The sequence below is a fragment of the Arvicola amphibius genome, chromosome 8 (assembly GCF_903992535.2).
Source record: "Arvicola amphibius chromosome 8, mArvAmp1.2, whole genome shotgun sequence".
Classification (NCBI taxonomy): Eukaryota; Metazoa; Chordata; class Mammalia; order Rodentia; family Cricetidae; genus Arvicola; species Arvicola amphibius.
The window spans coordinates 99,456,073-99,599,670 of NC_052054.1; the positions used below are offsets into that span (position 1 = coordinate 99,456,073).

General features: G+C 46.2%; 5 protein-coding genes and 1 pseudogene across 5 annotated transcripts; all 6 read left to right on the plus strand.

Annotated features, from left to right (window-relative positions):
* The first annotated feature begins 12,255 nt into the window (after positions 1-12,255).
* LOC119821932 (olfactory receptor 6B2) lies at positions 12,256-13,194 on the plus strand. Its single transcript, XM_038341021.1, has one exon. It carries the CDS (start codon positions 12,256-12,258, stop codon positions 13,192-13,194), a length of 939 nt encoding a protein of 312 aa, XP_038196949.1.
* Positions 13,195-25,544: 12,350 nt separating this feature from the next.
* On the plus strand, positions 25,545-26,483 carry LOC119821934 (olfactory receptor 6B2-like). The gene has a single exon (XM_038341022.1). It carries the CDS (start codon positions 25,545-25,547, stop codon positions 26,481-26,483), a length of 939 nt encoding a protein of 312 aa, XP_038196950.1.
* Positions 26,484-42,304: 15,821 nt separating this feature from the next.
* On the plus strand, positions 42,305-43,243 carry LOC119821369 (olfactory receptor 6B2-like). The gene has a single exon (XM_038340358.1). The coding sequence runs from the start codon at positions 42,305-42,307 to the stop codon at positions 43,241-43,243; it is 939 nt and encodes a 312-aa protein (XP_038196286.1).
* Positions 43,244-51,127: 7,884 nt separating this feature from the next.
* On the plus strand, positions 51,128-52,066 carry LOC119821344 (olfactory receptor 6B2). Its single transcript, XM_038340317.1, has one exon. It carries the CDS (start codon positions 51,128-51,130, stop codon positions 52,064-52,066), a length of 939 nt encoding a protein of 312 aa, XP_038196245.1.
* Positions 52,067-60,488: 8,422 nt separating this feature from the next.
* Ndufa10 (NADH:ubiquinone oxidoreductase subunit A10) lies at positions 60,489-99,341 on the plus strand. The gene is made up of 10 exons (XM_038340562.1): positions 60,489-60,624; positions 62,961-63,129; positions 63,870-64,085; positions 66,718-66,804; positions 67,883-68,004; positions 69,429-69,508; positions 70,237-70,291; positions 72,365-72,450; positions 85,131-85,239; positions 98,928-99,341. Exons 1-10 carry the CDS (start codon positions 60,556-60,558, stop codon positions 98,994-98,996), a joined length of 1,062 nt encoding a protein of 353 aa, XP_038196490.1. The 5' UTR covers positions 60,489-60,555; the 3' UTR covers positions 98,997-99,341.
* LOC119820658 lies at positions 65,496-66,311 on the plus strand (annotated as a pseudogene).
* Positions 99,342-143,598: the final 44,257 nt, after the last annotated feature.

Below are 143,598 nucleotides of genomic sequence, written 5' to 3' on the forward strand. Positions count from 1 at the left end.
CCTTCTGAGTGAGGGATGTCGGGATTAACACGCAACACAACTTCAGGTTCTGCAGACAAGCCTTTTATTCCACTTTCTCACAAGTATATATAGCCCTCAGCAGGGGAGGCCAAACCAGCAAAAGCAGGAAGCTCATCACCGTAACTCAATGGCTTAGGGGTAAACATCTTTAGAAAGATTGCTGAAAACAACAGATTGTTCCTGGTTTTGTTCCTGTTTTCAACCAACCTCAAGAGTGCAAAACAGATCAAGTGGGGATGCGAAGGCCTGTCCTCTAGGAACCCAACAGAACTGGCTTTTTGAAACCCATTTCATATGATGGGATGCCTTGTTCAGCCTTGATGTGAGTTGGGGGTGAGGCGGGATGGGGGACTTGGCCCTGCCTCAACTGTATGTGCCAGGCTTTGCTGACTCCCCATGAGAGGCCTTACCTTTTCTGAGGAGGGGATAGGGGTGGGTTGGGGAAAGGTGGGGGAAAGAGGAGGAAGGAAGGGGAACTACCATTGGCATATAAGATGAGTAAAATAAAATAAAATATAAAAATAAAAAAGTGCTCTTGAATAGCAAATAAAACTGACAGCTCGTGAAGATACTGTCATTAAATAATAAACTAAAACTGTACAGAGACACAAAAGTCCCCCTGTTATTGGCACAGCCTGTTTATGACAGCGACAGCTGAACCACTCCCCTTTCCAAGGAAGAAGACATCTGCTCTTTACTGGAAGCAGTGTCCCACAGCCTCCCCTGGAGTGATTCTTCCCTAGCTGTTCGCTGCTATCCAGCTAGAGCTGAGGACTCCCTAGGTCTCCCTTCCGGGGTGCTGTCACCCTCCATCTGTTGCTGCTGCTGTGAATCCGGCAATGATGGCTACATGGGTGCCTCTGACTGTGGCTGTTAACCTAAGTGGGGACAAGGACAATGACCGCTGTTCTTGGGGACAGCTGTTGCTGCGGGAGCATGCCAATAAATGTGACAACCCGCACACAAGTCTGGATGCTCAAAAACTCGGCTCATCAAAGCTGATGCAGGATGCGATGGAAACCACAAAATCCTTATGATCCTCTGCATAAATGAGAAGTCAAACAAAAATTCCTCAAGGAAAATGCCAGGCTAGCAAGTTTGGCGGAAGTTGCTATAAAGTGTAGTAAGAAATAATTTCCATTTTAGAGAAACACTTTTCCCCCTGTAAACAAAGGAGGAGACTGTTCTTCCAGTTTGGGATTGAAACTAGTAAGAGCCTGCTACCAAACACAGAGGACCCTCTAAGAACACAGCTGACAATGCCCTTGTTAACTGAAATCACAAAGTCTCTAAAACCTCAGTAAACCTGCAATGTAAGAAAAGGATAGCATATCCTCATCCAGCGGGCTTTCTCTGTGAATTCAAATTCCCCATAGTGATGAAAAAATAACTCAGCAGAACCATTTGATCATCTGGTTAATGCAGAAAAATATCAGGCAAAAGGTCAGCATCCATTCAAAGTAAAGAAAAAAAATGTTTTCCCCCTTGAACTAGAAAAGGTAAGCTACAAAATCTGTGGCTACCTCATGGCTGGCTATGGAAAGCGGAAGTTTCCCTCAGGTCTAGACAAAGGCCAGAGAGTAGAGAGCAAGGCAAGGCTGGCAGAAACGGTGATAACGTGCACGCTCACATTGAACTTGACACTCTACCCACAAGTGCAAACACTTGCAGTGGCTCCAGCCTGGAACCTGGAGGAAGTGCAGTGTCCGTATTTAACAAGCATCTTCCACCCCTGGGAATAAAGGTTTCTCTTGCCCAAGAGACCACATGAGGGAAGGCCACACGTGGGGTCTGAACGGAAGTAGGCTACTGCCGACTTCCGGAAGGATATGCAGTGACTCCCTCAGTATCTCCAGGGTGCATAAGGAGTGTGCAGCTGCTGCTTTGCTCACCCAAACGCCCAGCTGAAGCCCGCAGGCGCCACCCAGTGGCAGCTTTTAGAATTTGAGATTTTCCCAGGCACCACCCAGTGGCAATTATTAGAATTTGGGGTTTCCCCCAATCGCCCCCAAAATTGCGTGAAGCTGTGACATGTTCTGGTTTTCAAGAAACAATATCCAGAGTGCTCTGGGGCCAGGACACCACCTCTAGCTCCAATCAACATAAAATAAATAAACCAGGAACCTAAAATTTTTAGTAAAAAGAAAAAAAGAAAGAAAAGCTACCTGAGGGACTACTAATCCTATCTTCATGTGGGCAGCATCCAGGAAGTAGCTCTCTGAAGCTTTCCCCGGCAACCAGCTGATGAGACCACCAATGGAAGGCAGGAGTCTTTAGCGGATGACAAGCAGCAGTGAGCAGGACACACAAGAGCCCCATGTGGGGATCTATACTGAACTGAGCAGTGGCCAAGGACCAGGCTCTGTGGCTAATGGGAATCTAGTCTACTAAAAGATGCCCACGTGGGGGTAAGGTCCTGCTGGAAGTGCACATGACCCTCACCACACCTCATGTTGAGGCATGGTGTCTCCGGTGGCAGCTGTGAGAGGTAGGGGCTGTGTGGGAGGTACCGAAAGCATGGGCAGAGTCCTTCAGACAGGCCACTGATGCTAGTGGTGACCCTAAGTTCTTCCTCTGGTGGGACTGGGTTGGTGAGTTTGAGAGTGGGTGTCAGGGTTTGGAAGCTGAGCCTGGCTCCCCACACACTTGCCCTCCCTTTCTACAAGCTGGCTCGCCACCTCGCATGCTCTCTTCACTGAGCAAAGCTCTTGTCCTCTGGTGACACAACAAGAGTCCTTTGTCAGGTGAGATCCCGGTCTTTTGACATCTCAGACTGGTGTGATCTACTGTTAAGCAATCTGTTTTCTTCATACATTATACAGCATCTGGTATTCTGCTGCAGCATCTGAAAAATAGACAAAGACACAATTTCAGGCATCCCTGGAAACTTGACAGAAGCTGCTCTCAGTCCTAACCTGAGAAGCCTCTTTCCAGTGAACAGGGGTGAATGAAGGCTCGTGGCTGCTCAAGGAACTGAGAATAAATGATGGTTGAGTGGTAGGCCCTAACCAGGATGCCATCCCCCCCATGGCTCAGGGAACATGGTGGGAGAAACAGCAGAAAGGATGTAAGAGCCAGAAGATATGAACAAGAACTGTGGTGTGCCATCTTCTGGGCAAGACAGAGCCTTCGGAATCCTGAGCTCTCAGCAGCTGTGCATGCCTGCATTGGGCCTGCATGAGATGGATCTGTCACCATAAAGGCATGGGTGGAAGAGGTTCCCAGGGGGCTCTACCCGCCCCCACCCCCCAATACTGCTGAACTATTTGTTCCTTGTAGATTCAGACAGAGGAAGTCATTGCTTTCAGATCCAATGTATAGGTTCAATCTAGTGCTCACATAGATGATCTGTGTTAAACTAAATGGGTCACAAAATAAAACTTAAAGCCACGAATCTGGGGAAGCGACTGGTGGGGAAGAGGTGTGTTGTAAGGAGAAGGTCCTTTGTTTGTCCTTGCCACCCAGCTATCTTACACCCAAAGTAACAACACAGAAACTGTATTCATTAAAACATTGCTTGGCCCCTTAGCTCTAGTTTTCTTACTGGCTAATTCTAACATCTTAATTTAACTCATTTCTATTAATCTGTGTATTGACACATGACTGTGCCTTACCAGCAAGATCCTAACCAGCGTCTGTCTCAGGCAGAAGATCCATGCATCTCTCACTCTGCCGTTCTTCTTCAGAAGTAGCTTGGTGCGTCCAGGAGCAGATGTGTCTCATTGTCATGAAAAGTCCTAAGTTATTAAAACATTTTAAATGCCATATTCTGTAGTCATTGAAAGATATGAAGAATGCCTATCCATCTGAAATATATCTATGCATATCTAGAAAATCTAACTAACATGACTACAAACTTGACTATTATCGATGATTATCCATTAACAACCTATAGAGAGGTGAGCTGATAGGGGAGGAGATAAGAGATGAGGTGTCATCAGAATGCATTGTACACATGTGTGAAATTGTCAGTGAACCAAATTACTCTGTACCAAGTGATTTCTAGCATCATTTAACAGCATCTACAGGAGGCAAGTGATGCAGGAGGCCATGGACACAACAAAAGTCTCTCTTCTGTTGATGAACAAGACCTTCCTGCCAGGCAACGGGCATGGCCACACAAGCCACTCACCACTCCCAGGCAACGTCAAGAGCTGGTCTCCTTAACTCTGGGTACCTATAACTTTATGAAGTGTGAGGCATGGGTGGAGGAGATGCTATAACCATGATTACTTTAGAGGCTTGGGTTGGCCAGTGTCCCCCAGAAGCTTGGAAAGTTCTGAGTTCACAGGCTCCATGAGGAACAGGTTCCAGAGTTTGGTTCTTCCTGGAAACCTAAGTAGATGCCCAAATGGACAATGAGCAGAGGGGAACGTGAGACCCACCCACACCGTCCTCTGTCCAGACAGCTAACTTGTGGATACGGTTGAAGAGGGAAGGGCTCTATCTGCTCAGCTAGTAACATAAACATCAGTCTATTTCCAGCTTTTGAGAGACAATGAGAGGAACAGACATACACATGTATTGTGTGGAGTTGCACACGAATATGCATCGACGTCTACGGTGCAAGACTGCGAGACTTCTTTTGCAGAGCGGCTGGACCATCTTGCTCACACCAGTAGTGTGTATGAGAGTTTGGCATTCCTGGATCTTGTCTTGTGTTCTGTCTTAGCCCCTCTGAGGAGCATGTTGGCCTGCTTGGTCATGATTGGTGTGTGTCAGTCACCTACTGACTGATGACAGTTTGTGACTCTCCTTTGAGGAAGGGTTGATTGTGTTATCAGCTCACTTCTAACCTACGTTGAGCTTTAGTTCTCTCATTCAGTCTTGTTGAAGACATGGGTAGGTTGAGCAATTCTTTACACCCCAGCCTCGCTCTCCTGCCTGGGCTCAGTGACTCCCTGGCCACCTAGCAAGTCTGTTTGCTTTAGACTCAAGCCATGGTATTTGTGCTGGTCTTTCACCAGAGAGATGTCACTGACAATATCATAAGTTCAACCTTCCCTTTCCCTTTCATGAATGATGACACTCGCAGACTGTAGGCCCAGGTAGGGCCTTCCCTCATCCTCTCCTGAGCTAGACCTGGTTATAACTCTCCACAGAGTCATGTCCCTTCCTGCCTTGCAGAGTGAAGATGGCCATAGTCAGGACAGGACCACATGGCCAGAAAATGAGTGGATGAAGAGGAAGCTCTGCCTAGGGTCTGAAGACTTGGTCAGGGTGCTGGGGACAAGTGGCAGTGACGCCAAAAGGGCTGAGTTCCTTGCCAGTCCATACCATCCGGCACAGGAGACCAGAGCTAATTGGCAGTGTGGGACAGATCTCTTCTACCATGGGGTAATTGGGCCCTGGAGTCCCACATCCTTGTGCACGGGGAAGGAAGTTTCTCTTCTTCCTCGGTGAACCCTTTAAACCAGCTGTGGCTCAAGCAGGCCAGTGGCTCTCAGGATTAGTCAGGCTGTAGCTGAGGCCAGTTGTCTGGGGATGACAGTAGGCAGGGAGAAGTGGGCTTCAGCAGACTGAGGATAGCCAGACAGACTCCAGCAGATCTCCAAGGTAGGGACCATGGCTTCCTTCCCTGTCAGTAAAGGGACCTCTGTTCTCAGAGCTGATTGTGCCCTAGAGGCTCCTTGCCCCCGACCCCTGCCTCACATATGTATTTGCATGCACTCCCAGCACCCCCACACCCTGCGTCTGCGTATAACATCCTCTCCAGGTGCCAGTCCCATATTCCTCCCCCAGTTCCATTTGCACGCCCCTTAGCCATGTCCCCTTGGCCAGGAAAAGGGAAGAAACATGTCCCCTTGGCCAGGAAAAGGGAAGAAACATTCTGAGCCTCAGCAAGCGCTGACCTCTGCCCCCATCCACTTCTTCCTCAGCAGAAGCTGGCCTGTGCCCCTGCATACACCTCTCTCTCCCTCTGCCTGTGGTCAGCTGGAGGCATTCACGCAGGGACATCAATCCTCCCTCCCAGGGTCCAATGTCAATAAGCCAACCCCATGGACTGCAGGGCAGGAGCAGCTGCTGTTTCCAGAGCCCAACTTCACTGTAGCCGTGGGGTGATGATGGATCCTAACCGAGGACCCAGCCCCTCGCTGATTCCCAACTGCTCTCTCTCCCCTTTCTTGTCCCACTCTTTCTTGCTTCCTCCCTCACCCGCTTAAACTTCTGTGGCCCATTTTGGTGAATCCAAAAAGACCCACAAGTCTCCCTTGCTATTTGGAAGTTTGAAGGCACCAAGAAGCACAGGGCTCAGGGGGCAGCTGAGAGCAGCTTCCTCCCAACATGTCCCTTCAGAAGTAGGACCATGCCCTCTTTCCTGACCCATTCCTAGGATCCTGCCCTGCATCTTTGGGTAGCTAGGCATGCCCTAGACTGTAATGAGACCCAGTACAGCTCCACCTCCAATTCCAGGTTCTAATCCAAGGCAAAGCCTAAACTCTATCCCAGTTGGCCTGGACTCTAGGCAGGGCTGGGAACTCTGGAGCAGATGTGACAGAGAATGTCAGTGTTTCCAGGGGAGCCCTCACTTCCCAGGCCATGCCATGACCATTTTCTCAACTGCCTGCTCCTGCCCACTGCCACTCAGCCTGCAGAATGGGAATGTTTCCCTGGTTTTTCTTGGGAACCACCCTTCACCTCCACACTTGCCAAAAGTCTTTCCAGGCATTGGAGGAGCAGAAACTCGTGTCCTGTGACCTCTATGTTGTTCTTGTGAGCCCCACACAACTGAGTTCTCAAGACCCCACACCCGACAAGCTAGCTCTTGTTCAAAATGACAGAGGAGCAAAGGGTGAGCTGGACTGAGAAGTGGCAGGTAGGCGAGTCTCTAGATTTCCTGGTGTCCTCTCCTGAGGGGGTCTCTGCTCTGCATACAAATGCATTTCCTTCCCCAGTGTTTGCTTAGTGTGGTCCTGGTCACTAATCAGACAGCCCTGTCCCAGTCCTGTGCCCCTGAACTCCCAGCAGGGAGACTCTACTTGGCTTAGCTGGGACCTCACGTCTCTGAATGTCCCCTTCCTCAACATACGCCATGAGTCACTGTCCTGTCACATTTCTAGTCCTTTTTTGGCCCCTCAAATTCACATCTGGTACCAGTGATTTATTGACCAGGAAAGAAAATGTGTCTGGCACTGCCCATAGCTGAGCCCCATCAGCTCCTGGAGGGACGAGCAGCTTCATTCTGGCTTTGCTTCCTTCCTTCGCTGAGTACACCACACCAGTCATTTAGAATGTGGATCAGCACTCATTAGAGTGATGTCCAACCCACCAGCCTCCCAGGTCCTTCGGTTTCTCTTCCCCTCTAGTCTGCACCATCCCTCCAACTGACTGGTCCTGACCACTTCCACACCCCTCAGCCATGTAGTACGTCGTCTCTGCCTTCTTCTCCTTTCCAGGGAACCACACGGCAGATCCTCACCTCTTGGACACATTCCCCAAGTGTCCCTTCTTGCTGCTGTTGCCACCCAGCTGTGCCAAGTCCCACCAACCTGCTCCCTCCAGGTCCCTCCACCTCCTCCCAGGCTAAGGAGCTACACATCTTGACTGCTTCCTGCTTTACTAAAATTCACAGTCCCTGTAGGTGGTGGATTGGGACTGGTGTTTTCCCTGATTCCTCCAGTTGATTGGAATTACTGCCTTACAGTGGGCACTCGGAAGCTGGATAGGTTATTAGATGGTGAAGATCGCCATCCCAGCTTTGCATCTGCCTCCTGGTAAGTCCTAATTATCACGGTTTACTCTTTACAATTTTCATGGCGATCATGGGCACCAAAACCCAGCATATCCCTGATACCTAGGTTCTCTTCCACATGCCACTGCCCAGGACCCAAAGCCCCAAGAAGGCAGAAGCCATCTTTATGATTTCCAGAACAGTCTTCATTGTCATCCAGAAGGGTCCTAGTTAGCAGGGACATAAAGAAGACTACTTTTCTCTTTAAATTTTGAGGCAGGATCTTGCTGTGAAGTGTAGGCTGTCTTTGTGCTCATGGTGATCCTCCTTCCTCAGCCACAAGAAGACAGTATTTTAGTATCTATTTAGAAATCCCTTCTATGACAGGGTTATAGATTGTCTAGATAAAAAGATCGTGTCCTCTAAAAATTGGAACCATTTGTCTATGTCTTTCTCCCTTTCGGAGCAGGGAACACAAGGGAGCATTGGTACACAACGACCGTAGTGAAGAGCCCACTGCACCTCACCATGGTGGGGTGGAGGTAACCCTGAAGGCTGTAGGTTGCTTTGATCACTTTATGAGAACTGACTTCGCTGGTCAGTGGATGTGTTCTAGGGTGAGCATTTTGACAGCTCACTATCTAGCCCTGACCTTGGAGGTGAACGGTGCTCCTGTGTATCTTTTGTTCTAACCAACTGCACAGCTATTTCCTGGGACCTCCTCAGGTTCTGAGAGTGTAATAAAACCTGAGACCACTATGCGGGCTTTCCCTCCACAGTCTTAGTCAAGCGTTCATGGTAGGAGCTGCCACTAGGGCGGATGTGGAAGAGTCCCCCATGCTCATATGGTGCAGAGGAGCTCTGAGGTCTGCGCAAGTGGGGTGACTGACCAGTCCCTCTTCTCTGAAGCTTCATCAACAGCCCTGATGGTCTCATGGTGACATCATATCTCTGTTGTCACCGTGCCAGCGTTCTTAGAAAACAGCCCCTCACTTAAGCCTCCCGTATTCACCCTTACAGGACTCTTTCAACACTGTGGGTTACAGGTGCCTCCTCCCACTCGTGAGGGAATCTGTAAGAGAACTGGGGTGGCACACCTGCGGGGAGCTCAGCATGAGTGTGCTGAAGCTTGCTATCCCTGCTCCCCCTTGGCCTCCTTCTCCTAATACTGGTTTTTATTTTTTAAGGAGGGTACTCTGATACTAAGTTGAAATAATTACTTTTTTATAACTTAAATTAACCTATATTTTTATTGATTTTTATTGAGCTCTACAATTTGATAAGAAGTTCTGTAAGTAAAACTGTTTGGGGGCATGGATTGTACTCAATGCTTTCTTTACATCTTCATACTCGACTCCAGCTGAGTGTTCAATCCATGTGTGTAGATGTGGACGGCCGACCCTCCACTGGGGGTCAGCAGTCCCCTTTGCTGGGTGACCCTATCCTGTTTGCATTTTCCCTCACAGCTGGTATTTCTCTTAATCCAGTGTTTGCTCTGCCTCCCTCCCCCCCCCACCCGCACGTTTTCCTGTCTCCTTTATTTCTATACTCTTTTGTTGTTCTTTCCACACTTAAAGGATCCGCGTCCTGTCGCAGCCTGAGTTACCTTGAAAAGGTTTGACAATGTGCTAGTTACAAACCCTAGGGATAAAACAGCCTTCTGACTTTCTCCTGTGATACAAGGCCAAACACACAGTCTGCTTATTACAACCCCAGCCACATTCAAGATCCCCTCAAGTATTAAAATGCGGCTTGTCTTCTTCCCAAAGAAGTGTTACACTCTATTGTGTATCTTCTCAGTTGTCAAGGGCTGATGTGTGCCACTTTGTTGGGGTGCCAATGGGACCTGAAGGAATGAGGGGGTCTTTAAAATGGCTGTTCCTGTCACACATCTCTCTCTTGTGGGCAGTTCTCTCCAGTGGTGATGCTCTTGGTCCAGGATTTCTCTTCTGTCTCCAGCTAGTGACTATGACACTTGAGTTTCACACTAAGGGGGGGGGGATGTGAGTCCCTGTTCGGAATAGGTGGTCAGTAGTCAGGCAGTGGTGGTGCACACCTTTAATCCCAGCACTTGGGAGGCAGAGGCAGGTAGATCTCAGTGAGTTTGAGGCCAGCCTGGTTTATAAAGCAAGTTCCAGGACAGCCATGACTGTGACACAGAGAAACCATGTCTCAAAAAAAAAAAACCCAAACCAAACAAACAAACAAAAAACAGAATAGGTGGTCAGAAGTCTGGCCACAGTGGCACACAGGTGGCTCCAGGTCTGCTATAACCGGTCACACATACTCTCAACCTCTTCATGTGCACTGTCCTGCTGCATTCTTGACTCTCAATGTTTTGGACTGGAGACTAAATCTAGCCCAGTTAGTCTTACAGTTTATAAAATGTTTTATTCTGTTTGGATGCTTTAGAATTCTTCTGCCTTGAAGTTGCATGTGTGTGTGTGTGTGTGTGTGTGTGTGTGTGTGTGTGTGTGTGCTGTTTGTCATGTGCATCTTGGGAGCTAAAGGCAGACTGTGTAATGATTTTTTTCCTTGAGTGTCCTCTGTGTTAGTTACTGTTCTTGGGTGTCTTCTGTCTTAGTTACTGTTCTTGTGTGTGCACTGTGTTAGTTACTGTTCTTGGGTGTCTTCTGTCTTAGTTACTGTTCTTGTGTGTGCACTGTGTTAGTTACTGTTCTTGGGTGTCCACTGTGTTTGTTACTTTTCTCAGGTGTCCGCTGTGTTAGTTACTTTTCTTGCCACTGGGACAAAATACCTGACAGAAGCCGCTTAAGGGAGGAGAGGTTTACTGTGGCTCACACTTGCTGTGTTTCCCTTCTCACAACACGGAGAATTAAGAAGGAGAAAGCATGAGCCTTCACCAGAACCATACATGGCCTTCACCCCCTACTTCACCTAACTAAGCCATGTTTCTTAGCTGGGGACCAAGTACTGAAACAACATGAATCTGCAGGAGACATTTTACATTTACTTTCAAACCTTGATGTCTTTGAGGGCCCATCTGTCAAAGGTCTTGTCACAGCCTGGGGAGTTCCAGGGGAATGGTGAAACTTTCTAGGGGATTTGTGGGAAGGAGTTAGGCTGCTGGGCATGTGCTTTTGAAGAAGATACTGGGTCCTCTAGCCACTTTCCCCCGATTCTTGCTGTCATGGGGTGGACAGCCTTCACCATACGCTCCCACCATGCTGTGCTTGAATCCCCAGAGACTGGGAGCAGCAGGACAAATGTCCATGCACCAAAGCCTCTGAAACCCCAGCCAAAAGAATGCTTTCTTTTCTTGAAATCTCTGGCATGTTCTAGTTATAATGATCAGACTTGACTGACAGGGTTGCCCTTTTTGAATGGCTGAAAAAACTTTCTATAGCATGAATGCTTCCTGAAGGAGCACTGGGTGGTTTGTTCATTCAAATGCTTGTTCTAGGCTAATAAACCAGCCTTCTGCCTATAGCCCTGCATTTCTTCCTCAGAGAGGATTCTCTGCCTTTCTTTCTGGACAGTCCTGCTCATGCTGTGACCTTTACCTTCGTAGACCATGATATTAATGCCAGGTGGTACCAGTCACTGCGTTTCCACATCTTAACATTGCAGATTTCTAGCCAGCAACCACATGGGTCCACTTTTTCTGCTGTTGGTATCTCAGGAAGAGATCAGCGGCCCTGGTGTTAGAAGACCTTGGTTTGCGCCCTGATGCAGCCGTGATCTCAAGTAAGTACACAGACAAAGCAGAGATGTGCCACATTCCCAACTGTGGTGACGGATGAGGAGAGGATTTGTGTCACATACTTGGACATGGTAAGAGTAAAGATGTTCCTCTTGTGGAGTCTGGTGACCGTGGCTAAGGGCAACAACCAGAGTGGCATGACCGTAGCTTCCGCCCTGGGTGACTCCTCCCTTAACTGTGGGTACTTCCATACTATTCTAGAATTCCTACACTTTGGCTGCCTGCAGACCCAGGAGTGCTGGCTTTCTCTGACTCAGAATGGTGCTGAAACTCCTGCATTGTTGATGCCTTATGTGGTCTATAGAGACAGGGATGGAGCCAGTGTCACGTGCCTGAAAGCCAGTCACAAGGGAGGGCCAGATGATAGGGTCTCTACCACCTAACCCACTGTCACAGAGGTCCTGCTGATGTTGGGCCTATTTTAAAAATCTTTTCTGAAGCCAAGCAAAGGTCCAACCCCTGCTGATGAGGACAGAATGCTTAGATACAAAGCGATAACCCCAAATGACTCTAGCAATTGTGAGTCACTTGCCTTCAGAACAGGTACAAGAAACCCACCACTCTCTCGTTCAGAGATTCACCAGAGGTTTCCACACGGCAAACCACAATCCTGAAATCACTATGGAGAGAGGGGAGTATGAAAAATACATTTCTGAGCCTAGTATTAAAGTGAGACCATCTGAAATTAAGTACCACCTACTCCTGGAGTATTTTTCTCCTTCCTTGGTATTTGGAGCAGCCAGGTGTGCCATTGTCTACAGACTCGGCTGCCTAGTCACCCTGCCAGTTGTCCTCCTGCCTCTGCCAATTCGCTCTCAATTCTTTCAGGTGCAGAAGGATGAGGGGAGAGAACATCACCAAGGTCAGCACGTTCATCCTGCTGGGCTTCCCCACGGCCCCCAGGCTGCAGTACCTGCTCTTCCTCCTCTTCCTGCTCATCTACCTCTTCGTGCTAGTGGAGAACCTGGCCATCATCCTCACTGTCTGGAGCAGCGCCTCTCTCCACAGGCCCATGTACTACTTCCTGGGTATCATGTCCACCTTGGAGATCTGGTATGTTTGTGACATCATTCCCAAGATGCTGGATGGCTTCCTCCTGCAGAGGAAACGCATCTCTTTCATTGGATGCATGACTCAGCTCTACTTCTTCAGCTCCCTGGTGTGCACGGAGTGTGTGCTCCTGGCTTCCATGGCCTATGACCGCTATGTGGCCATCTGCCATCCCCTGCGCTACCAAGTCATCATGACCACGGTGCTGTGTGTCCAGCTCGTGGCCTTCTCTTTTGCTAGTGGTTTCACCATCTCTGTGATAAAGGTCTACTTTATCTCCAGTGCCACCTTCTGTGGCTCCAACGTCTTGAACCACTTCTTCTGTGACATCTCCCCCATCCTCAAGCTGGCCTGCACCGACTTCTCTACTGCAGAGCTGGTGGACTTCATTCTGGCCTTCATCATTCTGGTGTTCCCCCTTATAGCCACCATCCTCTCCTATGGACACATCACCCTGGCTGTGCTGCGTATCCCTTCGGCCACAGGACGGTGGAGGGCCTTCTCCACCTGTGCCTCCCACCTCACTGTGGTCACTATCTTCTATACAGCCTTGCTTTTCATGTACGTTCGACCCCAGGCCATTGATACCCGTAGCTTGAACAAGCTCATTTCTGTTCTGTATACGGTCATCACACCCATCTTGAACCCCTTGATCTACTGTCTGAGGAACAAAGAGTTTAAAGAAGCCCTAAGGAAGGCCTTGGGCTTGAGTCAAGCACCATCATAGGAAGGAGGGCCCCTTCTGATGCCAGAGCATCTCATGATCATGTATCCTTGGTGATGAGGATGTGGGAACACTTGGCATTGCAGTAGTGCTGAAGGTATTTGGAGCATCACTTTTTCCTTGGCTTTTAGACATAATGGGCGCTGTTTGGGTAGTGATGACATTCTATCGCCTTTTAGGTGTGAGCAGAGCAGGACTTGGTAAATTGTATGCATTTTCCATCACCTTAAAATTGTTATCCACATTTCAGAAAACTGTAAGCCCTTCTGGACCAGGAAGATGAGGTCTGCAGTCTCAGTAGGTTTCAGTATGGGGAAGTGTGAAAATACTGAAACATGTCAAAATGAGCCCCAAGAGTTCCCAAAGCTGGTGGGTCTGTGAACTGTTAGAGTCCCAGGACTTATTGTAACTCACAGGGCACGCTCTGCGACAGTTCTGGTAATGAGCTTTAGCCTTTTCCCTTCAGACAGCTCTCCTTACAGCCCTTCTGCTGCTGAAAAAGTGTAAAGTCATTCTATTGCTTGATTTGATCCCAGTCAAATGAGGACTGTGTCTTCCTGTTGTTATTGGTCCCTTAAAACCCACCACAATGCCTGCTGTCTCTGAACCAATCAGGAGACAGGCTGGGTCTGATGGCTGTGGCATGGGAAACAGAAGCCTGTGGAGGTTCCTGGGACAAGAAGATAGAAAACCCACAGGAGCCGGTTGAGTGGAACCTGGGTGGTGTGGCGCCCACACTTTAAAGCAGGAGTCGGTGTGGTTTGTGTTGAAAGATGGAGAAGAGGAAAGGAAGTCCAGATAAGCCTCGCGGCAGGAAAAACTCAGAGGCAGGAAGCAGCTAGAGGGTGCAGAGAACAGAGATGCTGATGGGTTTAGAGTTTGGTGTTTGCTAAGGAGGGAGATGGTGGGGACAGAGTTCCCAGCATCCACAAATTTTACCTGGGTTTACTTGCAGAGGTGTAATAGACAAAAGGGAGCCCTTCCAATGCTGGGGAGAATGTGCACGACATGTTGGTCTTTTGAGACTGAGCAGTGAACACACAGGTAGGAAGGGATTGTTGTTGGTTATTTTACATTCTTTACTCTTTTGGCTCTCTTGGAGGGCCTGCTACCCAGATTCCAAATAAACCATACATGGAGACTTATTCTTGGTTATGAATGCCTGGCCTTAGCTTGGCTTATTTCCTGCCAGCTTTTCTAAACTTAATCTGAGTACCTTTTGCCTCTGGACTTTCTCCTTTCCTTACTTCTGTATCTGTTACTTCCACTCTTACCCCATGGCAGGTTGTGTGGCTAGGTGCCTGCCCCTAGTGTCCTCCTCTCGTTGTCCTCTTCTTGTGCCTCCCTCTTCTTCCCAGAGTTCTCCTTATATTTATACTCTGTCTGCCAGACACACCTGTCCTTTCTCCTGCCTCACTATTGCCCATTCAGCTCTTTATTAGACCATCCTGTGTTTTAGACAAGCAAAGAATCACAGCTTCACAAAGTTAAACAAATGCAGCACAAACAAAAGCAACACATCTTTACGTGGTTAAACAATGGTCCAGAGTGTAAACAAATGTAACACACCTTAAAATAATATTTTACAACAAGTCATGGCCAATGTTCAAGGGATCATTGGGATTATGGTAGTGAAAGCACAGGCTATATTTCATATAAAAGGGTGTCTGTTAAGTATTTACCATTTTGTTGTTACTATGGTAAACAAAAATCATGCTAAGAAGCTCATCTCTGCTCTGTACACTATCTTCCCACCCCTTTAATAAATGAAGGTCTGTACATCCTACACACTTTTCATAGAATGTATAGAAAGAAAATATCCCTTCTGCCTGTTCTAGTTGCTTTTCCCATTTCTTTGATAAAATATCCAGACAAAAGTACCCTTATCAGGGAGGATTTATATGGGTTGCAGTTGTAGTTAACATCAAGTTTGGCAGAGGAGTCCCAATGGCAGGAACTTGAGGCAAATGTTTACATTGAACGAGCACTCAAGATAGAAAAAACAGACACTTGTGCTCAGCTAGCTTTCTCCTCTTTATATGTTCCAGGACCCAAGCCTATAGAATGGTGCTGCCCACTTTTCTTATGGCTCACTTCAATGAACTAATCAACATGCATGTACAGAAGTTACATATTTCCTGACAGTTGTGCCCTGGAGGCCTGTCCCCAGACATTCCAGGCCTTTGATGATTGACACTAAACATCACACTATCAAAATCAATGTACAGATTTAATACAATCCCATTCAAAATTTCAATAACATTCTTAACAAAGGTAGAAAGTAACCTTAAAATTCATGTGGAAAAACAAAAAGTCTTTGGATGGCCAAAGCAATCCTGAGCTAAAAGAATATTGCTGGATGGTTGCCACCATCAGATTCAAGTTATATATTAGAGCCATGGCAACAAAATCAGCATGACACTGGCATGAAAATGGACATGAAAATTCATGGATCAGAGCAGAGGACCCATTGGAGAAAAGACATCTTAAACAAATGTTTCTGGGGAAACTGGATATTTACATGTAGAAGGATGAGGTTAGATCTCTATATCTCCCCCTACACAAAAATTAACTACAAATGGATCAAAGATCTTAATCTAAGACGAAAAACTCTGAAACTATTAGAGAAAAATTTGGGGAAAACACCTGAAGATATAGGTCTAGGCCAGGATTTCTCAACAGGGCTCCAGTTAATCAAGAAGCAAAAGACAGTTGACCAATGGATCATCAAGAAATTTTCTATACAATAACTGAGATAACTGACAGCCTGAAAAATACAAGGAAATTTGCAAGCTGCATATCTGACAGAGAATTGATATCTAGGTATACAAAGAACTCAAAAAAGTAAAAAGTAAATCAAACAATCCAATCAATGAATGGGCTAGTGAAATGAACAGACAGTTCTCAAAATATTATAAAATAAATTTTATAAACATAAAAAAGTGTTCAATGTTATCAACTATCAGAGAAATGAAGAGTGAGCCTGGCAATGCTTTTTCTTAAGACTTCTTTATTTCTGGGCATCTCTTTGGAAGTGGTCCCCAGCTCTGAGGAAGGCTCCCTGCTTAGGAAATCCTATCTCCAGATGCCTTAAGAAAGCAGCCCAGAGATGTGTCTCTTGGTTAAATACAGGTTCCACAGGTTGACAATCATGGTTAACTGTAAGAATGGGGTTTGGGGCGTGTACAACATAAACAGTGCACAGTCCTGATAAGCATCTGGAAGTCAAGCAAGACACGTGCTTGTCATAGCTCTGAAATCTGTGAATGGGACCTCATTTGACAATGGCTGTTTCATATCTAATTAGTTAAAGAACTCATACTGCAAGTTCATTGTAGATTATCTAGTTGTCTTCAGACAATGACAATGTCTTTACTAGAGAGAAATTAGAAGATTTGACACACAAAGGTGAATAGATGAACATAAAGTAGAATGAGGCTACCAAAGGCCACCAGAGCTGGGAGAGGAAGAAAGAGACTCCTAATTCAGAAGATTGTGGAGACTAAAGGAAGTTGGGGAAAGAGGACAGAAAACTGTGGGAAAAACAATCCACAGGGAAGAACTCTACCAAAACCTGTAGGCTAGGTTTCTGTCCCTCCAGCAGCTCCCAAATAAATAGAGGCTTATATTAATTACTAATGCTTGACCAATAGCTCAGGCTTATTACTAGCTAACTTTTACATTCATGTTAACCAATATCTCTTAGCTATGCTTTGTCACGTGGTGTTACCTTCTTTCAACACAGCATGATCATCTCCTGCTCCCTCCTTGTCTGACAGCCAAATCCTCTGACTCTGACCTTCTTCATCCCAGCATCCTTAGATTGGTTGTCCCACTTATACTTCCAGCCTGACTACTAGCCAATCAGCTTTTTATTAACAATAAGTGGCAACACATTTTCATAGTGTGCAATATTATTCCACAGACTTCCCCTTTTTGTCTAAGGAAGTTTTTAACCCTAACATAGTGAAACTCCATATAACAAAAACAGTTACAAGCAAAAATTACAGTTACAATATTCAGTCCATTTTTTTATTTGGCAAAATTAGCGAAAATGTTATTTATCTTAACTTGGTGAGTCTAAAGTTTAACATCTATTTTACCTTTTCATCATAACTAAGGAAAATTATTATTATAACTATGTAGTCTTCAATTTCATCAAAGATAGCAGAAAGTTATAATATTATCTAAATAAACAGGAAATGTATAGTAAGCAATTTCCAAAAAAATGAAATGACAGAAACAGCTGACTGTCTGGACAGTCACCCAAGTTTCCTCTGTAACATTGGAGCATCTGTCCCTAGAATATCTGATAGACTTTTTTGAGAAGCAGGGAGTTTTGAAGGACTGTCCTATCCTGTCTTGGCAAAATCAACTTTTTTGTGTCCTACTGGTCTAGTTTGGACAGTAACTGTCAGCAATTGAGACAACTGCAGTTCCTTTGCCCAAATGGCTACTTTTCGCCATAAAGAAAATAAACTCCATACATAGTTTCTTCAATGCCCATCATCTTCTCTGAAGTAGATTGGTGCTGCTAAGAGCAGATGTATCTCACTGTCTTGAAAAGTCTTAGGTTATCAAACGAATTAAAGGTCATATTCTGTAGGTCTTTGAAGTGTTTGAAGTCCATTTATTTATCTACATATATCTGTGTATGACTTTGAAAACATGTAATATGACTATAATTTTGACTAATATAGATAACTATTAATATGTATTTCTTTTTTTTGTTTGTTTTTCTCATTTTTTATTAAAGATTTCCATCTCCTCCCCCTTCCCTCCCCTCCCTTCCACCCATACCCCCACTCCACCCCTCTCCAAGACAAAGAGCCATCAGGGTTCCCTTCACTATGTTAGGTCCAAGGTCCTCCCAGCTCCCCCTAAATCCAGGAAGGTGAGCAACCAAACTGACAAGGCTCACAGTGAGCCCGTCCATGCTGTAGAGTTCATGTTCATTGCCGTTGTCCTTGGTTTCTCAGTCCTCCTCCACCGTCAGCCACATTCAGAGAGTCCGGTTTGGTCCCCTGTTCCATCAGTCCCATTCCAACTGGACTTGGTGGTCTCCCATTAGATCTGTCCCACCGTCTCAATGGGTAAACGCACTCCTCACGGTCCTGACTTCCTTGCTCATGATCTCCCTCCTTTTGCTCCTCATCAGGACCTTGGGAGCTCAGTCCGGTGCTCCTATGTGGGGCTCTGTCATTTTCTCCATCCAGTGCCAGGTGAAGGTTCTATGGTGATATTCAAGATATTCATGAGCATGGCAATAGGATCTGGACATTTCTGGCACCCTCTCCTCAGCTGCCCAAGGACCTAGCTGGGGGCTTCTTCCTGGACACCTGGGAACCCTTCTAGAATCAAGTCTCTGCCAACCCTAGAATGGCTCCCTTAAGTAAGATATATAATTCCTTGTTCCCATATCCACCCTTCCTATATCCCAACCATCCTATTCCCCCAAGCTCTTCCCATCCTCCACTTCACACTTTTCTCTCCCCATCCTCCCCTCCCCCCATCCCACCCCACCTCCATGTTCCCATTTTGTGTCCGGCAATCTTATCTACTTCCAGTATCCAGGAGTGAAGCGGCGAAGATTGGAAATAACCAAAAATAGTCCTTTTATAATTACTCAATTTTAATACAAGGGGAGATAAGGGAACTTACAGAACCAAGGGTCCAGCGGAGCCGAAGGTGAGCGCGGGGCAGCGCAAAAGAACGGGGCGCCTTCCGGCTCCCCAATCCTATTTAAGGGGAATGCTACCCCGCTGGAGCAGCCACGCCCCTGAACGCAGGGATTGGGCCAGCTGCCCCAACACAGGAGGATAACTATATGTTTTTCTTTGGGTTCACCTTCTTATATAGCTTCTCTAGGATTTTTTTATGAATTATAGGCTCGATGTCCTTTATTTATGGCTAGAAACCAATTATGAGTGAGTACATCCCATGTTCATCTTTTTGGGCCTCAGGATGGTGTTTTCTATTTCCATCCATTTGCATGCAAAATTCAAGATGTCATTGTTTTTGGGCACAGGAGACCGCTTCCTACGTATAGCCCCAGCAGCACAGACATTAAGGGCAACATTGAATAAATGGGACCTCCTGAAGCTGAGCAGCTTCTGTAAAGCAAAGGACACTGTCACTAAGGCAAAAAGGCAGCCTACTGACTGGGAAAAGATCTTCACCAACCCCACAACAGACAAAGGTCTGATCTCCAAAATATATAAGGAACTCATGAGACTAGACTTTAAAATGCTAACGAACCAAATTAAAAAATGGGGCACTGAACTGAACAGAGAATTCTCAACAGAAGAAGTTCGAATGGCCAAAGACACATAAGGGCATGCTCAACCTCCTTAGCAATTAGGGAAATGCAAATCAAAACAACGTTGAGATACCATCTTACATCTGTCAGAATGGCTAAAATCAAAAACACCAATGATAGCCTTTGCTGGAGAGGATGTGGAGTAAGGGGTACACTCATCCATTGCTGGTGGGTATGCAAACTTGTGCAACCGCTTTGGAAAGCAGTGTGGAGGTTTCTCAGGAAATTTGGGATCAACCTACCCCAGGACCCAGCAATCCCACTCTTGGGAATTTACCCAAGACATGCCCAATCATATTACAAAAGCATTTGTTCAACTATATTTATAGCAGCATTATTTGTAATAGCCAGAACCTGGAAACAACCTAGATGCCCTTCAGTGGAAGAATGGATGAAGAAAGTGTGGAATATATACATATTAGAGTACTACTCGGCGGTAATATGTATTTCTTACTTATACATTGCATTTTAAATGAGTTGCTTAAACACAATACCCCAAACAAGAGTAGAATTATACATACAGTATAACAAAATCAATTTTAAATTTATATCAGTATACAAAAATCCATAACAATGTAAAATATTTTGAGATTAATCATTGGTTTGAGGTGATTAAAGTAGATATAATAATCTACCCTTTTTCCTATCAATCCTATATTCTACCTTTTCTTTTCAGAACAAGATCCCTGAATCTAATTTTCTTTGTTCAGCTTTTTCTATGATGGTTGCCAATAATGACTTGTAACCAACCCTTAAATGGTAGCAATTATACATAACTAATATTTTGGGAATGTGGCATTGTTTTTCTCTAGACTATTTCCTATTGTCAGGACCACTGGCATCTTCGGGTTCATCTTCAGAAAATCAGGATACTTGTTAAGTCTTGACTGGAGTGTTCTATGTGGTTGTCTTCTCTCAGCCAGCATCCTTGAAGCTGTTCTGGATGCAGAATTCTGAGAAAACTGTAACAGAGGCATTTTCAAATGCTGGATCACTTGGGCCATCCATTTTCATAGATATTTGGTCCCTTGTTCTGAAAATACTTAAACTTTTAAAGGTAGCATGGGTATTTGTATTAATACAAGTATAGACTGTGTATTATACATAAGTCAGTCAAAATTATTTATTTTATGTTTGAGCAGGTAAAATATTCATCACATGTCTTACAGTTCTTCTGGATTTACTTGTTTATGATTGTAGTCAGATTTTTCAGGGGTTCTTCCTCGATCAAACCTGGTTTTCCTTTACCTGGAATGAATCCATAGCTTCTCATATCCAATGTAATAAAAACATAACCTCTCCCCCAAAGTATCATATCTTTTGACTTAAATTTTGAAGTCAAGATAATTTAAATATTTATGTTGGCTGAATCTAATAGATTTTATAATCCAGAGTTTCTTACCAGCCAAAAATATAAAAACAACACAATAACATACAGCATCCTGACTCTCTGTGTATTTTCCATCTTTACATTGCTTGTTACATTTTTTATTATTCTATTAATTTTAAGGACTTTCTTTGCTCTTTTCATTTTCTATCTCAGGTCTATGCATATTTTTAAACACACTAACCCGTTTAGAGGTTTTTCCCATCTGATTCTGATTTTACTGCATTTCTATAACCTTTTTTGTCTGCATGAGCCAAAACCATAAACCTGCAATACAGCATGCTGGTGGAGCATGTGTGGGTAGCTTAAGCCCACGGGCAAAAGCTAAGAGAAGGCTCTCTGTACTGACATCGTGTAAGAGGCTGTGGGAACCAGCCAGGTGTCTTAGTTCATGGTGTACTAATAGCTGAAGAAATGAAACCCTATACTGTGGCCAGCAAGAGAGACATGAGACTAGGAAGCCAAGTTTGATTCAGTTTTTGTGTTTAAACTTTTAAAGTCGTCTCAGGTCGTATGTGGATCTACATCAGACAGTGGTCACTATCTGAAGGTGGAAGTTTCTGTCCCCCCCCCAGCAACTCCCAAATAAATACACTGAGTCTTATATTAATTACAAATGCTAGGCCAATATCTCAGGCTTGTTACTAGCTAACTTTTACAGTTATGCTAACCCATATTTTTTTTATCATTTGCTGCTCTCTCTGTGTCTGGCTTCCAACTCTTGTCCTGTCAATACTTCTTCCTGGCTACCAGCCAATCAGCTTTTTATTAATGATGAGAGCAACCAACACATTTTCAAGGTGGACAGGATTATTTCATAGCAAAAACCCTCCAGGGAGCATGAGCTGAGAGAAAGAGGGGAAACAACGGAGGGGTCAGTAGAACTGAGATCTGGCAATATGAGACCTGAGGACACTAAACCTGATAGAAACCATCAGATCCTTCCATACATGTGAGATCCAAACATGGGTCTCTTGTGATATCCAGTACCTCTGATGCCTTATGGTTCCCAAGAGCTTAACAGAGCCACCTCTGTGTTTCCCCATCTCCCTTCTTTGCCCACCTTGGTCACACAGGCCTGGGTTCCTGCTGAGGACCAGTCTGGCTCTCAACACAAGCCCTTGCATAACTGTTGAGCCCAGGGCCACGGGTGACACAGGAACCCTTTATACAGTGCTCCTCCAGTGGGGAGCATAGCAGCCAGGCAGACAGGCAGGTGGGGAGGTGACTAATGAAACCAAGACACTCCACAGGTTGACAGGCATAGGCAGCATCAGGAGCAGCCTGCCCCAGAGGTCCTGATCCAGCTCATTACCAGTGTGGGCAGCTTCATCAGTAGCAGGAGGTAATTGGGCTCTAGAGACACTAAAAAGCCATAACTCTTATTTTCCTCAATTAAGGAGGCCATGTCCTAAGAATCTGTCTGAAGCTCATTCAGCCACTGTGGCCAGCCTGGGAGTCACCGGCCAGGAAGGGACTCCTCCGTGTTCCCAAAGTCTGTCTTCAAAGTGAAGCTTCCAGAGCCCCATGCAGCAGGATATTACAATGAGTGTGTATTGATGGACACCGTGTGAGTACACATCTATGAGCACTGTGCTGAGTATGTATGGATGGGAAGTGTACTTAGTCTGATGTGTCCCTGTCCAGGATTTCTGTGCTGTTTGTTGATGAGTCCTGTGTTGAGAAAACACTGATAGATGTTGGTTGACTAGGACTCAATGGGTGCTATGTTGAGTATGGATCTGTGAGAACTGTGCTGAGTGCATATTTGGAGGTCCATGCTGAACGCATAGTTTGGGGTGCTGTGCTATGTCCTCCCATCTAGCAGCACACAGTCTTAGTGTCCTCACTGCACAGAGCACATCAGAGTATATCTGCTCCCCACCATGGCTAGGTCCTGTGCACTGGTTCTACTAGGTAGAAGGAAAGCCTCTGAGCTCACAACGGCAGGTTGACATGGGGCAGGACCCTCCCACAGACTCCCATGGCACCTCCAGTCTGCAGAAATCTTCCTGTCCTCTCTTGGTTTCTTGCATGGATCTGAGTTTGATCTCTATCCACATGAGGGCATTCAGTCTGAGGGAACTGGCCACATCTGGCTTGTGATACAAGAACCTCTGGCTCCTTATCAAAACCTGTATGGCCCTCCAGTTTCTTTAAGAGCCACGAAATCCAGCATTAAAATGCAATCATTCTCTGAGCGTCCCACACATGGCATGAGCTGTGTCCTGGTCCACTTCTCTTCTCGAGATCAGTGAGGACCATAGCCTGGGTCTTAACACAACAGGCTTCTATTCTCACATTATTAAGGGAACCAGAAGTTCAAAATTAATAGGCATCTGGGGCAGGAAAGGACATGAAAATCAAGAAGTGGAAACTACACAATGTTGGTACAGCTGTGAACAGGTGCCTGGACCACCCCAAACTCTGACAGCCATCAGCCTTCAGGATATGAACCAAGGGTCCACAGATTTCTGTAAGTCTATACTTATTCTGAAATAGAAAGTGTGTTTGCAAGTGCACACAACCATGACCAATGTTCTGGTGAATCAAGGATGCATCTCTAAAGGGGCTCAATTTGCAGACCAAGGTCTTCTCCATCCCATGGACCCACTGTTAGTTATCCTACCCACAGTGATGGGGAGCCACATCCTAACAATGAGCACAGTCTGTGGGTATGTGCAGTCCTGGATGGGGACATTAGACACAGCACCCCCAGTCTATAAACAGTATAAACAATCTCCGTCTGTAGGAGAGTGTTGATGCCCTCCACTGAGTTACGTTATGTCTACATCAAAGCCCTCTGTGACCACTTAGCTGGGAAGAAACACAGACACACCCTGGACTGTGTCCAAGGGCAAATAGTCAGATCCCAATGGCAGTGGCTATTACTGAATTGACTTAAATGAGGCTGCATGAAGTCCTGGAAGATGTTGAAACACACACTAGCATTTTACAGCAGGGACAACTGCCTCAATGGCATCAATACTTCCCTAAATTCAAATGTGTCTCTGGGAAACTGGTCTCTAGAAGTTTCCTTGCAGGCAGCTGCTAGCTGATTCCTAGAAGGTGGGGCTATTGCTTCCCAAGCTGCTCACTGTAGTGGGTGGATCTCTGGGAGACTGAGCAACCCCTATAGAGCCTTCTTTGATGTCTATATAGTTTGGAGACAGCCAGACCTTGTCCCGAAAATCACTACCCAGCCTTCAGGAAACTTGCAAGCCTTTGCCATAGGTTTTCATTTGGCTGCCTCCATGTCTGTGCCCCACTGGAATGCATGTCCATTCTAGCCACTCTTGGATTGTGTTATTCCCCCAGTCTTAGAGCACTGAACTATGTCCACCCTGGAACCCCTCACAAACCCCCTTAGTTCTTCTAGATGCCCCAGCCCATCCCCTTCTCCCTGTGCCCTTTTCTGAGGCCCCTGAAGAGAATTGCTCCACAAATGACAACACTCATCCTGGAGGTCCCTTCATGTTCTTGTTGAAAGTTTTATTAATCTACAGCTGCCCGCATATTCTCATAGATGCTGTTTAAAGTCAGAGCACATGGGTCACCATACAATACTGGATACACTTCCCTTCATCAGGACCAGGAAGGGACTGTGGGTTATCATGATTCTCACCCATCCACCTGCTAATAGGAAGATCCCAGACCAGGATATGGCACCAACACTTACGACATAGATCCTTGGGTTACCCCAGTTTATAGTCTCCACAACTCCATCCTTAGATGTACTCATTTCACCCAATGCCCCTGGACACATCCAGCTGTGGGACCTCTTTCCCTGAATCTGAATGGAGGGCTACACCCCAGCTCCCTCCCCAGATCTCCATTCTGTGTCCTCCAGGATTACGATCCAGGTCCTGGAGGGGATTGTTCATCGATTTTGAGACCAACCGACCCTGCTGTGACTTGAGGAATTGCCCTAGACCTCCTCTGGCCTCAGTTTGCAGATGTTCACATTCAGCTGGTTTCCCATCAACTTCTTTAGACAGAGTCAAGGTAGGCAGAGATGCTATCAACAACATGTGGAATGTGTGTCAAGGAGTATGAGAAAATATGAATTTCTTCTAGTGTGTGCATGTCTTCTTCCTAATGTGGGGTGAGAAAGTAATTAATTACACAAGCGAGCCAACTTTGGAGATCTCACTCAGTCCCAGACCCTCTAAGCCACTCAAGCAATGCATTCTGTGAGGTGAGGTATGATCCACAATATACATACCACCAAACAGAGGTAGACCATGGCTTCATCTATAGTCACTCTAACTTTTTGTGGAATGGAATTAACATTTTTAACCCCTCAGGGTAGAGGGTATAGACCCATAAATAGGGAAAGAAACATGGACCTGTCTAAATATACCACTCCAGACTGGGACCATATGTACAATACAGACATATTACATCATGATTACCTATATTAAGCATATCCTTTTCATGTGCCTTCCTTATTACTGCACCCAAACACAAGTGCACAGGTCTTCCCAGTTTAAGACCTGGCAGGAAAATTAATTCCTTTCCTTGCTGCTCACAGAACCAGGATAGCTGTCTGACTTCCACCTGAGGTTACTGGCTGCTCCCTGTTCTCCCCTCAGCTTACACTTGGCCCTTGCTATTGGCCTGTGGATCTTCTGCAGGTGCAGAAGGATGAGGGGAGAGAACATCACCAAGGTCAGCACGTTCATCCTGCTGGGCTTCCCCACCGCCCCCAGGCTGCAGTACCTGCTCTTCCTCCTCTTCCTGCTCATCTACCTCTTCGTGCTGGTGGAGAACCTGGCCATCATCCTCACTGTCTGGAGCAGCACCCCTCTCCACAGGCCCATGTACTACTTCCTGGGTATCATGTCCACCTTGGAGATCTGGTATGTTTGTGACATCATCCCCAAGATGCTGGATGGCTTCCTCCTGCAGAGGAAACGCATCTCTTTCATTGGATGCATGACTCAACTCTACTTCTTCAGCTCCCTGGTGTGCACAGAGTGTGTGCTCCTGGCTTCCATGGCCTATGACCGCTATGTGGCCATCTGCCATCCCCTGCGCTACCAAGTCATCATGACCACGGTGCTGTGTGTCCAGCTCGTGGCCTTCTCTTTTGCTAGTGGCTTCACAGTCTCGATGATCAAGATCTACTTTATCTCCAGTGCCACTTTCTGTGGCTCCAATGTCTTGAACCACTTCTTCTGTGACATCTCCCCCGTCCTCAAGCTGGCCTGCATGGACTTCTCTACTGCAGAGCTGGTGGACTTCATTCTGGCCTTCATCATTCTGGTGTTCCCCCTCATAGCCACCATCCTCTCCTATGGACACATCACCCTGGCTGTGCTGCGTATCCCTTCGGCCACAGGACGGTGGAGGGCCTTCTCCACCTGTGCCTCCCACCTCACTGTGGTCACTATCTTCTACACAGCCTTGTTTTTTATGTATGTTCGACCCCAGGCCATCGATTCCCGGAGCACCAACAAGCTCATCTCTGTTCTGTATACGGTCATCACACCCATTTTGAACCCCTTGATCTACTGTCTGAGGAACAAAGAGTTTAAAGAGGCCTTAAGAAAGACCTTGGGCTTGAGTCAAGCACCATCATAGGAGGGAGGGCCCCTTCTGATGCTAGAGCATCTCATGATCATGTATCCTTGCTGATGAGGATGTGGGAACACTAGGCCTTGCTAGTGCTGAAGATACTTAGAGCATCATTTACATCCTTTGTGGATTAGACATAATAGGCAATGTTTGGGTAGTGATGCCTTTCTATCACCTTTTACATGTGAGGACATTAGGACTTGGTAAAAATTCAATGCATTTTCCCTCCCTTTTAAAGTATCATCCAAAATTCTAGGAGACTGTAAGCCCTTCAGGGCCAGGAAGGTGAGGTCTGCAGTCTCAGCAGGTTTCAGTATGTGGAAGTGTAAAAATACTGAAAATGGCAAAATGAACCCCAAGAGTCCCCAAAGCACAGTGTATCTGGGAACTGTTAGAGTGCCCCAGACCTATTGTAACTCACAGGGCACACTCTGCGACAGTTCTGGTAATGAGCTTTAACCTTTCCCTTCAGACAGCTCTCCTTACAGCCCTTCTGCTGCTGAAAAAGTGTAAAGTCGTTCTATTTCTTGATTTGATCCCAGTCAAATGAGGACTGTGTCTTCCTGTTGTTATTGGTTCCTTAAAGCCCACCACAGTGCCTGCTCTCTCTGAACCAATCAGGAGAGAGGCTGGGTGTGATGGCTGTGGCATGGGAAACAGAAGCCTGTGGAGGTTCCTGGGACAAGAAGTTAGAAAACCCACAGGAGCCGGTTGAGTGGAACCTGGGTGGTGTGGCTCCCACATTTTAAAGCAGGAGTTGGTGTGGTTTATGTTGAAAGATGGAGAAGAGGAAAGGAAGTCCAGATAAGTCCCACAGCATCAAAGCTAAGAGGCAGGAAGCAGCTAGAGGGTGCTGAGCACAGAGATGCTGATGTGTTTAGAGTTTGGTGTTTGCTAATGAGGGAGATGGTGGGTTAGTGTCCCCTGCATAAACAAGCCTGACCACTAAAGTATGAAATTTTCTATAGCCTACTCGCAGCAGTTTAGTAGATGGCAGAGAGACTTGCAGGAGATATAAGCCTTTTCAGGGGTGATTGGCAGCCCTGAGACTGAGCAGTGAACAAATTGGTGGGATTGGATGGGCATGGTTTACGGGAGCATTGGGGTTATGGTAGAGAGAGTACAGAATGGGTTACGTCTCTGTAAAAGGCTCTTTATAAAACATTTATCCTTTTGTTGTTACTATGGTAACAAAGTCATGCTAGCGAACTCATCTTTGCTATGTACACTGTGCTCACACCCATCTTAGGGAAATCAAGTTTGTCCCTCCTATAAACTGTTCATAGTATATATGGAATGAAAACATTCCTTCTGCTTCTTCTAGTTGTTTTTTCTATTCTTGATAAGATATTTAAGCAAAAGCAAATTATCAGGGAAAGTTTATTTGGCTCAAAGTCATAGGTTATAATCCAGTTTGGTAGAGGAGTTACAATGGCAGGAACTTGAGGCAGCTAATCACATTGCACGAGCACTCAAGATAGAAAAAGCAAACACTTGTGCTCAGCTAGCTTTCTCCTCTTCATACGGTCCAGGACCCAAGCCTAGGGAATGGCGCTGCCCACTTTTTTGTGGCTCACTTCAATGAACTAATCAACATAGTCCCTCCTGTGCATGTACAGAGGTTAAATACTTCCTGACAGGGGTGTGTGGAGGCCCATCCCCAGACATTCCAGGCCATTGATGATTGACACTAAACATCACACTATCAAAATCATTGTACAGATTTAATACAATCCTAATCAAAATTCCAACACCACTGTTCACAGTGAGAGAAAATAATCTTAAAATTAAAAGGGAAAAACAAAAGGCTTTGTATGGCCAAAGCCATCCTTAACAAAAAGAATAACGTTGGATGGTTGCCACCATCAGTTTCAAGTTATACAAACAGAGCCAAGGCAGCATGATACTGGCACAAAAATGAACATGCAAACTTACAGAGAATAACAGTGGCCCCAGACATTACCATGCATAGGCTTAGTCACTTTTTTGACAAAGATGCCAAAAATATACATTGAAGAAATACATCTTTAACAAATGGTGCTATGGAAACTGGATATTTACCTGTAGAAGAATGAGGTTAGATCATTGTATCTCACTCTACACAAAAACTAACTTTAAATGGGTCAAGGACTTTAATATTAGACCAAAAACTCTGAAACTGTTAGAGAAAAAGTTGAGACAACACCTGAAGCTATAGATCTAGGCCACGATTCCTCAACAGAACCCCAGTTAATCAGGAAATAAAAGCAGTTGACCAATGGGTCATTATGAAATTTTCTATACAGCAACCGAAATAATTGAGAGCCTACAGGATACAAAAAGAATCTGCAAGCTACATATCTGACAGAGAATTGATATCTAGGTATACAAAGAACTCAAAAAAACTTAAAAAAATCAAACAACCCAATTGATAAATGATAGAGAGTTCTGAAAGTATTGCTCATGGCGATAAACATATGAAAAATTGTTCAGTGTCACCAACTATCAGAGAAATGCAGAGAGCGAGCCTGGCAATGCTCATACTTCTTTATTTCTGGGCATCTCTTTGAAAGTGGTCCCCAGGAAGACTCCCTGCTTAGGAAATCCTATCTCCAGATGCCTTAAGAAAGCAGCCCAGAGATGTGTCTCTTGGTTAAATACAGATTCCACAGGTTGACAATCATGGTTAACTGCAAGAATGGGGTTTGGGGTGTGTACAACATAAACAGTGCACAGTCCTGATAATTGGCTGGAAGTCAAGCAAGACACGTGCTTGTCATAGCTCTGAAATCTGTGAATGGGACCTCATTTGACAATGGCTGTTTCATATGTAATTAGTTAAAGAACTCATACTGCAAGTTCATTGTAGATTATCTAGTTGTCTTCAGACAATGACAAGGGTCTTTACAAGAGAGAAACCAGCGGACTTGACACACAAAGGTGAATAGATGAACATAAAGTAGAATGAGGCTACCAAAGGCCACCAGAGCTGGGAAAGAAAGAAAGAGACTCCTAATCCAGAATATTGTGGAGACTAAAGGAAGTTGGGGAAAGAGGACAGAAAACTGTGGGGAAAACAATCCACAGGAAAGAACTCTGCCAAAACCTGTAGGCTAGGTTTCTGTCCCCCCAGCAGCTCCCAAATAAATAGAGGCTTATATTAATTACTAATGCTTGACCAATAGCCCAGGCTTATTACTAGCTAACTTTTACATTTATGTTAACCAATATTTCTTATCTATGTTTGCCCCATGGTAGTACCTTCTTTCAATGCGGCATAATCATCTCCTGCTCCCTCTGTGTCTGGCTGCCAACTCCTCTGACTCTGACCTTCTTCATCCCAGCATCCTTAGATTGGTTGTCCTGCTTATACTTCCTGCCTGATTACTGGCCTTTTATATTATGTTTAAAAGAATTTATTTACTATATACCCAATCTGAGTTCCTATTCCCCCCTTCTTCACATTCCCTTCACTTACCCCTGTACCCCAAACCCCATCCACTCCACAGAGAGGGTAAGACACATTGCTTTGGAGAAGTTCCAAGGCTCTCTCTACTATATCTAGGCTAAGCAAGGTATCCATCCAAAGAGAATAGGTTTGCAAGAAGCCAGTACAAATAGTAGAGATAAATCCTGGTGCCACTGCCAGTATCTCCTCAAGTCTTTCCCAGTTATGAAACTGTCAGCTACATCCAGAGGGACTAGTTTGGTCCTATGCTTGCTCCTTCTCAGTCTGGCTGGTGTTGGAGAGCACCCATTAGCTCAGGTAGACTGTTTCAGTGGGTGAACCCATCATGGCCTTGATTACTTTGCTCATATTCTCATTCCTCCCACTCTTCAGCTGGACTTTGGGAGCTCAGTCCAGTGCTCTGGTGTGAGTCTCTGCCTCTGTGTCCATCAGTTGCTGGGTGAAGTTTCTATGGTGATAGTTAAGATATTAATCAGTCTGACTACATAGCAAGGCTAGTTTGGGCACCTTCTCCTCTATTGCTTAGGGTCTTAGCTGGGGTCATCCTTGTGGATTCCTGGGAATTTCTCTAGAGCCAGGTTTTTTGATAACTCCATAATGGCTCCCTCAGTTAAGATCTTGCATTCCTTGCTCTCAACTCTGTCCTTCCTCCATCTCAACTATCCCATTCCCTCAAGATCTCTTCACCTTTCCCCTTCTCCCTTCCTCTTACTCTTCTCCCCTCCCATCTCCCTCACCCCTATGTTCCCAATTTTGTCAGGTGATCTTGTCTAATTTAACTTTTGAGGTGGATCTGTATATGTTTTTCTTAGGGTTCACCTCATTACTTAGCTTCTCTAGAATCATGAATTATAGGCCCAATATCCTTTGTTTATAGCTAGTATATATTCACTTATGAGTGAGTACATACCATATTATGTCTCTGTTACCTCACTCAGGATGGGTTTTTCTAGTTCTATCCATTTGCATGCAAAATTCAAGATGTTATTGTTTTTCACTGCTGAGTCATACTCTAATGTGTAAATATGCCAGATTTTCTTTATCCATTTTTCAGTTGAGGGGCATCTAGGTTGTTTCCATGTTCTGGCTATTACAAATAATGTTGCTATGAGCATAGTTGGACATATGTCTTTGTAGTATGATTGAGCATCTTTTGGGTATATGTCCAAGAGTGGTATTGCTGGACCCTGAGGTAGGTTGATGTTCAGTTTTCTGAGAAACCACCATGCTGATTTTCAGTGTTCGTAAAAGTTTGCATCTCAAGCAGCAATGGATGAGTGTTCCCCTTATTCCACATCCTCTTCAGCATAAGCTATCACTGGTGTTTTCAATCTTAGCCATTCTGCTAGTGTAAGATGGTATCTCAGAGTCATTTGATTTGCATTTCCCCGGTGGCTAAGGATGTTGAATATATCCTTAAGTGTCTTTTAACCATTTGAGATTCCTCTGTTGAGAATTCTCTTTAGTTCTGTACCCCATTTTTAATTGGGTTATTTGGATTCCTGATGTCTAATTTCTTGAGTTCTTTATATATTTTTGAGATCAGACCTCTGTATGATGTGGGGTTAGTGAAGATCTTTTCCCATTCAGTAGGCTGTCTTTTTGTCATATTGACTGTGTCCTTTGCTTTACACAAGCTTCTCAGTTTCAGGAGGTCCCATTTATTTATTGTTGCTCAGTGTCTGTGCTACTGAGGTTATATTTAGAAAGTGGTCTCCTGTGCCCATGTTTTGAAGGCTACTTTCCACTTTTTCTTCTGTCAGGTTTAGTGTAGTCTGATTTATATTGAGGTCTTTAATCCATTTGGACTTGAGTTTTGTGCACAGGGATAATGAACTTATTTTCATTCTTCTACATGTTGACATACAGTTATACCGGCAACTTTTGTTGAAGATGCTTTCTTTTCCATTGTATATTTTTAGCTTCTTCTTAAAAATCATGTGTTCATTGGTGTGTGGATTAATATCCAGGTCTTCAATTCAATTCCACTGGTCAACCTGTCTGTTTTTATGCCAATAACAAGCTATTTTCATTACTGTAGCTCTATAATAGAGCTGGATGCCTCCAGAAGTTTCTTTATTGTAGAGAATTGCTTTGACTATTCTTGGTTTTTTGTTTTTCCATATGAAGTTGGGTATTGTTCTTTAAAGTTCTGTGAAGAATTGTGTTGAGATTTTGATGGGAATTGCATTGAATCTATATATTGCTTTTGGTAGGATTGCCATTTTACAGTATTGATTCAACCTATCCAAGAATGTGGGAGATCTTTCCATTTTATGATATCTTCTTCAATTTCTTTCTTCAAAAACTTAAAGTTCTTGTCAAATAGGTCCTTTACCTCTTTGGTTAGTGTTACCTCAAGATATTTTTTGTTATTTTGTGGCTATTGTGAAAGATGATGTTTCTCTGATCTCTATCTAAGCCCCTTTATCATTTGTATATAGGAGGGCCACTGGTATTTTTGAGCTGATCTTGTATCCTTCCACATCACTAAAGGTATTTATCAGCCGTAGGAGTTCCCTGGAAGAGGTTTGGGGGTCACTTATGTATACTATCATATTATCTGCAAGTTGCAAAAGTTTAACTTCTTCCTTTACAATTTAAATACCCTTGATCTCCTTTTGTTGTCTTATTGCTCTGGTCAGAACTTCAAGAACTATGTTGAATATATATGGAGAGAGTGGACAGCCTTGTATTATTCCTGATTTTAGTGGAATTGCTTTGAATTTCTCTCCATCTAATTTGATGATGGATGACGGCTTGCTGTGTATTGCTTTTATTATGTTTAGATACATTTCTTGTATCCCTAATCTCTATAAACCCTTTATCATAAAGAGGTGTTAAATTTTGTTGAATGCTTTTTCAGCATCTAATGAGATGACCATATGGTTTGTTTCTTTCCGTTTATTTATATAATAGATTACATTGATAGATTTTCATATGTTGAACCATTCCTGCATCTCTGGGATGAACCAACTTGATCATGGTGGATGATTTTTTGATGTGTTCTTGGATTCAGTTTGCCAACATTTTATTGAATATTTTGCATCTATGTTTATGAGTAAAATTGGTCTATAATTCTCTTTCTTGATTGAGTTTTGTGTGGTTTCAGTATCAGGGTAACTGTAGCCTCATAAAATGTGTTTGGAAATATTCCTTTGTAGTGAGGAGCTGCTGGCAGGCTTGCTTTTCATTCCGCCTGGCTCCCACATGGCTAGCTTTACACCCGAAATAACAACACACAATTGTATTCATTTAAACACTGCTTGGCCCATTAGTTTCAGCCTCTTATTGGCTAATTCTCACATCTTGATTTAACTCATATTTAGTAATCTGTGTAGCACCATGAGGTGGTGGCTTACTGGGAAGATTCTAACCTCCATCCATCTTGGGCTGAAGCTTCATGGTGACTGCCTGAGGCATCTGCCTCACTGCCTTCTACCCAGAATTCTGTTCTGTCTTCTCCACCTACCTATGTTCTGACCTATCAGGCCAAGCAGTTTTCTTTATTAATTAACCAATGAAATCAACACAAAACATAAGACCCACCTACATCATTCCTTCTGTTTCTATTATGTAGAAAACTTTGAGGAGTATAGCTATTAGCTCTTCTTGGAAGATCTTCTAAAATTGACCACATATTCAGTAACAAAGCAAACCTCTGCAGATACAAAAAAAAATGGAGTAGCCTCCTGTATCTTATTGGATCACCAGGGTTTAAAGTTAGAGTTTAACAACAACACTAATTTCAGAAAGCCTAAAATGTCTTGGAAATTGAACAGTGAATTCTTGAACCACCCCTGGGTTGAGGAATAAATAAAGAAAAAATTAAAGACTTCCTAGAATTCAATGAAAATGAAGGCACAATGCACCCAAGCCTGTGGGATGTTATGAAAGCCGCACTAAGAGGAAAGTTCATAACACTAAGTGTCCACATAAAGAAAGTGGAGAAAGTTCACAGTAGTGACTTAACAGCAAACCTGAAAGCTCTATAACAAAAAGGAGCAGACACACCCAGGAGGAATAGACCACAGGAAATAATGAAATTGAGGGATGAAATGAAATAGAAACAAAAGAAAAATATAAAGAATCATTGAGACAAAGAGCTGGTTCTTTGAGAAAATCAACAAAACAGACAACCCTTATCCAAACTAATCAAAAGGCAATGAGAGAACATCCAAATTAACAAAATCAGATGTGAAAAGAGGTACATAACAACAAACACTGAGGAAAGCCAGAGAATCATTAGGTCATACTACAAAAACCTGTACTTCACAAAATTGGAAAATGTAAAAGAAATGGACAATTTCCTGGATAGATACCATATACCAAAATTAAATCAAGACCAGGTGAACAATTTAAATAGACCTATAACTGTAAGAAAATAGAAGCTGTCATCAAAAGCCTCCCAACCAAAACAGCCTAGGACCAGATAATTTTAGTGCAGAATTCTGCCAATCAACTTCTTATTAACAATAAGAACAACGTATTTTCACAGTGTACAGTATTATTCCACAGTATTTTCTCCTTTTGTCTAATTAAAAAGGAAGTTTTAACCTAAACATAGTAGAACTATATATAACAAAACATATAATTATAACATAAGAATTACAGTTACAATATTCAGTCCATTTGTGTTTGGCTAAATTATAGAAAATATTATCTTATCTTGGTGGGTCTAAAATTCTACATCTAATTTACCTTTTATCATAACTAAGAAGAGCTATAATTATAACTATCTAGTCTTCAACTCCATCAAAGACCCTGAAAGGATAGAATATTATCTGAATAAACAGGAAATGCATAGAAAGTGGCTTTCAAAAATTGAGAGACAGTCGCCCAAGTTTCCTCTGTAATGTGGGGCATCTGTCCTTGGCATCTGACAGACTTTTTTGAGGAGCAGGGAATTTTGAAGGACTGTGCTACCTTGTCTTGGCAAAGTTTGGCAGTCACCTTTTTTGTGCCCTGCTGGTGCAGTTTTGACAGTAACTGTCAGCATTTGAGGCAAGGGCGGTTTCTTTGTCCAAATGACTACTTTTTGCCTTAAAGAAAACAAAATCCATATGGAGTGTCTTCAGTGCCCATCATCTTCTCTGAAGTAGATTGGGGCTGCCAAGAGCAGACATATCTCACTGTCATGAAAAACCTTAGATTATCAAACATATTAAGTGTCATATTCTGTAGGTCTTTGAAGTGTTTGAAGTCCACTTATATATCTACATATATCTGTATATGATCTTGAAAACATATGTAATATGACTATTAGTTTAACTAATATAGATAACTATTAATATGTATTTCTTAATTATATAGTACATTTTAAATGAGTTACATAAACACAATATCCCAAACAAAAATAGAAATATTCATATGGTAAAACAAAATCTATTTTAAATTTGTATCAATATACCTAAATCCATATCAATGTAAAATATTTTCAGATTAATAATTGGCTTTTGGGGATTAAAGTAGATACAATAATCTACCCTATTTCCTTATCATTCCTATATTCCACCTTTTCTTTTCAGAACAAGGTCCATGAATCTAATTTTCTTTGTTCAGCTTTTTCTCTGACCATTTATAATAAAAACTTTTAACCAACCTCTCTTAAATGATAGCAAACATTTATAACCAATATTTTGGGAATGTGGCACTGTTTACTCTAGACTACTTCCTATGGTCTGGGGCACTGGCATCTTTGGGCACACCTTGAGAAAATCAGGATAATTGTTAAGTCTTGGCTGGTGTGTTCTGTGAGGCTGTCATCTCAGCCAGCAGCCTTGAAGCTCTTCTGAGGAAACTGTAACAGAGGCATTTTCAAATGCTGGGTCACCTGGGCCATCTATTTTCATTGGTATCTTGTACCTTGCTCTGAAAATACATTAACTTTTGTTTTCTTCTCATTTTTTTATTAAAAATTTCCATCTTCTCCCTTCCTCCTCCCCCTTCCCTCCCCTCCCTTCCACCCATACCCCCACTCCTCCCCTCTCCAAGACAAAGAGCCATCAAGGTTCCCTTCACTATGTTAAGTCCAAGGTCCTCCCAGCTCCCCCTAAGTCCAGGAAGGTGAGCAACCAAACTGACAAGGCTCACAGTGAGCCCGTTCATGCTGTAGAGTTCATGCTCATTGCCGTTGTCCTTGGTTTCTCAGTCCTCCTCCACCGTCAGCCACATTCAGAGAGTCCGGTTTGGTCCCCTGTTCCATCAGTCCCATTCCAACTGGACTTGGTGGTCTCCTGTTAGATCTGTCCCACCGTCTCAATGGGTACACACACTCCTCACGGTCCTGACTTCCTTGCTCATGATCTCCCTCCTTTTGCTCCTCATCAAAATGGGGCACTGAACTGAACAGAGAATTCTCAATAGAAGAAGTTCGAATGGCCAAAAGACACTTAAGGTCATGCTCAACTTCCTTAGCAATCAGGGAAATGCAAATCAAAACAACGTTGAGACACCATCTTACACCTGTCAGAATGGCTAAAATCAAAAACACCAATGATAGCCTTTGCTGGAGAGGATGTGGAGTAAGGGGTACACTCATTCATTGCTGGTGGGAATGCAAACTTGTGCAACCGCTTTGGAAAGCAGTGTGGAGGTTTCTCAGGAAATTTGGGATCAACCTACCCCAGGACCCAGCAATGCCACTCTTGGGAATTTACCCAAGAGATGCCCAATCATATTACAAAAGCATCTGTTCAACTATGTTTATAGCAGCATTATTTGTAATAGCCAGAACCTGGAAACAACCTAGATGCCCTTCAGTGGAAGAATGGATGAAGAAAGTGTGGAATATATACATATTAGAGTACTACTCGGCGGTAAAAAACAATGACATCTTGAATTTTGCATGCAAATGGAGGGAAATAGAAAACACCATCCTGAGTGAGGTAACCCAGGCCCAAAAAGATGAACATGGGATGTACTCACTCATAATTGGGTTCTAGCCATAAATAAAGGACATCGAGCCTATAATTCATAAAAAAAATCCTAGATAAGCTATATAAGAAGGTGACCCCAAAGAAAATCATATAGTTATCCTCCTGGATACTGGAAGTAGACAAGATTGCCGGACAAAAAATGGGAACATGGGGGTGGGATGGGATAGGGGGAGGGGGGGATGGGGAGAGAAAAGTGTGAAGTGGAGGATGGGAAGAGCTTGGGGGAATAGGATGGTTGGGATATAGGAAGGGTGGATATGGGAACAAGGAATTATATATCTTAGTAACATGGATTTTTATATGAATAAAAATATAGACTGTGCATTGTTCATAAGTCAGTCAAAGATGATCTATTTTATATTTGAGCAGGTAAAATATATATCACGTGTCTTATAGTTCTTCTGGATTTATTTGTTTATGATTGTAGTCATATTTTTCAGGAGTGGTCTTCCTTGATAAAACCTGATTTTCCTTAACCTGGAATGAATCCATAGCTTCTCATATCCTGTGGAATAAAATTATAAACTCTCCCCCAAAGTATCATATCTTTTGACTTAAATTTTGAAATCAGGATAATTTTTAAATATATATGATGGCTGAATCTAACAGCTTTTATAATCCAATGTTTCTTAGCAGCAAAAATTCAAAGACAACACAATAACATACAGGATCCTGACTCTCTGTGTATTTTCCATCTTTATATGGCTTGTTACATTTTTTATTACTCTATTCCCTTTCTAAGGACTTTCTTTACTCTTTTTCCTTTTCTATCCAAGGTCTATGCATACTTTTAAACACACTAACCTGTTTAGTGTTTTTTCCATCTGATTTTACTACATATCTGTAACCTTTTCTGTCTGCATGAGCCAAAACCCTAAACTTGCAATGCAGTGTGCTGGTGGAGCTTACACTGGTAGCTTAAGCCCACAGGCAACAGCAGCTGAGAGAAGGCTCTCTGTACTGATGCCATGTAAGACGCCATGTGTCTTAGTTTATGGTGTACTGGCAGCTGCCGGGAGATCAAACCCTGTACTACAACCGGCATCAGAGACATGAGATTAGGAAGCCAAGCTTGATTCAGTTTTTGTGTTTAAAACTTTTAAAGTCATCTCAGGTCTTATGTGGATCTATATCAGACAGTGGTCACCATCTGAAGGTGGAAGTTTCTGTCCCCCCAGAAGCTCCCAAATAAATACACTGAGGATTATATTATATATTTCTTTCTATGCTTTTCCACATGGAGAATCTTCTTTCAATGTGGCACAGTCATCTGCTAACCCCTCTGTGCCTGCTGGCGACTCCTCTGATGCTGCTCTGTTCATCCCAACATCAATAATTTGGCTGTCCTGTCAAGACTTCTTCCTGGCTACCAGCCAATCAGCTTTTTATTAACAATGAGAACAACACATTTCAAGATGTACAGGATTATTCCACAGAAAAATTCCCCAGGGAAGCTTCAAGATACATGAGCTGAGGGAAGGAGGGGAAACCACAGAGTGGTCAGGATAACCGAGACATGAGGAAATGAGGCTTGAGAGCAGAAGGCCAGTTGAATCCATCAGATAGATCCTTCTATACATGTGAGATCCTGGGGCTCTTGACATGAGTCGAGATCTCCTATGATATCCAGTATCTCTGATGCTTTATGGTTCCCAAGGGCTCAACAGAGCCACCTCTGTGTTTCCCCATCCCCCTCCTTTGTCCACCTTGCTCACACAGGCCTGGGTTACAGTTGAGTTCCAGCCTGGCTCTCAACACAGACCTTGCATAATTGTTGAGCCCAGGGCCACAGGCGATACAGGGACATTTGATACAGTGCTTCTCCAGTGGGGAGCATAGCAGCCAGGCAGACATTCAGGTGGGAAGGTAACCAGTGAAGCCAAGACACTCCACAGGTTGACAGGCATAGGCAGTGTCAGGGGCAGCCTGCCCCAGAGGCCCTGATGCAGCTCATTACCAATGTGGGCAGCTTCATCAGCTGCAGGAGGTAATTGGGCCCAGGAGACACTGGGCTTCAGCTAAAAAACCATAACTGTTCCTTCCTATATTTGAGGAGCCCATGTCCTAAGAATCTGTCTGAAGCTCATCTAGGCACTGTGGACAGCCTGGGAGTCACCAGCCAGGAAGGGACTCCTCCGTGTTCCCAAAGTCTGTCCAAGTGAGGCTTCCAGAGCCCCAGGTAGGATGAGTTCTTCTCAAGCCCAGATGGACCCGTGCTGTGATTTTAGTGTGTTGTATAACGTGCATCATAGGATCTATGTATGTGGTGAGACAGAGACCTCACCATGCCTGTCCACCCTGAGGCTGGGGCAGGATTCACCTCCGCAGTCACAGCACCCAGCATGAAGGCTCACAGTACTGCATCAAAGGGTGTGGCGTCTGTAAGTGCTATGTTGAGTGGTCATCTCTGGACATTGCAGTGAGTGTGTATTGATGGACACTGTGTGAGTACGCATGTGTGAGCACTGTGCCGAGTGTGTATAGATTGGTAGTGTGCTCAGTCTGATGTGTCCCTGTCCAGGATTTCTGTGCTAAGAGTATGTTGATGAGTCCTGCGTTGAGCGAGCACTTATAGATGTTGGTTGACTAGGACTCAATGGGTGCTGTGTTGAGTATGGATCTGTGAGAACTGTGCTGAGTGCATATTTGGAGGTCCGTGCTGAATGCATAGTTTGGGGTACTGTGCTATGTCCTCCCATCTAGCAGCACAGTCTGAGTCAGCATCCTCACTACACTGAGCACATCAGAGCACATCTGCTCCCCACCATGGCGAGGTCCCGTGCACTGGTTCAGATAGGAGGGTAACCTTTGAGCTCACGACTATAGGCTGAGATGAGGCAGGAACCGCTTCCTTTCCTCTCTTGGTTTCTTGCATGGACATGAGTTTGAACTATACCATGCAGGGGCATTCAGTCTGAGGAAAGTGACTCCTCATCAGAACCCATGGGATCCTCTAGTCTTCACAAAAGCCATGAAATCCAGCACAAAAATGCAATCATCCTCAGAATATCCCACACATGGGATAACCTGTGTCCTGGTCTACTTCTCTCCTTAAGACCATTAAGGACCATAGCCTGGATCTTAACACAAGTGGTATATATTCTCTCACAATTCAAAATAACAAGTTCAAATTTAAGTGGAGATTATGGCAGGAATGGACATGAAAGCTAAGAGGTGGAAACTACACAATGTGGTACAGCTATGAACAGGTGCCTGGACCACCCCAAACTCTGACAGCCATCAGTCTTCAGGATATGAACCAAGGGTCCACAGATTTCTGTAAGTCTATACTTATTCTGAAATAGAAAGTGTGTTTGCAAATGCACACAACTATGACCAACGTTCTGGTGAATCGAGGATGCAGCTCTAAAGGGGCTCAATTTGCAGACCAATGTCTTCTCCATTCCATGGATCCATTGTTAGTTATACCATCCACAGTGATGGGGAGCCACATCCTAACAGTGAGCACAGTCTGTGGGTATGTGCAGTCCTGGATGGGGACATGAAACACAGCACCCCCAGTCTATAAACAGTATAAACAATCCCCGTCTGTAGGAGAGTATTGATCCCTCCACTGAGTACTTATGTCTGTGTCAAAGTCCTCTGTGACCACACAGCTGGGAAGAAACACAGACACACCCTGGACCGTGTCCAAGACCAGATGTTCATATCCCAGAGGCAGTGGCCACTGAACTGAACTTAAAGGAGTTTGTACGATGTCCTGGGAGATGTTGAAACACATGCCAGCATTTTACAGCAGGGATAACCGCCTTAATGGCATCAAAAATGTCCCTAAATTCAAACCTGTCTCTGGGAACTTGATTTCTAGAAAGTTCCTTGAAGGCAGCTGCCAGCTGATCAATAGTTAGAGGAGCTATCACGTCCCAACACTCTCACCTCGGTGGGTGGATCTCTGAGAGGTTCTACGACCTCTACAGAGCCTTCTTTGGTGTCTCTTTATTTTGTGGACAGCTAGACTTCATGCTGAAACACACTACTCAACCTGCAGTAACTTTGCCATGGGTGTTCATTCGGCCACCTCCATGTCTGTGCCCCACTGGAATGCATGTCCACTCCAGCCACTCTCGGGCTGTGTCATTCCCCTAGTCTCAGAGCACTGAGCTCTGTCCACCCTGAGGCCCCTGTCCACCTCCAGCAGTGCTTCTAGACCCCCCAGTCTATCCCCTGCTACCTTGTGCCCTCCTCCAGAGGCCCCAAAGTAAAGCATTTCACAAATGGCAACACTCTTCCCTGACTTTCCCTCATGCTCCCTCTGCTAGTTTCTTTGGCCCACACATGCCAATCTATTCTTCCAAATGCTGTTTAAAATCAGGGTGTATGGGTCACCACACTCATCTGGATTCTCTCTAGTTTCCACCATCAGAACCAGGATAAGTCCTGTGAGTTGCCCTGATTCTCACCCACCCACCTGCCAATAAGAATAGCTAAGACCTGGAGATGGCACCAGCACTTGTCACATAGGTCCTCTGTTGGACCCCATCCCACTGTGCCCACAACTCCATCCTTAGATGTTCTCTCTTCACCCAACACTCCTGGACACATACAGCTATGGGACCTCCCTCCTTGAATCTGAATGGGTGCTACCCCCCCCCCCATATCCCTCACCAGCTCCCTATTCTGTGTCTTCCAGGATTGCACTCATGGTCTTGGGAGGGAATTATTCACCTGTTGTGAGACAAACCTTCTGAGCTGTGTCTTCAGAGACTGAGTGCATCTTCCGCATGGTCAAGTGAAGCTGGCTTCCCAGTCATCACTTGGATCTGAGGCCAAGGAAGGCAGTGATGCTATCTACAACAGGCGGAATGTGTGCCAAGGAGTGCGAGCAAATCTGTCTGTGTCCTTCGTGTGTATGTGTGTGTGTGTGTGTGTGTGTGTGTGTGTGTGTGTGTGTGTGTTCATGCTAATGTGGGCTTAGTAAAGCAATCACACAGGCAAGCCAAATTCGAATGTCTCACTCAGTCTCAGGATCCCCTAAGGCCCATGTCATTACACTCATGCATTCTGGGAGGAAGGTCACAGCCTCAGCAATACTCCCTCGCACTTCCAGGGTAGAAACATGAACTAATGTTCTTTTAACCGCTCAAGGATTAGACCCAGGGTAGAAGGAATGGACTCATTAAAATAATAAGAGACATAGACCCCTCTACATATAGCATTCTAGACTGGGGCCACTATCACAATATAGATATCTTACATCCTGACACTTCAACTCCATGCCCCTTCTTTGTAATGCACCCAAACTGAAGTGCACAGGTCTTTCCAGTTAAAGACCTGGCAGGAAAATTAATTCCTTTCCCTGCTGCTCACAGGAACCAGGACTGCTGTCTGACTTCCACCTGAGGTTACTGGCTGCTCCCTGTTCTCCCCTCAGCTGACACTTGGCCCTTGCTATTGGCCTGTGGATCTTTTGCAGGTGAGGGATGAGGGGAGAGAACATCACCAAGGTCAGCACGTTCATCCTGCTGGGCTTCCCCACAGCCCCCAGGCTGCAGTACCTGCTCTTCCTCCTCTTCCTGCTTGCCTACCTCTTCGTGCTGGTGGAGAACCTGGCCATCATCCTCACTGTCTGGAGCAGCACCTCTCTCCACAGGCCCATGTACTACTTCCTGGGCTCCTTGTCTTTCCTAGAGATCTGGTATGTGTCAGACATCATCCCCAAGATGCTGGACGGCTTCCTCCTGCAGAGGAAACACATCTCCTTTGCTGGTTGCATGACTCAGCTCTACTTCTTCATCTCCCTGGTGTGCACGGAGTGTGTACTCCTGGCTTCCATGGCCTATGACCGCTATGTGGCCATCTGCCATCCCCTGCGCTACCAAGTCATCATGACCACGGTGCTGTGTGTCCAGCTCGTGGCCTTCTCCTTTGCCAGTGCTTTCACAGTCTCTGTGATCAAGGTCTACTTTATCTCCAGTGCCACTTTCTGTGGCTCCAACGTCTTGAACCACTTCTTCTGTGACATCTCCCCCATCCTCAAGCTGGCCTGCACCGACTTCTCTACTGCAGAGCTGGTGGACTTCATTCTGGCCTTCATCATCCTGGTGTTCCCCCTCATAGCCACTATCCTCTCCTATGGACACATCACCCTGGCTGTGCTGCGTATCCCTTCGGCCACAGGACGGTGGAGGGCCTTCTCCACCTGTGCCTCCCACCTCACCGTGGTCACCTTCTTCTATGTGGCCATGATTTTTATATATGTGAGGCCACAGGCTATCGATACCCGGAGCTCCAATAAGCTCATCTCTGCTGTGTACACTGTCCTCACACCCATATTAAACCCACTGATATATTGCCTAAGGAACAAGGAGTTTAAGGATGCCCTGAGAAGGATGCTAGGATTGGGTCACACTCTACAGTAGAGCATTACATGCTCTAGACTCTAATTTGTGATGGAAAAAGTTTCTTGTATAGCACTCAATGTTCTTTCATTTTTTTATGAAATTTAGTACAAATATAGAGCTAGCTACAGTATTGAGCCTTCATCCAAATATGTTTTCTCAGTGTAGGCTCAGGTAACTTGCTCCTACGTAGATCAGGTGTTAGAGTCCACCCCTAGTGAGCCCCTCTGCCTTAGAAGAGCCACTATGGTGATTCCTAGGGCCAGAGAGTAGCATGACTGTTTTGAAGGTTTCATGAATGTAGTCACGCAACACTTACACTTTCAGGTTCTGCTTTGGTTCCGCATCATACGTTTGGGTCTTCCTGTCTTTGAGGGTAGCAATGAATCACGAGTTGTTCCTCAATAGCATTCACATATATGTCAGCATGAAGTTCTATGTTTTGTTATTGGCTGACGGTATTGTGGATGCTGTCAGGATGGTAATGTTGCTATATGCAATCCAGGCAGTCTTTTGTACTGATATCCATGCCATTTGGTGAGCTACACAGAACCGTATCTAAGCCAGGCCTAGTTACATATAGGAGCCTGAAGAAACTCAAGATATTTGTATAACCACCTTGCGTGGAAAATGAAAAACAGTTTTCTAACCTCTATGTGCCAGTTTTCCTCCCAATAGCAGTATAGGACAATCCCAACAGTTCCATACGCTGTCCAAAAGGCTGTGTTGCTTATATGTTTCATTTCAGTCTTTCTTCTGGGCTCCAAAGTTATCTCAATGTGGCATAAATCCACATCCTCCAAATATCCTATTTTCCTGCTTTCTTTCCCATTACTATGATAAAACACTTTGAGGAAAGTAGTTTTATGTGACTCATAATTCCAGGTTACAGTCCATCATTGTAAAGACGTCAAGGCAGCAGGGACAGGAAGCAACTAGACACTGCCACTGTACAGAGCAGACAGAGAAGGAATACATGTATGTTTGTATTCATCTCATTGCTCCCTTTTATAGGATACGAACCTAGGACACGACCACAACTCAACCTGACGTAGAGACCCCTTACCAAGACTCCCATCCCAGGTGCTTCGACCTTGTGTGAAGTTAGCCGTTGAAACTAACCGTTACCTTCACAAAGGGTGGCAATTTAATAACTTACATCCATTAGTGGGCAGACACCGCACACGAGATCCTGACGGCCTTCCAGGGTGACAGGTCTCACAAACTTAACACTACTTAGGAGCTATACCAGGACACTGGGAACAGTCACCTCACCGTTTGTTCTGTAATCTGGACGACTGTCCTGTTCCCCAGCTTCACAGACTTGGGGTTTTAAGAAGAAAGCTTCAGGATCTCAGTCACTGAGTCCTCTGTGGGGCCAAGCTTACACATTCTTTGTTGTTTTGTCCAAATTGGGAGCACAAGTTCTGCTTGTTAAGTAGACCATTCTTCCTGAGGAGGCTTGGAACAGAGCTGTGGAAAGCACTGGGGTTTCTTCTCAATGTCAGCCTTGGTATATGTAGCACAAAACCCTGCCTTGACATTGATTGACACATGTAAGCCTCATTTTAATGGTGGCAAGGTGACCCTGAGACAAAGGAGAGGAGTTTGTCCACTTGGGGTTGTTCCAATGACAGTCCCACCGTGCCTGGGAAGTTCTGTTCCCCCTACAGGTCGGTACTGCAGTTCCTCCACAACTGTAAGTGTGTATGGACATTTGCTGGTTTGTCCCTAAGGAGCATGACAAATGAGTGCAGGAAGCTCCATGGCTGGGCTGCCTCGGGTCCTGAAAGGTCTCCCTTTGCTATTAACTTACCTGGGGACTGAGTGTCCAGTCCACCTGACAACCTCCTTCTGCGTCTTTAGCACAGGATGCACCAAGGGAACTGTCCAAAAGAATATGTCACAGAGTGACACCATGGGCCTCTACTTCCGATTCTACACTTGCTGAATCAATAGCTTCTCCATCATCAGGCAGGGTCCATTTGGCTGCTGTGCCTTAGAGAAAGACTCCGTAGATCCATTCCACTCATGACGTCTTTATGCGTGAGAAATTTTACACAACCTCTGGAACATGGGTACATAATAGGTACACAAACCAAGTATTAGTGATATAAAGCATAAATAAATTTATTTTTTTAACTCTTGGTATAAAAGAATCCCTCCATTTATTAAAGAAAGGAACAGACTTGTATATTTAATGACATAGATGAACTTATTTATTTTTACACAAGGAATGAAATCTTGACTGAATATTTGGTACTGAAGGACATAGAGAATCTTCAACCCCTTCAGTTAATTAGTATTTTTATTTATAACTTTCAATGCTGAGAATGCAGCTTCGCATAAATAAGTAGGACAAAATGGCAGAAGTACACCTAGCACCTTTCCATAAACTGTTGGAGGAAATTCTTGGTCTCGAGATAAAATCAATTCACACTTTCTCATGAAACTCAAATCAATGACTCAAACAGTAATTTTATAAATAACCGGTTTGAACTCAGTACAATAGAAAGATAACACTAATTTGATTCTTACAAGCTGAGGAATAGCAGTAGGAATACATTAAAAGTCTTTGTGTACCATAATTAAAACACCTTCCTAGACCTGGATCGAGGTGGGAGGAACTTCGACTTCCCACAGGGCAGGGAACCCTGACTGCTCTCTGGACAGGAGAGGGAGAGGGAGTGGAGGAGGGAGGGGGGTAATTGGGAGGCAGGGAGGAGGCAGAAATTTTTAATAAAAAAATAAAATAAAATAAAACATTGCGTGTCTAAGAGGGTAGAAAAGTGCGCTCTTGCAGGAAAAACACTACAGTTCATAACATATGGGGGTCTGGAACCTGAGCCTGGTGTTTCTTTGGTGTTGTGTGGCATGAGGACATACACAGCACATGGTATTCATGTTGTGTTCAGAAGGAAGAATGCAGGGAGGCCACGTGATTCAACCCAGGCCAGAGCTGTCAGCCACTCTGCGTTCACTGTCCCTTTAATTTGTGCTTAGTTCTTTGTCATACATGTTCAGTAACCATTTAGTATTGCTAAGTCTTTCATGATCTCCATGCTTGGTTGTAGAAGTTTGTCTCATAGGGAACCTCGGAGAAAATGAAGAATTCCGTAAGATGGCAGTCTAGCTTCTGAGACAGACACCCAGGGTGGAGTTGGAGAGTACAGCAGCCAGATGCCCAGGCATGTGGGGAGACAGCAAAGAAAGGCCACAGGCTCCAGAGGCTGAAGGGCAAGGACAGCCTGCTTCACAGGTCCTGATCCAGCTCATTACCAATGTGGGCAGCTTCATCAGCTGCAAGCAGGTAATTGGGCCCAGGAGACACTGGGCTCCAGCTAAAAAGCCATAGCAGTTCTTCCCTATATTTGAGGAGCCCATGTCCTAAGAATCCATCTGAATCTCATCCAGCCACTGTGGACAGCCTGGAAGTCACCAGCCAGGAAGGGGCTCCTCCGTGTTCCCAAAGTCTGTCCAAGTGAGGCTTCCAGAGCCCCAGGTAGGATGAGTGCTTCTCAATTCCAGATGGACCATTGCTGTGATTTTAGTGTGTTGTATAACGTGCATCATAGGATCTATGTATGTGGTGAGACAGAGACTTCACCATGCCTGTCCACACTGAGGCTGGGGCAGGATTCACCTCCGCAGTCACAGCACCCAGCATGAAGGCTCACAGTACTGCATCAAAGGGTGTGGCGTCTGTAAGTGCTATGCTGATTGGTCACCTCTGGACACTGCAGTGAGTGTTTATTGATGGACACTGTGTGAGTACGCATGTGTGAGCAATGTGCCGAGTGTGTATAGATTGGTAGTGTGCTTAGTCTGATGTGTCCCTGTCCAGGATTTCTGTGCTGTTTGTTGATGAGTCTTGTGTTGAGCGAGCACTGATAGATGTTGGTTGGCTAAGAATCGATGGGTGCTGTGTTGAGTATGGATCTGTGAGAACTGTGCTGAGTGCATATTTGGAGGTCCATGCTGAAGGCATAGTTTGGGGTGCTGTGCTATGTCCTCCCATCTAGCAGCACAGTCTGAGTCAGCGTCCTCACTGCACTGAGCACATCAGAGCACATCTGCTCCCCACCATGGCCAAGTCCTGTGCACTGGTTCTATCAGGTAAGAGGGTAGCCTCTGAGCTCACGACAGATTGACACGGGGCAGGACCCTCCCACAGACTCCCATGGCACCTCCAGTCTGCAGAAATCTTCCTGTCCTCTCTTGGTTTCTTGCATGGACTTGAGTTTGAACTCTGCCCTTGCAAAGGCATTCAGCCTGAGGCACCTGGCAGACTTGGTTTGGGATGAGAGAACCCCCTGGCTTCTCATCAGAACACGGGTAGTCCCTCAGTCTCCACAAGAACTATTAAACCCAATATGAAAATGCATTCTCAGACAGTGGGGACCTCAGATCAGTGGGGACATGGGAGCCAACAGGTGACAGCCACACTAAGTGGGTGCAGCTGTGAGCAGGTGCCTGGGTCCACCCCTCTCGTCCTGATAGCATGTTCTATTATTCAGACCATTAGTCTTGAGGGAGCGGAGTGGGAGGTCCACAGTCTGCCAGTCTAAAGTGATTCCAAAATAGGAAGTCTGTTTGAAAGAATGCATAGCCATGGCCAAGGTGTGGGTGAAAGGGGCCGTGCTGCTCTACGGGGCTCCATCTGCAGATCAAGATTCTGTCTGACCCATCATCCATCATTAATTAGCTCATTCACAGTGGACAGTGGCCATATTCCAATGATAAGCCCAATCCGTGGCGCTTGTCCTGGAGACATAGCGATCCCAGGCAAACCCAGTGAAATCTCAGGCAAAGCCCACTATGCCAATGTCTGCTCTAGAAGCTTCAGAGCCATTTGTGGCCACTCAGCTAGGAAAAGACCCAGCCTTGCTCTGGATGGTGCCCAGCACCAGATGTTGAGATTGCAATGACTAGGCCATTACTGAGTTAGCTTAAAGGGGTGTTTTCCGGATGACGTTGTAAGTGCTGCTGAAGTCTGTTCTCAGCATTGAACCACACACTAGCATGGCAATGCCATGAAAGGGCTATGTTACCGTGAGATAACCCATAGCTGTGGTAAGTTTGGGTTCTTACAGGACACCCACGCTTGGTGCCAGGAATCCCCACCCCAAGTGCAAACCCGCCCTATGCCATGGCTTTCTTAGATGTTTCTTTTTCATCCCAGAACCTTTCTGTGGATTCCAGGCTTGCTGATCTAACCTTACAGACAGCCATCCAACAGGCTCTCCAACAAGCACTCACAACACATCTCCCCGAGCAGAGATGCTCCTAGACCTGGGGCAGCCACAGCGCGCTCTCTACCCTTCCCATCATTACAATGTCCTGGGTATGCTATACAGCTTGGCTCACCTGACTCTTCACTTCCTCTCTCTCTGCTGCCAGGACCAAGGGACTGCCATAGGACCAGAGCCTGTGGCTTAAAACAGCAGACGTTTTATTTTTTCAATGTTTTGGGGATCCAGACGTTCAAAAATCAAAGTGTGGCAAGGTTGTTCTTCCATCCGACCTGTGGGGAGAACCCTTCCTGCCTCTTCCTGTGTCCGGTGGCTTGAGGGATCCTCAGGTTTATGACAGCATGGTTTCGACGTTTGCTTAGGTTTTCATATGGCCATCCCTTCCTAGATGCTTATTCTTTGCTGTTTTTCAGAAAGTCATTGTCGTTGGATTTATGGGCCACCAAAAAGGAGGTCAGAAATTAGTGAAATCTGAGTCTGCCTTGTGACCATCGTGTGCATACCATGATAGCCAACAGGAAGTAGAGGGCTCTTTTTATACTGAAGGTCCAAAGCCCCCTTCCTGGGGCTCCAATGGCACAACCTTCCCAGGAGATACTGTCCCTTCCCAGCAACCATGTAACCACTGATGTCAGCTGGACACCTAGGAATTTATTTGCATGATGTTTTCTTTTGCAAACCAGAATTCTAGAGGCAGAATTCCAAATTCTAGGGCTAGAATTCCAGGGCCATGGGGAGCACCCTGAAAACTGCCTCCCCAGACTTCCTGCAAGCCTGCAACTGGCCATAGTTACCATCAGCACTGGCAGCGTTTTAGCAGCCTGAGCAAGCAGTTGTCCACCGCTCCAGTCTGCCTTCAGCGTAGCTGGCAGACACACAAGCCTTACCGTGAGGTGCCAGAGGTCATTCATGGACAGCTAAACAGGAGAGGCATGAGCTGAGCAAATACAGCTATCAATGGGTGGTGGGGGAGAACGCAGGAGAGCAGACACAGTCACTGGCCCAGAGGCCTGCAGACACAATGGAATAGGACAGCTCCCAACTTGCAGCTAAGGGAATGCAAGTCCAGTGCTGTTGAGTTGTATGATCAGCCCCACAAGACAGCCTTCTAGTCTAGAGCTGGCATGCGTCTCAGTGTTTGTAGGAAATAGGTTGGTGCCTGTTCGGTGCCACTCAGCTACCTTCAAGCACTATCTGTGGACATGGGAGCCTCTCCTAGGCCCAGACCTATCCTGAATGAACAGTGGTCTTGGCTCTGGTTCCTCTGTGGTTGTCAGCTGGTGGGTATTGAATGCTTTATAACTCCATGCCCAGGATTCTTAGTTGGAGGGGCTAAGGCTCCTGACATCCCTTTTGCCCACCAGTTCCCCGGGATCCTGAGCAGCCTCTGGAACCTCCCCGCTACACACACACACTTCCTATTTAGTTCAGGGTCAGCTTGGTTGCCTGATATCCAGATCTTGTCCCAAATCTTTGTCTGAGCTGCAGAAATCTTGGAGGCTTACACCATGTGCATTCATGTGGCCACCTCTATGTCTGCTCCCTGTCCACCTTGAGTAAGCCTGTTCTGGAACTTTTGCCTGACTCTAGTGTTTCTGAGATCTGGGCTTAGTCCCTGTTCCCATGAGTGGAATAGCTTCTTTAAGTTGTAATACGCAGCCCTAGTCTTCTTTGATTCCCTTTGCTGTTGGAACTGCAATAGGTCAGCTTTTGCCTCAGGGATCCCCGGCTGCACCTCAGCTTTCTATGGCCACAGCTCCATCCTGCATGTCCTCACTTTACGCAATGTTTCTGGCCACACCATGAGGCCTTCCTGCCTCAGTATGCATGGAATGCAGTACCTAGTCTTCCTCTGCAACTTTCTAACCGGTGTGCTCAGAACTGCAGCAGTGGCCCCAGAGCGTATTATCCTTTATCTGCTGAGCTAAACTCTTCCCCCAAGGGCTTCCAGAAACTTTCCTAGACCTCCTCTGGCCGTCGGTTTTCTATTTTCAAATTAAGTTGACTTCACAGCACTGTATTCAAATTAAGCCATCTTCCTAGACCCTACTTCTGTATATAGTCAGGAAAGGCGGTGATGCGGTGTGTGTGTGTGTGTGTGTGTGTGTGTGTGTGTGTGTGTGTGTGTTCATGCTAATGTGGGCTTAGTAAAGTAATCACACAGGCAAGCCAAATTTGAATGTCTCACTCAGTCTCAGGATCCCCTAAGGCCCATGTCATTACACTCATGCATTCTGGGAGGAAGGTCACAGCCTCATCAATACTCCCTCGCACTTCCAGGGTAGAAACATGAACTAATGTTCTTTTAACCACTCAAGGATTAGACCCAGGGTAGAGGGAATGGACTCATTAAAATAATAAGAGACATAGACCCCTCTACATATAGCATTCTAGACTGGGGCCACTATCACAATATAGATATCTTACATCCTGACACTTCAACTCCATGCTCCTTCTTCGTAATGCACCCAAACTGAAGTGCACAGGTCTTTCCAGTTAAAGACCTGGCAGGAAAATTAATTCCTTTCCCTGCTGCTCACAGGAACCAGGACTGCTGTCTGACTTCCACCTGAGGTTACTGGCTGCTCCCTGTTCTCCCCTCAGCTGACACTTGGCCCTTGCTATTGGCCTGTGGATCTTTTGCAGGTGAGGGATGAGGGGAGAGAACATCACCAAGGTCAGCACGTTCATCCTGCTGGGCTTCCCCACAGCCCCCAGGCTGCAGTACCTGCTCTTCCTCCTCTTCCTGCTTGCCTACCTCTTCGTGCTGGTGGAGAACCTGGCCATCATCCTCACTGTCTGGAGCAGCACCTCTCTCCACAGGCCCATGTACTATTTCCTGGGCTCCTTGTCTTTCCTAGAGATCTGGTATGTGTCAGACATCATCCCCAAGATGCTGGACGGCTTCCTCCTGCAGAGGAAATGCATCTCCTTTGCTGGTTGCATGACTCAGCTCTACTTCTTCAGTTCCCTGGTGTGCACGGAGTGTGTACTCCTGGCTTCCATGGCCTATGACCGCTATGTGGCCATCTGCCATCCCCTGCGCTACCAAGTCATCATGACCACGGTGCTGTGTGTCCAGCTTGTGGCCTTCTCTTTTGCTAGTGGTTTCACCATCTCGATGATCAAAGTCTACTTTATCTCCAGTGCCACCTTCTGCGGCTCCAACGTCTTGAACCACTTCTTCTGTGACATCTCCCCCATCCTCAAGCTGGCCTGCACCGACTTCTCTACTGCAGAGCTGGTGGACTTCATTCTGGCCTTCATCATTCTGGTGTTCCCCCTCATAGCCACCATCCTCTCCTATGGACACATCACCCTGGCTGTGCTGCGTATCCCTTCGGCCACAGGACGGTGGAGGGCCTTCTCCACCTGTGCCTCCCACCTCACCGTGGTCACCTTCTTCTACATGGCCATGATCTTCATGTATGTGAGGCCCCAGGCCATTGATTCCCGGAGCTCCAATAAACTCATCTCTGCTGTGTACACTGTCCTCACACCCATGATGAATCCTCTGATCTACTGTCTGAGGAACACTGAATTTAAGGATGCTCTGAGAAGGACCCTGGGCTTGGGTAATACTCCTCAGTAGACATTAAGTATTCTCAAGTAGAATTCAAATAAAATCTCATATCATATCCTATTTAATATTTTAATGGAATTTAACAAACCTATAAAATTACCTATAGTAATGAGCCTTTATCCAAACATATTTTCTGCGTGTGGACTCAGGAAACTATCTCCCAGGTAGATCAAGCATTAGAGTCCAACTCTAGGCGCCCTCTCTGCCTCAAGATAACCACTATGCTGGCTACTATTTCCAGAGAGTAATTTGGATGTTTCGAGTTTCATTATTGTAATCATGAAGTACATACACTTTCATGTTCTCCTTTGCCTCAGCAGTATGTGTTTTGTGTCTCCCTGTCTTTGCATGTAGCAACAATTCATGCATTGTTGTTCAGCGATATTCACATATGTATCAGCATGAAGTCCTGTATTTTGCTCTTGGTCGACAGTATTACGGGTACTGTCTAGGATGTGTAATGCTGCTATATACAATCCAAGTAGTATTTTATTGATATCTAGGCAGTTTAGTGAGCTATACAGAGCTGTATCTAGGCTAGACATAGGTACACAAAGGCTGTATGTTTCTATATCTGCTGAAACACAAGATGTGTGTATGGTCAGGTTTAGAAGAAACTGGTTTCCAAACTTTATGTACCAGTTTTACTCCCATTACCAGTGTAAGAGAAGAATCCTAGAGGTTCTAAATCCTGGCCAACATGCAGTGCTGTTCACCTGTTTCCATTCAGCCTTTCTTCTGGCTTCCAAAGGCTTCTTACTGCGACTTGTATCTGCATTTCCCAAATGCAAACAGTGTTCTGCAGGTACTGACACCGAGTGTCTCACTGTCCATTGGATATGGCCTCTCTGCTGAGCCATCCACATCTTGTGCCCACTTTCACACTGGTTTCTTTCCTTACAGGGCTTCTTACATCGTCTGGATCGGAGCTCCTTGTCAAATCTGAGCCCTTGGAAGAAAAAACCTTCCAGTTCATTATATGCTCTGACCTCATGGGTCTTACAATGAGGAAAAGTTCTTCATTTTCATGTCTAACGTGTACAAACCAGACTCTCTGAATGTGGCCGACGGTGGAGGCTGACTGAGAAGCCAAGGACAAAGGCGCTGAGCTTTGATTCTTCTGCATGGCTGGGCTCTGTGGGAGCCTTCTCAGCTTGGTTGACCACCTTCCTGGACCTGGGAGGAGTTGGGAGGACCTTGGTCTTAACATAGAGTAGGGAACCCCAATGGCTCCTTGGCCTGAAAAGGGAGGGAGGAGGGTATGGATGGAGGGGAGGGGAGGGAAGGGGGAGAAAGTGGGGAGGAGATGGAAATTTTTAAATATAAAAAAAAGTTAAATTCTTCCTTTGTATTTAGACAGAAAAGGGGAGATGATGTGGGGATTCCCCTGTGTAGTGAGGAGCAGACGGGCTACATTCCTACAATTTCCCTTATAGAGATTTTACATTTAAGAAATGTTTACTTCCCCTGCGTTTGTGAAAATGTTCTCCTGTGGCACTCTACCTTTGTTTTAAATGTTTAAATTTGTAATCCATCTGAAACAGAAACCATTTTCCATGAGGACCTGAAATTAGTCTAGCACTCACCCATTGTTTGAAAGGTCACTACCTTCTAGGTAGTGTTACCTTTAATAAAACAAAGCACTGAGAACATATGGATCCTTGTGCTTTGAACTTCAGCCTGTTCCTTTTATCTACCTGGTTTTGGGAGCCAGACCCACTCAAGACTTTCTCAGAGGCTCGGATGAAAGGGCAAAGGGCACATTTGTTCTGTGTCCCTGTACAGGTGTAGATATCACAAGGATAGTCTGGGGCTCATGTCAGAGCCTTGGAGCCAAGGTTGTGGTTTCTGGGGACCCAACTCTTCTCCTTGGGCTCTGGTTATCAGTCCTAAAGCATCTGTGTCAAAAGGATCATGTGTTCTCTTGACAGCACAGTCTGATTTAGCTATATCTCCCCCTGCAAATAGTATACAGGCTTCTGCGTTTCTTAATAAACTTGCTTGGCCTAAGTCATCAGCTTTTGCAAGACCCCAGCTTTTATTTTCTGTCTTCTACCCCACCCCCATCTCCTGGCACTTCTCCCTCAAGGCCCAGTCATTGAAGAAGGACCTGGTCCAGGTCAACCTGCCTGTCTGTCTCCTCGTGCACCAGTCCTACAGGGCTTTTTTCCATGTGGTCTTTCCCATGCTGTGAGGTCCGCGAGCGTGTCCTCCATTCATGTGCTTCTAGTCTATGTCGTCCTGGTTTCTTTCAGATCTTCCTCAAAGGAGTTACACATCTTAGAATCTGCTTGTCAGTGCCAACAGAAGAAACACTCGCAGGTTTTCACTCATGGAATTGTGCTGAATCTACAGATTAATTAGGAGATACTGTTATAATCGCAATTTTGAGATTTTAATAAGAAAATAATGAACACCTGTCTTCTGCCACAATTTCAATTTCTTGACCCTACTTTGTAGCTTTGGTTAGCAGTTCTTCTTTCCCGTGCTTGGGTTTCTAAAAATTATGACACAAAAATGTATCTCTTAAGTGTAAATTATAAAATTCTGTTACTTTATTATACTGTGCACAATGTAATTTCGAGCTTTCTTTTAGAGATAATGGTAGGTTTACATAAAGTTGCAAAGACATATACTAGGTAGTCCCTTGCCTGGTCTTCCCACCAGTGTCTTCTTGCGTGATTAAGGCACAGTTTGGTGACAGGACATTGACTATGACACACCCTACGGCACTTGTTCAAATCTCATCATTTATGCAGATTCATCTGTCACAGAGTATGCACATTTGTGATGACTGGACACAGTGTAGTTGGGGGGCAGAGCATTCCCATCATCAGAAGACATCAAGTGTTGCTGACGCACAGCCACACCCCCTACACTGTAGCCTCTGGACACCCCCAAGTTGTTCTCCCTGTCCTTTTATTTCAACACATAGTATACTATAAATGGAACCACACCTCTTGACCTTCAGAGTGTGCCACCATGCCCAATCTTGGATATTTCAAATATGAATTTAAGGAAGCTACTTATATATCCTAGACACAAGTCTGTTGTCAAATATGTGGCTGGTAAATATGTTCTCCACCTGTAGTTTATCTTCTCATTCTCTTAAAGTTTCATGCAGCAGGCATTTCTAGGTTTGGTAAAGTCTAGTTAACCCATTTCCTATTCTGGATTATGCTTTTGATATCAATTTTAAAATATTACTTCCCAAGAAAAGTGAGCCTACAATTCACAATCCCAGAGAAGCTAGACAACAAAGAGGACCCTAAGAGAGACATACATGGATCTAATCTACATGGGAAGTAGAAAAAGACAAGAACTCCTGAGTAAATTGGGAGCGTGGGGATCATGGGAGAGGGCTGAAGAGGAGAGGGGAGAGGAAGGGAGGGAAGCAGAGAAAATACATAGGTCAATAAAAACAATTTTTAAAAAAATACTTCCCTAGTCCTAGGCCTAAAATGTTTCTCCTATTTTTTCCTAAAAGCTTTGTGATTTCACATATTACATTCAAATACATGATCCATCTAGACACATGATTTTAGGACCTTTTTCCAGGTGTTAAGGTTATCGACAGTTCATTTGCTTCCCCCACGGCTAGTCAATCGCTCTCTCACTATGCCACGAAACTATATTTGCACCACTGTAGAAACAGCTGAGATCTGTGCTGGCTCAGTTGTGGCAGCTCTCTCTGCATCATTGGTCCTTGTTCTATGCACACCATAGCCTCCAGAACCACTGCACGCTCTTGATTGATAGCAACATGTGGTAAAGCTCAACAACGGGAGAGTAGTTCCTCAGACTTTATTCTTCTTTTTAAATCCATCGTGGGCAATCTAGCATCTTTACATTTCTGTAATTTTATAAAGTTTGTCTCTACCCATTAAAACATCCTTGTGAAGGTTTTAGTGGGAACTCCATCAAACCTATAAATCGGCTTGGGAAAAATCAACCTGGTGTATTTCTTCTGATCTGTGATATGTAAGCCTCTCTATTTTTTTGAGGACTTTTTTTGATTTCTTATGTTATTTTACATGTTGTACCCTACAGATGTGTTACACTTAAATTCAAGTATTACAGTTTACTCAGAGCAAGCATAAATTGAATCCCATCTGCTACTCAGCTCTGACTTATATGCTGTTAGTATACATAGCACTGTAATTCTGTGTGATCTTTTTTTTGTATTGCACAACCTGGCTGACCATACTCATCATTCGAGGAGCTTTTCTGCTATCTCCTTTGGGTTTTCTGAGTAAAAATAATTATCATCTACAGATATTTTTCTTTCTTTCTTTCCCATGTGCATTCTGTTTATCTTTTGTACTTATGACATGACTTAGGGGTTTCATTGATTTGTAAGTGTGGGGATTGCTTTTTATTCAGAAGGCAAATCTTATTCTTTCTCTACTTGATTTGATGTTAGCATTAGGGTTTTGTGGGCGGGCTTTCTGAAGATGAGGCAGTTGCCTTAAAAGTCTTTATTGGAGCAGATGTGTTCTTTTATTATAAACGAGTATTTAGTTGTGTTCAATGCTTTTCTTGTATCAGGCACTCTGATCACATACATTTCCTGTTTTGTTTTTATATTAGTGGGTTTTCAAACTTCAGCTGGTTTTGCATCCTTTGACTAGATCACATTTGCTTCTGGTGTCTCATTTTTGATGTCATTGGATTCAATTTGCTAATGTTTTCTTGAGGATTTTCCTGTATACATTCGTAAGTGATATTGCTCTATGGAGTTCTTAAACTTTTGTACTGTCTTTGACAGTTATGGCATCATGACATGTGGTGGTAAGCATTCTCTCTTCTGGTTTTTGAAGGGGATTATACAAATTTATTTGTTTACATATCAAGAAAAATTCTTCAGGAAAACATGCATGTTTAAGAATTTCATTTTTGGTTGTGATTTTTTAAATTACAAATTCGATTTCTTCAACACAGAACTACTAAGGTTGTCATATAATTGATTTGTGAAGGCCTGAGTATGTCTTTTTCATTTTAATGACTTTAAAATATTATACAGGTTTCATGAGCTACTTCCACGCATGCATGTAATATACTCTGAACATTCCCCCACACCCCACGATGCTCTTTTGTAGTTTGTCTTCTCATCCTCTTAAGGTTTCATGCGGCAGGCATTTCTGGGTTTGGTAAAGTCTAGTTAACCTGTTTCCTATTCTGGATTATGCTTTTGATATCAAGTTAAAAAAAATTACTTCCCAAGAAAAGCCAGCCTACAATTCACAATCCCAGAGAACCTAGACAACAAAGGGGACCCTAAGAGAGACATACATGGATCCAATCTTCATGGAAATTAGAAAAAGACTAGATCGCCTGAGTAAATTGGGAGCATGGGGAATCATGCTTTACATCTCACATCACTCCTTTTGGTGCCCAGTTCCCCTTCTACTTTTACACCATCAGTACATACGTGAGTTTATCTATAAACTCTAGGACCCCCAAACAAGAGAAAAGATGAGAATTGGGCCTTTCTGACTTGATTTGCTTAGCATGATACAATGATTACATTAACATGATACATTAACATGATAACATGATTTCAAGATTCTTTAGGGCTGAACAAAATTTTACTTTTATATCTAGCACATTTTCTTTATTCCTCTCATGCTGGACATGGTTGGCCCCATAACTTACCTATTGTGAGCGGTGCTGCAACAAACATTGAGGTACAAGCATATTTTCCTGCACGTTGACTTGGAATTGTTTGGGGTAAGCGCCTAGGTGTGGTATAGCATGGCCATTTGGTAGCTCTATTTCCAGGTTTTTTTTTTCGAAGAATCTTCATACTGATGTGCATACAGGCTAGTTTAGTATATACATTATCACTAGTAGTATATATATATATATATTACTATTATATATATATAATATATATATACTATATATATTAGTATAATATATATATATATATATATATATATATATATATATATATTACTTTTTTCTCCACATCCTCACCAGAATTTGTGGGGTTATTCTGGTCATTTTGACTTGGGTGAAGTGGGATATCAATGTACTTATAATTTTATTGCTTTGATCACTAATGATGTCCTTAAACTTTTCATATGTTTATTGGCTACCAGTGTTTCATCATTTGAGAATTATCTGCCCATTTCACAGGTCTATCGGCTCATTTCACAGGCCTGTTTATTGATTGGGCTGGTTGGTGTTTGGTGAGTTCTTTGTATGGTCTACATATCAGTCCTACGACAGATAAGTAGTAAGCAAAGATTTTCTCCCGTTCTGCAAGCTATCACTTCTCTTAATTGTTCTCTTGCTATGCAAAAGATTTTAGTTTCATGAAGTCACTGTTTTCCGTTTGATTCCTCTACTTTTCTTCCAGTTTCCAACGGATACCTTGTACATACTTTTAAAAGAATTTCATCTTTATTTGCTTATCTTTGGGGATTATCATTTTTGCAGCATTGTAAGTGGTAAATCAAGGTGTTACCTTATGCAAACAAACTTAAAACAACCTCCTGTGAGGCTGATTCCCTACTCTGCTCACTGGACCAAACATTCCTTTCATTTGGGTTCTTCTAGACACCTCCCTTTTCTAAGTATGATGTTTTGAGCATTTCCTGTATAAACATGAAGCACTACACCAAGAATATTAGTTTTGTTTCAACCAAATGTGATTTAAAAAACTCATTCACCAAGGAATAGACGATAAAGCTTCCATTTCCCCATTCTCTTCTTCTGACTTTCCGCTGCAGTTCCCAGTCTTCTGCTGTCATTCGGGAAACTTCCTCACTCAATTCTTCTAAAGAAATATCTTGCTGAAGGTGAGAGATGCCACTCAAGTAGGCTTATTCTTCCTCTGAGTGGCTGTGGAGTTCCTCCAACAGCTTTGGGAGAGCCTCAAATGATGGGGGCATCAAGAAACCCTCTGGTCACAAGCATCCAGGGGAAATAAAACAGGTGCAAATACTTCCTAGGTCATTTTGTTGACCTTATATTATTTTTGACAAGGCAAGAGAGAAAAAGAATCCCTGATTAAAAATCATGTTCATGAAGGAACAAGTGAAGACTTCTTTTTAAAAGTTCGAATACAACTCAAAGTGCCAGGCGGAGGCACACACCTTTAATCCCAGCACTGGGGAGGCAAAGGCGGGACTCTTTGAGTTCAAGGCCAACCTGGACTAAGGAGCAAGTTCCAGGACATTCAAGGTTGTTTTAAGACAGAAAAACCCCGTCTTAAAAAACAAAACAGACAACAACAACAAAAACAAAACAGAACAACTCATTATTATAAGAACAATATACTAAAAAAAAAAAAACATGGGGGGGGGGGGATCCAGGGATTCAAAGCTCATCGAATAGTCAATATTTTAAAATATCTCACGGTTGATTCACAACAAAAACTCTCAGTAAACTTGGGGCAGATGACTGACTCCAGCTTAAGTGGGCACTATTAAGATCTGCAAGTTAATGACATACACCGTTTTTCATTATGCCACCAGCTGATGCTGTCAAACATACCTCAACTCAGGAGGTGAGGCAGTGTCTTTCTTAAGGGTGAGCCTGCCCGCTACTGACACCAAGCACACTGGAGGGGAGTTGCGAAACAGGATGATCGAGATGCAAGAGCTATATGGAGAGCCATTCTCAATATACTGGAAGGAGCACTGGGCTTTCTAGAAATGGGAAAGGCAGGGGAGCTTTGGTGAAGGTGGTCCACACCCAGGGCGGGACTCCCACTGTTTTGGGGACACACACACTCCCCACAGCACTTTCTTGGCTTCCTCAGACTCTTCCTCCTTCGCCTCAGAGGGTCTTGGAGCTTAAGACGTCTCCAGGAGGCAGCTGTGGAAGTGAGACAGGGAGCTCTGCCCTGGAGACCATGGTGGTTCTAGACCCCCTCAGCTCTCAGCGGACAAAAGCTCAAAACCGAGTCCCGAGCGGGTCTCACCCACAGAGCCCAAGCGGGTGGCAGAACCTCCTCTCCGAACCCAGGCAGGGAGTAGGTGAAGCCCACAGAACCCAGGAAGTGGGGTCCAGTCCTCAGAGGTCGAGCGTGGACCCGGGTGGCGTATTCTCACCACAGGATCTGGGGAGCGAACGGATCCACCCCACAGAACCAGTAGAATACCCGGAGCAAGGGAGTCACAGTTTCGTGGCACCCCTCAAGGCATCTACGAGAACCCCAGCTCAGAGTCGGCACCCTCCATGCAATCGGCAAGGCCCAGGAGGGTCTTAACGCCCTTCACACACGTAGATCTATTGTCTGGGGGTCCAGCCGCGCTACTCGCCCAAAGGAGCTAACACCTTGCCCATAGTGTAGGTCTAGGCTTAAGCGTCGTCCCTCCGATATAACCTGGCCCAATCCTCTATTCACCCCCAAGAAGGTTATTTTTTTTTTCGACAGGCGCCGCGAACACCTCGGCTGTGACGTCATGGCAGCGCGCCGCGGACAGCTTAGGACCCCGTCGCGCTCGCGTCCGTCTGGTCCTTGAGCCGGCGGGGACGGCGGAGCAATGGCCTTGAGGCTGCTGAGACTTCTCCCGGCGTCAGCGTCCGCGCGCGCGGCTGGAGCCCAGCGCGTGGTGAGCGGCGGGCGGCATGTCTTGTCTGGGTCTCGGCCTGTCGGCTCCGAGCCCTGACGCCCCGGCGTTGTTGGTCAGACCCTCGAGCCGCGAGCTCCCGAGGTCCCCACCCCCAGCTCCGGGTGCAGCTTTGCGGCGGGACTCTCTCTCCAAGCTGCATCTGGGGAACCGGGATGCCGGGGTCCCTGGAGTCTGGGCCGGCTTGCTCGTCCGTTCAGTGTTTGGCAAAGCTGCTTGGTTGAGCGCCCCGTGGACGCTGGGGTGACGTGATGTGGAGCCGTAACAGAGACTTTTGGGGTAGATTGGGGGAGGATCAGGACTTCCTAAGATGCATGCAGAATAGTGGGTGATAATAGGCGCCGCGGGGGCCGTGGCTGGAAACAGGACACGTTTTTTGACAGCACTATAACTTCTTTGCTTCTTAGTAGCTAGAACTGCAGAGATGTTAAATTTGTGAAGGGGTTGACCTTCTTATTTAGGATTTTTGTTTTGAGCAGAGGAGTGGTGGATGTGAGAAGTATGAATGAGCCAGAACCTCCTGCATCCAAATGGGGTGTGCATGAATGTGAGCCGGAATCAGCGCTGTCAGCCTAAGCCCCGTTAGGACCATGCTTATCAACTAGGCATGTTCCAGTGCTCTTTTGCTTTGACCTTGACTCTTAGAGGCTACAATCCTTGTTCCTTCAGCACTCCCAGTGAGCTTGTTTCACATATGTATGTCGGAAGTTGAGTTCATCCTAAGTTTTGCATGCACTGAGTTCATTCCTCACGCCGTGAAGTCCAGTGGTTTTGCAAAGTGGACAGTGACATATCTCTGCCTTTTTATAGTACCACACAGAGTACAAAAATAAAACTCCATTATGCTTACTTAATGTTCATTTATTTTTCACCCCCTAAACTGACAGCCACTGCTCTTTTGATGATTTCTGTCATTTTGCCTTTTCTGAACTCCTGTAGTCAGTCACACGTTACATTGCCGGTAACACTACTATTTTTGGGTACAATTATTTTTACAGTGGGGCTGAACAAGTAGCTCAGCGGTTGTTCTTCTAACACACACACTAAATGATAAGTCTTAAGCCAGATATCATGGTGCACACCTTTAATTCCAGAATGAAACAGGCAGGTCCACATAGTGAGACCCTTGTCTCAAAATGAAACCTCAGAAACAGCAAGAAAAGAAAAAGATTAGCTCATGTCTTTATGGCTTTTTTACATCATTTCTTTTAATTGCTGGGTAATATATCCATAGTTCGGATATATTATCACTTGTCTATTTGCCTATTTGAAGACCATCTTCCCCCTTCGAGGCAACTGTGAAAAAAAGCTGCATGGAGTATGCGTGCAGATTTCATGTGGGAATGTTTCCTACCAGCTGTGACGTGGTTGCTGGGTCAGCAGTGAGATGGTAGTCTTGTGACCATCTGTCACCCACTGACTCCCATTTGCACTACTCAGCGGTGCAGAGCATTCTGCTGCACGCTCTCTTGCTGGTGTTGGTGCTGGCAGTCATTTGCATTTGTGGGCATCCTGTGAGCACACACAGTGTGTGTCTGGGTTCTCATGGGGCATCTTAGGCACTTACTTGCCATCTGCATCATCTCTGAGATTGGTTTACTTCTAACTTTAGAATTTGCTGCCCTGCCAGTTGTTTGCCTTTTAACTATGTACCCACGGCTGTTCCCTGCTTGGTGATCTTTTTTTTGTTTTGGGAGAGTGTGGATTACTTCAGTTTGCTGAATGGACCGGGAAACTGCTGAGGATGTCTCTTGCCTTATGGGTGAGAGATGTAAAAATGACCTCAGCAGCAGTGCAGTAGGAGAGGAAGGTGATGCTTCTTCCTCGTAACCTGCGAATTTGGCTTCTGTGAGTGATTATGGAGTTGAAGGAAGGCAAAGATAATGCTTTATTTACTCTGTTGTTTATTAGATCGTGGGCAGTTCCTGCTGTAAAGAACTTGGGGGTTAGAGTATGGAAACTCTACTTTATTTTAAGTCTTCTAGCTTTCCCGTGCTTAAACTGTGTACTTGGTGGTGAGCTAACGAGGTAACAGGCTGAAGACAGAAGTCTTGATCAGAGAGGTATTTTTGTTCTGTCGGGTCCTCCTCCTCTCTGCCATCTGTTCATCCATCCACCCAGTTTTCATTAACATAGCAAGCATCCTTGGCTCAGGCCCTGTTCTGAGACTTAGGGATGTAAACATTCAACTCTCAGAGAGCTTGCACTAAGGAAGAAGGGAATCAGCTCATCAAATAAGAGAGGCCTCCTCCTGTTTTACTTAATACTTGCTAATGCCTGCAGTAACCGGAGTGGTGATGTGATGTTGTTTTTTTCAGGGACAGATTCATACCAGTGTGCAATGCCAGCTGAGGTATGGACCTCTGGCCTTCGTTCTTGGTGATAAGACAACCAAAAAACTGAATGAGTACAGCCGAGTGATAACGGTAGACGGGAACATATGCGCTGGGAAGAACAAGCTTGCAAAGGAGATCGCAGAGAAGCTAGGTATGGACCTCATGCAGGATGACCCTAGCTTTTCAAGCATGTGGCTGCTTATCACACCTAGAATTTGCTTGACTGTTGACTAGGTAAATTTAGGCCTAAGGTAGGTCTTTCACATTTTTTTAGTTGCTTATTTAATATATGCCTATAATCTCCAGCTCTTGAGAGGCTAAGGCAGGAAGACTGCCATGAAATAAAGGCAAGTTTTGGCTGTATAGTGAGCACTAGACCAGCCAAAGCTTCATAGAAAGATCCTATCTCAAAAAGACTGAATTGTGGAGCGGGGTTAGGGTTCAAATGTGGTAAATTTAAAAAATGGGATTGGCTTTTCCCTGGGAGTGCAGCAGAGCGCTTACCTGAGCTGCATTGCCAGAGGAGCTGTCGCTGTCTTTGCTCTCACATGGGATGATGGGGAGGGTAGGCTGACCTGCTCCAGTTCTGGGTGCAGCAGTCTGCTGACTTGCCTTTTGATGGTGTTGGACAGCAGCAGTGGGGTGAGGATTGGAAGGAATGCCATGTGCTGCTTGGTTGCAGGAAATGGTGAAGCATGCTCTTTAGCCATTGTCCCCAGCACCTCATGTGCTTCTTGAGCATGTGAAGAAGTGTGGGCACAAAGGTGACTTCCCTTGGGCTCTGATGACCAGCCCTGGCCATAGCATTCACATTTTCTTTGTGTTTTTGTCCAACCATGCACTTCGAGTGGTAGTGGTCAACCATGCTTCCTCTGGGTGTTCTCTCCTTAGGCATGAAGCACTTTCCAGAAGCAGGCATCCAGTACTCAAGCAGCACCACAGGCGATGGAAGGCCCCTCCACACGGAATTTAGTGGCAGCTGTAGCTTAGAGAAATTTTATGATAATCCCAAAAGCAATGATGGCAACAGCTACCGCCTGCAGTCCTGGCTGTACGCCAGCCGCCTCCTACAGTACTCAGACGCCCTGGAACACCTGTTGAGCACAGGTACCGCTCTTCCTGGTCGGGGTGGTGGGCTTTCCCTTTCTCGACCCCATTCTAAATAGAGGTTTTCTGAAAAGGTACTTTAGGCAGCTTATAGACGTGATGTCACTGCTTTAAGCATAAACCATGATGGAGGATGGACACACGGGTGACTGTCGGACTCATCAGGATGGACTGTGTGTCCTATATAGACATGAATGACAGCCAGTGGGTTTTCTGGAGGGACAGTGGCCAGGCTGGAAGTTGTCACAGAATAAAAGTTAAGCCTTGAAAAGATGGCAGAGGTTGGGAAGAGGCAAAATATGCAGGGTCTCAAGGGTCCCTACAGTTAGAGAGAGTGTGTCCTAAGATGCTATTCAAGCTGGGTGTATTTGGACAAGCAAAGTTTAGAGTGAGAGACTGGTAGCAAGGACTCAAAAGCAAGGGCATGACAGAACAGGAATGTGTGTAGATGAGGTCAGGATATAGCCCCTTCCCTGGGAAGCAGCAAAGCTGTTAACTTGGACCTGAACCCAGAATATCCTGAAAACTAACAGCAGGCGTACTGTGCCGTGTGTCAGGAACTGTATTCACAGTGACACAGTATGGGGGCGGGGGCTATGGCTGGTATTTGAGGCTGTGGTTGATGAGTGAACTGTGTGGGAGAGGGAGTGGCTGATGTTTAAGGCTCTGTCTACTTTGTATGGCAGTGGCTGCCCCATGCTTGATGGACAGATAGTGTGAGAAAGACCAAGTGATTTGTGTTTAAGGCTGTGTCTGCTTCCTGTGTCAGTGGCTTCCCTGGTGGTTTAGACAAGTTCAGGTGCTCCTGGAAGTTGGGCCAGTGATTCTGATTCTGAGCTGAGCTAGAACAAAGATGTATTTTCAGCACGACTTCAAGATAGCTGATAAAGCTGCTTCACAGATTCCCATTTGTCCCAGAAGAGTCTGGTTTTATTCCCCAATTTTGTTAATGATTAGTTTTCTTCCAAGGATGGAAAAGCTCTGGGCTTGATTAGTATTGTTCCTAGGAACTTATGTGATCTGGAGTCTTCTTGGGTTCTACACCAGGACCTCCCTCAGGGAAATCCAAGCAGTAGCTTGGAAATGATATTGGCCCTCACGGCAGTCCTTGGTTTTTTGTTTGTTTGTTTTTTTTTTTTTTTAAAGCATATTCTATCCTATTTCCTAACCATTTGTTTCTTAAATTAAAAAGAAACATTTTACATGTTCAATGAACAGCGATTTGCTTCCTTTTATGCTGTGTTCAGTTACTATTTTGTGAGTAAGTACCTGCTGTGTGCTAGGCTCATTCCTCAAGCCAGGAATACTGCAGGAAGGAAGCTTCTGTTTTAATAGGAGCATAGAGACTGACTGGAAAGATGCGTGGCAGGAGTGAGTTGGTGGTGCGTGCTCTAGGGAAGCTGGTCTTAGATGAAGTTACATAACAACCAGCTAACTTCTCAAACACTGGACAACGAGTTTTCTCTGGATGGTGAGTGGAGCCAGGGCCCGTTCTTCCATAGGGGAAGGTTCTGCCTAGACCCAGTGGGATGGATTGCAGGGACTTTTGTCCTGAGTATCATGAGGACCACATTGCCATGAGTGAAGCTGGCAGTGGTGGCAATAAAGGTGAGAAGTGGCCAGCTTAGAATATTGGACCTGGAGGTCGTTACTCTGAAGGAGAGGAGGCCATTAGGAGATTTGAGCACAACTTTATCAGCCCACTTTGTAAGTGGCCTGCTGCTGCTGAGCAGGGAGAGTACAGATATCATTGGGAGAGGCTGTGAGCTCCCTCCCTTCTCATTGAGTGTGACTGGAGCGACTACCTTTGGCTGCTTCAGCACCACCACCTCACAGACAGGAGTGTCCCCGTGTGGCTGCCCATCTCTCAGATCATGTTAACAGATGTGGAAGACCTTGGACCTAGAGAAAGAAGTGGTCATTACATATCTGCTCTAGAAAGTATATTTGATTGGAGAGTTAAGCACGTCTCTGTCAACATAAAATAGTGCTCTGAACCAGGCTCTGCGTTGGGACATGATTGCTCTGAGGCAGAAACCTGAAGCTGCTGTTGAAAGAGAGCAAAATACTGTTCTTTAATGATGGAGACGGTCTCAGGAGAACAGCAATGTTACTTTGACCTATGGTACAGCACTTTACCAAATGCTGGAATTCCACCTCTTGTGGCAAGATCAGAACATGAATTTGTCCCATTTCCAGACATATGAGATAACAAATAGTTACTAAATTGCTCTGAACTTGGGACATTTTTATATTAATTCTTTATATTTAGAAAAACAACAAAAATACGTATGTTTGAGAGAATTTGAGGATGGTTGTGATGAGTAAGTCATGAAGCATAGGAAGAGTTGACCTGGGATCTGAGAGGTCACAGTGAGGCTGAAGTAGCTGGTTTAGAACCCACCTTCCTCTTCTGTTCCAGGTGATAGAGGAGACAGTGTTACCCCAAAACAAAAAAGCACTGTGGTTTTAAATGTGTTTCCCACTTGTAACAGTGTAGTCTTTGAATGTATTTGTAAGAACTAGAACTGTAAGTGACTGGGCTTTTGTTTTCCATTTCTAAAATGAAATTTCTAGTTAGTAGTACTTTTTATTTATTTGGTTTAAAATTGTTGTTTACCTGTTTCAACAGGACAAGGTGTGGTCTTGGAACGCTCCATCTACAGTGACTTTGTCTTCCTGGAGGCAATGTACAACCAGGGCTTCATCCGAAAGGACTGTGAGTTGTGTCATATTCATTCCCTCTGCTGATGGGGACACTTCCACAGAGGCCGAGGGGGGGGGGGTATTTTGTGCTGTCGCATACCATATTCCCCAGGGGAAAGGGAGCTCAGCAAGCTCCCGTTGTCCTTGTCATCCTAAATGGGTATCTTTTGTCCATTCACTTACCCTAGAGGCATCCTTGATGTTCAGGAAAACTCCGTACCCTGCAGCTCCCCTCGCTACACCCTTGGTCCTGAGGTCAGCCCACAGCTTCACTAGTTTTCCTTGGCCTATATAGCTAATTTTGCTAAACTCTCCAGGTCTAGTGTATAGTTTTTATGAAATTAGGCCATTTTATTTTCCCCTCTGTCATTTTCTGTACAGTTGCCCATCTAACAAATTAGTGAGCCTGTTTTAGGGACATTGGCATCCTTGGCAGATGACAAAGGAGATAAAAAGGATAAAAGTCTGTTGGTTAAAGCCAGTTAGCCTGGGAACCCTGGGGCAATTGGTGTACCTGTAAGGAGTTTGGGCTATACTGTGCTTGGCCTGAGTCAGTTTCAATGTTAGGTTCTTGCCTGTGTGCTTGATGGCTGCACCAGTGGGCACTGAAATCTAATGGTCAGCGTGGGTATAGTCGGTCAGGGAAACTGAGGCAAGCAAAAGGATGGTTGTAATCTGAGACTGTGGCTCTGCTGTATCCTGGTGGCTAGAAGTTGTCCCTCTGTGTGTGTGAAGCGGAAGGAGTGGGCAAGGGGCAGCTTGCCCTGTACATGCCAAGCAGCAGTTGAGGTTGGCCAACAGGTATTTCTGGGAGCCACTGTACACAGCTCTGCCTGGATGCTCGGGGATCTCAGGCAAGGCTTTTGTTATCCTAGGGACAGGGGAATGAAGCCAGCAGAAATGATGAACGGCAGCACAGCATCCCTGAGCACCCCTCCGCTTCGCTCTGGAGTGCTGTGGAAAGAGCACGCCTGGGGCCTGACTGGCATGTGGCAGGGCTGGGAGTCATTGCCAGGGACAGCTCCTGCAGTGAATGATGCCAGAAGTCTGTAGCTGTTTAGAGTTTGATAGTGATGGGCTCTCTTGTGTAGGTGTGGACCACTACAATGAAGTGAAACGGCTCACTCTCCCAGAATACCTGCCACCCCACGTAGTTGTCTATATCGATGTGCCCGTACCAGAGATCCAGAGCCGGATCCAGAAGAAAGGAGATGTAAGTCGGTACCCATGCGAGCCAGATGTCTACATGTTTTTGTGATCAGCGTGTGCCAGTTCCCAGTGACCTTCACAAGGCAGGAGGGCCCAGCCGAGAGCATATCTATCCCCTGAGCCATTCTTGTGGGGAGGCAAAGTGAGCATATCCTCTGTCCTTTCTCCTCTGTTCTCTTAAGGGGTCTCATGTCCTATTGTCCTAGAGATGAAAGTGATTTGGATGTCCTTTCAAGCGTCATGTAAATTTGATGGGTGTTTTGTGTTGAGTATTTATGTTACAAGCAAGGAAGTATATTATCTTAACAGAGGGCAAGGCTGGCTGGCACATGGCAAGTCTAGCAAGCAGGGCTTATATGGGTGTGGAAGGATGCACATCTGCATGTGATTCCCTGTCGCCCCTACAGTGCTTTTGTGGCCCCTCACCTGTTACTACTAAGTGCCTGTGTCTGTCAGACAGAAGTGCCCGTAGTTCCTGCCTGGCACCCCTTGTGCTGGAGTAATGTTCCCAGGTGGAGTGAATTCTCCACCTTTATAGACAGCTGACTGTTCCATTTTCCTGTGCCTGGTCTAGGTGCCAGGGCTGCAGGCACTCAGGAAATGGGTGACTTTTTTATTTTTATGAACAGCTTTAGTGAGGTGGGATTTATACTTGATTACATACATGCACCAGTTGAAATTAGCAACTGATTTTTAGCCAACTTAGCAAATTGTGGCAGCTTCTATCACAATCCAGTTTTAGAATGTTTTCTTATTTCTGTACGTCAGAACAGTAGGCTAGTCTTTTTCTCCTCCCTCTCCTCTTCCCTCCCACAAATGTTTCTTGAGTACCTCTGTGCCAACTACAGAATGCTGGGACTGTATGTTAACTGGACAGGTGAGTTCCCACCCAGCAGCTCGTGTTCTAGTGGAGGAGCCCTGTCCTGAGCAAGGAAATGAGCAAAAGCCACACAAGACGAGCCTGGGAGAAGAATGAATCTTAGCTTTGGCTAAACTGTCCACTCTTAATTGACAAGAGACGTGAAAGAGTGAAGGAAGAGTGGAAGTGGGAAAGAAGGGGAAGAGCAGAGAGGTAGAGAGGGAGTCTGCAGTAGGAGAAAGTGCAGGTTGATGGGAGAGACTGGGCCTCCCAGTCTCTGTGGTTTCTCGTTGCCTGCTCTTGATGTGAGGTACAGTAGAAAGGCAGGTGGGGCTTCTCACAGGGACCTTCTTCCTGGCCCTGCTCTGTGAGAGGAGGGTCATGACATGGATTCCTCTGTAGTCAGGAACAGTTCTTGCTGGTTGTGCCCCCACCACCTGTCCCCTAAAGCCCTTGCAGCTTGTTGGTCCTTAGAAAAAAGCAGTACCCCCAGTGTGCTCACGCTTTACACACTCACATGAGAAACGGAGTCTGAAGGCCTCCTGCTCTTTGTCTCTGCTTCTGTTCAGCCACATGAAATGAAGATCACCTCTGCCTATCTCCAGGACATCGAGAATGCCTACAAGAACACCTTCCTCCCAAAGATGAGGTGAGCCCAGCACAGTTCTGACATGCCAGACTCAGGCTGTCCTGCAGAGACTGGAGGAAGCCTCGTAGCTCAGAGCGTTTTCTCTCCCACTCACAGCCTCAGGCTGCAGAGCCAACAGGAGACTTCAGTTTAGGTTTTGTGAATTTGTTTGGTTTTTTTTTTTTTTTTTTTTTAATGCTTTTTCCCCTTCCAGTTAAATCCTTAAGATTCTTGATGCTAAAAATAAATTTATGCTCAAGTCCATGTCAAATTTTAGCATTAGAGGTACATTCTTATTCAAGTAATGGCTAGATATCTAGAAAAATTGCTTGAAACACGGCATACCTGTGGAGGAAATCTATCAATACACAGTCCTTTACATCTTTAGTCAGCATCCTAAGCAGTATTAGGGTTAGCATCACCCTAATACTTCTTTCATTCCTGTTCATGTGTTGAAGCATGAGGGAAGAATGCTTCCCCTCGCCACAGGGTTCTCAGGTCCTAGGTATATCTGTATGTGTTACAGTTAAATTGTTTGATACTGAAAAGTTTTAGGGTGTTGTTTAAATTCTCAAATTAAAGTTATGAATAAAAACAAAATGAAGCAAGTGGTTTTTAGCTCCTGCAGAGCTGTACTATGGTGGCATGAACACCAGAATACCCAGGTTCCAGCCTGTGTGGCTTCTGGGCATTTGTGCAGACCTTCCACCTGGAAATTCTGACCTTGTGTCTCTCATTCTGTCTTACAGTGAGCAGTGTGAGGTTTTGGTGTACAGTACCTGGGAATCTGAAGACTCAACCAAGGTGGGGCAGTGCTAATCAATGGCACATGTTCTTAGACTTGATGTGCAGGGTTCGCCGGGCCACATGATGGGTTTGATTACTACTGGCTTTAGGAGCTTTGGCGAATCATAAATGTTGGAGGGGAAGGGGCGCTTGTTCTTCCTGGTCGTCTGGATAGCTTACACCCAAAATAATCACACAGAAACTATATTAACTTGGCCATTAGGTCTAGTTTCTTATTGGCTAATTCTTATATCTTAATTTAACCCATTTTTTATTAATCTGTATATCACCACGAGGTCATGGCCTACCAGCAAAGTTCTGACATGTCTGACTCTGGCGGCTCCATAGTGTCTCTCCGACTCCGTCCTTTTTTCTCCCAGCATTCAGTCCACCTACCTAAGTTCTGCCCTATCAACAGGCCAAGGCAGTTTTCTTATTCAGTAATGGTACCCACAGCACACAGAAGGGACTTCCACATCACATAAACAGCAGTATCTGTCCTGCTCATTACCCTCCCTGAGCCATCAAGTTATTGATTTTTTTTAAGTAGCTTTGTTTATACAATCTTAAAATCATAGATGGCAAAGATGTGAAACACTTTGGTATGTATATGTATCACAGAGCATGACAGCTGCACCTTGCCTTAGTTCAGAGGAAAAGTTAGTTGTTTAAAGAGAGCTGTTTTCCTTAAGTCTGTGTTTTGTGAAACTCTAGTTAACCTTAATTGAGTTTTCAGGAAACTCAGTGAATACCAGCCAAGAAAATTCTGAAAGGAGTAATTTAGGACATTTGCTCTCCCACATACAAAACCATATACACAGTAGGAAAAAGCTCTGTCATTAATGCAAGAAGTAGTAAGTCACCCAGTTAGTGTGAATTCTTTTTGTTTCACCAGACTCAACACAGAGACCATTTTAGTGTGGCAAAGCAAGTTCCTTTAAGATAATAATAATAATAATAATAATGTGAAATAGGAGGGAAGAGGCCATTTCTTAAATGGCATTAAGTAAATATCCATTTGGTGAAAAAACATAAGGCTAAAGTAAAGAAACAAAAGTTTGAGGCCATCCTGAGCTACGTAGTGAATTCAAGAATGGCCTGAACTGCATAGTGAGACCCTGCTGATAATGACAAAAACTAACACCAACCTCCCACAGGAGTTCCTCTTTAAATTTTTTCATTGCATCTACAGCTTCAATTACCAGCGCTCAGTGAGGCGTGTTTGTAATGCCAGCACTTGAGAAACAGGAAGATTACTGCAAGTTTGAGGCAGCCTGATCTACATAATGAGTTCCAGATTAGCTAGGGCTATACAGCAAGACTTGGTCTCAGAAAGAAATGCAGGTCACGAGTTAGTAAATAATAAGCATAGGAATTCAAGATTTGAGTGCCAGCTGAGGCCCCTCTGTCCTGCAGAAGGATCTTGTAGAGCTGGTGGCTGTGAGCATCCTGCATGCCCAGTTCCTCTGTACAAAGGGCAGGAGGAAGGGGACCTGGTGAGCTCTCCCACTGGGGGATGGCCTTCTGCTTTGAGACAGATCCTGGGTCCTAGTGTAGCTCTCTGCTTCCTGCTATAAGCATTCTTGTTCCTGGCTTGTCCTACTTGGTCTGAAAGGCTGCTTTCATTACCTTCCTAGTCCAGTGCTACCTTGTTCATATTCAATTTATTTTTATATCTTTTGATTAGGTATCTATTTAAATGGTATGTATCTTAGAATAATGCGCCTTTAAGTGAGGTCCAAGCTGGGCATTTTCTAGAAAAGCTTTGAGTGTGAGAAAATGACCTCTCTGAAATGGCAGGACTGGAGGCCTGGGCTCTCCGGGAATGTGTTGGTGTTCAGGTTCCTCTGCTTCTCTGGTGGCAAGGGTAGTCTGGCCTTAATGTCGGCTTTCTGTCTCGTCTTACTTTTGTCCCAGTCTTCAGAGCAGCTCTGTCCCCTTGGTATTTTGCCGTGTTGAGGCAGGATCATGCTGAGCAGCACTTAGGTCCTGCCGTATTATTCTCCTTGACTTGTATGCCAAGAGTTTATAATACATAGTGTTGCCTCATTCACGGTTCTAAAATGGGGTTCTCTGTTTCTATTGTTTTAGGTGGTAGAGGACATAGAATACCTTAACTACAACAAAGGGCCTTGGCTTGAACAGGATGACCGTACCTTTCACAACCTGCGGATGCTGTGAGTCACTGGGGGAGCAGGAACAGACGACTCGTTGGAGTACACTGCCAGGGTCCGCCACATGCAGTAGAAGTAGACGATATTTACATAGCTAATGCTTCGATTTGTTGTCGACTGCACTACCCAGTACTGCAGTATTTACCCTTTTCCTTTGCCGACAACTCTGGAATTCTCTAGTGGGTTCAGTATGTGGTTGTTTATTGTTATTAATTCCATGATTATTTTGCTTCTACCCTGTGCTAGGCCTGGTTCTAGTTTGAAAGACTAGCATCAAATAAAATTCCTGCTCTCAGCATGGACACATTTAAGTGGGAGATAGATAGCAAACCAGGGCATGGAACTATTGAGTCATAAGGGCCACTCCTCAGTCCTGGAGTGTGAGTGACCAGGGTGTGGAGGCCTTTGCATGAAGAGGCCTGAAGGAAGTAGGACTCAGCCTTATGTGTCTGAAGCTTACCAGGTATCAGAGGGGCCACAAATGGAGAGACTGAGGCAGGGACATGCTAGGGGTGGGTTGTAGTCCCACAGTTAAACCAGTGTGAGCAGGCAGAGGAGCCATGGTAGAAGCAGATCAGGTGTGGGAAAAGACGCTCCTTTCCCGGTTAGCCTTCTGTGGCATGTTAGTAGCAGGCTCTCGGAGGTGGCGTGTATGCACAAGGCCTCTCACTACATCCTCTTTTGAACCACAGTGCCCTGACTTGTTATAATCTGCTCCTGTGGACACTTGAGGAGTGATCTCTGTGCTCAGCTGATCATGTGTATTTCCAGCCAGTCCTAATCACTGCCCAACCTGTGCCACTGGCCATCAGCTGGACTCCAGTGCACAGGAGGCTTCCCTGCCACCCCAGGTCCTGCACAGCCTTCATGCAGATGTGCACGCAACAGAGACTCCTGGAGGAGATGCTGTTTATTGTTTTATAGCTATTCCTACAAATTCAGGAATGACTTTGTAAAGAAAATATTGTTGATTTTGCTTATATATCAGAATATTTCAGTATTTAGAGTCCCCCTTTTTAAGAGGGTTGCCTTGTGTTTCCTAGCTTGGTCTCAGACCCCTAGGTCCAAGTGACCATCTCATGATGCCTCTCCAGTGGTTGGAAAGACCAGCCTACACCAGCATTGCTGCCTTACTGTCTGTTAACTTACAGTGATGGGGAGCATGGCGTTTGGGGCATGCCTTTATATGAAGTCTTGCCACTGCGCTGATACTGGGCCCAGGGCCTTGCACTTTGGCACAGCAGCTATGGTCCCTTTGACTCTTCCTGGGCTGCCCACACCAGAATGGCCTTGGTGCTTAGGTCTCTCTGCTCAACATCAGAAGTAAATGACTGTGACTGCTTCAGAGGCCCTGCCTGGTGCTGTGATGGGTGCCTCCTCAGTGGTGCCTGCGTCCTTGGTCCTTGAGAGTGTGTAGGATGGGTCAACTGTGCTTTCTCCATGCTAGGTCAAGTGGAGCTATGGTCTCCTGTGTCCAAGACAGAGCCAGCTCACTAACACGCATGCAGTTAACAGCCCATTGCCCAGGGGTGAAAGCTCAGTGGTAGAGCACTTGCCTGTGATGCTGTGGCTTCAGTCTCCAACACGGCTGTGGGTGGCTGAAGTGGATGTGTGCTGCAGCAAAAACAGATTCACGTAGGAGGAGGAGTCAGTATACTGAGTTTACTCATTTACAGCGCCGTGTTAAAGCGCAATTTCTACTAATAATCAAACTGAAGTGTTAGGTACAAATTACTTTTCTCGTTGGTTGGAATGGACGTTGAAAGCTGAGTAAGGGAGATACCAGACTGCAGGCCTGGGATAGGGTTGATCTAGCTAGGATGTGGGGCAGGTCACTTGACCCTCTGTGCCTTGCTTTCTTCGTCTTTACAATTTTAGCACTGAAGCAGAACATGAAACTGAGCTTGCTGACTAGCAGACAAAAGTAAGTGTAAGTACGGAGTTCACATACGCTCCAGTCCATAGACTCACTGGCCCTCGCTGCGGCAGTCTTAGTGAGTGGAAGAAACCCACTTACAGACCCGCATCTCTGAAAAAGTCTCTTAAGGAATCTAGGGTGTCCTCCATTGAAACACAAGGCAAAGGCTCCTTCTGAATTTCCCTGCCTGTGGGCCCTGCGTGAGTGCTCTGCAATCCTGCTCAGTATGCACACCACAGTTCAGCAGAGGCTGCAGGCTGCTGACAGACACAGTGAGAAACAGAAACAATAGGGAACTTCTGGTGCCTCAGAAGCTCAAGTTCTCTGCTGGGTTTTAGTCAGCTGCGAGCTACCTGAGGCTGTTTTTTGTTATAGTAGTTTGTGCCTTGCTATAAATGTGGCAAGGTATCATTAAGATATTCCCAATAGTTTCCACTGGAAAACGAAAAGAAGCAGAGGTCATAAGCAGAAATGTAGTTTAAAAGTCTCCAAAAGGAAAGAAATTTTTCTTCATTAAAGAAAAGACACTTGATATCAGATTGTCATGTCATGACTAGGTCAGTGGTGTTTCTTGTGGGGGCTAGGCTAGTGCATCTCAGTGTGTCAACTTTCTATCATGGTGACAGATAAAGGGAGAAAGGCTTAGCTCATGATTTGAAGGTTTGGGACCATGAACATTTGGCTGGGCTTGTGTCAAAGAACACAACATGGTGGCCACATGTGGTAGAATAGGCCCCTCAGCTCTTGGTGGCCAGGAAACAAAGGGCTGGGTGCTGATGACCATACAGCCATAGGCTGGTGACTGTATCCATGAACACATAGACCTTTGGAGGAGAATATTAAGAATCCAACTGTTACTGGATGGCGGCAACACACGTCTTTAGTTCCAGCACTAGGGAGGCAGAGACAAGCGAATCTGAGTTTGAGGCCAGCCTGGTCTACAGAGTGAGTTCCAGGACAGTCAGAACTATTACAAAAAGTATTATTATTACACTGTCTCAAAACTAACTAACAAACAAAAGAATCCAGCTTTCATGGGTCCCCATTGTAGGGTAGAGAAAAAACCCAGAACCTGCCACAAAATTGCTGTAATTTGTTAGTAGTGTAAAGTGCTTAGAGCTGAGTGGCCCCAGTGCTGAGCCTTGCTAGTTTATACCGTTGTATCCCATAGATTGTAGTTACCTTGTGTTCCTTCTGTTAATACTGTTCTTCATTACTTTGCTTGTATCCTTCTTCCTTTCTATGTTTTGTTTGCTTTTACCCACAAACAGGGCTTCTCTCCTGCCCTAGAGTGTAACAGGCTCTCTTGGTGACGCGATGTTCTTCTCTGTCTTTGATTCAGCATCTCAGTGACCTCAGCACCTGCTCAACTATAGGGATATCTGATTTCCCTTCTCAACTGTGAGCTCTTCAAGTTCTCCAAGCACTCATCTCTATGCTGTGTGCTCGCTCCTTGGAAATGTTTGCTGCATGAGTGGTTTGTAATCACTTGAGCTTTTCAGAGAAGCTGTTGTATCATCTCCCCTAGGGTTTCCTGCCCCTCTTCTCGTGGCCATCTTCATATCCTCCCTCACTCACTATGATGTCCATCTGCACGAAGAGGGAGGTCTGGTGTTACTTTTCCTCTGATCTCATCTCTTTGTGAAATCAGATCTACACTTAGTGCCCTTGTGCAGCACGTTGTTCACACAACCTTAAGCCATGCTTAGAAGTGCAGGAGTGTGTGTTACTATTTCAGAAAGTAATATGTGTGTGTGAGCTGTGACTTTGTACAACAGTGCATTTTTAAGGAAGGGTAAGCAGCCGGCTCTTGGGAAGGCAGAGGGTTCAGGACACCAGTGGCAAAGAAAGATGAGGCAGTAGGCAGGCGCACCCTAGCAGCGGGGGCGGCATTAGTTGAGCTGCTCAAGGCTAGGCTCCAGAAAGAAGACGTACAAATAGCAAGGTGAAGTAACCTGCTTGTCTTGGGAAGTTAGAAACAAAGATCAAAAGCCAAATCACCTGCGACTCTACTGTCACAGGACCTAAAATTGGCAGCTTAATGGGGGTTTCAGTCAATGAAGTGCGTGTTTATGTATTTTTGAATATTGCCTTATATTTTATATTTTATTTTAATATAACAAACAAGTCCCTGTTTTACTAAAGATTGAAGTTTTTGTTTTTAGTGGCTGCCTCTGTATGCCATGTCTGTCTGTTAACTGAGAAATTAATCAGATTGGCACACTGGTCTGTGTGCCAGATCAGCCCAGAGCTGCTCAGATTTGCATATAAGGTTGCAAAACTGTACAGCCCTCCCAGTGGTGCATGAGAAATGTGTCAGTGAAACCTGTGCTTAGCTTAAAGCCTCTCACTTACTTATTTACTATCTGGTCCTCAATAGGAAAAGCTTATTAACCTCTGGGATAAAGCAGAACTCATTGACTACTTATTTGATACTGATGTTTCTAATTATTTTTATTCATATTTACAACACAGCAATGCACATATTGTGCACACTTTCTTGGTTCCATGTTACTTTCTTAAGTTGTAAGAATGTTGCTGGGTCAGACTGTACAAATAAATACATTTTACAGTTATTGATTTATTTTTTGCAAGTGAATGAATATTTTATCTGTTAAGAAGTACAGTTAAGGTTAGGAGATGACCTGGCTAGTAAGGAACCTGAGTTAAGATTCCAGGCACCCCCATATCAAGCTGGGTGTGGTTGTGCTTGTTTGGAGGCAGGGGATCCCTGGGACTTGCTGACCAGCCAGTCTAGCCAAATCCATTCTGTAAGAGACCCCATCCCAACAATTCAGGTGGAGAGAGTGAGGAAGACTCTGAGTGTTGCTCTCCGGCCTCTGCACATAGTGACACACACACACATGCATTTGCACAAGCACAGCAACGTTAATGTGTGCACATGTATACACAGTGATAAAGTATAAATAGAAATCAAAACCTGCCATTTGTTCCCAAAGAAAAGAATTACCTTGCAGTGCAGTTTCTAAATCTTTACTTATGTTCCTCTTGGTTGATCAGTGTCTTTATGAGCCTCCTTTTCCTGGTGGTGACTTTTTCAGAGAGCCGGGTGTTGGCCTGTTCATTTGCTGCTTTGTTTCCAGCTGTTGTTTTTATTTGTTTCATTCTTCCTCCTGCTTCTGAGGTCTCAACTGCTCTCTGTAGCATCCCAGGAAGATGCTCGGACAGCTGTTAAACCCTCTGTCCTAACACGGCCCTGGTGCACTCAGGTTCCCTCTGGTACTCTTTTTCCTGCAGCCTACACATTTGATAGAGAACATTCTTAATTTCACTAGGAAAGATATTTTCAGAATTCCTTTGAGACTTCCTTGGCTCACTTGTGAGTTGTAGCTGGAGTTTTCCACCTGTCGTTCTTCCCCTATCCTAATCCTGGTGTGGTCTGCAAACATCCTGTTTCTCTTCTTTTCCCTCCATTCAGGTGTTTGCTAGGCTGGCATGTCTTATTTATGCCTTGGTGCATGCTCCATTGAGCAGGCAGTGTGGGCTCTGCTGTGGGACAGGGAGTGCTAAGTCTGCCTGTTGAGGAAGCAGAGGCATGTGGTGGCCCGGTCATCTGTGTCCTCTGTTGGATCTGTCAGTTCTGAAATGGGATTAAAGCTCAAGCAATGCCAGCTCTCCTGGGTCTCTATTGAATCCTGTTCATTTTTGCCTTGTGATTTGATTCTTGTTGCTAAGAATCTTACATCTTGTAGTTAGATAATGCCCATCTGTATGTGCCTGATATTTTACTTTATTCTGAACTCTGTCTGAAATACTCTATTAAAGACACTTTTGCTCTTGACATAAGCATAGCATCTTTTCCTTCATTCTTTTACTTTAAATTGCCTCAATTTAAAATCAGTTTCTTACACAACAAATGCTTGAGTTGTTTTTTTCATATCATCTGATAGTGGTGTCTTCTATGTTTGGCTCTTTTGCATTAAAGTGAGCAGTACTGTTGAAATCCATTTTTCCATGTTTCATGTTTTCTACTTGTTACATTGTTTTCTTTTAACCCCCTCTCTGAATTTAACTGATCGTTTTAAATAATTCTACTTATATATAGTATTTCATACATTAGGAAAAAAACACATTTTTAGTTCCTGTGTTTTCCTGTCATTCCCAGCTCTTCCATGTCAACTGCTGTTCTACAGGAGGGCAGGTGGCTGACAGCAGGAAGCACCCTCTGTGCCTAACAGCATTGCTGGCATTATTCCACTCTCCTGCAAGCTATAGCCTCTTAGGATATTGTAACTCATTCTGAGAAGAGTGCAGTTAGCCTACTCTAGCCACAACACCAGTCGAGTTATTTTTTTTAATTATGACTGTGCTAAGTATGTAGAGACATTTCTGTCTCATATTCTTTAAGCATTGTGGTGTGACAGCTGTGTTCATAGTGGGGATTATTGAAAGTGTATGGCAGGAAACATGGAGGTTGTGTGACAATACTGTGCTTTTTGCCCTTGGAGTTTGCTGTCCACAGGGTTCCTAGAAACATCCCTGTGGGTACCGTGGGGTGCCTATAACTGCTTGAAATGGGGTGTGTGTGTGTGTGTGTGTGTGTGTGTGTGTGTGTGTGTGTGTGTGTGAGAGAGAGGGGGGGGGGGAGGGAGGGAAGAAAGGAGGGAAGATTGATTGATTCATTAGATTGATTTATAGGATACCCTCCTGATAGTCCAACAATGGACTTTAGAGATGGAGAATCTGGTAGGTGTTCAGTCCATGAGGCTGGATTTCTCTGTAGTCCCAATCTGGTGCTGAAGGCTTGGAGGATTCCTAGAGTCTTCAGTATACATTAGAATCCCAAAGAAGTTGCTTCTAATATTGATTCATGAGTGCTCCGCAACAGGATATATGAACTTTCCAGCAGGAGTGAGGACAAGCAGATGGGAAGCAATTTCCTCCTTCTGTAGTCCTGACCACCCAGCCAAACCATTGTCTACAAGCTCATTAATCGACACAACTGGCTATTCTCCTTCCATGTAAAATGTTGAAACATATACACTACCCGTAGTTTTGCCCACTCTGAAGATTCCCTTCAGGGTTCTTCAGAAGGTAGTGTATGCTTTGTATTAGCATTCAGTGTATGGTACTGCTTCTCCTATAGACAAAATTAATGAATCTAGGTATTGGGATGGAAGTAGGAATGGTTCCATTCAATGTCACCCCCTAGTGATCTGGTATGAAAAATTTTGCTTCCTGATTTTATGACCTTTGCCCTGCTGTCCTAGAAGTTTGGGTATTAGATAGTGGGCAGTTGCAGTGAGAACTTGACCGTGTGTTTTGTTTGCTTGTTTATTTTGTTTCGAGGAATGTGAAAGGCTTTGGACTAGAAAAGCAGTTGAATTTTGTAAGTAGAACTTAATGGATTGTTCTAGTAGGAACTTGGAAGTCAGTGGCATTCTAGGGGTAATGCAGACAGTAGAGGGCTTATGGGGTTCAAAGGAAGCAAGGACTTGATCAACAACTAGGCTGTTAAATCTTAGCAAAGAATCTGGCTACCTTCTGCCCTCATTCTGAGAACTTGCCCGAACTTAAGTAATATACTAATCTCTTTGGCAGAGGAAATTTCAAGACAGTATAACATTGAGTCTTTGGTATGGTATTGATATTTGGTATTGATAACCTATGTATAGTTGAAAAAGAGCAATTGGGACAGAAAGAAATAAAACATACACAGCTTGGAGGGAAAAAGCTCTAGGAAGTTTAATCTTTACAGCCAAAGCATATAAACAAGGCATCTCTTTCAAGAGAGACTTTACTTATTTAAAGAAATTACCACAGTGAAAGAGAATCCACCTGTTCTACTTTGGAGGAATAAGATGCCCAAAAGACAAGACCCCACCCAGCTAAGCTTGCACCTTACAAGGATGCCTGGTGTCTTCTCTAGAAAGCTTCAATGTACCAGTGTGGTTGGAGGCAAGGAAGGGCCATCCCAAGCTCACAGCTGAACTTGGCAGTGTTATCTACAGGCAGGGGCTCTAGAGGAATAAAATATGCAAGGATTGAGGGGTCAGGGATGCTTCTTCCATGGTTCAGAGAGCTGCAAGTCCAGGCAGCATATGGCAGGGAAGTCCCTTCCAGAAGGTCGGCCCTAAGATGGCAGGAGATCATGCAAGATTATTAAGTCAAGCTGAGAATGTAAAAATCTGGTTTGCAGTGGAGACCCCAAATGTTAGAGATGCCAGAGCCATAGGATGTCCGTCAGGAAGAGCTGTATAAAGGAATAGAACCAGCTCAAGAAATATATGTGTGTTGGAGGCCATCTAAGCCATTGGAAACTAAAGTCCTAGACAACTAATATGAAGCTATAGGATCCTGAGTGTTCTGACAGGTTTCAGTCTTGCTTTGGTCAAGTATTTTCTCATATGCTCCCGTTCCTCTCTTTTGGAATGGAAATGTATATTCTGTGCCATTGTATGCTGTTGGGAAGGTGTGATTTGCTTTTTGATTTTACAAGAGTCACAGTTAAAAGATTGTCATGAGTATTAGAAGAGACTATACTTTTAAACTGTTAAAACTGAAGGACTTTTGGGACTTTTAAAATAGAATAAATGTATTTTGCGTTATGATATGAGGAGAGCCTGTTGGGACCAGAGGGTGGAATGTGATTTGAATGAGAACTGTCTCAGTAGACTTATGTATTTGAACACTTAGTACCCAGTTGGTGGTACTGTTTGGTGAGGTTGTGGAACCTTCAGGAGTCAGAGCCTTGCTGGAGGAGGCACATCTCTGAGAGTGGGTTTTGAGAGTTCAGAACCTCACCCCACTTCCACTTTGCTCTCTAATACTTGTTAGTGCTTGAAGGTGTTACCTGTCAGGTCCCTGCTCCAGCTGACTTCTGCCATGCCTTCCCCACCGTATGGACTTGCCCTAACCAAGATAAACTCTCAAGTTGCTTTTAGTGGTGGTGGTTTTTATTCACAGTTCTTTCTAAAAAGGTTGTTGTTGGCTTTGTTGTCTGTTCCTTGTATATGTGTTGTGCACATTGTACATATATTTTGGTAAGTTACCTTCGTGACACCTGCTTTATGGTTCTAACCTTGCTTGGCAAGTAAGTCCTCATTACTATATCACTGTCTGACCTTCAATTCTGAAATCCTGTTTGCCACCATGTGGCAGTGCCATCAGGAGGGCATGCAGGAAAGTTCTCTCTACTCGTGGAACCCCTGCTTTTCAGGTGAGGAGAGCAAGCTCAGGGAGCTTGGCCTGCTAAGGCCATGTGACTGCAGTCCATATGAGGCTGGGGAAAAGAAGGGTCTGGTGTTTGAGACCCTGAGAAGTGGAACTGCTGTTGTGCTCTGAGCCCATGACTGCCTTGCCCTGCTCTGTCCGTGCCCGTGTCTGAGGTTGTAGTACTAACTTGGGCCTCTGTCGTTCATGCCCTTCTCCCTCACGTCCACTCTGAAGCTGATGCACTGCACTGTGCTTTCCTGCTTGTCCCTCTTACTCTCTGCCGTGCTGGTTTGATGTCCCCATGTTGGATCTCTGCTTCTGATCAGTTACTAATTGCTCTTAACCATTTCCTGTACTCCAGAGTGGTTGGTTTGTTTGTTCCTGTTCCCCTTTAGGAAGAATGCTCCCGAGTGCTGACGTTCTGTTCTGTTCCTGGATTAGCTCTGTCCTGGTCTGCATCCCAGTCTTCATCTCGTCACCTGTCACCGTCCCAGCGCCTCCTGTTAGTGCTGTGGGTCTGTCTGTGATTCTTGCTTGTTAGGATCAGTCACTGCTGAGCAGTGTGTGAGCTAGCGCATAGGAACAGAGCTCTGTCTAAGATCCGGGCAGACTTGTGTTGGCTGGGGTGTGTGTCTGGCTTTTGACCTCCCACAGATAATACCATGTCATTTTCTAAAAGTGATCTGAAACACGTGTTGATCTGATCCATGCTTAAAAATCATAATTTTGGTAATTACTTAGTTATATGGTTATCAGGGTATAGAGCTGAGTCCTGTAATTTTCCCGGAGTTTGTGAGTTACAACGTCCAATTGATTGCTTTCATTCCATTTGCTATGGCTTTGTCCTTTCCTTGTCTTGTGTCCTCTCCTCAGTTTCATAACAGTTTCCAATGGTAATTGAGTTGATTTTAATTTCTTGAGTGAAAATTATGATCTATTTTCTAAGACAATTACTGTAAACATGCCACTTGCCAGTTACAATAATTTGGTCCAGAACTTGACCAAATTATTGCTTCAAAGCATTTCCATTTAATTTCAGTTATACTTGTCGGTGCACTCACCCCTGCCCAACCTCCCGGCTCCACAGAGCACCACTGCTGCCCAGGAGGCTCACTGTGGCTGCTGGGAGCCCATTTCCAAACAGAAATCTAGAAGTCTGGAGCATGGAGGCTGTCCACATAGTTTCAGGCAGAACTGTGGTTCAGGGGGAAGCAAAAACAGGTGAGAGAAAAGGGTACATTCTGCTGATGGAGAAATCTTTAGTCATAAAACCTCAATTGCCACCTTATTCTTTTCTGTCTTCTTGCCTCAACCCTCTGTTCAATAGTGCTGTCTGTCCATAGTGCTCCCACCAGACTGTGCTCACCACAGCATAGCTGGACGGACACTGGTGTGGTAGCTACATTGTTCTCAGCTCGGTTTTTCCAACTGCAGAGTTGAACCAAGAATTCTGTGAACAGAACTCTCCTTAGCTGTTCCTTGTGTTCTCAGCCATAGAAGGCTTCCTAGTGCTTTGTTTCTTTTATTATCTCTGATCTAGGGTGTTCTCTCTAGCCTGCGTGAGAGTAGTTCCTGGAGATATGCTGTGTGCCTCTGCTAAGAGTTGGACCTCTCCCCGTTTAAATACGGTGCAGAATAGAGCAGCAGCTTACTTTTACAGCCTTTTAACTTTTTCCGGGGTATGTGTAAATTGTAATTTTGTCAGATTAAACATAGATGGCGCTGTTGCTCTGACTATTTCATAGACTCCCAGGACACGTTCTTTTCTTTTTTTCTTCTTTCAACATTTTCTAAGGATTTTCAGCTATAGAGAAAACCAGATACCACCCTACTACTTTGATATTTGTTAACATTTACCGTGTACTTCATTTTAGTTGAAATATTTTGTTGCCACTTCAACAAAATTAGACAGTAGCAGGTACAAAACAATTCTGTGTGTTGCAGTAGAGAGCTGTGTGCTCATACGCTGCTGGAATCGTGTCATGTAAAGAGTGTGTGACAAAGCTGTCGGCTTGCGGCTCTGGAGAGGGGACTCTGGAAGGCGATGCGAAGATGGGCTTTGGTTCTGTAGAATTTTATCTAACAGAACACAGCTACTTATGTCCTTTGCAGACTTTACTGTTTGCATGCTTGCATTGTTTTCAAATGTTTTCTTATTTTCTGACAGATAAACCAACTGGATATGAAAGCTAATAAAAGCAACCTTAATCTTTGATTGTTTCAAATATGGCCATTTACCTAAACAAGTGCAAACCGCATGGGAGGATAGGCAGGAAGGGCAACCTGGACAGCTGCTGTATGGGGTGGGATTTGAGCCACTTTGTGCTAGGACACCAGCTTTTGCTGCTACCCACAAAGCTCAGTCTGCCACAGCCCTAGTTTCCCTGTGGTTTCTTAGGGAAGCATGACCCATGGACCCATGTGCCTTGCATTTCTCTAGAGTTGTTCTAGTCCTGTGGGGTCTTGGTTGTCTGCAGGTTTGCATAGTGAGCCTGGATGCTTCTTACAAGGTCCAGCCACCAGAAGCCAGATAGAGTATTGAATCTCCACTTGGAAACTGCAGAGAAGAAATGCCCTCTGTTGCCTTTACAACTTAGGTGTGGATGAGTATCTGTTGAAAATAATTACTTTGCTTCTTGAGCCTGTAAGAAAAGCTTTAGTGCCTTCTCCCCTCAGTTGTCTCACCAGGTAGCCCAGGTTGAACTCCGACTTGTGGCATTTCTCTTGTCATGGCTTCCCAAGTACAAAGATTTCAAGCATTCAAGGATTTAAGCCTGCATGACCAGGCCCAGCTTTTATGTTTCTTTCTTTAAAAGAAAAAAACACAAAACAAAAAACTGTCCCTTCAAGCACAATAGTTATTTTGAGTCCAGCTTCAGAGTGAATGAGCTGTAACAACACTATAAACATTCTCGTATCAGCAGGGTGAAATGGTAAAGCAAGGAGAGAAGCCCACAGTTGGTATCACTAGTGCCCAGTGAGACTGACCGTGGATAGCTATGGCCCACTCCTCTATTATTAGTGTTGCCTATTTTTAGTGAGGGCATGTGTGTGCCATCTGCTGGTCCCTTTCTCCCTGTTCTTGTCTGTGAAGGACACATTGACTCTGTTTTCCCATTTCCCAAACTCTGAGGATTCAGTGCTTCACAGAGCTCCCTCAGTCCTGGAGCTGTTCCAGCAGAGGGGCCACACAGCCCCGGTGATTTGAGGGAGGTGGTGTTCGGAGACACCTGCTGCTGGACAGCCATTATAGGCTTTTTGTTGTTGTTTTGTTCTTTTAAAGATTTATTTTTTTTATTTTATGTGCATTGGTGTTTTGCCTGTATGTGTGTCTGTGTGAGGGTACCAGATCCCCTGAAACAGAAGTTACAGACAGTTGTGAGCTGCCTTGTGGGTGCTAGGAATAAACCCAGGTCCTCTGGAATAGTAGCCTCTGGAATAGTGCTTTTAACCACTGACCCATCTCTTCAGCCCATCTTAGGGTTTGTTTGTTTGTTTGTTTTATATGTATATTTTAAGAGTCAAAGATAATAATTTCTGAATGGTGCTTATTTTGATGGCTTGTTGTAATTCATGTTTGTCTTTTCAGGGTTCAGGAGAAGATGGATGTGCTGAATTACACAACTATTCCTGTCTACCTTCCAGAAATCACGATTGGAGCTCACCAGGGTACCCGAATCTACAACAGCTTCAGAGAGGTGAGCCCTAGCCATGGGGCAGAGTCTGGGGTGCCTGTGGCCACTAAGCCACCTCTGTGAAGAATAGATCTGCTGCTGTCCCCCTCAATTTCAGTCATAAAGCAGTGCGTCCTCATACACCAGACCCAGTACCGTTTCAGCTGCATTATCTTGATGGACTCATGTCCTCCATTCTTTAGCTGGTGTGTCCAGTTCTTCATGGCTCTATCTGATGTCACCTTATTCTTCATAGTGTGTCTCTAAGACATGAGGATTACATTTCTACAGTGTCCTCCAACCAAGTGCTACCAAGCAGCAAGGATAGCAGAAAAGACAGTGGAGGCAGCAGCTACCACTCCGGTCATATCTTCCTCTAATTTACACTCTTCTTCACAAGCCTTTTGTTCCTCCATTGGTGTAGGGTCATTTCCAGCCCTTTAGCCAGGATCAGAGACTTAGCAGGAATAGCAGCCTGCACCAAGCAGCAACATGGAATGGAAAGTGCGATCCTGTCATGGTCTGCTGTAGCTTGCTCGTTATCGGAGTGTGAGATCACTGCATTGAAGTGGCATTGAGGGGAACTTGTGTGAGTCCGCCTCCCTGTGAGAGGTGCGCTCCTGTTGCCTGCATACCAGAAGCATTGATCAAGGGTTCCACGGTGGCCGGTTTTGTTTGTTTTTGTTTTTACCCTTTCTTGAAGTATTCAGTGTTTTCTTTTAAGCAAGTAATGTGAGCCTTTTTGAAAATAATTTTATTCACTGTAGAAATTTGGGGGCATAGCCATAAAGACCCCACCAGGCACCATCCATTCATGTTGCTGCTGCTCTTATTGTGAGATGAAAGCAAGCAGTTGCGTGTCTCTTCCTGCGTGCACTGTGAAGACTGTGGCTTCCTCACACAAGGCTGTGGTGGCTCCTTGCTGTGCATGGTCTGGGTCTGGACTGGCAACATCTTAACCTCAGTGGACTCAGCTGCTCCCTGGACTCCTTGCCTCCCTCTGCCATGTAGAAGCAGCCTCATTCATGTAGAAAAAAGCCTCAGTCCTTTTTGCCCACTGTGTACTATAGCAAGAGGGTTTACAGCATTGCTGGCCCTGCTTCCTCTGTGCTGTCAGCCTTGACCTCATTGGCGGAGTGGATGTGCTGACTAGGTGGTTAGTGCTGTCCCTTTTGTGCCTTTAGTAGTGGACTGCTCCGGCGAGTGCTGCTGCAGCGCCTTCCTTTCTCCAGCAAGTGTGCATAGCACAGCTTCTCTTGTCAGCCTCTCTAGTTCCACGAAGGTATTAAAAAACCTCTTGTTATTCTCAATATTTGGAATATTTATCCAGTCACAGTGGAAGGAAGGTGGGGTTAGCTGAGTTGTTTCACAGTGTTTTCTGGCCTGTCATAGGTTTTTGCTCTCTGTTTTATCTTACCTTTTTTTCTGGTTTCATTTATTTCCCTCTGCTTGCTGTAATTAGCTAGTAATCACTGGTAATTAAAGTGGTCAGAATTGACATATTTGAGTCTAATATCAGTAGTTTTCCAGTTGTAGACCGTGGGAAGTCACAGACTGCATTGAGACCCATTTGCCCAACTCCTCCTGTGACCTGTTGTGATTGTATGTCTTAATTCTCTGTACATTTTAAGTCCCTCAAGACATCATTGACTCAAGATAGGTCTGCACCACCCACCACTTAACCCTGCTGTGGCTCACATCCTTTCGTGGCTCTGCTTCTGCTTAGGATCATTCCTCCTGGAGGAATTCTTTGTTGCAGCAAATTAAAATGATATTTATTTGATCTTCATTTATTTTTTATTATTGTATTTTTAAATTTGTTTGGGGGATACTTCAAACTTTTAAAATGGTAAGAGGAACTGAAGAGATGATTCAGCAATTGGAGCAGAGGACCTGGCTTCTGTTCTTAGCCCCGACAGTAGCTCATAACTCTAGAACTCTGGGTACAGAGGATTCTGTGTCTTCTCCGTGTGTCCACTGGCACATGGTAATCCTTAGCTATGCCGTGAATTCAAGGCCAACCTGAAAAAAGTACGTAATAATAGAAAAAAATAACCTTCTCTTGCCATCTGAGATCACTGTAATGCCCTTTTATAATCCTATGTCATCAAACTCATTGAACACCATTGTTCTTATTCACTGCATGGTCTCTGCACCTTTTCTCCAGGATGCATGCACATGCATTAGGAATACCACTTCTCAGACCACTAGGCCTGCTAGATCACATCCCAGCCTGGGCTGTGGGATTGTAATGACCATTAAGATTGGGACACTCACTCGGCCACGCGGTGGTGGCGCACATCTTTAATCCCAGCACTCGGGAGGCAGAGGCAGGCGGATCTATGTGAGTTCAAGGCCAGCCTGGTCTACAGAGCGAGTGCCAGGACAGGCTCCAGAGCTACACAGACAAATCCTGTCTCAAAAAACAAAAACAAAACATAAAAAAGATTGGGACACTCCACTTGAAGATGGCATTCTCATGAACAAGATGCCATAAGACCCTACTGTACCCGGCAGTCTACATGAGAGAGGATTTACATGCAGCTGCTAACCACATACCAACTGAGGGATGTCAGTGACCCCAGAGACCCCGGGTGGGTGAGGTTACATCTGATGTCTCCAGTCCTCACATTTGGATTTCCTCAATATTTAGGAACTTGATATTCAAAACATTTGGAGACTACAGGTTGCTTAGCTGTTGACTTAGTCTGGTTTGTTGGCGGTTTCCTCATGAGTAGTCAGGCCCTAGTTTTGTTGTGGAGGGAATGTCAAAGAACTCACTGCAACTTCCTAGGCAGCGTGTGATTCATTGGCCCTGTCACTTACATTTCCTTCTATCGTTTGATTAAATATGATGTAACTCTTTCATTCTTCATGATCAGGAGTCATTGGGGGAATTTGGGACAGCAGGCATGTTCTTTTGTCAGATTTTCTTACCTACTTAGTTACCACTGTGATGGGTTCCTTTTGTGTTTTTTTGTTTTTGTTTTTGTTTTTTTGAGACAGGATTTTGCTGTAGCTTTGGAGCCTGTCCTGGAACTCGCTCTGTAGACCAAGCTGGCCTCTGCCTCCCAAGTGCTGGGATTAAAGGCGTGCGCCAGCACTGCCCGGCCTGGTTTCCTAATTGTAGTTCTTTTTCTGTCACCCCTTCCACATCCTCAGTATCTGCTGTGAGGAAATACTCTCCCTGTATATGATTTTTTGTGTGTTTATCTGTGTGTGTTGAAAGTTGTGGGTTCCTGCTGTCAGGGTCCCACTGCTTCTACAGGGCTGTGTGGTGACAGCTCAGCCTTTCTCACACTCTCCCTGTGGGCACTTATAGGACTGATACTGTGAGCAGCCTTGCCTGCTCCCCTGTTGGCCTATTACAGTTACCATGGTTTGCTTCAAACCCTACCAATGTCTGTCACCCCCACTTTCAGGGAGTCACAAGCCATATTCAGCTTTAGGTTAAACTTGGAAGGGAGACTGTCTTCGTTCTTGGGGCAGAGAATTCTGAATTGCCAGTTTGTTTTCTTTCACCCAGTACAGACTTGAGCATCTTCGGATTCTGGCTCTGTGTTCTAAAGAGCAGCTTGCTATTTCTGTGGCATGGTTCTTGTTTCTCTACAGGGTCTGGTTTTTGTCTGCTTGCTGATGTGGTCTTGAGCTTTGCCAAGTGTGTGTGTACCTGGGGCCAGACCGTGTGCCTTTGTCCTCAGTCGCCTGGAGCTGTGTGAAGCCCTTTGTCCCTGTCGCTGTGCAGTCTCCAGTCAGTGCCAGTTCTCTGCTCTCCTTGGGCTCCCAAGGCTGTGGCTCATGCGCCCCCTTTCTCAGTGTGTTCAGCCCACACATGTTCATCTGCCATCTTCCGAGTATTGATCGGTTGTCTTTCCTGCCCTTTTATCTGCTGTCCTTATCATTGAGCTTTCAATTTAATCATTGTCTTTTTTGTTGTTTCTAGAGTTTATACTTTCAACTTTGCAAAATTAGTTTTGCTATACAAATTTTTGAAACAGTCTCAAAGTAATCTGATGACTGCGGTGGCTGTCTTAGGGTCTGCTTTACTGCCTCTCACTGCTGTTGTTTGATCTTTTTGTCTCTGCAGCCTGGCAGGTGTTGTCTCAGTCTTCTCTCACTGTGCCTGTCTCTTGTCCCTTTTGTTTGTATTTGATTAAGAATGTAAAGATAGTTTTAGACTTTAACAGTGCTACTCACCCGCAAGGAGATGCACTACACTGTCATCTGGTCAGCAGTAAAGTGAAGGCAGACCACCAGAATCCATTCTAAGGCCACACAAATGGCTGGGCTGATGCGTTTGCAGTTAAAGCATGTTTAGCAGGGTTGCCTCTTGTCAGTTTCATCCCTTCTGTGTGTGCTGCTGCTAGAAGCTCTGTTCAGTGCCTTATTGCTGCTGCTGCTGCTGCTGCTGCTGCTGCTGCTGCTGCTGCTGCTGCTGCTGCGAGTTGAGGAGACTCCAGGAGACTGATGTGTTGACTGTAAGCTCCCCCTGCTCTTTGTCCTGACATCCTGAAACACAGCCCCTGCCTGCCTGAATCTCTGTGAGTGGAGGACTTATTCACCATCCCTCTGTGCTTGTAGGGGAGGGCAGAGTTGTTCTGAGCCAGCTAGTCATCCAAAAGCTAAACGTAGGTAGGTGGTTGTGTGGTGAGCTTGACACCATCCCTGTCATTGTGTTCTTATGGCTTTCTGCATTCTAAAGTTCTGCTGGGTGGTGTCTTGTCAACTTGATACAGGCTTTGGGGGGAAGGAATCTCAATTGAAAAAAAAATGCCCCTACCAAATTGGTCTTTGGGCAAACCTTTGAACATTTTTTTGATTGTTGATTATTATGGGAAGGCCCAGCTCACTATGGGTAGTACTACCCCAGGGCAGATGGTCTTAGATAGTATAAGAAAGTAGGCTAATCAAGTGGAAGAAGCCAGTAAGCAGCACTCCTCTATTTCCTGTGCCTCAGTTCCTACCCCTAGAGTCCTGCCTTGAGTTCCTGCCCCAACTTCCCTGGGACAGGAACTATATAAGATGAAATAATAAACTCTTTGCTCCCCAAGTTGTCTTTGGTCATGGTGTTTTATTACAGCAATAGTAACCCTAAGACAATATACTAAGACAAATACTGAATAACAAAGAGAGTCTATAGCATTGAACATGTGAATTAAAGTAAATGTTAGAAATGTTTAAGATTTTAAACAAATAATTGGAAAAATCTATTATTTCTGGGTATTTTTAAAAATAAGTTTTGTTTTTAAAAGATTCAACATAGATATATAATGTGATACATAATATGTATATATGCTATCACATATATATCTTGTGTGTGTGTGTGTGTGTGTGTGTGTGTGTGTGTGATGGCTGTGATGTCACCAGCTTTCAGGAGATACAAGTCATGGACACTGGTGTCAACTAAGTGTCACCCAGGTCTCCTCAGTTCTTCACTCCGTTCTTCTGTGCCAGGGCCCCACCCAGACTCCACGGCACAGACTCCAGTTCTCTCTCTGCAGTGCTGCATGTGTCCCTTGTCCTCAGTCACAGTTTAAGAAACCTGCAGTGCAGTCTCAGGTGGGCACTGGTTCAGTGAATGACCAGTGTGGCCATTTGTTGACCTTTATTGCCCCGTGTCTTTCCTCTGAAGTGTCGCTCTGTCTTTGTACTGTGTGTTCCTCAAGCTTCCTCTTTGTTGGTTGAAAACTGTAACCGTTTAGAGGAATGTTGGCTTGTTTGTTTGTTTGTCTTTTAAGAAAAGTAAGTTGTTTTCATTAAAAATGATGGGTTGAAATGAAGCATGGTAATAATAACGACTTTCTTCTTAGAGTCAGAATTTTCTTTGCTATTAAAGACATGAACAATTATCACAAAATTTCCCTCTGGAAATTGCATTATGGATGAGTCAGAGATGAACGCATGAAGGCCCTCTGTCTGTTTCTCACCTAGCTATTGACAGTCTGGGAATTGTAGCTTTCACAAAGGCTTTCTCTGGCAGCGGAACTGTCTTCCAGCCACTGTGCTCAAACCTCAAACAATTCTGACTTAGTGATTTGCTTACACTGCCCTGGCAAGCACTACTGTCATTGCTGTTGGGGAGCCAACACCGCCTCACCCAACTCCCGGGAAGCATAGAGTGCCACCAGCAAGATAGTGAGTCCAGCCAAGCACTTGAGACCACAATGTTAAGATACTTCATGTCATGAGGAGGGAGGCTAGTGAAAAGGAGCAAACTGGATGGGTATAAAGAGGTACAGGAGCTGTGCTCCCTAGTACTATGGGAAGGTCAAGGAGGTATAGTCAGACTCTTCTTTGGGCCGCCAGCTCATAAATAACCACACAGAGACTTATTATTATGAATGCTAGGCATATAGCTTAGGTTTGTTCCTAACTAGCTCTTACATCTTAAAGTAACCCACTATATTTATCTACATTCTATCATGTGGCATTACCTCTCTTCCATCTTGCACCCATTTCTTCTCCATGTCTCCTGGCATCCCCCTGTGCCTAGAGCCCTCCTCCTCTTCCATTCTTTCCCAGAAATCCCCCTTATACCTCCTGGCTAGCTATTGGCCATTCAATTTTTTATTACACCAATCACAGCAATACACCTTCACACAGTATACAAATATCCCACAACAAGGAAGGAAGCTCGGGGTTTTGCTTTGATGACTGCGTGGGGTCTCAGGTGAACCTTGAGGAAAAGTGTCAGGAGAGTGGGAACTGGCTAGCCAGTATTTTCTGAATTTGTTACTTGATTTTTGTTATTAAAAACCAAACTTTTTGTGAATTGATTGGCAAGGAGTAAGTGAGAGTAAGTTCAAAAGATGGGGGCAGAAGACAGAATGAGGACTAGAGCGGGGGCTCAGGCCATGATACACAGAGGCCCAGCTGTTCCACTGGGGCCATGCTTGGGACTGTCCCTGCTCATTTCGGAAGACTTAGTTGGTTTTTTGTTTGTTTGTCTTTGGTTTTGTGTTTTGTTTTGTTTTGGTTTTTTTTTTTTTTTGTAATGGCAGCAAAACACTTGATAAAAACAACATTAGGGAAGAATTACTTATTTTCCTGAGAACTTCATGGGTGGCAGTCTATCCTGGCAAGGATGACAAGGTAGGGAACAACATCTAATATAGCAGTTAAGAAGCTGAGGAGAAGCCACAATTCCCAGGGACTTGTCCATGGTAGTCACTTCTTCCAGCTGGGCCCCAACTCCTACTTTCCACCACCACCCAAGCATCTCATCATACTATGTATCTACCCAGGGATCAGTCCACTCGTGGATCAGAACCGTCATGCTCTTGTTTTCAGAGGAAAAATAGAGGCACGCCCAGAGGTGCTTTACTGTCTTCTAGGTCGTTCCCAATTCAGACTAATGATCACAAGTCTGCCCTCGTTCACTTGGCACCCAAAGGTGGCTCTAAACATACTGTATACCCCTGCCTCCTACCTGTACGTGTGTTTACCAGTACTTCCTTCATCCATTTAACTCATTGTGATATCACAGCTCTGGCTGTGAAGAGTTGGTAGTTATCTCTACATACATGGCTTTGGCACACAAAACAATTTGTCCCTAGAAAAGTCCAACATCTGTTAGCAGCTGCCTTCAGAGGCACCTTGTCAGATGGTGTAGATCTCACTGATTTTAACAACGTGGTATGTAGGACCATGGGTTTGGAACTGTCACCATTGGGTAGACACCTGAAAACAGCAACTTCCAGAATCTGTCAGTAGCTAGTAGTTCAACAGGGACAAGAGAGTCCCATAAGCCCCTCCCTGATCTGTGGTTGACTGTTGACACTGACTCTCATACAGGAGCAGTGCAGGCAACCACAACTGCTGTGAGATTGTGTGTTCAGTGGCTCTGTCGTGCCCTGAAGATAGCATTCTGCAGCAATTTTCCTTTCTTCCCACTTCTATATTCCTTCTGTTCCCTCTTCCATGACGTTGTCTAAGAGGTCTATAAAGGGATGAGCACCCAGCCGTCACTTATTCTTAACACCTTGAGAGTCATGAGTCTCTGCATTCACTGGTATTCACTCACAGAGAAGATTCTCTGATTGAGTCAGAAGCATTTATCTATGAGTATAATCTTAAGTATTTAGAAGGCAGTTTGGTGTCAGGTCAGACAATAGTGGTAAGGTCTCCCTAAGAACCATGGTTTCCCAACCATGAGTTTGATAGTAAAGGTTTGTCATACCAGACATGTATTCTCCACTGTGGAGCAGGCTTCAACTCTGATCCAAGAGCTGTTGGTTACCCATAGTAGTAATGCCACTGTTGCATTTGTGGATGCATCTTGTCTCTCAAGTTTGCTTTATATTTTGTAGGGTTCGCACTTGGGTAAGACCACTGAGACCTCTTCTCACCCTTTAGTCAGCATAGCATTTCCAGCACTGGGAGAGTCATCTGACAGGGAAGAGACAGTTGCCTGGGTTCCAGTTTGATTTCTCTGTATCTTGAAACCAAGGTACATGGTGTCTTATCACTTAGTTCTGGTGGGTATCTGTTGTGGAAATATTCCTTCACACTGTATGAAGATGTGTGTGTCACTGTGCTTGGTTTAATAAATAACTGAATGGCCAATAGCTAGGCAGAAGGTGTAGGCAAAACTTCTGGGCAGAGAGAGCTCTAGGAAGGAGAAAGGCAGAGTCACCAGCCAGACACAGAGGAGACAGATGGGCAGTACAGAGTAAAGGTAACCAAGCCATGTAAAAGAGTGAGGATTTTAAATTATGGGTTAATTTAAGTTACAAGAACTAGTTAGGAACAAGTACAAGCTAAGGCCGAGCTTTCATAATTAATAAAAAGTCTCCATGTGGTTATTTGGGAACTGGCAGGCGACAGAAAAAGACTGGCTACAGTTAACCAAGAAGAATACTGAGAACCTGTATCGGGGCTTCTGTGACCAATAACTTATAAGGAGAGAGTTTGCATGTGGTAATATGGGATTTTTGTTCATGCTGCCTATGGAATAGTAGAAATATCTGGCAACTGTACATCTGCCAGAAGACTAAAATTTAGGTTGTGCAAAGAACTAAGAACAAATCTAAAACTTCAAGAAAACAGTTCAATTTAAAAAATGGGACTTGGAAATGAATAGAGAATTCTCAAAATAAGAAATATTAATAGCTAATAAATACTTTAGAAAGTAGTCAACATAATTTAGCCATTGGGGAAATACAAACTGAAACAACTGTGAAATTCCATCTCACCCCAGCCAGAATGGCTATTATCCAGAAGTCAGATGTCAGCAGATGCTGTTGAGATTGTGGGGAACAAAGCACTCTTAGTCACTGGTAGTGGGAGTGTGAATTGGTGCATCTCTATGGAAATCAGTGTGGAGGGTCCACAAAAAGCAACACATGGACCTGCCATATGACCCAAGTATACCACCCTGTGTATAGACCCTATTATATCCTGCTATAAAGATCCTGGCCCATCAGTGTTCATTGCTGTCTTGACACAATAGCCAGAAAATTAATCAGCCTATATATTTTGTCAACAGATGATGGCTTGAAAAAAAAAAGAAATGTGGTATATACAAAATGAAACTGCACTCAGCCGTAAAGAAAATGAAATTTTCAGGTACATGGATAAAATATATATAATCTCCCAAATGAGATGAGCCAGGGCCATAAGACAAATACCATACATTCTCTCTCATATGCAGGTCCAGCTTAGCCTCTTTATATCTGTGTGCTTAATTTGGAACATATGTAGAAGCCAGGAATTAGAAAGGAGGCGACACCTTAAGTGAGGGTGTCTTTTAGAACATAGGTGATATGAAAGAAAATGATATTGTTGGGTGTGGGTTGCTTTCAGTCAGAGTAGGGAGGTTGGAGATGTGGGTTGTGGATAGGAGAGTTAGCAGAAACTGGGTTTATGAAAAAGAAATATCAAAACCTCTGATTTTTTAAGTCAATTAGAAAATAAAGTTTAAGAAAGGAAGAGACTCCTGCATGGCTATAATGTTGCTTATAGAAGCCTTTGTATAGTAAATTATTACCATTTAAAGAGATTTGGAAAGAGCTTTGACTTCTTCCTGAACTGTCATTTTGAGTGTATGCCATACCTTTGTTTGGACCCAGTTTTGCTTGACTTAACAGTTTTTACAGTACTGATCTGATAGTGACAAATTCCTTTGGCTGACTAACTAAAAAATATTTATTTCAACTCAGTCTGAGAGGCATTTTCAATTGATACAAGATTCTAGCTTGACTGTTCTCACAACACCTGGAAGGTTCTCTATGCCTTGTGCCTGCATTGTTTCTCATGAGAAGTCTAGTCAACTCTTGTCTTTGGTCTTGTTGCCTCAGAATTCTTTCAGGGTGTTCTGTAGCCCTGTTAGTGCTGTTTTTAAGGGGTTCATTGTGATTTGCCTCTGTGTGGTTGTCTCTGTATCTTGCAGAGGTTTCTGAGTTACTGGGTGTGTTCTCTGTACCTTTCAAAGCATTTGGGAAAGGTTTCGCTATCCCTAGGGGTTTGGGGAATGTATTATATGTGCATTAGATGGAAGTTTTCATGGGTCACTGAAACTGTTTTGGCCATTTTCTTTCTATCCTATTTTGAGTCAGTTCTGTTATATCTTTGTGTTCACTATTTTCTATGCTGTTAAGAAATATGCTGTTGTTCCATTGTGTTATTTGGCTCTTCAAAGAAAGAGAAGACAAAGGAAATGTTGAAGCAGTGTATTGGGAGGAAGCAGAGAAGAGACAACTGGAAGGGGCAGGAGAGCCTGTGGCGTGCCTGGCAGGCAGTGGGGAGGACAGATCCAGGAGGCGTGAGGCCAGGCTAGAGAGCCTGGGAAGAGCCTGTGGCTACAAAGTGGACTGGCACTGCTCCTTTGCACCCAGCCATTGACAGGGAGGGTGTGGCCTGCCCTGAGTAGGGCAGTGCATCCCAAGGGCCCGTCCTTCGTAGCTTCACATTTGCGTGACAATCCCCCCCCCCCAATCCAATAGAATTGTACTTCAGGAATCTTATTTTTAAACTTGGAACTTCTGTCTTTCTGTTTTCCAGTTTTCCCTTATTCTGTCATCTGTCATTTTGTTCCCAGAACATATCGAGCACTTTCCTAACAGATGCTTTAGCGTCCCTGTTCACTAATCCATCATGTTCGTCATTCTGAGTCAGCCTGATTCTCCTCTGGCTGAGGGTCACATTTTCCACTTGCACATGTCTGGAAGTGCATCGCTGCTGCAGCACACTGTGAGTTTATGGTTTGGAATGCTAGATGTTCTATTCTGAGACAAGTGTTAGAAGTGTTCTGGCTGCACTGCAGTTACTTCACATCAGCATTAATCCTACGAGCAGTGAGTTTTAGTTTTCCAGGGCTCTAGCGTAGCCTGTTTTGGGGGACAGTATAACCTGAGATCTCTTATGCTCGTGTGTGTGAGGAGGGGCCAGTGGGAGCCCATCTGACCCACCACCTAAAGTGAGTAGCCATGGATTCTTTCTGCTCACAGCTCCTGGAGGTTTTGTCCAGGCTTGCAGGATATCACCTGTGCTGCCTGGACATTGTTTTCAGCTGAAGGCCAGTGGCCCTGACACATTCTGGAGCTCTTTCTTTGCTTAGATCTTATGTCCCTACCATACACTTTGGCCTGTTTAGGATCAGGTAGGACATGGGATTCAGCTTTCCAGTTTCTAAATGCTTCTAGTTAGAGAGAGAGGCCAGATGCTGGAGCTCACCCTGTTGGGAAGCTGCTGTTACTTGATGGCGCTTCGCCGGCAGGTCTCAGTTGTCAGCCTCGGTCCTGGAACACGGGGCCCGGAGGCCATATGTTACAAGTTGGCCCATGTCCAGTATATGGTCAGGGGAGGGCTTTTCTGCACTTGCTGCTTTGAACCTGAAGTGTCCACTCAGCTGGCTGTGGCATGTAGAGGGAGGTATCTTTTATGACTTTCAGAACCCCACTCCTTCATGTTACTTAAATCCAAAACTCAGTGGCTTCACTTAGGATACACAAGGTAACAAGACACCTTGCCATTGCTTCTCAGACTCCCAACCTTGGTGAAGCCCCATAGTCAGCTTGTGCACAGGCGGGTAAGGTGGTACCCTGTTTGCAAGGACAGCCAGCCTGAAGAGCAGCCAGTTTGCTCATCCTGGTGGGAGGCCCTGGAGACCAAGAGCAAGGAGAGGAGGTGCTGAGTCAGCTCCCTTGCCTAAGCCTCAGCACAGTAATCCAGACCAGAACTTCCACACTGTCAAGTTAGAGCCATGGAGGGCTGCTGTCTACACCTGCTGTTCAGGCTGTTTTGCTTCAGCAAGCAGTTCTGTTTCTGGGAGTTTATCCGAAGCATCTACAAAGGAGAAGCATTGTAGGGAGGAGTGGAGGCTGGAAACAGCAGGCATGGCAGCACAGGTCCACCTAGGCTGGAGCGGGTAGAATGAGGTGTCTAGGGACTTGGGCTTAGCATCCACTCCAGAGTTGGAACGAGTGCAGATTCTTGTGCTGTGTGCTTGAGGCAAGTGACTTACTCTTTTTTTGTTTTGTTTTGTTTTTTGTTGTTGTTTTTTGGAGATAGGATTTCTTTGTAGCTTTGGTGCCTTAGCTCCTATAGACCTGGCTGGCCTCGAATTCAGAGATCCACCTGCCTCTGCCTCCCGAGTGCTGGGATTAAAGGCGAGCCACCACCGCCCGGCAGTTTACTCTTTTTGAAAAAAAATAAAAAATATGTGCACATCCTGTAACATTCCCTGTGTCTCCAGCTGTCCAGGGCCCTGTCCAGAGGCAGTTGTGTCTTAGGCTTCATCTAGAGCCTTCTAGTGATCTGAATTGCTGGTTAAGATTCAGCATGGCTTTCAGCCCACAGATGAACAGTTAGCATCTAGGAACTTAGGGGTGCTGTGCCTTCTCCCCAGAACCTGGGGGCGCCCCTTACTGGATTTCATAAGCCAATTAAATGCTCCTGAAGAATTCCAGAGAGTGGGTTTTGTGAAGCAATTAGTAGACATTGGTGAGGCTCAGCAGGTTTTGAGGTTTTCAGCTAGTTTTTACCTGCTCTACTTTAAAACTCACTTCCAGCCTCTGCCTGCCCTCATGTGGCCTTTGTGGAGCATTCTGATGTCATACTGGGCAGGTCCCTGTCATGCCCTTTGCTTGTCTAGAGTTCTTTCTGAGCCCTGAGGCTGTTAACACCTGGGTTCTTGTTTGTGACATCCAACTATCCAGCTGGAGAAGGACAGTTGATGACAGACCAGAGGCCTCTCCCACGGCTTCCTTGCTTCCACAGTCGTTTCTTGCCTATACTCCTTCAGACCTGGACATTTCAGTGACTTCCCAAGGCCTGTGCCATCTTTCTTACCTGCCTGCACTTCCGCAGGACCTATGTTAAGCTCACACTCTCCCATCATGCACTCTTCAAAGCCAAGACCCTGGTGACCATGGTCTCTTAGTGATCTTGTCACTGATTCTCAAAGCCAGTCACCATTCACAATAGTCAAACAGGCAGTCAGGGCTTGAGAACAAGACATTCCCTAGTCTGGGTCCCCTCTGCCAGCTCTTGCTGAGTGCCACTGCTGTCTCTTGTCCCTCCTGTCCTTATTGACATCAGTGAGAAATCTACAGGTTTGTCCCATCTAGGCAGGGCTTCTCTGGGCAAGACTGCTTCATTGCAGTGGATCCCTGCTCTCGGGTATTCCCCTGGGTACTAGATGGGCAGTAGCTGACCAGCTAGGGGTTGGACAAGTGGTCTTTAAACAGTGTTTTAATGCCTTCCCCCCACAGCTGCCAGGCCGCAAGTACAGCCCTGGATACAATGAAGAGGTGGGTGACAAGTGGATCTGGCTGAAGTGAATGGTCCCCTCTGCCTAGCTGTGTCACAGCCATGAAGATGTCTGCTCTGCCCAACTCTGAAATCCAGAGCTTTACAAGACAACAGGAAAAAAAGCAATGATCGAGGTATTGCCTGAAGAAATGGTCAAAAGATCCAATCTTTCCTGTGCCTAGTTAGTTGATTGAAAGATTCAACTTCCATTGAAAAGGTTCTGGAACCTTCCAGTTTTATTTTGCAATCATCTGGGAAAAACAAAACAAAGCAGGTCTGCTCTGGGGGAGCAGCTCCCACTGGACGCCCCGTGTCCCCGTGCTGTCTTTTAGTCCTCTCAACTTCAAGAAATAAACCTGGCTCTATAGCTCCTCCTCCTGTGTCCGCACGTGCACACGTGCTTCACACACGCATGGACACACGCACACACGGTGGTGATGTGCAGCCCTTCATTTCTTCCCTGCAGTTTGCACTCACACACAATGTTGAAATGGTTTTCTGAAGCATTTCTTCTTTATCAGTGCACATTAGAGCAAAAAGGGAAAGAAGGACCCCCCCCCCCCCCAGCCCCAGACTAGTAGAATGGTGTCTTCTAGAGCAGGCTCACTTAATGGCATGGAATGTGGGTACAGAGGCAAGGTCTCATACTGTCACCAAAAATCAGGGTGCCGGTCCCAAGTGAAGAAAGCAGTTGCATTTTGGTTCTCACCTGTATTGGAAGCTAGGGGGAAAGAGTCTTTATTAGCTAGTGTCAATCCGTGTTGTTATTCGGGAGTTCCTCTGTAAGTTGTCCTAAGTTTTGTAACTTTGTACTGAGCCCCCTGCTGTGACTGCTTCTAGTACATATGATTTACATTTAGCTTAATTAAAACTTAATGAAATTAAGCACTCAGTTTCCTAGTAGCACTGGGCTCCATCAGGTACCCGCAGCACATGGCAGCTGGGGTCAGTATTAGAACAGAAGAGAAGACTTTCATCTTCCAGAACAGTCTGCTTGGCCTTACTGCTGTTGCCACCCACCTGCCTTTCCTCCTGAAACGGGCCAGCCCTGGAGTGTTGTGGAACCCATTGAGGAATGGCTTAAAGAGAGAAAGAATCTTTATCTTATCTATATTTCCATGCCTACCAGGAGCTGCTGCTCCCGGACCGCAGCACAGCAGACATGCAGCCTTCTCAGCCCTGTTGGCTAGCACAAGTCAGCACAGCCCCCCCCTTCCCCCTCCTGTCCTGTCAGTCCACACATGTTTCATTCCCAGTGGCTCCACTCCCTGGGTGTGTGTCGCTTGTGATTTGTGTTGCTACAGAAGTCTACCTTTCCATTTCCTGTGTTCGCTCTACATTGAGCAAAGGAAGATGAGTCCACTTTCCCAGACTCCTCCAGGGTGAAGCCCTGCAGAGGAGTCTAGTAGAAGCTCTAATCTGGTTTTAGTGCATTATCTCATTAGTTTCACCAAAATGCTTACTGCCCTTTGGAACGTAGATCAGGGCTGAGATAAAAGCACGCGCTTTCCCTAGCCCACACTGGCAGCCTCAGCGCTTTGAGGATCAGGAATTCAGCACTGTCTCAACGCTGGTTCTGTGTGCTTTCTGTGGAGGAGGAAGTCCTCCCCCAACACCCACACCCACCGCCGGTCTTAAGCAGAGCAAGGCTCAGCCTGGTGGCAGCTGGCATGCTCCCCAGGCATCAGACTGCTGCCAACTGCAATCCACAGTACAGCCGTGGAGCCATGGCAAATAGCCGCCCCACCAGGCAAAGCAGTGCAGTGAGGGCAGTGTAGCTATGTGGCCACTTGCGGGTACGAGGTACTAGGAGGGGCTAAGAGCCTGCAGTCAGGCTGCACTAGGATGTAGTGTGGGGTCGTGCAGTGCAGTACGAATGACCACCTCTTTTCCTTGCTTTACATTGGGCCCCTCTGATGGCTCCTAATTGCTTAGAAATATCCTGTGATCTGCATTGGCTGGTTGTAAGCCATGTGTGCTGGCGCCAAGGAGACAGGCCTGCTCTGTGGCAGATCCGCAAGGTTAGGGCTGCTCTGCAGTAGGCAGGATGGTGCTACTTACCACCCTCACATAATGTAGCCTTTGAAACAGCTCAGAGCTGAATCACCCTGGGCTTTACATCGACTATAAAGCCAGCCATCCCCTGAGGGGGTTCCCTGGACCTTCAGCCCTTAGGTCCTTTTGTCCTGTTGGGGTTTTAGAGGTAAGCTCCTCTGGAAGACAGCAAGTCCAGGATTTGACCAGAGAGTTTGAAGGAAAGTGCCTTTCTCACCTGCATGGCCCTGGGCTCCTTGTCGGGAGGCCCGAGCTCTGAGTTTTGGTGCATCCCATTTTCGCCAGAACTCTGATCTGACACCCTAGCACCAGAGATCTCCAATATAGGCTTACCCCAAAGGATCAATGGCAAGGGAATCTTTAAGGCACCTATGAGATGACGTTTATGTCTTTAGTATTCTTCTGACCAGTAGGTCTACCCTTTAAACCTGCATTTTCCTAGGAAGAGGTGGTACCAGCAACAGTAGGGTCTTTCTCCTGCTAGTGCACTGGAAGCAGAGGCTCCCTGTGTTCTCGCAAACTCGGTAGCCTCGTGGTAGTGAGCGGACTGAGGGGCCAGAGCTAGGGCATTCCAGGGTCGGGGCATAGTCCAGTGGGATGTGAGTGAGGCCTCAGCCAGGTCAGAGGCAGGAAACAAAACGATGCCGCCTTGGAACCGACCTGGAGCCAGAACAGTATGAGAATACTAAGGACAAAGACTGGCTTCCCTCCTCACAGTCCTGGGTGGTCACATCCACTGCCTGCTAAGCCTAGGGCCACTGCAGTGGGCACAGCCCAGTGATGGTTAGATCTGTATGTGGGATCGTCCATCCTAAGCTTTCCTAACACTCCCCATAGGCTGCCTTCAACCCTTTCCACTGCCTGCAGCAGGGAAGTGCAAGGTCAACTTCAAATTACAGCACTCTGCCTGTAGGCCACTCCTTGCCCATAGGAGGTAAAGGGAGCCCACACAGTTGGCTCTTCAGGATGTCCTTTAGAGGCCCAGGCTGCTCAGCAGAACAGAGCCCTGGAAAGGCAAGAGGTTAGGCAGAGTTGGAGAAAGAACGATTGTGGATAAGAGCTGGCCAATGACGGAAAAAAAAACCTGTCTCGAAGGACCCTTTTGTTTGAAAATGGATACAGGGATGGTTATATAGGCGATGGAGTCACAGCCTGTAGGTACCCTGTAGGTGGGGAGTTGTAGCCAGATGTGTGCACCTGCCCTTAATCGCCTAGTGAGATTTCCTCATTTCAACCAGCCCTCAGTCCAAACAGTTGTTTTGAAAAGGGTCATTTTGCCCTTAGCCTTTTAATTGCTGATTCTGCATCCTGACCTTCCCAGCGGCCAATCAGGAAAGAATGGCTGCCCCAAGGCCCTGTTGCTGATCAAACCCAGGTAAGGAGATACTCTTCCTTCCTTAAGAGAAATAAAGACTCTGAAGTCCAAACTGGAGTGGGTGTCTTGGGAGGACACTGATCAGCCTCACAGCCAGCCTCCAGACCCTGAGAGCTCACTGTCGTCATAGGACTGAGGAACTGCAGCCACAGAGAGAAGGAAGCTTCAGCGTTCTTAGATATCTCTTGGCATACAGCTCCCCAGGAGTCCTGTGTGATGTCTGTGGAGACCCAATGTGCATGTGCCATGTGTTTCTGCACACTGTCCTGGGAGGGATAAGGAAGCACCGCTGATATCTCTTCCTCCTTGATTGTGAGCTCTTAGACTGGCAGTAGGAGGCCAAAAGGCTTTCCCATCAGGTTACACCCTACCACGGGACCCACCCCACCGCACCCCCATCACACCCTACCACAGGACCCACACCCCACCACACCCTACCACGGGACACACCCCCCACCACACCCTACCACGGGACACACCCACCACACCCAACCACGGGACCCATCCCCATCACACCCTACCACTGAACACACCCCCACCACACCCTACCACAGGACCCACACCCACCACACCTTACCACTGAACACACCTCTACCACACCCTACCACAGGACCCAAACCCACCACACCCTACCACTGGACACACCCCATCACACCCTACCACAGGACACACCCCCATCACACCCTACCACGGGACACACCCCCATCAGCTGGGGCCCACTCAGCACCAGGCCACATGTGTGGTATTACCACCCTGGGAGGTGAGCGAGCATTGCTAGGGCCAAGAGGAACAACCAGTGTCCAAAGACACCGTCTGGTTACTGCCTTCAGGAAGTGTTCTCCGGAGCATGGGTGCCCTGCTGGAGTTCAGCCCTTGATTCAACGGCTCTTGCTGCTGTCAAGGGAGTCTGTTCTCACACAGCGATCAGAGTCCCGAAGACCTGTGGGCTGTGCAGTCTAAGGATGGAGCCCGAGGAGGTCTGGGTATCCAGGTTGCTCAGCCTGGAGATGGGCTCTGAGTGGGGGGACTCTCAAGGCCCACACAATGCCCTGGCCCCTGTGTGAGCTACAGCCTGTTTCCTCACAGCCCTGGATCTCACGTGACAGACACCCTTGCCCTCAGGATTCCCCATGCAGCTCCCCTGACAGCAGCCTGTTGTCAAGTCTGCAGCCCTGAGGTGCCCTGTGGCCAGCAAGGTGATTCTGGTCCGCCCCGATGTCAATGCCCAGTGGTCCCTAAATCTAGGAACCACCCCCTTTCTCTAGTCCCCGCCATGGCCTAAAGCAAGTCTTTTGGCGGGGCTGGTTAGGAACCAGCAGCTGTTGAGGGGGAACCATCTGGGAGAAGGGTGAGCTGGCTCAGGGAGCCCTGGACAATAGTAGGGGAAATTGCAGGAAATGGGAAGAAATGGCAGATCCGGGCCCTATTTTCCAAGCTGCCAAGCTTTTTGAATATACATATAACAGGTATAATTATGTCTCTTCCTTCCAAACACTTCCAGATCATTTTTTCCCTTTTTAAACTGGCCAGCATCCCACCCTTCTCGTCAGCAGTGCTCAGGCCTCCTCTCCGGCCTTACAGGCTCCCAGAAGCAATGACAGGGCCAGTGGAAAGCCAAGAGGATAGAGCCCTGTGGGCTGCTTCAGCCACCGATGCCCCTGGTGTGTGCTGGCCCAGCAGAGCTGCCACCTCCAGGCAAGACCTGGCACTTGTCCCCAGGGCACCATGTAATCACCTTGATCGTGTACCTCCAGGCGTTCCAGGTTCAAGGCCTCTAAAAGTCTGATTGTCTAGGTACCTATGTCTGAGTGAGAGGGAGCCAGAATCCTGAGCGTCTCCTCCGAGTCTGGCTTTGACCTGGGAAGCCTTAGAGACAAGGCAGCATCACCAGGCTGGCAATCAAGTGACCAGGGCCAGGCAAGGGGGCTTCTTGAATCCCATCTGCCCCATCCATCCATTCAGACTCTCAGTGTGCATTTCACTGGTTAAGCATGCACATGAGCAGAGAGAAAAGCGTGGGAATGGAATGGGATGACCTACCGGTGGGTCTAATGTCGCTGGTCCCAGGCTTCTCTGCTTCCTAACTGCACACGCAGTGTGAATGGCTGCCTCCAGCTGTTGCCACTACACTATTCCCGCCAGGATGGACAGTACTAGAATTGTAGCGAGAATAAACCCCTTTTTGTTGTTTTTTTGTTTGTTTGTTTTATTGCTTTGTTTTTGTTTTCGAGACGGGGTTTCTCTGTCCTGGAACTACCTCTTATAGACCAGACTGGCCTCAAACTCACAGAGATCTTCCTGCCTCTGCCTCCCGAGTGCTGGAATTAAAGGCACGTGCCACCACCCAGCCAGAATAAACCCTTTTTAAACTTACTTTAGCTGAGTGTTTTATCACAAAAACAAGAAAGGCAACAAACACAGCATGTCCAGCATTTATCCTGAGAGGTAGGATATGGAAGGGGCCATGTGCACTAAGCTGCCTGGGGTCTGACCCTGTGTTTGTGCCTAACTAGAAGCCTTAGGGCCTTCTCCCTTCCACCGAAGATCTGACTTTTACAGTCTTTGTACTGGAGTTAGCTAACTTGAAGCCAGAGGAGGCTTCAAGTCTTAGGACCTCCCAACAGCAAGGGGTGCTTACTTGAGGCTGGGTGATAGGCTGTGCACAGAGGAGGAGAGGCCTAGAACCTCAGAAGCCTTGGATCTCCACCCTCTTCCCTCCTCCGAAGCCACTTGTGTGTGTCACTTACTCCTAGTACCAAGACAGAGTGTGAGCAAGGAGACTCCAGCAAGCCAGGCAGAAGATGTCTTCAGGTCCAGGGTGGAGGTCCAGACTCCTATCCTGTCTATGGCTTTGCGTTTGCCCCACAGATGCAAGATCTCATTACAGGTTCCTACTAGACTTTGCTAGAGTCATTTATGTGAGATGCATGCCTTCTTGCCCTTCTGTCCTATACAGAAGCTGGAAGGACAGGTGACAGGTCTCCTCTGTGGCCTAGAACAGGACTTTAGAGTCCAGGGTGCCATGCAAACGTTACATCAGGGCTCTAGGCCATAGCTTACATGCATTTGACTGAGGGCACAGCCAGGAAGCCACTGGCATACTGTCTTGGAATCCAGTTTTGGTCTCCGATGGGCCACCACCCCTCAGTCACATGAGCTGATGACAGAAGTTCTGGACTTATGGAAGTATCCAATGGCCATCAGGGTTCTCTAAAGGTGTCCCTCCCATGTCCTCAGCTCCAGGGCTACAATTGGCCCCTGGTACAGCACCCTACAACCAGGGTCAGGGCTACAACAACTGACCCCTGGCACAGCACCATACAGTGGAGCAGCAGCATTTTGACACACAGAACCCAGGGTCCACTTGCCTCCCTCAGCCCCAGCCTGTCCTTCCTGGACTCTGCCTTCATGGCTGCTATGAGCTGTCGTCTGAGCCTCCATCCCCCCTGTCCATCTGCCGAGCTGCCCTCTGGAACCTGAGCTCACCCTGAAGCCAGCCAGGTGATGCCAAGACACACTCTCTCCCCACTGTGGAATGGCCTCTCCGCATCCCTGCCTGGGTTGGATGTTGAGCCTCAATGCCCCTGACTCAGCACTGTGAAGCATCTTCAAAGGTCACCGGCTAAGCTGTTTGATGTCTGCATCAAATATGGATCGTTTTCAGAATCCCATCGTGAGCACTGAACAATAACCACCGTTCTCTTCACCCTTTAGTTTTGTGACCTCGACGCCACAGTTGGCTGAATCCAATCCACTCTCATTGAAACTTGTCTCTCACTTGTGTATTGTCTGGGCCTCTCTGCTTTTTCTTTCATTTTAAGAATATATATATTTAAGAATAATATCTATATATATATATATGACATAAACACTTCATTTTTTCTTTATAGAGCCATGAAATCAACTTAACACCAGAAATGTTAGTGACAGAATTTTTAATAAAAATTAGATTTCTCTTGAATTTGTCATTGGTAGAGACTCATATAATTAGCCATTTAAATGTGTGTGTGTGTGTGTGTTTACATTATCAGGCAAAAGCCTTATTATTAAAGACTGTCATATATTCTGGAAATACAGCCCTGTTGCTCTGAGCAATAAAAAGAAGAGGCATATGACTAAGAAAAATGGTTTTCATGCCCAAGTCTTCTTCGTGGATCACAGAAAGCAAAGGTTTTGTTAATTACCCTGTAATTTGTTGCAAAAGATAAGTCAGTATTGAAAGCAAAAACTCCTTATAATTTAAAAGAAAAACAAAGTATTTAAAGAATAGTCCTCCCTTGATGTTAGGCAAGAAACGGAGACACAATTAAAGAATATCCCAGCACTCGGGAGGCAGAGGCAGGCAGATCTCTGTGAGTTCGAGGCCAGCCTGGTCTACAAGAGCTAGTTCCAGGACAGGCTCTAAAAAAGCTTCAGAGAAACCCTGTCTCGAAAAACCAAAAAAAAAAAAGAATATTTTATAAGCAAATATTTCTTTTACATTGTCAGAGAACCGGCAGAATTCTGTTCATAAATATATTTATATGTGTAAAAATAAGTAATATACATCTTGTTTTCCTTCTTTCCAACAGAGAACCTTTTCTTGAATATTTAGAAAAATAGAGAGAATAAAATGATTAATCTTTCACCCAGATTCAAAAATCCTTGTAGTTCATTGGTAGAGTTTTTTTTCAAGCATGCTTGAGGCCCTGGGATCTAGTCCCACTGTTGAAAAGAGGAAAAACTGTTTTTCCATCTTGTTTCAAGCCCAGCCTGCTGGGGAGCCCAGGATATAGTCTGCGGCACGCCCCACTAGAATGAGGCGGGCAATCCCTGTGTTCTAAAACGCACTAATGCAAACAGCTTGTCCCTTGGCTGTGGGCACATGAGCCTGCGTCCTTCAGTGGTGAGGCCTTTTCCCACATCGCCTGGAACCCCCTGCTCTCTGCCTCAGAACAACTTCCCTTGTCAGATAAAACACAAGTTCACATCCAGCTCTGGCTGCTGAGTGGTGTGGCCACAGGTGTATATTTGTATCGGGAGCCACCCCAGCCACATGCCACAGGCACTGGCTTGCTGGAGAGCCTGGGACATAGTCTGCAACATCCTGACTTAGGTGAGACAGCCCATTGCCTGTGAACCTACCAATCTCCTCCACTCCTGGCCCCTGATGTGTGCAGCAAGAGGCTATCATTCTCATGGTTGCTGAGTTTAGAAAAGAATATGGCAAGCAAGCTATGGTGGCAGTTGACATATGCCTGTAAGCGAAGCATTCAAGAGACTTGAAGCAGGACTATGGAGACCTTGAGGCCAGCCTGGGATACATAGCAAGACCCAGCCTCCAGAATAAATATGTATATGATAGTTAGATGATGGATAGCTCATAAATAGATAGAAGTTGAGTAGGCAAACATAATGGAAGCCATATTTTTTCTGATTTTTTTTTTCAGAGACAAGCACTGGTTTTGCAGAGAATTCTGGCAAGGATGGATGTGAGATGGGAAGGCCTGGAGTGGTTGGGAATAAGAATGTCACAGAATTCCTGAAGGACGCAGCACCTAGATGAAGGTTCACAGGCAATGGCTCCCCCAGCTCAAATTGGGACTACTACAGCCTATGTCCCAGGCTCTCCAGCCAGCCAGTGGCAGGGCTTAGATGGAGAGGGAGAGAAAGTAAACGTGGTGGCATGTGGATGTGCTGGCTCCTGACGCAAGCAGCCAGCTGTGAGCTCAGCACTCGGCAGTCAGAGCTGGATGAGCACTCTCCGTTTCTGAGCGGGAGAAGGGGGCTGGGCCTGCCGTCACAAACCTGGTGCCCACAGAAGCCAGGAGGCCACTGTCACAGGCTGTGGTGCAGGGATTCACAGAAGGAAGAGCAGAGTCAGGCAGCTCAGACCCTTCGCAGGCTAGTCTGAGAGGAGCAGGCTGCTCTCAAGGACGTCCATAGGGAGAAACTTGGCTATGGAAGGGCGGCAGGTGTCGGGCCTCAGGGACCCTCACAGCATCGCCCGACCACTTCCTGATTTCCTCTGCAGCTGTCCCACCCACTCAAGTGCTCCATGACAGATTGGCTCTTCTAGAACACAGACATTCTCCCCTGCGCTCCCCAGGAGCGTGGTGGCACAGGTGTGCAGCTGCACAGGTGTGCAGCTGCAAGTTCCCCGAAGCTTCACACCGATTAGCTTGTTTACCGTTTTCTCCTTGCATCCTGGGACTTTTATCCCGGAACTCGGGTTTTTGGAGGCCAGCAGAGTGGGACACAGGAGCAAAGAGCCACACACTAAGCCTTCCCTCCGTCCTTGCCTCACTCACAGGCAACCATACTGGTGAGGCCAGCTGCAGAACCTGAACTTCCCCTGTGTGAAGTGCTGGAGCCCGGACAGACCTCAGGCGAAGTGACTGAGACAGCAGCTGAAAGCTCAGGGCCGCTGGTGCTGCATGGCATGGGTGGGCCAAGGGCTGAGGGTGCAGCAGGACTGACTGGTGTCTTCGGCTTTAAGTTGAAGGGTTGCTGCCTTGGCATGAACACTCCCTTCTTGTTTAATGCATCTGTGTGCAGAGTTGAGCTGGACCCTGACCCAGCATCTAAGCCGACAGGTGTTAAAAAAAAAAAAAAGACTGGAGAGATGTCAATCTTTGTCCTGCTGTTTGTGAGCCCCAGGACATCTGTAGGCCCAAGAGAGGACTTGGCCCCTTGGTCTCCACGGCAGGAGGAAGGTCTGGTCCTACTTTTACAAACAGGGTCTGCAGAGCTGGAATGAGCTTGGTCCTGTGGTGAGCAGGAACCAGGCAGTTGTGATCTCTGCTCCAAATATTCAGGATCTCAGAGGGGCGAATTCTGGCTGACACTCAGCACCCCTGGGCTGGGCTGCTGCCTGAGATGACGTCCCCTTCGGGTGCCTTCCACGCTCCTTGCTCTGCTACAGGAATGTCTTCTTGTGGAAACATTGCTATGGCTATGGTCACTGTCCAGGGCAGTCAGCTGCAGCCTCTCTGCACCACGTGACTACTGGGATGAAGTCACATGATCTCTGATAGAGTTGGGAAGCTTCCAACCATTGTTTCTTCAAACATTTTTTCTGTTGCCTCTCCTCCTGTTATCCAAACATGCGCAGGGAGCATTGTCCAAATGCCCAGCACGTCATGGTCCCCAGCTCCTTTACCTTGTCACCTTCTCATGGTCACTTTGTTCTTTGGGTTCCACAGGGTTTGTGGGCCTAAGTCTTCCATCCTCCTGGTTCACTCTTTTCCCCCACTGGCGGCTGAGCTCCCATTGAAGTTTTTTTGTTTGTTTGTTTTTGTTTTTTCGAGACAGGGTTTCTCTGTGGCTTTGGAGCCTGTCCTGGAACTAGCTCTTGTAGACCAGGCTGGCCTCGAACTCACAGAGATCCGTCTGCCTCTGCCTCCTGAGTACTGGGATCAAAGGCGTGCGCCACAGGGCCTGGCTCCATTGAAGTTTTGATTTTAGCCTTTTTACTCCTTATTGCTAGAATTCCTGTGTGTGTGTGTGTGTGTGTGTGTGTGTGTGTGTGTGTGTGTGTGTGTGCATGTGTGCATGCGCCTGTTTGTGGGTGGATGGGTACACAGACACGTATGTTTGTGGAGGTCAGAGGCTATCCTGGTGGGTGGGTACATGTGTATGATGGGGTGGGCACACCTGTGTACATGCGTGTGGCAGTCAGAGGACAATCTCAGATATTCCTCAGGCACTGCCCACTGATCTTAGAAAGACAGGGTCCCTCGCTAGCCTGGAAAGTCACCAAGTAGGCTAGGCTAGAGAGCCTGTGAGCCTAAGGTATCTGCCTGCCTTGCCACCATTGGGGTGAGAAATGCTAGCCACTGTGTCCATTTTGACATGTGGCTTCTGAGGATCAGACTCAGTTCCTTACGCCTACAAGCCAAATGCTTGCCCAACTGAGTGATTAAAATTAATCCTCCAGCTTAATTTTTAAAAACCTTCTTGATGAAACACCATCTTCAAACCTGTATTTTCTAATTGAATCAAGGTTTCCCTTTGTTATTTGGACATATTTATAATCCATAATGACTATTTCGAAGTCTCCCTGTTAAGCCTGACTTTTGTTTATCCTCGTAAGCAGCTCCTACTGTCTGCATCTTTTTGAATATTCATTTTATTTGTGGAGAGGTAGGTCAGTGGTCAGGAACACACGCTGCTCTTACAGTGGCTCTCGGTTCAGTACCCAGCACTCACATTGGGTGGTTTACCATAGCCTGTCACTCCAGCTCTGGGGAATCTTCTGGCCTCATCCAGCACCTGCGCACACATATATCCACTCAGATACACACATACAAACATAAAATAAGTCCATCTTTATTTTTAAATGTGTGTATGTGTTTGAGAGTGTGCTCACGAGTGCAGGTGTCTTTGGAGGCCAGAGGCATCCTATCCCTGGAGCTGGGGTTACACGCTGCTCACAGCTGCCTACATAGGTCCAATCCTCTGCAAGAGCTGCAAGCGCTCTTACCTGCTGAGCCATCTTTCCAGCCCCTGGTGCTTGAATTTTAAAAGTCTGTTTCTTTAAGTTCTGTCTCTGTCACTGTCTCTCTGTCTTTCTGTCTCTGTGTGTGTGCATGTGTGTATGTGTTTGAGATGGCACTTTTAAGATAATATGTTATATAATACATCAGAGCCACATGTTCCTCTCCTGCTGACCTAATCTGAGCCATGCTGTGAACTGCCAACATATACCTCGGGGGCATATGTCAGAAACTTCAGAAGAGCAACCCCAGTTTATGGCCAGTGAGAAACAGTGTCCCTCCACCCCACAAACGCAAGGAGATGAACAAGGTCATGATGTGACACTGGACACAGGGTCTTCCCCAGAACATCGACACTTGACAAACTCCGAAGTCCCCTGAGAAGTGAGGCTTTGGGGGGGTGCCTTGAAGGACTTTTCTGATTGGGTAAAGTAAGAAGGGAAGTCCCGCCCACTGTGGGTGGCACCATCCCTTGGGATGGGATCCTCCACTGAATAAGGAGAAAGGGCTCTGAGCTTCGGCCTTCACCTCTCCGCTTCCTGACTGTGGATGTCGCGTGACCAGCCGCGTGCTTTCCCCACTGCAATGGGCTGCAGCCTCCGGCTGTGGGTCAAACCAAACCCCTCTTTTAAGTTGCTTTTGTCACCAAATAACGTACTTTAAACATTGGGAAGCAGTCAGCAAGTCACGCCTAGGGAATGCAGGCAAGGAGGATTTCAGAGACAGATATGAGTGGGCTTGGGGAGGAGCGCTCAGAATCAGTCACTAACACGGCAGGTGGTGCAGATGTCAGCTACCCTGGCTCACCACGGGACAAGGCACACAGGTTCACTTCGTTTGGCCTGTGCAACAGCCTTCGTCCATCTTACAGAGAGGACATCAAGTGGCCAGATAAGCATCCTGCCCAAAAGAGCATTGTTAAAACTGCAGAACTTGTTACCCAGCCGCGGCACAAACAACCCAAAGAGGACATTACCAGGTGCCTTGCTGTCCTCACTGTGGAGGGCAGGAGAAGAGATGGTTCACACAGGACCCCCTTCCAGAGGGGCTGCAGTTGGGAACACTAGGAACACTGTCCTTGGAGGTCCGGTTCCAACTGGCGTCAAATTGCTTGTGTGCAATCATTTTAGGTCCCTGAAACAGCCAGACCAGAGCAGAGAGAGAGGCACCCCATTATTGGTTCACAGGAGGTCCAGAGATGGGACTCCTAATTCAGTGGGGACCCTCCAGAGTAACAAGACTCAGAACATCTGGAAATCAAACAAGACATGCTACCTTAGTAACAGATCCACATGTCTAAGATGTGTGTCCACAGAGCCCTGCCCTGCCTGCCGGATTCTCTGTCTCCATTCTAGACACTATGTATCACGTGTGCGACTGCAATAAAGATGAAATTTAAAAAAAAAAACAACTCAGATTTGTTTCAGAAGGCAAAATCCTGGCTGTGATTCTGGAGGTTTGGGTGAATTTATTAGCAATAAAAAAGGATACGGTAGCTACATTGCCTGTAAGTGGGGGAAAACTCAGGTGGCAAACACACCAGCTATTAATTAAACACACTGCTCATAATGCATTATCCTGGCGTTACAGCAAGCTGTTTCTACTTGAGTCAGAGAATAATCACTTAATAGCAATAAAACTAAAGAAGTCATCAAAATCGTTTTGGCAGATGGAAAGGTCTCTTGCCATATAGGTCTAGAATTCAGATGGGGCTCACTGTATGAGTGTTACCTGGAGGTGACCCTCATCTGGGGTCAGGCTGTGTGGACAACTGTTCCCTCACAGAGGAGATTTAAAACTGAGGACACCGTAAATGGGGAGGCACATAGGCCATGTCTGTGGTGTCTTCTATTGGGGGGGGGGGGGGGAGGTTGGGCTAAGGTGACCTGAGTGATGGATTCTAAGACTGCAGGAACCATGGGCATCAGGAAGGTGGAGTTTGTGGCCCTAACTGTGGTACAGTCACTACATTATATTTGGGGAACCAATGGAGGCTCTGGGCTCTGGGGGTTAACGTAGGAGGGGCGGCCCATGTATTCTGGACTCTAACCCCCTCTCTGCCTGTGCATCCCTACTGTTTGATGTCTGTCTGTCCTGATGGTTCTCTAGCAAAGTTCCAAATGCATCATGAGGATGTAAGGCACAGCAGGGTACCCTAAATCCTCCCCAGTGGGCCCCTCCCCTAGGCCTAATCATCTCTTTCCAAAGCTGTGTGTATCTCAGCCCAGACTTCCCCCCAACCTGCTATCAGGAGCCGCTCTCTATCACAACCAGGACTGAAGGGACCTTGGCCCATGTCCCACGGGTGCTTATCCCTTCACTTGTGGCCTGCGGGCTACACTGTCCTGTGATCCGAGAGGCCATCCTTAGCCTCTACGGGGCACAGGCTCTGCGTCAATGGTTAGGTAGGCATCCTTTCTTCTTGGTGTAGGCTGGAGAAGTGATGTGTGGCATTTCCCTTTTCTGAATGTAGTTAAGCCTTTGCAGTTTGGGGGCTCCTCCTGCGAGCATTAAGGTTCTGGTTCCCATTTGCAGAGTATCTCCTCCCCCGAATGCGCATGTGTGTATCCCACTTGCCCGACCCCGTACCAACCCGTATTCTCTGAGCCCTGCTGGTGCCGGATGAATTTGCCCAGTAGAATCAGGAGTTTACCAGCAGGCCCCTACTCCTCTGCCCTCCCTGGGATTCCAGGGCTGGGGGAGGTCCCCTCTCCATCGGCATCAGACGCTCTTTCTGCTTTTCAGAGCGTTCACTCAGCTCCCCTCCCTGGTTCCCCTGAGGACAGGAATTTTCCCTCAGAGTCCTGGCAGTGCGCCTAGGGCTGTTCCTTGTCCCTCAGATGAGCCCCGAGGGAGCCTGTGCCAGCTGCTAGATTCATCCTGGGCGTCTCAACAGCCTGGATCTTTCAGGAAATATCAGCCATCAGCACAATTTGTTTTAAATGCCGAGAATTGTCTCCTTCAGTTCCCTTGCAGAAAGTGCTCACATTATGCCCCGAGGTGGATCTTTCTAGGCCCTCCTCGGCCGCCTGGTTTTGCATTTCTGAAGCTGATTTTCCCAGAAGGCAACTAGTGCCAGGGAAGTTTCCAATTAAACTCCCGCTCCTAAAAACTGCAGGTACTTCAGGGCCTCTTTGTCTCGCTCGGCAGGAGCCAAGCTGACCTCACCTCAGGGACACAGAAATCCTCAGTAGGTGCCTAAAATCCTGTTTTACACAGTAACCAATCCTGAGGCTGCTAGACATCTCTGCTACATGATACTTTACCCCAGGTCCAGTCTGACTCAGAACATCACATACTCGGCAAGGGGCCTGTGCAGTCTCTCGGGACCCTGCTGGCCACAATGGCACACTTCACCCAGAGTCACACCAGTGCCAGGCACCAGGCAGCTCCCTTCGCAGGGACAGGGTTGGGGGTGGGGGGCAGGGATGAAATCGAAATCTTGGGATATCTGCAAAGTCACAGGAATAAAGAGGAGCACCGTGACCTTCAGGCTTAGCCTGTGGTGCAGCAGCCCCTGGAAATGTATGAGAACCGTCCTGTTCATCTTGTTGTTTTCCAACTGGAGACCCTGGCCTTCTGCCTCTGGTAACCCAGAATCTTCTGTGATGAAGCCCGGAGAGAGTTTGGGGGAAGCTGCCCTGCTACTTATCTTCTGGTTTAGCTGGAACCTTCTCCCAGGCTTGGACAAACTCTTCGGCATTCGTTATTGGAAAAGTTGACCGCTGGTCAGTCTCCCACCATTAGGGCACACAGAGAAGTGACGCTCAAGGAGGCTTCAGAGGCTTCGGGCCACAGTGGTTGAGAGCGCGTGGCGGAGTGAGCCATTTACTCTGTGCGCCCAGGCTGCAGAGAAGGGAAAGGCCTGCGCCACGGGAATCCTTCCTCTCTCCCATCAACCCATCCAGGCCTCCAGCCTGCAGGGTGGCGCCATTCACACTCAGGCAGGTCTCCCTAAGTCTCTCTGGAAACCCCAGCCATGTTCATCCCTGCTCTTCTGACAGTCTCGGTCTGATCACGTTGATTCTCACAAGTCAGCGTCTTACCGAGACAGCAAACACAGCGGGCTTTGCCGCTGACATCCAAGACCCACATGCTGGAGTCCACCTGCTCCCTGACCCCGGATGGGGACCCCTGGCCCTTCTCACTGCGGCAGCACAGTGTGCTCACCATTAGCTGTATGCCAGCTGCTTCTGGCACAAGTCGACCAAAGAACCACTGTCCTCTGTCCTCTGTCCTCTGTCCGCACTTGGGCATAAGGGGATCCCTTATGAGCATAGTTGGTCTTTTTCATTTTTTTTTTATTTCTCTGGAGTTTTAACTTTATGTTTATTTCATTCCTGATGTTTCCTTGGGGACATGTGCTGTTCTTTTGAGACTCTGGAGGCCACCCGCTTTAGGGATGGACACATACCACGCCTCAGGTCACCCACTTCTTCAAGAGACTAATTGCCCCATTACTTCAGGTGTGGGAAGAAATCCACGTTCCCTACTTGCTCCATCCATACCCTTGCTGAGGGTCTTTGTCACTGATGGAGGTGATGGGACATCTGGCCCCACACGTCTCCAATGACAATGACCTGAAACTTCTCCTTAGGACTCTGCGGAGATATGATAAATGGCGTTTGGCATGAAGGATGGCACTCCGATTTTTGCTGTTGTTGTTGTTGTTGTTGTTGTTTTTTGAGACAAGGTTTCCCTGTAGTTTCTAGAGCCTGTTCTGGAACTAGCACTTGTAGACCAGGCTGGCCTCGAACTCAGAGATCCGCCTGCCTCTGCCTCCCGAGTGCTGGGATTAAAGGCGTGCGCCACCACTGCCCAGCCTGGCACTCCGATTTTATTGTGAGCGCAGATACACTGTCAGTAACACCGTGGGAACCAAGAAGATACCTGACATTTCCCAGATGTCTCCAATAACCTGAATTCAGCTCACGGTGGGCCTGCACAGGGAGCCCAAGGCTCTGCCTAGTAGTCTCATTTGTCATATTGAAAGAGAAGAGAGTCAGCATAGGGGTCTCTTTCTTGACCCAACAAAGGCACCCAGTTTCTGGGGGCTGCTTTCTTGATCCACCACAGGCACCCAGGTTCTGAGGGCTGCTTTCTTGACCCACCACAGGCACCCAGTTTCTGGGGGCTGCTTTCTTGATCCACCACAGGCACCCAGGTTCTGGGGGCTGCTTTCTTGACCCACCACAGGCACCCAGGTTCTGGGGGCTGCTTTCTTGATCCACCACAGGCACCCAGTTTCTGGGGGCTGCTTTCTTGACCCACCACAGGCACCCAGGTTCTGGGGGCTGCTTTCTTGACCCACCGCCAGGTTCTGAGATTTGCTGAGCATGAAGGTGGCATGATTTTCCCTAGGACTCGGATGATTTTGCCGTTGGTTTTAAAGACATACTCAGCCCCAGAGTACAAGCTCCTAGAATGACCGAGGCAGGACGTGCAGTAAGAACCAGAGGCTCCTGGGAAGCTGGAGCTGAAGGAGAAGTCAGTGAGTTCCAAGTGTGACATCCCCAATACCAGCTGAGAAGGCCACTGCACACGAGGTCTCTGAGACCACCATGAACAACAGTAGTAGTTAGCCTGGACAGGCAAGAAGGTGGTTTGATTCAACATGACTAAGTACCTGATATTTGTTCAAACTTTGTGAGTCCGACCAGAGCAGTTTATTTTCGGCTTATTTAAGCACAGGACACTTTGGTTAAAACTTTCCTGGTGATAATGAACTCAGTCCTGTGTGCACAATGAAGCACCACATAAATCTCCTTGAGGAACAAAATAAGCTAAATAAAGACTAAATTTGACTACATCAAAATGTGTGACACCCTCCACAAAGAGGATTTCTTTAGATTGAATAAGAAAAGCAGGCCTACGATGAGGGTCTGGCCACATGGGTAGTATAAAGGTCTCCAGGCTATTAACTACATCTGCTTCGAGCCTTCTGAGTGCATGGCAGGTTATGCATCCCTTCCTTTGGAGGAACAGCCCTTGGTCTCACATTCCAGGTTCCTTAGTGCTACCGGTGAACACAGGACCCTGTGCCTCCTACCATGGTTAACACTGTTTCAAACCCAGCTGCCAGGAACGTTCCCTTCCCAACTTCCCATGCTTTTGTTATAAAAAAAAAAAAAAAAAAAAAAGCCCAGTTTGTGTTGCTAATCTGTGCAGAGTATAGGACCGTTCACTGGCGCATGGGCAGCCTCCTGGGGTTTGCATCCCTGAAAAGAAAAGCGGACTCTCCCTCACACACTGCATGCCAGCATCTTAACCCACAAAGGGGGAAGACTATAGTGGCCCTCCTGGCAGCTGGATTGTCCCCATCATCTCCATAACCTATGGTGCTGGGCACGGCTCTAAATGAATTTTGGGCACATGGTGGGGTTCTTCTGTACTCAACCACAAAGAACCCACTGTGCTTCCCTCTGATGTAGGCAGAGGATGCTTGTTCATTTCTCAGCCGATCAGACCCCCAAAAAATCACACAAAAGCTGTATTAATTAAAAATTCAGCCAGTGATTCAAGCATATTTCTAGCTAGCTCTTACATATTTTTAAATTTTTTTTGTTTCTATTGAGCTATATGTTTTTCTCCACTCCCCTCCTTTCTCCTTTCCTCTTCTACCCTCTCCCGTGGTCCCCATGCTCCCAATTTACTCAAGAGATCTTGTCTTTTTCTAGTTCCCATGTAGATTAGATCCATGTATGTCTCTCTTAGGGTCCTTGTTGTTGTCTAGGTTCTCTGGTATTGCAAAGGAGAAGGCCCGCTACTCTCCTTTTTGTCCCAGCTACTCGGCTAGCTTACACCCAAAATAATCACACAGAAATGGTATTAATTTAAACACTGCCTGGTCCATTAGCTCTAACTTCTTATTGGCTAACTCTTACATCTTTATTTAGTCCATTTCTATTAATCTGTGTATCGCCACATGGCTGTGGCTTACCGGCAAGATTCTAACCAGTGTCCATCTGAGGCTGAGGATCCAGAAAAGTCATGGCTTTTCTGACTCTGCTTCCTTCCTCCCAGAATTCAGTTCTGTCTTTTCTGCCTGCCTAAGTTCTGCCCTATCAGGCCCAAAATAGTGTCTTTCTTCATTAACCAATGAAAGCAACACACAAACCAATACAAGCCCTTCCTGAATATTGAACCCTAACCCAGCAGCACAGCAAAGAAGCCCATTTTTTAATTTTATTGATTTTAATCGAGCCACATTTTCTCTGCTCCCTTCCCTGCCTCTCTCCTCCCCTTTAACCCTCTCCCATGGTCCCCATGCTCCCAATTTACTCAGGAGATATTGTCTTTTTCTTCTTCCTATGTAGATTAGATCTATGTATGTCTCTCTTTGGGTCCTCATTGTTATCTAGGTTCTCTGGGATTGTGATTTGTAGGCTGGTTTTCTTTGCTTTATGCTTATAAACCACTTATGAGTGAGTACATGTGATCATTGTCTTTGTGGATCTGAATTACCTCAATCAAAATGATGTTTTCTAGCTCCATCCATTTGCCTGCAAAATTTAAGATGCTGTTGTTTTTTTTCTGCTGTGTAGTACTCCATTGTGTAAATGTACCACATTTTCCTTATACATTCTTTGGTCAAGGGGCATTTAGGTTGTTTCCAGGTTCAGGCTATGACAAACAGTGATGCTATGAACATAGTTGAGCACATGTCCTTGTATCACGATTGAGCGTCCTTTGGGTATATACCCAAAAGTGGTATTGCTGGGTCTTGAGGTAGATTGTTTCCTAATTTTCTGAGAAATCACAATACTGATATCCAAAGGGGCTGTACCAGTTTTCACTCCCACCAACAATGGAGGAGTGTTCCTTTTACCCCACATCCTCTCCAGCATAAGTTGCCATCAGTGTTTTTTATCTTGGCCATTCTTACAGGTGTAAAATGGAATCTCAGAGTTGTTTTGATTTGCATTTCTATGATAGCTAAGGATATGGAGCATTTCCTTAAATGTCTCTCAGACGGTTTAGATTCTTCTATTGAGAGTTCTCTGTTTAGTCTGTACCCCATTTTTATTGGATTATTTGTTCTTTTGATGACCAGTTTCTTGAGTTCTTTGTATATTTTGGAGATCAGACCTCTGTCTGATGTGGGGTTGGTGAAGATTAGACTGTCGTTTTATCTTGTTGACTGTGTCCTTTGCTTTACAGAAGCTTCTCTGTTTCAGGAGGTCCTATTTATTGTTTCTCCCAGTGTCTGTGCTTCTGGGGATATATTTAGAAAGTGGTCTACTGTGCCAATGAGTTCAAGTGTACTTCCCACTTTCTCTTCTATGAGGTTCAGTGTGGTTGGCTTTATGTTGAGGTCTTTGATCCATTTATACTTGAGTTTTGAGCTTAGCAATATATATGGATCTATTTTCATTCTCCTACATACTGATATCCAGTTATGTCAGCACCACTTCTTCAATATGCTTTCTTTTTTCCATTTTATATATTTTGTTTCTTTGCCAAAAATCAGGTGTTTGAAGGTGTGTGGATTGATGTCTGGATTTGCGATTCTGTCCCATTGGTCCTCCTATCTGTTTTTATGCCAATACCAGACTGATTTCAGTACTGTAGCTCTGTAGTAGAGTTTGAAGTCAGGGATTGTGATGAGTCCAGGAGTTCCTTTGTTGTACAGGATTATTTTGGCTATCCTAGGATTTTTGCTTTTCCATATGAAGTTGAGTATTGTTCTTTCGAGGTCTGTGAAGAATTTTGCTGGGATTTTGCTGGGATTGCATTGAATCTGTAGATTGCTTTTGGTAAGATTGCCATTTTTTACTGTTAATTCTACCTACCCAAGAGCGTGGGAGATCTTTCCACTTTCTGGTGTCTTCTTCAATTTCTTTCTTTAAAGATTTAAAGTTCTTGTCATACAAGTCTTCCACTTGTTTGGTTAGAGTTACTCTGTTACATTTTGTGCTATTTGTGGCTATTGTGAAAGGTAATGTTTGTCTAATTTCTTTCTTAGCCCATTTATCATCTGTGTAAAGAAGGGCTACTGATTTTTTTGAGTTAGTCTTGTATCCTGATACATTACTGAGAGTGTTTATGAGTTATAGAAGTTCCTTGGCAGAATTTTTGGGGTCTCATATGTAAACTATCATATCATCAGCAAATAGAGTTTGATTTCTTCATTTTAGATTTGTATCCCCTTGATCTTTTTTTGTTGTATTATTGCTCTTGCTAAGATCTCAAGAGCTATACTGAATAGATATGGAGAGAGTGGACAGCCTTGTCTTTTTTTCTGACTTCAGTGGGATCGCTGTGAGTTTCTCTCCATTTAGTTTGACATTGGCTGTTGGTTTGCTGTATATTGCCTTTATTATGTTTACATTTGTTCCTTGTATCCCTGCTCTTTCCAAGACCTTTATCATGAAGGGATGTTGTATTTTGTCAAAGGCTTTTTTCAGCATCTAATGAGATGATCATGTGGGTTTTTTTTCAGTTTGTTTATATAGTGGATTATATTGACAGATTTTCGTATGTTGAACTATCCCTGCATCTCTGGGATGAAGCCGACTTGATCATGGTGGATGATGGTTCTGATATGTTCTTGGATTTGGTTTGCCATGAGTTGCTCATTTTTGTTCATGAGTGAGATTGGTCTGTAATTCTCATTCTTAGTAATGTCTTTGTATGGTTTGAGTATCAGGGTAATTGTGGCCTTAAAAAAAGTTTGGCATTGTTCCTTTTGTTTCTCTTGTGAGGAACAATTTGAGGAGTGTTGGTATTAGTTCTTCTTTTGAAAATCTTGTAGAATTCTGTACTGAAACAATCTGGACCTGGGCTTTGTTTTGGTTGGGAGACTTTTGATGACTGTTTCTAATTTTTTTAAGCAGTTATAGGTCTATTTAATTTGCTTATCTTGATTTAATTTTGGTAAGTAATATTTATCCAGAAAATTGCCCATTCCCTTTAAGCTTTCCATTTCTGTGGAGTACAGGTTTTCAAAATATGACCTAATGATTCTCTGGATTTCCTCAGTGGAGGTCGCTGGCTCAGACCTGTTCCCACAGATGTTCATGGTTCAGGCCTGCTTCCTCAGATGTCCCTAACTCACGCCCTGTCCCACAGAGGTCTCTGGCTCAGGCCTGTTCCCTCAGGTTCGCTCCCTTGTACCAGCTCCTCACTGCCTCAGGTCTCCTCCAACAGAGATTGCTGGCTCAGACTTATTCCCATAGATGTCCCTGGCTTGAGCCAGGTCCCACAGAGTTCTCTGGCTTGGGTTTGTTCCTTCAGTGGTGGATGTCTTGTACCAGCTCCTGTGGAGGTCGTTCAGCTCTTACATCTTTAATTAACCTATTTCTGTTATCACATATCGCCATGAGGCTGTGGCCTACCAAGTAAGTTCTGGCATCTTTCTTCTTCGGCAGCTACATGGCATCTCTCTGACTCCGCCTACTCTCTATATCTTCCAGTCTGGCTATATTCTGCCCTGCTATATGCCAAAGCAACTTCTTTATTAAACAATAAAACATATCCATAGCATACAGAAGGAAATCCAACATCACTCTGACCCTTCCAACTCTGTACTGATGAAGGTGGTAATTGGAATGTACACAAAGACCATGTTTTAGCTGTGATGGAAGGTTTCTGAGTGTCCACATCCCCCTTCTCCGTGGAACTACTTCTCATTGCGCATGAGAAGTTTGCTGCCATCACGTAAGTCTGTGGCCTTCATGGGTCTGCCTGCCACTTCAAGCTTGCCTACTACCATCTGGTGGGTGTGGCCCGTGGGTGTCACCCTCATTGGCAAGACCTGAAAATCTGTCTTCTATTCAGGTGCTGCCCCCATCATCCATGTTCCTAGGAAGCACACCCTCTGAGGTACCAATGTTGAGATAGTCCTCACAGTCTGGCAACTCTAACCTGTCAGCTCACAGCCCTGCATTCTGCTGAAACAACATAGGATTCTCAGGCTGAGAGCTTCTTCCTTCTGTGCTATGGTACTACAGCTCAGCGTGTCTTCCTTCAGTTGTGACAAGCTGCAGTGCTGTGTGGAGAATGCAATTATATTTCAAGCCAGCAAGAGAGCAGGGCAGCCAAGCGTGCAGCTTGTGCCTTGGGCAGCTCTACTAGTGACTTCAGGCTCAGATCGGCCCTGTACCGCCAGCTTCTCCAGGTCCTTTTCCCCAGCGGAGCTCTGTGCTTGTCCCTGCCCATTCTCTGGCATGGGGAAGTAGATTTTCTGTGGGAAGTTGTGGATCTGAAGCCCAACCAAATCCGCTCTCCCCACTTTAACCCTCCCTTCACTTCACACGACATCTGCCCAACTTTATGGCCAGTGACTTGGAAGACATTTTTTACTTACCATTGAGTGAACATGGCCTTTGTCCTGGGTGATGGCAATTCTGGTCCAGGCAATTGTGCCTGAAATGAATTGTGCTTGGATTTTGCAAGCCAGTGCACAAATCCTGTGTCATGAGGTCATCCACAAAGACTTCTTCCCATCTGTTCTGCTGTCCTGGGGTGAAGAACAGACCATTGCAGGCTTTCCTAGAGAGCAGGCTGAGGACATGGGACTTTGGATGGGGAGGGGCAGACTCCTGCCTGGGTATGTGAGCCCTGCTGAGGTTTTCTGTTTTGAGGAGAGCCAGAGCCTGATCATCCTCACTGTTGCTGATTTGGCCTAGGACTTCATCTTGTAGCATCATGTCCTGTGAAGCAAGCTTTTACCACAGCACAGACAGAGGTATGGGATGGGGAGCAAGTGCAGGCAGGGAGGGCCCTACCCCAGAAGGACACAGGGTCTTCTCACACTGACCCACATCCCCCCCCCCAGCTACATGTTCACTCACCCCACCAGCCTGTTGCCCCTCTCCCCCACAGCTGGCACACTCTTATCACAGGGTCTGCCTGGCTCTGCTCCACCAGGGACCCCTTTTGTATCAGAGTCATTGGCTTGACTTCCCTTCCCTATTCCCTACATTGTCAGGATTCAACCCAAATGCTCCCTTACCTGAGAGCCTTCCCTGAGAGGTACGCCTCCTTCCTGTCTCCAGTTTGACTTCCCTTCCCAGCCTGTGTCATAACTTGACAAGTTAGAGATTTGTTTCTTCTGTTTATTGTCAGCCACAATAAATGGGATGTAGCCTTGTCCACCCGTGTATCTTCTTGCCCGGGAGAAACTGCCTGGCGTACAACAGCATCTCAATAAAGAATTGCTGCATGCAGTTTGCCACAGACAGCCCATTCATTTCCAACCTCTGACTGGTGCCACACAATCCCAGTGCCCACACTTGATATGCCTGTGTCTAGAGAGCCCCCAAAGGCCCCTGAGTTAAAGGCTCAGGAAGGTAATGGGGGGAGGGGCTCTGATTCCAACAACGGTTCATCCCACTGATGAGTTTATAGCCAAATGGGCTTCCAGGATGTAGGGCCCTAGTTGGAGAAGGGAAGTCGCTGGGAACGTGGCTTTTTTTAAAAAAAATTACTCCCAATAGTTACTCTCTGTTCCTAGACACCATGAGCTGAACGGCTATGGTTCCTGCCATGACAATCTGTTTCACCATGGCCCAGAAATAACAGCCCCAAGTGACCATGAAACCTCAGAAACAATGAGCCCAAATAAACTTCTCTTCCTTTTAGTTTATTTTTCTCAATTATTTTATTATAGCAATAGATAGCTGGCTACCGCAACGTGGGACAGGTCGGGTCACATGACCCTGAGACATGGTCACGGACGCAAAATCACCCATCTCCCCACACTCCTATCTCTGCTCCTCTACTAAAAACTTAAATTGTACCTGGATATGGTGGTACACGCCTGCAATCCTAGCACTTGTCAGACAGAGGGGAGTCAGACGTTCAAAGTCATCCTCAGCTATGCAGTGAGTGGAGGCCAGTCTAGGTGACATGAGATGTGAGACAAAGTCGAGACAGAGCAAAACAAAACCACTTACATCACTTTATCAATGCCAAAGTCATTTACAGTAAGGCAGAGTGTTGACTGAAGCAGATCTAAGGTGCTGCCGCCCCCAGAGCAACCTCAAGCTGCTCCCTCTGTGTCCAAAATACCCCTGTTCCGTGGTTGTCAGAACCTGTCGGCACCAGTCATGGGTCTATCATCAGTGGGTGTTTTGCTGGTTCTAGACTGTGGATCCCAGAAGAGCCTTGGTTCCTAACCTCTGACTTTCAAAAATCTTCCTGTCGTGTATGGTGGCATCTCCTTCCTTCTTCTGCTGGAGGACATCAGCTGCATTGTGCTGGCTAGTTTTATGTCAACTCAACACAAGCTATGGTAATCTGAGAGGAGGGAGCCTCCATTGAGAAAATACCTCCATGATATCCCATGACATCAGGTGGTAGGCAAGCCTGTAGGCTCTAACCGAAGCTGTGTTCAATACTGGGCCTTGTAAGTGACCTGACCACAAGTGGCTCTGCCTTCATCAATGAGATCATCTGTTGATGGAGTCACAATTGGAGGGCATTTCTGCAGGGAGGCAGACATGTAAAGAGGTGGAGCCCAGGTGAAGGAAGCAGGTTGCCAGGGTTGTATCGTTGCAGAATGCATCTTGCCCCGTACCCCTTCCTGCTTCCTGGCCTCATGAGGTGAGCCATTCTCTTCCACCATGATGCTCTGCCTCAACAGAGCCAGCTGTGGGGGTACCAAGCCTCAGAGACAAATTGTTCCCCCTCCCAGGGTTTCTCTCGGCTGCCTTGTCACATGCATGAGAAGAAGCTAACACATCGACTTGTGTAAGTCACGCCCACCACCTGCCATGGTCTGCGGCTGACCACAGCAGCAGGAGGAGGCGAGGTGAGCAGTCTGGACAGGCCATGGTGCACGCTCAGCCTTACGAGCTCACCATCTGCTTTTGTGGAAAAAGCAAGCATGTCCTACCGTGATAATGGGAAGAGAGAACTTCCCTAAGATCTAGGCATTATTGCCCAGAAGCGGAGGAAGCAGGCTATGTACTCCACTTGCTGTGGTGGTGCTGGGTTTCCTTCGTTTGTTTGTGGAAGGAAATATCCCGGGCAGCCTGGCCAGGAGGAATGCAGATTAATGTGGTCATGCTCTCCTCAATTAGTCAAGGTTCACGCAGGAGTGGGAGGAGCTCTCAGCTGATCCCAGGTGCTGTAGCACTCAGCCCTACACAACAGGGCTTCTGTGGTCTTGGAATCAGAGCACTAAATGGCTACCCACACGATCTGAGGGTGTCATCAGACCCCTCAGATTCCAGCCACTCACTCATTCCTGGTCCTCATCCCAGGCTGAGTGTAATCCTGCCCCAAGTTACACTTGGCTTTGAGGTACTAGCAGACGAGACTTGGAAGGTGGATAAGGGTGTGGACTCTAATAAAGAGGTTCTCAGATTTGTCACCCATGCTGGAGTGGGTTTTGCAAGATGCAGGTGCCTTCTCGGGAACCCTATTGACTCATTGGCTCAGCAAGCTGGACCCGGATGGAATCATTTCTTTGGACTGCCATGCCCTCTCTAACTGGGGTGAATGCAAACAAGACTCCTCAGGAAAAGTCATGTACCACCAGGGCTTAATTCAAAGGGTTGGTCTCAAGGATACTTCTGTGTCATTCTGTCAAGGAGGAAGATCAGGTGCCACTGTGACACCGATGGCCTTGCACCCGTGGACCAGCCTTGGCTTGCACCTTAAGCCACACTTCGTGGTCCAGCCTATTGTAACGTATGGCTGTGAATAGGTGTGCCCCGAACCCACGTACATTTGCCCCTGTGTGGAGATCCCTGCCACGCCCAGTTCTGCAGCTGTGTTTCAAATCAGTTTATTAAAAAATTTATTATAACTGAGAGTGGAAAATAATACACCTTTGGAATGGTGCTAGGAAGTCTTCCCGTAATGAGTCTGCATGGGGAAGGGTTTGTTTCTCTGCTGTTTGGTTGTCATGGTAACCGCCTGCCTTAGCTAATAAGTTTGTTTTGAGAATTTTTCACACCAGTTTGCCAATTTTTCTCTTTTTGTTGTGACTATGGCTTACACAGTTACCCCCGTGTTCCTATGCAGTGTCCTTAGGCTCCTGAGCTGGCCTGGTCAAAGCCTCTTTGGTGAACACTACCTGAAGGAGGCGCTCAGCACACATGGAGCTGAGCTGAGAGACTTCCAGGCTTGGCGGGACTGAACAACAGGGTCACTGCTCTCCACAGGCAAGAGGGGATGACTCCAAGGAAGCAGAGTTAGGGATAGGAAAATCTAATTGGGCTCCCTTTAGTCCTGTCAGCCTCCCAGAGAGAGCCACGCAGATAGAGGTAGCAAAGAAATGTCAGGACGGGTGGCCAAGCAACCAGGCCCCACACCAGGCAGAAGCTCCCATGAGGTCTAGTGAAAAATCTTAACTTTCCATTTAGTTCCAGAATCTCCAGCAGAGACCCTGCCAGCCCTGTAGACAGGGTGCTGCAGGGAGGGAACAGGGGGTGAGCAGGGAGCTAGATGAGCCCCTGAAGACTCTCTGCGCTCTGTGTCTCCATTTTCCCTGCTTGAGTTGGCAGAGAGGAATGTGACATCCCAGCAGAGCCATGGACAGGAGCACAGGATCTAAACCCTGGGTGCCAGCTTCACAGGGGCTATGGCAGAGGGCACAGGGCTCTTCTGAGACCCTTGAGGAAAGGCCTGGGAGGAGGACCTTCTGGGTGAGGGGCAGAAGCAACTGTAGACAGCCAAAAGCTGAACAGCCCCTAGAGGAACCTGGACACCACACAGGAGCTCTGTGGTTCTCCCCTGTGCAGCTGAGGGTGTAGTCACTCTGACGAATGCAGGCAATAAGCCTTGAGTGGGTGTCAGACAGTCCCACCTTCCCTGGAGATGGTCCCCAGCATGCAGGAGTGAGGGGAGACCCATCCTTTGGTCGTTGTTGCAGTGACCAGGTGCTGCCCTTTCAGGGATCACACCTCAGTTCCTCAAAGGCAGGGCTGCCTAGACCTTTTATCTCACCCTCCCAAGGTCCTCAGAGCAGCTCACTTGGTCCTGACCTACCTCAGTTTCCACGAGTATAAAGTGGGGTTTTCACAGTAGAACTTGCCTGGGATCTCAAAGTTTGGCAAGCAAAGGAGGAGGCCACAAGAAGTCTGGCAGGGACGGATCTGTGAGGAGACCTCTGAGTGCGTTGACTTCTAACTGACGCGATCCCCCACTATGCTCACTGACCTGTGTTAGTTTGAACAGGTGTGTGTGTGTGTGTGTGTGTGTGTGTGTGTAGAAGGTAATCAAACAGCAGCAAACTCGGATGAACCCTTGAGCGTATGTTTATGAGCGATTGCTTGGGGCGTGTCTGTAGTGAGGTGTGTCTGTGGGTTTGAGTTGGCATCTGCCCTGGCGTTCAGTGGATTCTCTGAATGTGCCCACTGTAAGCCAGAGCCCGGATCACCAGTCCCTCTGGCACATACATTTCCATGAACATGCTGGAAACCAAACGGAGGGAAGACAATGGTGGGCGGATATACGGAGCCCTCCAGGCGCTCTCTCCCTGAGCCCACACACGCTGCAAACACATCTCCTGCCTGGCTCCCTAAAGCACAAGCGTTAGGAACAGCAACCCTCAAGCAGAGGAGGGGGTGACCAACAACGTGACATTCAGAGTAGCCCCCATGATTACAGAAAGAGGAGTACACAACAGATGTGGGGTCATCAGAGGCCGATTGGAAGGGTGGGGCACAGGGAATAGTCAACACAGGTCGGGCAGAGGAGGAGGACAAGGTGCCATAGGAAGAGCCATGCCCACCAAAGGGACAGTCTCAGAATCCAGCCAACTCTGGCCATCAGCAGCCTTCCGCCTCTTGTCACACGCAGCTGGCTTTCCACAGCCCTGCCTCATGGCCATGCCCGTTATGAGTCCCTGAGCGGCATCCAGTACTTTCCAGTCTGGTCTTCTCAGTGGGGAAAGAGGTTCCCAGGGGATTTGAGTGCCACTGCTAGGGTTGGATATAGGGACCAGCGGCTTCTTCTGTGACCATGCCAGGGGACCCTTCCCAAGGCTGGGCATGTATCTGTGAGGGGTAGAGGCAAAGAGCAAAGCTAGACCGTTTAAATGGAAAGATTGAAATTCCAGATTCCATGACTGCAGAGGCTGCAGTCCATGGAAATTCCTGCTTCAGGAAACAGGCTGTTTTCGGCTCACTTCTGATCAGAGCCGACTCCGCTGCCAGCAAGCACCGCTTTCCTCCCTTGATTCCACTCCAAAATGCCTGGAGAGCCCAGTTCCACTGACTGCTAAACCCTGGCCAGATGCTCTTGATGCTCACGCTCAGTCCTGCGGTCACTTCCCCCGTGTGTCATCTGTGTCCACACCGAAGAACTGAGCGGAGCACAGGGGAGCTCTGAGGGGTTTTTCAGTCTGTGCCCTCCACAGACCCTATTAGAGAGGGGGTGGGTCTTGAGTCCCCTGCAGGGAACAGAGAGAGGCAGAGGTGTCATGACCGCCTGCCTCAGCCATGACCAATACTTGCAGAGGCTCAGCCCACAGGGACCTGAGGAAGGGGCAGGGTGTGCCCTCCTGAGAGGCTCCTGTCCTCATTTCCAGAAAGAAAGTTGGTGTTTTTGTCCTGCCTAACATCAAGCTGAGGGATCCTGCCTGGGGTACAGATGAGATCTGTCATTTGTATCTGAAAAAAAAACAACAGGGGCAGACCTGAGGGATGGGTGTCACCTTTAGGCACGCACATCGAGCTCTCGGGTTTTTGTTGTTGTTATTGAGCACGTAGAGACCCTATTGGCATTAGCAGTTCTAAACACTGTCTTCATCCATCAGAGGAGAAATTGGGGGCAGGCTTGGAGAAAGGGGCAACAGAAATCCAATAGGGATTGTGATGGCACAAAAAAAAAAACCATGACCCCAGGGCTCAGGGAAACGTACTGCCCACACTCTGATGACTGCGGGGACAATGGCAGCAAAAAGCCAAGACCCATCCCTCTGTCTCTTCCCATGGGGGTCTATGAATGTGCAGGATCACAGATGTCGGGAGCACAGACTTTCAGGTTCCACCTCACAACCCTATGGTTAGAATTCCCATTTAACGAGGTCCCTGAGCCTGTGCGAGCCCAGCTAGGCCTGCTCTAAATGGCACAGAACAGCCAAAGGAGAACTGAAGGAGACCTCCTTCCCAGGCCTCCGAGCCTCCCCTGGCGGTCTTGGCTCACATCTCACAAGTCAGGGCTCTGTTTAAATCTGAGCGGGTTTGACTGCTGCTCGTGCTCGGAACTTCTTTGCTTTCTCTGCCTGTGTTACACACTCACCGGCTGTTGTTGGTGCCAGGTGATTTGAGGGTAAAGGTCTGGGGTGCAATCTGTTTGCTGATCTCCAGGAGGAAACTGGCACTCTGCCTGGCCCTCCAACCCATGGCCAATTTGGAACACGTCCATGGAAGGTCGAGACATTTGGACAAAGTCCAGCCTTTAGAACTGGCTTCAGGGAGAAAGGGGTAAAGGACTGGCCTTGGAGACCGAAGAGGGGGAGTAAGGCCTGTAATGTGTCACCCAGGGCAGGGATCCACTGAGCTGGATTGATAGCAGTGATTGTGGAAAGGTAATCATAACTCCATGTGACAAAAGTCACTGCAGAAAAAAAGGGAAGTGCCTATTCATTCATACTGTCTTATCCAAGCACCATAACACACAACTTTTTATACTGGGTTTTGCCACAGTGAGCCAACAGAATCCACACTTGTAATATAAGAAAACTCACACTCAAAAGCTAAGTCATCCTTTTAGATGTCCATGATTCTGTCCACCAACCCTTCTGTCCCTCCACATACCTACTCACCCACCAACCATCCACCCACACACCTACTTGCCCATTCAACCATTTATCAATACACTAACCTTATCCTTCCAGCCACACACCCATCCATCCATCTACCCACCCACCCATCCATTCACCCACCCATCTATTCACCCACTCATCCATCCACCCACCCATCTGTCCATCCATCCATCCATCCATCCATCCATCCATCCATCCTTCCTTCCATCCATTCACCCACCCATCCAGCAGAGGCACCAGTGTGGGGTGAAACAGCCTTGCTCCCTACCTGCTGCCCTCCTCCCAGATGAGTGCAGGTAGTCCACAGAACATGACAGACAGTGACAGGTTTTAAAGACACAAAGATTGATCCTCCAGGCCATTGACAAATCTTCCCCAGGACTCCACATTAGAAGTGCAGGTGATGGAGAGGAAAAGGGTGGAGCTTAGCCACTCATAGCCACGCCCACATCTTTCTACTCACCAGTCAGTCACCAGTGCCAGCAGATGCAGCTAGCACAAACAGGGAAGGCAGGAAGGAGGTGGTCTCTGCTTTTGGAGAATCTGCATAGCACAAAGAGTGTTGGGCAGGAACAACAGACTTGGAAGGACCACAAGGGAGGAGTTGCCAAGCAAGGCAGTGTGAGAAGATCAAAGCTGACTGCCCCCTGGCATTGTGGAAAGGGTCCTGGCAGGGTGGCTTCAGACTTGGTCGCATGGTTAGAGGGAAGGTTATGATGGCCACATCCTGAGCTGTTCATTTCTGCTTTTACACATGAACAAGAGGACAGGATGCCGTTGCACAAATCAAACTCCTCCACCACAATGGAGAAATGAAACCCACAAATCTCAAAAGGGAACTTCTAAAGGTAAGCGTGTCTGGGAGTCACGCGTGAGGAACCAACTTCTCAGTGAAGTGTTTGTTTCTATGGCAGCAGGCAGGGAGGACAGACAGACAGACAGGCAGCCTGCTCTTCAGATTGAGTGGAATGACACATGAGGAACCAACATGTCATTGAAGAGCTTGCCTCTGAGATCAGTGTCAGCATGCAGGAAGGACAGCTACACAGACAGACAGACAGACAGACAGACAGACAGACAGACACCTGCCCTCCGGATCTAGTGGAGGGGCTGACTTTATTTGGGACAGTGTGATGCTAGAAGAAAGACCATGCTGTAAGTCTTGTCGTTACCAGGAAATAAATTTATACTGACTAAGTAGGAAGCACCAAAATTAAGAACTTTACAGAACAATATGCAAAAACTTTGGAAAGAGGCTTTTTTTAAAAAAAAGCATGGTCGCAGTTCTAGAACTCTCAATAAAAAGTTTCTGCTAAGTGTGACTACATGTAAATGTACCTCTTCTGTTCAGAAAAAACAAAAACAAAAATCCATGGCCAGCCAAGAAGACAAACAAACCGATGGCTGAGAAGACATCACAAGCGCGTCTGAGGAAACCTCTCCTGACAGGAACAGCAGGAGGAATTGTGTAAGTGACTCAGATTTTAAAAAGCAGCCCATAAGCATATGAACTAGATGCAAAACAGCAATGATGTGTAAAAAATATCTTAGAATCACAAATATTACAAAGGTTAAAAAGGTCTCACTGATGGTGGTCAGTAAAGGGTCTCGCAGAAAAACTACAGGTGAGACAGGCACAGTAGCACACCCCTCTGACCCTCCCGGTCTAAGGGAGGCTGAGGCAGGAAGGTCAGGGGTTCGAGGCCAGTCTGGGATATAAACCAGATTCTGCCTCAAAATAAAAAAAAAAAAAACAAGAGGAAGACTGTACAAAAGATAATATTACTTATAAAACTAAAGAAATAGAAATAAAGAAAAATCTATGCGCTGATTGAAGACTGGCTTTGTAAGCTGTGACATTTAAAATCTCAGCAGTAACAAAACAACCATACCCGTGTTTCTTGATAAAGAACAACTGTTTCTACAGTTTATTATTTACCAAATAGACAACTTCAGGGCACTGTGAAACTCTGGGGGGCCATTTATTAGGACAGTTATGGGGCTCTGGAGCCTTAAACGTCACCTCCCTGTGTGTGTTTTGGGAGGAGGTGGCCACATGTCTTTTGGGCTCCTGTCCTCACTGACCTTGGCTGGAGGGAAGGTGTGAGAGCAGCCAGTTCTGTTCTGGAGAGAAGGGCATAGAGTGGACATGGCTGTAGTGCTGTCCAGGGGAGCAGGGTGGCCTTCTGTGGCCCCTATCTGTTGTCGGGGCTGTGAGATCTGTTTTCCACTTTGGGGCCTGTATCACTTCCCCCAGAAGAAAGAAAAATGTGCTAGAGACAGGGCTACCCAGAAAAAGCCTGACGTCCCACACTTTCTGTTTTTGAAGAAGTTCAAAGCAATTCCCACACCAGGGCAGAATTTGGGAATAGTATCTGACTGTGCTGCGATCACTGTTCCTGGGAAAACTAACTTTTCAGGATATGCTTTCAGACTGCCATGTTCAAAGATCACCACGCAACCTAAGAGGCCCCTGAGGACAGGAAGAATCTCCCCCTGGCTTTTCTAAGAAAGAGGTCTGAGCTCTGGCCTGGGGGCTGAGCTGGAGATAGCCTGGCCCCAAGGCTCACAGGGCCTGTCCTCTTCCCACTTCCCCTCCCTGGACTCTAGCCACTGTGAACCCTCGCCCAAGGAATCTGCCTTGCTTCATACAACCTTCCTCTTTCCCCTTCCTCCTCTGGTCTCAGGCAAAGAGGATCAAACAGAGAGATGGGCTGATTTGATGGGAAAACAGCCGCCCCGAAGCACAAGTCCCTGTCTAGGACCAGCCAGCACACGAGTGCAGCCCAGGGCTCAGAAACAAATCTCCAGCCTTCTGGAACTTTGCTGGAGGCTTGGACTGGGGAAGAGGTGGCCTGTCTGTCCTGTGCTGTGTGAGTTGCTTTGATGTCACAAAGATGACAAAAGTCAGATGTGAAACATAACTTCTTGGAAGTCATGATTTGGGCTCCTGGAGGCTTTAAAACTTCTGTAACCATTCAGTCCTTCCAGCCTCCTCTAGGAGGAACGTCTGACCATATCTGCCCCTCCTGTAAGACAGTTTGGAGTCAGTGTATCCCCAGAATCACTAGAGACAGAAGATCGGAACTGGCTCAGTGACTCCCAGAAGTCGACGAGGAAGAGAGCGAGCGAGCGAGCGAGAGAGAGAGAGAGAGAGAGAGAGAGAGGAATCTTGTCCTACCCTGCAGCCATTGTCTGGGGGACACAGCAAGGGCTTAGAGATGGCTCCCCTGAGCCCAGGCCACAAGGGAGCTGAGCATCAATGTGTTTCTTATTAGCAAGTTATGGTGCCCTCATTAAGCAAAAGAGCAGGGTGGTAATAAAACAAAGGCCTGCAGAGCCAGCACTCTGGATGCCGAGCTGGGGAGGAGGCTTAATAGGCAAAAAGACTTCAGTGAATCACATCCTCAAGTCAACAGGAGGCCCCACAGGCGAGTGTCGCTGCAGCCTGTGAGACCTGAATAATAATCCAGCCTTGCGAGCAGACCTTTCAGCAAGCAGCACTGTGTCTGCGCTCACCTGGGACTCTGTCCTGGAAGTCACGTAGGTCATGGAGCAGTTCGCACTGCTTGTTTCTTTTGGGAGGGAATTCTCAGCAGGAGACAGTGTGGCCCAGGAGGCTAGTGTGCGTATTTGCTGCTGAACCCCCCTTTGGCTGGACAGGCAGGTTCTCTGGAAGCTTGCATGCCACAGACGGAGCAGACGGTGTCCTCTGCAGCCTTCTGTCATCCTGGGTATCTAATCCTGCAAGCACTTACCCCCAAGACTGGGAGAGGCATTGCTCCTTAAGCAATAAAAGTCAGCAGTAGCTGGGTGGTGGGGGGCGCACGCCTTTAACCCCAACGCTGGGGGAGGCAGAGGCAGTCAGATCTCTGTGAGTTCAAGGCCAGCCTGGTCTACAAGAACTATTTTCAGGATAGGCTCCAAAGCTACAGAGAAACCCTGTCTCGGGGGGAAAAAAAAGTCAGCAGTATCATCAGCAGTAGAAGAAACAAGCGCCCTGCTCAGCAGAGCCCTTTGTTTCACAGAAGGGGAAACTGAGGCTGAGAGAGGGGCAGTGCAAGCCTAGATCTGGAGACCAGGCCGTGGCTATGCTGTCTATAACCTTGTCTAGCTCCAACCCAACGTCCTAAGATCCTCGTAGGCATAGGAGGAGCCCAGCCTTTCATTCAAAGGGGCATGGAAGCTTCCATAAGGCCCGAAAAGGAAGATGCCCCTAAAAATGGAGCTGGGTAGGTTGTCTCTATAGCTCTCTCCAGTGACCCTTCCCTCGGTCAGCGTAGCCGGTGTCCCACAAATAGGAGGTGAAGTCACTGTTACTTGCTGGCCCCATGACCCTGGACAAAGAATCTCACTACAGCATCTTGGTTTGTCCTGTGAGGGTAATTTCCCCTCACTGTGGAGAGAAGGTGTCATTTCAAATTAGACGAGGACAATGGTGGCCTTTTTGAAGGTCACCTAGAGCCTCAGATCTGGGTTGTCTGTCAGGAGAAGGTAGCATTCCCCAAGTCAGGCAGTTCTTATGTGCGTGTGCGTGTGCGTGTGCGTGTGCGTGTGTGTGTGTGTGTGTGTGTGTGTACATGTGCACATGTGTGGAAGCTGGAGAACAATGCCAGGTTTCTTTCTCAGTTGCTCTCCATCCTAGCCTTTGAGACAAGGTTTCCCATTGAACTTAGCACTTCCCAGTTGGCTAGACAGACTGAACTGATCTCTGGATATCCATCTGGCTGGCTCAACGGCTAGGGTTTCAGACTTGAGAAGCCATGTCCAACTGAGTGGGGGGCGGCCATCCTTGCCTTTCAAGGAGCTAAAGATTATCATTATTATTATTATTATTATTATTATTATTATTTTGTCTTCCTATGTCTTTAGCTGTTTTCTGTTTTCTGGCTGGCATCAGACCTGTCTCCTGTCACAGTGTGCAGCACATCTCCTTTCGGGAAGCTGGCAGGTCACATTGTGTCAGCAGTCTGGAAGCAGAGAGCAGGAAGTAGGGCCAGCACATACAATCTGAAAGCCCGCCCCCAGCAATGTACGCCCTTTAACAAAGCTTCAGCTCCTGAAGGTTCCGTAAAGTTATGGAGCGCTCCCAGTTGATGAGCAATCATTCAAACACTGGAGCCGACAGCGGATTTCCTGGTACCACAGACCACAGAGGTGGTAGACAGAACACAGGTTAACGTTATGAGGCTAAATCGCTAAAATAATGAGGCCAGATTGAAACTAGAAATTTAACCCAAACTCAGGAAGATAGCAGAACCTTGGGAAGGAATGGCACGTGCCATCCTAAGGAGACAAGGTGGAGGGGTGCTGTGGGCGCCAGCCTGCGGAAGGAGCCCAAGCAAGAGAGCAGGGTGTATTCAGCGATCAGGTGTTCTTGCAGGGGCACTGGGGAGCCGGTGGGCAGAACACCAGCTGGGGTAGCAGGCTTGGGGACCACGCTGGGTCAGCAAGGAATGTGCTTCCATTTGCAAGGTAGACAGGCTATGGGGACCGCGAGGGGAGTGCAGGTGACCATGGGGTCTGTGCAGGGAAGGAGGTGAGTGTCTTATGTGATCAGCTTGTTTGTAGACTGGAGGTGTGGGATTCAGTCTCATCCTTCCTACTGGTTTCTCCAGAAAGCTTTGAGAGTTGCCTTGCTGGGGCTGATGGGGGAAGGAGCAGGGCTGGGGCAGTAGGTGAAAAGACATTATGTCTTTCCTATTCACAGGTCTTTAAAACAAGGGTCTAAGGGCTTTGCATGGCCAGGGACCTCTCTGCAGATGGCCTCCAGCCGGGGCCAGCCTCCGGGCTCGAAGCTGAGACCTGCCCCTCCTCCACCCCACCCGATTTCCTCCGACTCTTGCCACCACTCAGCCAATTCCATTTTCATCTTCGTCTGTCACTTCGTTCTCTCACACGCCGTCTCTTTTCCGAGTTCCCTGAGTTTTATTGAGAACACGGAGCAGATGCTTTCTAAAGCTGCCTTCATCCTGTCGTGCGCAGGAAGCATACCATTCCTAGGCTTGCATGGAAATGGACAGACAGACAGACATGAAAACTGAGCGCCCCTCTGCGTGGCCTGTGTGGCGGCACTTGGTGTACTTAGACGCAGCTGGTGGATTCTGCCCCCTGGCACTGACTGCAGTGAACCTCATTTCCTATGCAGAGAGGTCCCTGGCCATGCAAAGCCCTTAGACCCTTGTTTTAAAGACCTGTGAATAGGAAAGACATAATGTCTTTTCACCTACTGCCCCAGCCCTGCTCCTTCCCCCATCAGCCCCAGCAAGGCAACTCTCAAAGCTTTCTGGAGAAACCAGTAGGAAGGATGAGACTGAATCCCACACCTCCAGTCTACAAATAATGAAGGGCTCTATCTACCCAGTGTCTGATCCTCTGTAGTTTCTCTACAGAAGAAAAAGGGCCTCTCGCCCCAAGCAGGAGGATAACCCCATCCTTCAGCCTCCCCACCAGGAAGAAAGAGATCACTTCTCAGTCACCAAGGCTACTGTTCTTCTCTTGTGGGGATAGTGACCAAGGCTTGAGAGGGCCCACACCCACACCTGAACATCTGGACGTGATAGAGTCCATGTTTCTCACGCGCAGTTTGCTTCTGCCCAGAGCCTCCAGTTCTCTCTAGAATAACTTTAGAAGTGTAAGGACGTCAAGTAGCTGTCTCTAGTACACTAGCATGTACTCACATAAGGACAGCCTTGCTCTGTCCCAGGCTTCCATCCCCCTGACCTTGGTTCACCTCGCGGATGAAGCAGATGAGGATGTCAGTCAGCTTCATTTCCTAAATGAGGAACGGACCCTGAAGGTGGTCAGTACTTGCCTGGGTTGACAGAGGACAGTGAAGAGCAAACCAGACCACGCATGCCGCCGTGTATGTTAGGCTATCCAGCAAATGGGGGAGGCTGGGACTTGGGCTTCTACCTAGGACTGACTTTCCAGTGGAAATCCAAGTTCTAGACGAAGGTGGCGCCCCATGCCTCTTCCTCTGCCAGCCCCAGCAGGCATGGGGGACTGCTTTGCCATCCAGAACAGGACAAAGCCCTGACTCTGACCAAATGTTCAAAGCTTATGGCCTCTTTTTTGGCCGCAGAGGTACCGAACACCAGTACACAGCTGAAGATCTTTCTCTAGGAAAAGAGAGAGTTGATCTCAGACAAGGTAGCTCCTTGCTAACCACGGAGGTTTGGGGCGGGATTTGATGTAGTCACTGTCTACTTAGGAGCTTGAACTTGAAGAATAAAAAGAAAGAAGCGAGGCAGAACAGCCGCTGATGCAAAGATAGGAGCCCAAGATGCGTTTTCTTGTTCCTGGCCTATTTAAAACACCTTAGTATATATAATTCCAGGCATGCAAAATGCGATCACGGCCCCTCGTGCATCCTGTTCCCGGTTCTAAGTCTGGCACATGGCCAGTCTTCCCCTTTCCCTATTTTGACGTCCCTCACGATTCTTCCTTCCTCTGTATTCCTCAGAAACACTGGAGTCGTCATGTGACATCTCCTGCAAATGCTTCCATGTGCGTTTCTAAAAATAAAGACCTGTATTTCTAGACATGATAATGGGTTTCAAGACAGTCACAAATCACCAGCCTCAGGTTGGTCCTGCTCCTCGGTGTTTCCCAAGTGCTGACTTACTCCTTCCATTTTGCTTGAATCACAGTGTGAGGACACTGAGTGTGACGGGTGACACTCTGTTGGTTTCCCTCTATGGAGGGGGGTCCTTCTTTTTTTTCTTTGCCACCAGTTTGCGAGAAAAAAATCTCAATAATCCTTTTGTGTTTTCATCATTGTGTTTTGAGTTAAAAGAGAAAGAAGTCACAGCCAGTGTTGCTCCCGATTCTTGATGAGTGTGGTTGTGTGTATGCATGTATGTGCATACATGCATGTCTCTCTCTCTCTCTCTCTCTGTGTGTGTGTGTGTGTGTGTGTGCACATACACCACAGTGAGCATGTAGTATTCAGAGGGAAACATGCAGGAGTATGCTCTCTCCTTCTACCGTTTTAGTCCTAGGGATGGAAGACAGGTTGACAATCTCTGTGGCAAGCACCTTTATACCCACTGATGCATCTCACCAGCCCTTGGATGTCATATTCTTGGCTGTCACTGGCATCATGGCTTTCGTTGGCAGGACAGGGATACTCATCTAAAATCACCTTTCAAGGGTCACGGAACTCACGCCTGTCTCCCTCGTACTCTGGGAGCACTGCGGGAGATCAGCCCAACTGCTTCTTTACTCCAACTTAAGAGTTGGCTCTTAAGAGTAGTCAGGTGATGCTTGCATTAGTTACTATTACTGGAAAGAAGGGAGGGGGACACCGCTCACGTTTGGCCCTCAGCTGCACCAGACCCATCCATGCAAAGTCAAAAGGAGTCCGCTTCTAGAAAATGAACAGCAGTAGCAAATGTCCCCGACGGCCATCGCTGATGACCTTGATATACGCACTTAAAATTGCTGAGGAACACCAGAGAACTACCAAAGCAAAACCAAGGGATCAAGGTCCTGGATTGAGGGACTGGAGAGACAGCTCAGCAGTTAAGAGTGCCTGCTGCTCTTCTGGAGGACCTGGGTTCAGTTCCCAGCACCTACATGGTGCACTACCACCCATGACCCCAATTCCAGGGGATCCAGTGCCTCTGACTTCTGTGGATACAAGGCACATACATGGATAATACGCACAGGATAAAAGCCAAGTTTTATGGGAGGGTTTCTAAAAAGCCCAATAGGAACTGATGGGATGACTCAGAGGCTGGGGTGCTTGCCTCCAAGTCTGATGACCTACATGCTATCCCTGCAACCCACATGATGCAAACAGAGAGCCAACTACCCAAAATTGTCCTCTGGCCTTCACAAGTGTACTGTAGCATGCATGCAGTCACTCTGTACCCAACACACACATGCACACACACACATACACACACATAAAAAATAAATTGAAAAATTAAGTTCAATATCTATCCAAATAGAGCCCTGGGGAGTAGATAGGGAAAGGAGATTAAAAAGAACAAAGGAATATTTGAATATTTACTGTCCCAGAAAGTCCCAAACACCAAATACCTTGTTCCAGTATGCTGTTTACTGCTGTGACAAACACCATGACCCAAAGCAACTTCGGAAGAAAGGATTGATTCCATTTTACACCTTAGAGTTGATCGTGAAGAAAAGTCAAGGCGTGTGAACCTGGAGGCAAGAACTGAAGCAGAGGCCACGGAGGAGTGCCTGCTTACTGGCTTGCTCTCCATGGCTTGTTCTGCCTACTTTTTTATACGATCCAGGATCAACTGCCCAGGGACTGCACTGGCCCCAGTGATCTGAGCTTTCCCACATCAATGATTATTCAAGAAGATTTGCCTACAGGCCATGATGATGGGGATATTTTCTTGCTTAAGGTTTCTTTTTTCCCAGATGACCCTAGTTTGTGTCGCATTGACAAAAACAAACAAACAAAAAAACAAGAACAAAAAAAATGATAGAGCTGCTAGGAAAAGCAATATGTTGGCTCTCCAAGAAATTAAAAGTGTGTTTACCATGTAATCCTGAAATTCTGTCTTTAGGTACATCCTCCAGAACAATGAGACGTCATCCCAAGGAGGTATGCACACACAGGTGTTTGCAGCAGTACTGTGTATAATAGTTCAAATGTGGAGTCATCTCAAATGAGCAATAGATGCTCAGACAACCAAAATGTGGCCTATCCATACAGTGAACTGCCACCCAGCCTTAGGAGGGACAGAGGACATGCTGAGATGCGCCGAAACATCGCTGGGCCTCGAGGTCACAGTCCCAGAAGGACAAACACAGAGCCTACTCATGAGGGTCCGGATGGAATCAGACTGCAGACAGGAGTCGGAATGGTGGGTGCTGGGGGCACAGGAAGGGGCAGGGAGGCTGCTCAATTGGGACACAGATCACTGAAGTGTGCCAGAAACAACTAGGTGGTCCATTTCATCTTGTGTACATCTCAAACTGAGAGGGTGTTGGGAGAAAATTCAGTTGAGATGGGAAGAGGGGAACATAATTTCCAAAGAAATAAATTTGACAGCTGCTTTCTCCTCTGAGAAAAGGCAGAAATCAAAGGACTGTAAGTGAATGCGCTCGTTCAAGTGCTAAGAAAAATAATTACCAACTTAGCATTCTATGCCTGCGACAACCATCTAAAGACCAAGGTATGTCAGAGGAATTGTCAAATAAAGTCTGGGAAAATTTGCAGCCAAAACACATGAACCAACAGCAATGTACAAGAGAAGTCTCGCTCAGGAGGGAAGTGATCTAGGATGGAGCTGTGAACGAGGAAGGGACAAATGCCCAGGTCAGCCTGGTAGAACACAGAATGCTTTGGATAATCAAACTAAAAGCACCCACGGCATGGGGGTGAGTGGGTCTACGATCAGATCTTTTAGTTGCCTGCAAAGCACTTTATTTATTTACCTAGTGTGTGTGTGTGTGTGTGTGTGTGTGTGTGTGTGTGTTGTATGCGTGTGTGCTGGTATATGTGTGCAGGTGTATGCACCCATGCTCTTGACACTCACTGGTGTTTCCAGAGCCTGCAACCTCAGGAGCTACAGCGGACAGTGCAGTGACAGGTAGGGCTACTTCAGGACCACCACCCAGTAGACCACCACCCAGTAGAGCGACATATACGGGCACCAGAGAAGTCCCCACAGTAGGGTGGGTTCATTGTAACATCCAGGGTCCAAGGGACAGCGACAGAATATGAACTCACAGGGGCAGCTCCTACAGAGACTGTGGACAGAGAGCACACTGTGGCATTCTGCCCAGGAAGCGCTCATGGATGGTGTCAAAGCCAAGGATGGTGCTTCCAAAGGACCTAAGGCCTTCGGTACCTGGAAAAGCTCTTTTCTGGAGCGGGTCACCCCAATAGGCACACCATACTCTGACATTTTGGCAATGTTCCGTATAAAAGTTATATTTCAACAAAGGAGTTTATTTAAAAACATTAAAAGAGGTCAAGAGTTGTTTTAGGGCTGTGGTCATTTAACTGCAGATATTCCAGGAAATTCCTCATTAAAAATATGGCCTGGTGGAAGATGTGGTAACCACATTAAGACATGGCTCCAGATAGTCCAGTGGTGGCCGATGAGGATCAGGGTGTGCCTGTCACAGGAGCCCTTCACAGGCTGCAGAGCGAGGTCTGTCCACCCTACTCTGGACAGCTCTGACTAGGAGTGTAACCCCATGGCATGAGGGAGAGCTCATCTGGGCCTGAGGAGTGGCTGATCTAAGGAACAGCCCTGTGGGAGCTCAGCCTTGTCCGTGGCCCTGGGCGTGTGGGTGGGTTTATTTCATTATTGTGTGTCTGGACTTGTTAGCCATGCTGACTTGAGATGACTAGGAAGCAGTCCAGATAAGCTGGATGCCAGGTCCAACATGGAACTGAACAAGATGAGGGACAGACATCTAATGCCTGGTCCCCTTCAGAAAGACGGGGCCACTAGCTGAGCTAAGCAGTGTTTTCCCAGCTCACCTTCTAGATCAAGGCACATCTTGTAGTAAGGCTCCAGGAGCAACCAGGAGTTCCCTGAGGCAGTGGGTAGTTTCCCAACGTCCTGGGGCTGGATTTAGACTTCTCTGGCTGCAGAAGTTCTACAGGGGCGTAATTCTTTCTCTTCATCTCAGTTATTTAGCAGGTCTGAGCCCGTTCCTGTGTGGTGGAAAAGTAGCTTGAAGCTAGCCCTGGTCCCAGGAGCCATTTGGGCATGAAGTGTCTGGGCCTGAGTCAACAACTTGTCCTAGGAACTATGAGGGACTCCTCAACATGACAGCTGCATTCCTGTTTTTGGGAAGAGGCCTGGGGAGCTAAGCTTCTTGGGGACTCTAGGCTCTGAATACTAAAGACACAACCACTTAGTAATGCCACCAGTTCCTGGTCCCTAGTCCACACCTGTGAGTGGGCACCTCTGTATCCATATCCAATTTCTATCAAACATGCTTGGGACAACCAAGCACCTCCTGCACAAGTATGGTTTGCATAGCTTTGGGATGGGCAGGTGTTGGGAGCATCATCCTCACTGGTCTGTGGGTCAAGTGGTGCTAATGGTGGTACTTGTGGGGGAAAGGCTCCAAAGGCCGGGCCATTGAGGCTCCAAGGTAATGGTTTATGGAAGCTTCCAATGGAAGACTGCTCACTCATAGTGCTTCATGGTGGTGTGGCCCTAATCCTTTGACTTATGTAGCTAATCAATATGGCTGCTTTCTGTAAGGGTTCTGTGCTTTAGAAAGGGGTATCATTCAACAGTAAAGCAATGGGGAGTGACAGAAATCACTCTGAACTGCTGAGCCATCTCTCCAGCCCTGTCATAAACATCTTTATTTATTTATTTATTTATTTATTTATTTATTTATTTATTTATTTATTTATTTATTTTTTTGGTTTTTCGAGACAGGGTTTCTCTGTGGCTTTGGAGCCTGTCCTGGAACTAGCTCTTGTAGACCAGGCTGGTCTCGAACTCACAGAGATCCGCCTGCCTCTGCCTCCCGAGTGCTGGGATTAAAGGCGTGCGCCACCATCGCCCAGCACATCTTTATTTTTTAACAAACTAATTCATTACATTTTGACACAGGGTCTCACAATGTGGCTTAACATTTATCCTTTTATTACTTACCACTTTCATCTCTTCTTAAAATGTCACTCAGTACATTTTAAAGTGTGGACTTCCTCCAGTGGCTGTTTTCTGCTGGTCATGATATGTGTTGAGGTGTTTCTCAGCCTCATGTCTACAAAGCAGAGGACAATCTAGACTCTGCATTCGTGTATCAATGTGTAAACCTCTCAGACCAAGTGTCTCCATGGAAACCATCTTTATGCCTTCATTGAGAGTACATTTCTTCTGCAAACATAAGATAAAATGTGTCAAATGAATCATATCTATTTATGGTTCTTCTGAATGTTTTACCATATTTAGTTTCTGCAAAATTGTAAGACATCTCAATTTAATTCCTTTCTGGTACAGAGTATAAATTTATCCCATTAAAAATAGGTGCTCTCTTAAGAGATTTTCCCCACAAACTAAGATATACCAAAGGAAAGCCACAAAATCTCAAATTTAAATCTTATATACAAGAGAGGTTTCATCTGTGTAACATGGTCTGTTCTCCCTTTGAATTTGTGCCATTTACATTTAATATAATTACTGTAAAGTCTTGGTATTTGTTTTATGTTTGTCTCATCTGTTTTGTTCCTCTCATGTTTTATTCACCAAGAGCTTTGTGTGTGTGCATAGAATGAGGGTACTTACCATAAAGCCCAGGATTGCCTTAAACTTGATTACCTGAGTAAATTGTAATCCCTGAGTGTAGGGATTACAGACTTACTATACCACACCCAGCTTCAAAAACTTTCTAAAGCTATTCAAAACATAAATATTATGTTTTTCTCTCAGAGGCTGCCTAGAGAATGTCCCATGCATCCACTTGATGTGGTACATCCATGTTCTAACAGCAGTGGTACCACACCCAGAGCAGTGTTAGTCATGAGAATGCCCTGAGGATCCATGAGGACCTGCTGGAAGGAGAGTCAGAATGGAGGACAGCCTCAGCTACTACACTTGCAGATCCCCCAAATTGTCATGCTCAGGCCACATTCTCTGTCACAGGATATTCCAGCCAAGAACAGCACAGAAGGAGGACACAATTAATTTAATCCTGCCTCACAGGATTCCCTTGGAAGGTGACCCTAACTCAAGGCTCTCTGTGGCCAGAAAGAGAACAGGTGTATACAGGCTGCCGGGATCCGGGCAGCAAGAACACAGTCCACCACTCCTTACTACAGAATGGCGCCCACGTAGATAATGGAATCCACAGAAAGCCTGAGAAAGCTTGGGAAAGAATAAAGTAAAGCATGTTTTCTTGGTAGCAGCAATTTCTCGGGTCTACTCTGCTTGCTAGAGGCAAGCAAGTGTTCTCGTTTAAGAGAGGCTTCCTGACTCAGCTTTAGCTGCAAAACATTGCAGCTCCTAAGAGGTCCTGCCACGAAACACTTAAATTGTGTT

Coding starts and splice junctions, on each gene's coding strand:
- LOC119821344 (XM_038340317.1), top strand. CDS start 51,128: ATGAGGGGAGAGAACATCACCAAGGTCAGCACGTTCATCCTGCTGGGC.
- LOC119821934 (XM_038341022.1), top strand. CDS start 25,545: ATGAGGGGAGAGAACATCACCAAGGTCAGCACGTTCATCCTGCTGGGC.
- LOC119821932 (XM_038341021.1), top strand. CDS start 12,256: ATGAGGGGAGAGAACATCACCAAGGTCAGCACGTTCATCCTGCTGGGC.
- Ndufa10 (XM_038340562.1), top strand. CDS start 60,556: ATGGCCTTGAGGCTGCTGAGACTTCTCCCGGCGTCAGCGTCCGCGCGC. Junction 60,625..62,960: donor CGGCTGGAGCCCAGCGCGTG/GTGAGCGGCGGG, acceptor TGTTTTTTTCAG/GGACAGATTCATACCAGTGT. Junction 70,292..72,364: donor AATCTGAAGACTCAACCAAG/GTGGGGCAGTGC, acceptor CTATTGTTTTAG/GTGGTAGAGGACATAGAATA.
- LOC119821369 (XM_038340358.1), top strand. CDS start 42,305: ATGAGGGGAGAGAACATCACCAAGGTCAGCACGTTCATCCTGCTGGGC.